Below are 143,047 nucleotides of genomic sequence, written 5' to 3'. Positions count from 1 at the left end.
CCAGACTAAATCAATAATTATAATTTGGATTATAATTTAGTCTTTTTTATTTTAGCTTCTTATTTGAATTGGATATGTTAATTGGGTGTTTTTTACTGGAAAATTAATAAAAATGATTAAAATAAAATAAGATTAGAGAAATTTATGCTCTGCCTCCACAGTGGGAGGCAGTTTCCCTTTGAGTCCTACTTGCTGGAAACCACAGGAGGGGAGAGGGCTCTGGTGCTCAGGTCGTGCTTTCAGATTTCCCACAGGCACCTGGTTGGTCACTGTGGGAAGAAGGCCATTGGGCTGATCCAGCAGGTTTTTGTTGTGTTCTCATGTTTTTATTAAGTTATACACCTGAGCTTTGGGTAGAAATGTCACAGGTTGTACTTCTTACATTTCATAACATATAGACAGACTCTCCCCCCCCCCCCGCCAACCTATGTTTTCACATTGCTAACCAACCAGCAAAATCTGTCTGCTGCATGACCTATAAGGGCAGGTTTATAGAACCATGTTTCTCCCATGATGAATTCACCATGAGGTGACGAGTGAAGTGAGGGAGGAACTATAAGTGCCAGGAAGTTACAAACTGAGAACCAGCAGTGGATGGCATGGTGGAGCAGAGGCACTTAGCTAACCTCCTACTGCTGTTCACTGGGAAGGGAAAGATTATGTTGAGGTCAGCGTAGTGCAAATGCACCAGCAGAACCAATCTGGTTCTCCTGTCTATGTGTTTGCACTGCACTGCCTTGTTCCTTCCCCTCCCAGTAAATAATGGCTGTCCTGCTGGAAGACTAGCTAAGTGCCTCTGTCCCACCACACCATCCATTATGGCTGAGAACACATACACTGTTATTTTTGTGTAAGAAATCCTGTGCTTCATTGTTCTTCCACTGTAAAATGTAGCAACCAACGCCTGCTAAAAGTTACGTATGCAATATAGCACATATTGTGTGTTCTGTTACTTGTTTGCCATGTGTATGGTTTGCCTCAGTGATTTTGTCATCTGGAGCTGTTGGTTTGCATGCACGTCCAATTCCTGCTTTATGCTTGTGACATGTTTGAATCCGAATGGTCTTGACTGTGCCACTGTCCTTCGCGCAATTCCAGACTACATTCCTAGCCACATTCTGCTCATGCAGCTGTTCATGTCCTTATTTTGTCTAATGCTGGAGGATATGAATCAAGTCACTTTTATGTACTCTGTTGACCTGGGATAAGTAGCAGTCCCATTGTCATGAGAGAGAAACCTATGTTGCTAGGTATTTGCAATTGTTTTCTTTTTTTTTTTTTTATAATAATTTTTATTACATTTTTTACAGAGATAACAAAGAGATCAAAAAGTAAGAAGAAAAAAAAAAAGACCAGAAAAAAAGGAAAAAGAAAAACACGACCATTTCGATAACTCATTTCAAATTTCCATTGGACTTCCCCCATCCCTCGCAGAATGCATTTCTTAACAATAAATTTATCAGCAAATTATATCCTTATTTCGTATGTTTCTTTCTATTTTCAATTACAGTTTAAATTTAAATCTCTTGATCAATATATACTCTGAGCAATATACCATAATATCGTTTTTACCCATTTAAACCTTGATTCTTTCATAAATCTTGTCAAATTTCATAAATAATTAAGTTTTGTTACTGGGGCTAGATTCCCAATCACACGACATCTTATGTTTCATATAACTTATAATACTTTTGCAAATAGTCTTTAAATTTTTTCCAGTCCTCCTCCATTGCTTCTTCTCCCAAGTCTCGAATCCTTGCAGTCATCTCGGCTAATTCCATGTAGTTCATCAGTTGCGTGTGCCAGTCCTCCAGTGTGGGCAAATCTTGGGTCTTCCAATGCTTAGCGATAAGAATTCTTGCTGCTGTTGTAGCGTACATAAAAAAAGTTCTATCCTTTTTAGACACCTTCTGGCCGACAATGCCCAGAAGGAAGGCCTCTGGTTTCTTGGGAAAAGTGTACTTAAACACCTTTTTTAACTCATTATAGATCATTTCCCAGAAGGCCTTCAGTCTTGGGCAGGTCCACCAGAGGTGAAAGAATGTTCCCTCAGCTTCCTTGCATTTCCAACATTTGTTATCGGACAAATGGTAAATCTTAGCTAGCTTAACCGGGGTCATGTACCACCTGTATACCATTTTCATAATGTTTTCTTTCAAAGCATTACATGCAGTAAACTTCATACCGGTGGTCCATAACCTTTCCCAGTCATCAGACATAATATTATAACCAATGTCCTGAGCCCATTTTATCATTGCTGATTTAACTGTCTCATCTTGAGTGTTCCATTTAAGCAGCAAGTTATACATTCTCGATAATAACTTGGTCTTTGGTTCAAGCAACTCTGTCTCAAGTTTCGATTTTTCCACCTGGAAACCTGTTTTTTTGTCTAGCTTAGAAACCTCATTAATTTGGGCATAATGCAGCCAATTTTGCACCTTATCCTTTAGTTTTTCAAAGCTCTGCAATCTCCAGTTACCTTCAATATTTTCTATTATTTCCCAATATTTCGGCCAATAAGCCTCCATATTGGTTGTTTTCCGAGCTTTGGCCTCTATTGGTGAGATCCACCTCGGAGTTTTGCTTTCCAATAAGTCTTTGTATTTTTTCCAGACCATATATATTGCTTTTCTGACAATATGGTTTTTAAACATTCCATATGATTTACCCTTGTCATACCACAAGTACGCATGCCAACCTAACGAATTGTTGAAGCCTTCCAGATCTAGGACATCAGTGTTTTCTAATAGAATCCAATCTTTCATCCAGCAGAAGGCTGCCGCTTCATAGTATAGCCTTAGGTCCGGCAGGGCAAACCCCCCTCTCTCTTTTGCGTCAGTTAATATCTTAAACTTTATTCGGGGCTTTTTGCCCTGCCAGACAAACCTAGAAATGTCCTTCTGCCACTTTCCAAAGCATTCCACTCTGTCCACAATCTGCAAGGCTTGAAACAAAAACAACATCTTTGGCAAAACGTTCATCTTTATAGCTGCAATTCGGCCTAACAAGGATAATTTCAGTCTTGACCAAATTTCTAAATCTTTTTTAACTTCTAACCAACATTTCTCATAATTATCTTTAAATAGATTCAAATTCTTGGAAGACAGATTGACCCCCAGGTATTTCACTTTCTTAACAATATTTAGTTCTGTCTCTTTCTGAAACCCTTCTGTTTCCATGGCCGTCAAGTTTTTCCCTAAGACTTTAGTTTTTTGCTTGTTCAACTTAAAACCCGCCACCCGACCAAATTTCTGGATCAGTTCTAAAACTCTTTTTGTACTGGGTTCTGGCTCCTGTAGTGTTAAAACCAGGTCATCTGCAAATGCTTTCAGTTTATATTGTTTCGCTCCGACCCGTATTCCTTGTACCTGCCGATCCTCCCTTATCATGTTCAGCAAAACCTCCAGGACTGAAATAAACAATAAGGGGGATAGGGGGCACCCCTGTCGTGTTCCTTTTTCAATATGAAGTTCTTCTGTCACCACATTGTTCACTATCAACTTAGCTTTTTGTTCTGAATAGATTGCTTCTATTCCATTCTCAAACCCCCTTCCCACTCCCATCCCTTCCAAATTTTTCTTCATAAATTTCCAGGAAATGTTATCAAAGGCCTTCTCCGCATCAATAAAGATCAATACTGCTTTGGTGTTAATATTTGTTTGTAAAAGTTCCAAGATATCAATAATGTTCCTGGTATTGTCAAACAAATGTCTGCCTGGGAGAAAGCCGGCCTGGTCTTTATGGATTATCTCATTTAATACTTTTTTAAATCTGTTGGCCAGAATATCCGCAAATATTTTATAATCCACATTTAGGAGTGAGATGGGACGGTAGTTCTTAAGTTGAGTCTTTTCAGTTTCCACTTTAGGTATCAATGTGATGAATGCTTCTTTCCACGTATCTGGTGCCTTCCCTCCCCCCATAATCTGGTTACAAACCTCCTCTAGTGGTTGTATCAAATAGTCTTTTAACGTCCTATAATACTTGGAGGTAAGTCCATCAGGTCCTGGAGATTTGCCCAGCTGCATATTCTGAATGGCATCCTCGATTTCCTGTTGTGTTATTTTACAATTCAAGGTTGATCTCTTCTCTTGAGATATTTCTGGAAGACCATTTTCTTTCAAAAATTGTTCTATCTCGGTTACATCCTCGGGTCCTTGTGTATACAGCTTTTTAAAGTATTTCTGGAAACACTTTCTAATTTCTCCCGGTTTCTGAATGTTCTTTCCTTCAACTTCTAGATTGGTAACGTAGTTTAATTTTTGTCTCTTTTTCAACTGCCAAGCTAGCAGTTTCCCACATTTATTCGCCGATTCAAATGATCTTTGTTTCATTTGTTTAATTCTCCATTCCACTTCTTGGTTAATCAGTTGCGCATATTGTGACTGGTGGAATTTAATTTCTCTTAAGGTCTCTTTGGATTTTGGGTTTAATCTTAATTTTTTCTCGCCGTCTCTTATCTTCTCCAATATCTTGTCCTTTTTACCATTCCAGAGTTTTTTCTTAATCGTATTCTGTTGTATCAGAAACCCTCTCATAACAGCTTTGCTCGCGTCCCAGATTGTTCTTTTTTCCACCGAGGTGTTCAAGTTGATTTCAAAATAGTCCTTTAAAGCTTTTTGGGCCTTCTTTACAATCTCTTGATCTCTTAGCAGGTTGTCATTCATTTTCCATCTGAAGGAGTCGGCAGTAGTAAATCTCATTTCCATTTTCAGAGCGTTATGGTCGGAGCAAGTCTTTGGGCAGATTTCTATTTTTGTGGTCTTAGGTGCCAGCCCTCTAGTTGTCCAAATTTGGTCGATCCTTGTCCATGACAGGTGGGCCTCAGAAAAGAAAGTTCCTTCTTTACCTAGGGGGTTTCTCGTCCTCCATGAGTCAATTAAATCCATATTGTCAGTTAGTTCAAAGAAAGTTTTTGGTAGTCTTCCATCTTTAGTCAAATTCTGGTTCTGTGACTTATCCATAAAAGTAGAGACAACCCCATTCATGTCTCCCATCATAATGATGTTAGAATAGTCCAGATAGTCCAATAATGTCTCATGCAGCTTCTTATAAAATTCTGATTTCCCCTCGTTTGGTGCATAAATTCCTAATATCAAAATTTTCTCTCCTTGGGTCGAAATCTCAATAGCCAGGATTCTTCCTTGTTCATCTTTAAACAAAAGTTTCGGTGAAAGAGTCTCTTTGGCGTAAATCACCACGCCTCTCTTCTTGACTCTGTCTGATGAGATGAATTCTTGGCCTAATCTTTTATTTGTTAACACCTTCCTGTGTACCCTTGTCACATGGGTTTCTTGCAAACAAATTATATCCAAATTCTCTTTCTTTAGGATATGGAAGATCCGTTTGCGTTTTTCTGGGGAATTCGCGCCATTAATGTTCCAACTATACAGCTGCAGAGACATCTTGTATCAATCTGTTGTTACTCTTGTGGGGTGTCCTCTTTTTTGTCCGAGTCCGAAGGTGGTAACTCTTTCCCTGACTCTGGTGGTGGCCAAATAGCTGCTCCTTTCTGTAGGTCTTCTCCGTGATCGTGTAGGAACTTCTGGCAATCCTCTTTCGTTTTGATTTTTATCTTCTTTCCTTTGTATTTAAATAAGACGCCTTGTGGGAACTCCCACCTGTAAGGTATTCCGTTACCTCTCAAAAGTCCAGTTAGGTCAGTGTAGTTGGCTCTTAGATCCAGTAATTGTTTAGGGATATCTTTGTAAATTTGTGCTCTTCTATCCTGGATCACAAGTGCTTTATTGAAGTGTAAATCAAGTAGCTTGTCTCTCTCCTGTTTAGTCCTTAAAATAATCAAACAGTCTCTAGGCCTGTCCTTCCCAACGACTCTTCCCAATCTAAATGCAGTCGTTATTTTGAAATCTGTGTCTTGGTTTATACCCCAGAATTTGGAAAATTCTGCCGTTAAAAAGCCGGTCAAATCCTCTTTCTCAATCTCTGGGATAGAGCGTAATCTCAGGTTATTTTCCCTGTTTCGCAGTTCCACCAAAGACAGGTAGGCCTGCTGGTCTGTAATATGTTTGTGGAGCGGTCTTACCTCCCCTTTCAGTTCCTCCACTCCTTTGGCTGCAGCCTCTGCTTTTCCAATCGCAGCCTCCGCCAATTTTCGATTTTCAGATGTTGCGTCGTTTAAGTTTCCAATATCTTGTGAATGCTTGGCCACCTGTTCCGAAAGTTTGGTAATTGAAGATGTGGCTAAGTCAATTTTTGCAGTTTGATCATCCACTTTTTTGTTCAAAATTGCGAATTGTTGTAACATTTCCTCTAAAAGAGTGTTAGATCCTCCAGATGCCATATCCTCACCTATTGGTTGTTCAGCTTCTTCAGCTGGTGTTGTTGGCGAGGGTGCAGTCTGTAAAACAGCAGGGACTGAAGATCTACGTCCCTGAGAAAACAGGGTTGTTTGTGTCAGTTTGCCTTTCCCTGCCTTCGACGCAGCTCTTGTTTTTACCCTGTCGCTCATTCCACACCTGTCTTTGGATTCAAGGTCAGACTGTCAAAAGTTTCATGAGAAAGGCAGGCGCAAGCGTAAACAATCTGACCACAGAAAGACAAAGCAAAGTTGGTTCTCAGGAAATTGTAAGTCCCAAGTTCCACTAGAGGGAGTAATGTTGCAATTCAGGGAAGAAGAAACAAAATTTCAGACGCCATTAAAGTTCCTTAAGTTAAGTAAATTAACGATGATCCTTGGAAAAGACCTTTTCCCTCTAGCAGAGCTCTCACAGTGTTGCCATAAGTTTCTTAAAAGGTGCAAAGTACAGTTGTTTAATTGTATCCAACAGTAATGCCTCTAAGTGTCCATTTCAAATTTATAAGTGTATCCGCAAAGTAGCCTTTTGTCCCACTGCAAGTCCGGGACTGGGGGTTTTAAAGTCTTTAGAATTTAGAAAAGTCCAGCAGAGGAGAAAGTCCCCAAATAAGGTACAGAAAATAGCAAGGAAATAAAAGTAACTTGCCTGCTTCAGTTTCCGACTTTTCCGAACGTATGATGTCTCACTTTAAAATCTCTCCGCACTGCTTCCAGCTTGTCAAATCTTTGCTTTTGATCACTAGCATCCTCGGGAGACGGACTTCCTTTTTCTCGCCTCCCGCTTTCAGCCAAATTCATAAATTTGTAATCCAATTTTGAGTAAATCTTACTCACGAGTAGTTGGTTTGTAATCCAATGTAAAAGGAAGAAAGGTCGGCGCTCATCCGCAACAGCCGCGCGGCTTCACTCCCGCAGAAAGAGCGATGAATCCACAGCACCGCTTCCCCTCCGCGCTTCCGGAGCCCCTTACGGGGTCCCTTCTTCGTTTTGGGGGTCGCTCTAGGTGCCCGCCGGATCCCACGGCCACGAGCTCACTCTGCTCGTGGTTTTTCTTAGTGGGTCGTCGCTTTGCCGCAGCGAACGACCCTTTTCTGCGGAGCCCCTCTTCGCAGCGCAAAGAGGACCGCCATTGCTTGCTTCGCGCCGCCTCCCATCGTGCAAGACCCACAGCAGCCTCACCTACATTGCAATATTTCTTACGCATGGGAACTCTGCCATGAACCCCATCGTCTATGCCTTCAGGATTAGAAAATTCAGGACCACGTTCCTGCAGATCTGGAACCATTATTTTTACTGCAAAGGGGACAAGCACATGAACAATATTGATAACACTGACATTGCCATCTAGGAGTCGTCTGGTGCCAGGCTGGCCTGCAGCCTTCAAGCCACATGGGGTGCTCTATAAACATCCCTTTCATTGTCCAAATGGCCAAGTTGGCTTCATCTCCATTATACGCAAGGCCTGCTCCTGGGCAGAGCAGAGCAGACAAAGCCCAGAGCCAATCAAGGGCGTTATTTATTACTACTAGTAATATTCATTTTACCATCTGGTATTCTAGGAGCTGTTCTTTCCCCTCCCATTTTTTGGAAGAAAGGTGACACTTATAATTATGCATTTAAAGGGGGACTATGCCAACAGAATGTATATTTCATTCCAATAAAGAGGAAACGAATCTCTGTGGTTTAATTAATGGGGAGTTGTACTCACTATGGAATTTAATATTATCATTGGTAGCAGTCATCTTAATTGCATTTATGAGTTGCCTCTGCAAAAAAACAAGAACCAGCTCTGGACAACTTACAGGTTTAAAACAAATACACAACATACAATTTAACATATACAGGGTTGTATCTAACGGTATCACACAGCTCAGCCAATGATAAAGTGAAAAGGGACAGAAGCAATTTTCAGTGATTCTACCTCCTTGCTGCAGGCCCCATATCCTTAAATCTGGGGACTGGCATAGATAGTTCTCTAACCAAGCACAGCCAGGACTTAACAGGAAAAAAGCAGCCGCTGCCATGATCATAATGCTGAATCTGTGTTCAAACCCTACTGCAATTAATGAACATTTATTAGAATTATGGTGAGGCAGCAGGTTAACTTCTACATTTGTCACAGGGGATTGTTTTGTATGTCCTGACAACAATTTCATTTAATGGTTTCAGCAGTACGGCTGCCTCATGTGGTCTTGTTCTGCTGACCCATAGGCCAACGTAGCTTATTTCTACAAAATGAAAGAACAACACCTCACAGAGCGTGATATCAGTGCAAGCTGGCTTGTGTGTATTGAATTGCTTCTTGCTGGAAATAAATGTTCCTGGCTTCAGAGCGCAGATTCAATCTTGCTGTTTGAGGTACAGCCTGAGTTCAGATGCAAGTTGGAAGAGCCTCCTTTCCCTCTCTCTGCAAGTACATGCCCTGCTGTGCCCCAGAGGCACGAAATGAATGCAAGAAAGAAATCAAATAAATAGGTTACTTGGTGAATAAACACACATACGTGACCAGTCCCCTGAACCTGCTATGTAAGTTGGTGATTTGGAGAGGCCTCAGGGACACCAGCACACTTTGCAGGTATGGGGGTACCCTGAAAAACAAGCAAGGGCTCCAAAGCTGAAATTAACCAGGTACCATAGGATGCTTAATGAGCTTGCATACATTGTGGACCCAAATAGCTCAAGTTTCTGTGTTGGTCAAAAGTAAACTAACACTTGCAAGTGTTATAGCACTACATTCCCAAACATCCCTTTTATTGAATTGTTCCCATGTTATTCCAGGTTATATGGCTGCATTTTTTCCATAAAGCAGCATGTCTGTCAGATGTGCCAACTTGAATAAAATATGGGGGGGGGGTCTGGTAAGCCCCACCCCCATAATGATCACATGACTCAGCACACACACGCGCGCGCACACACCCCATTTGAATGGAAATGCCCATCAACTTTGGAAGGGTCTGTTCTCCTCAAATATTTTAGGCCTTAGGGTGGGTGTAAAGGGACCACAGTCCCTAAGAGTTGGCTCCTACGATGTCTGTTGAGGTGGCTAAAATGAAATTGCCAAAGAGAGCAAAACGGATAAAGCCTACATCAAATGAATTAGGCTGATACTGATAAGCATGAAAATATTATAGCAAACCTAACAGAAGACTACTGTTTCTTATGTCTTATTAACCCACAGTAAACCAACCTAAAAGTAGGTATCAACTTGTAAAAATGGAAATGGATATTCAGCCATACTTCGGGTTGAATACGCTTCAGGTTGAGCGCTTTCGGGTTGCACTCTGCAGTGACCCGGAAGTAACGGAACACGTTACTTCCGTGTTTCACCGCTTGCACATGCACAGTCAAAATGATGTCATGCACATGCGTGGAAGCGGTGAATCGCAACCCGCGCACGTGCAGATGCGCAGTCGCAGGTTGCGTTCACTTCAGGATGCAAACAGGGCTCTGGAACGGATCCTGTTCACATCCTGAGGGGCCACTGTATCTGCTTTGAAAAGCTAAGTCAGGCTTGAATTTCTGAGCTGGCTAGAAGAAGCCTCCTGGCTCTTGTTTTGCACAGGATGTGGGGGTGGGAAAAGTACACTGGATTACCTGGTCATCTTTTGCCCTGCAGAGGGCTGAGGAGTGGGGTTGCAAAGGAGGGAACGGGATGGCCTATGACTAGGGATGGATGAATCTGCCAATTTTGGCTTCTCTCAAGAGGCAGCCCAGGCAAATGAAGGACCAGGTGGTTCCCTACCCTTTCCTGCAACACTCTCTCCCAGAAGAATGCGAGAAATGAAGTTGATAGAGAAGCAGCAGCAGCTTTCATGCAGGTGTAGTTTCCAGCTAGGTGCGTACAACCCGCCAGGTTTTACATGAACTGGTGGGTGGGGAGTGGTCCCCAGTTGCTGCAACTGCTCCACAGAGCATGAATCTGGGATTAGCTTCCTAGGTGCCAGATTGGTGCGCTCCAGAGCTGTCGAAGTGACTGTGTTATCTTTGACAATAGTTAAGTTTCTGTTTTTTGTTTTTTTAATATACATATTTATTGCAGTTTCAGAAATTATATACAAAAGAAAAACAAACAAAACAGACAAAAAAGAACAAGTATAATTTCAATCCCTTATTTTCTTATGCCTTACTTCACTGACCTCCTCCTACCTCCCCTTTCTGTATTCCAATTTCAAAATATTTATTCAGCAAGTCCTCTCCCTTAATTTCATTTAGTTTTAACCTTTCTTTTCTTTTAACTTGAACATTATTGCTATAAACCACCTAGCTTCTAAGCCATCATCGTTCTAACATTCATTAATTTTGCAGTGTTTCTCATCCCTTTCTTCAGTTTATTTTTGATAACCTTATCTTCATTTAGTTTAGTTCATTTACAAAATCCAGTTTTACCTTATCCAAACTTAATAATCGAACTTATACATCAGTTCTTATTCTTAAACCATTTTTTCTAAGGCCGGCCAAGGTTCCCTTCCAGACAATAGTTAAGTTTCTGCTGTGTGCATTCCTTTGACTGGGAAGCACCCTCAACAGGACATATCAAATACAGCAGCATGCAAATAGCTCCCTTATATACTTTAGTGTCTCCTGTCCTGACAAATGAATGTCGGCCAAGCAACATGGCTAGGGTGAAGTCGTGGCTTAGTGTAGTGGAGGGGGAGCCACAAGGGTGGTTGCCCCGGGTGCAAAATTGTTAGCGGCTCAAAATTTCAACACCTGATGCTCCCTCAGTACAGCTGTGAGCTTCCATCACTGAGCTCTGTTGAAAACGGCTTCTCCATGCGAACCAGGAAGGGACCTCTCCAGACAATGGAATGACTCTTCTTTTCTTATCTCTTCAGCCACGATCTCTTGGGTGACGCAGACGCCGGTAGTTGAATGCCCATGCATACTTCGTCCATTTCCCTCCCTCCCAGAGGAAGCCCAACCAGATGGGTGGGGTATGAATAATAAAATAATAAAATAATCTCTCCCACTCACCCCCTTTGTGCTGCCCCGGGCGCTGGCAACCTACACTATGCCACTGGTGCCGGATCATTTTTGTACTGTAAAATATTGTGGCAAAATGGAGTATCACTCTCATTAGCACACAACTTCTTTCCCTAGTATAAGATAAAACAAATTGAGTTCCAATCACTGTGCATGGCAGGCAGGAAGGAAAGGAATAAAGACAAGGTATGTAAGCTATTTCCATTTTCCCCCTTTCTCTCCCTTGTCTACAAGATAAGAATGGCTGTGCTGCCACTTTGTCATATGCAGCTGTCTCTGGCAGATGTAGACTATTTACACTCTGTGTGGGTGAACAGAGAATGCCACATCTCCCAACAACTGCAAGGCAGGAGAGCTGCTACTGAGGCAGGGGCCTTCATTTCTTTTTCTCACATGATCAGTTACCAGTTTAAAAATCAAGCACAAAACTCTTCCACTGGGCCTAGTTGCTCTTAGGTAGCAGATGAGGGTGGGAACTTCAGTCTTCAGCAGGAATGATTTACTCTTAACAAAACATGGCCACATTAAGGAGGAGGAATATGCTCCAGCCAAAATTAAGCATTTATGGGTTGCCACTTTCAGCAAAAAATGCCCACTTAACTCAAAGGACCTTAATAAACAGTGCTTTACTCGGCTACCTTTTCCATTCTTTTCTTGTTGTTGTTTAGTCGTTTAGTCGTGTCCGACTCTTCGTGACCCCATGGACCAGAGCACGCCAGGCACTCCTGTCTTCCACTGCCTCCCGCAGTTTGATCAAACTCATGCTGGTAGCTTCAAGAACACCATCCAACCATCTCATCCTCTGTCATCCCCTTCTCCTTGTGCCCTCCATCTTTCCCAACATCAGGGTCTTTTCCAGGGAGTCTTCTCTTCTCATGAGGTGGCCAAAGTATTGGAGCCTCAGCTTCACGATCTGTCCTTCCAGTGAGCACTCAGGGTTGATTTCCTTAAGAATGGATAGGTTTGATCTTCTTGCAGTCCATGGGACTCTCAAGAGTCTCCTCCAGCACCATAATTCAAAAGCATCAATTCTTCGGCGATCAGCCTTCTTTATGGTCCAGCTCTCACTTCCATTCATCACTACTGGGAAAACCATAGCTTTTACTATATGGACCTTTGTTAGCAAGGTGATGTCTCTACTTTTTAAGATGCTGATTCTTTTCTATTAATACATAAATAATTAGTGCCAGGTGAGGTGGGATGGTGAAATGTGTAAAGAGTGAAAGAAAATGAAAAAGGGATCAATCGCATGCTACACATTTCTGATACAAATTCAATGTTCTATAAGCTAAAGGCAGGGGACGGACCTTCCTGACACCTCAAAATCTGATGTATTTATGGTGGCATATGTGTTCATGGATTAATAGAAATCACATTATCAAATGCATGAAGTTTGTACACACACACACACACACACACACACACACACACACACTACATTGAGAAAACAATGTTTCTTTTCCCCACAGCTACAAGAGCATAGTTTAACATTACTATGCAAAACTCAATTTTCTATGCAAAGTTCTATGTTGACCCAGTTTTCCGCAGCTGAGAAAAAGGCACAGCCTGTGCTAGGGATCATTAGGAAAGGAATTGAAAACAAAGCTGTCCATATCATAATACCATCATACAAATCTATGGTGCATTTGGGCAATTCTAGTCACCTCAGGTGAGGTAGAGTTGGAAAAAAAGTTCAGAGAACCGTGAGCAAAATGATCAAGGGGGTAGAGCAACTCCCCTGTGAGGAAGGGTTGAAGACTTTTTAGTTTTGAGTCAGTGGTGATGTGATAGAAATTTATAAAATTATGCATGGCATGGAGAAAGTCGATATGGAAACGTTTTGTCCCTCTCTCATAGAATCATAGAGTTGGAAGGGATCCAAGGGTAATCTAGTCCAATCCCCTGCAATGCAGGAATCCATGACAGATGGTCATTCAACCTCTGCTTACAAACCTCCAGGGAAGGAGAGGCCACACCTCTTGTGGGAGTCTGTTCTACTGCCAAACAACTCTGACTGTTGTCATAATGACCGCTCCCCACATCAAATGGGGGGCGCCTTTTGCGTGGTCGCATGCAGCCCCCCAGATCCCAGTGTAGCTCCCGGTAGTACGGGCTTGCTACGCCCTCCCCAGGATGGATACCTGGAGGTCTCCGCCTATCTCAGCCAATCGCTCAATCATGCCTGGGGAGGCGTTGCCAGAGGATCGGCCAGGTAAGGGGAGGGACCGCCCTGCCCACACAATGGAAGGTGAATCCTACCTGTGAAGCATCAGTTGGCTCCAGAGCTTCTCCCACCCTGCCCTCCCTCAGTTAAGGCTTCTTTTGCAGGTTAACCTCTTCTCCACAGGTATGCGGGCACTGCTACGTCAGGGTCGCTGTTGAAGGGCCAGAAAGGACTTTTCCTGCATTGGCAGGTTTTGCCTTTCCCGTAGCAAAACGTCACAACTTTGGGGGCATCAGGCCTTGGGCAGAATCCTTTAGTCTATCTTCCTAAATGGGTGGGGGGCGTGAAGCAGTGACCCACACTCCCCTTGCGGTGGTGATCCCAGGGCTCCCCGTTAAAGGGGTCTTGAGGGGAGGCATTGGCCATACACCAAGAGGTTGTCGTTGCTCTCCCCTGAGACGGCGGTGAAACGGGGGGGGGGGGCAGGCTCTCTGCTTGAACATATGTTCTCCAGAGCCAGCCCAATCCCCAAACATTCTGGATAACCCTGATGTCTCCCAGATCCCCAGCTGGGGACTGGGAAGGATAAACGCCCAGTGCCTGAGCCAAGGTCTCCCTACATCTGAAACTTAATAAAGTTGTGGCCAATTTTAACCCCATAGCACGTTGTCTTGAGTCATTATTCCGCTCGGGGGTTGCCTGGGGTTGGGGGGACTCCGTCTGTCCACACAACATAAGAACTCATGGCTATCCAATGTAGTGGAACATTGGAATGTTGGAAGATTCAGGACAGATGAAAGAGAGTGTTTTTTCACACAACACAATGGAATTTGCTCCCCTAGGAAACAGTGATGGCCACCCACTTGGATGGCTTTAAAAGAGGATTAGAGAGGAGAGGCAGGACTGAGATTTGGAGATATGCTTCAGAGGTCCAGACTAAATCAATAATTATAATTTGGATTATAATTTAGTCTTTTTTATTTTAGCTTCTTATTTGAATTGGATATGTTAATTGGGTGTTTTTTACTGGAAAATTAATAAAAATGATTAAAATAAAATAAGATTAGAGAAATTTATGCTCTGCCTCCACAGTGGGAGGCAGTTTCCCTTTGAGTCCTACTTGCTGGAAACCACAGGAGGGGAGAGGGCTCTGGTGCTCAGGTCGTGCTTTCAGATTTCCCACAGGCACCTGGTTGGTCACTGTGGGAAGAAGGCCATTGGGCTGATCCAGCAGGTTTTTGTTGTGTTCTCATGTTTTTATTAAGTTATACACCTGAGCTTTGGGTAGAAATGTCACAGGTTGTACTTCTTACATTTCATAACATATAGACAGACTCTCCCCCCCCCCGCCAACCTATGTTTTCACATTGCTAACCAACCAGCAAAATCTGTCTGCTGCATGACCTATAAGGGCAGGTTTATAGAACCATGTTTCTCCCATGATGAATTCACCATGAGGTGACGAGTGAAGTGAGGGAGGAACTATAAGTGCCAGGAAGTTACAAACTGAGAACCAGCAGTGGATGGCATGGTGGAGCAGAGGCACTTAGCTAACCTCCTACTGCTGTTCACTGGGAAGGGAAAGATTATGTTGAGGTCAGCGTAGTGCAAATGCACCAGCAGAACCAATCTGGTTCTCCTGTCTATGTGTTTGCACTGCACTGCCTTGTTCCTTCCCCTCCCAGTAAATAATGGCTGTCCTGCTGGAAGACTAGCTAAGTGCCTCTGTCCCACCACACCATCCATTATGGCTGAGAACACATACACTGTTATTTTTGTGTAAGAAATCCTGTGCTTCATTGTTCTTCCACTGTAAAATGTAGCAACCAACGCCTGCTAAAAGTTACGTATGCAATATAGCACATATTGTGTGTTCTGTTACTTGTTTGCCATGTGTATGGTTTGCCTCAGTGATTTTGTCATCTGGAGCTGTTGGTTTGCATGCACGTCCAATTCCTGCTTTATGCTTGTGACATGTTTGAATCCGAATGGTCTTGACTGTGCCACTGTCCTTCGCGCAATTCCAGACTACATTCCTAGCCACATTCTGCTCATGCAGCTGTTCATGTCCTTATTTTGTCTAATGCTGGAGGATATGAATCAAGTCACTTTTATGTACTCTGTTGACCTGGGATAAGTAGCAGTCCCATTGTCATGAGAGAGAAACCTATGTTGCTAGGTATTTGCAATTGTTTTCAATGGACCTACTTTGCAACTGTGCAAACCTGTAGATTGTGAGAGTTATTTACTCAAGATTCCATATTTAGTGACTTGTTTGCATGTCTGCGATAATATTCATAAATGCTGCCTGTTTCTAGTTATTCGGAGTGCAAAGAATGCGGAGTGAGTTCAACTGATACACAGATGTCTGACTGCGTATGCAGAAAATCCACAGCAAGTTTTGACCTGTGTGGTACCTGATAAATGTATAATTCTCAGCAGGTTCTCTCCTGTATGTCACTATTAATAATGTCAATGCCAGTATTGTTAAGCATCTCTCTGCTCATCAAAGCAGATAGTTTGCAGCAGACCCATTTGTTATTTTTGGCAAGGTTGAGGTTGCAACTCCATGTGGTTGAAAGCCATGTTGTTTCTCCTCTACACAATGAAATCAAACAGTTGGGGAAAGCGGGAATGTGCTGTTGTAATTCAGCTGCAGAGGCTGACACTGAACCAAATTATGTGTTATCGCGCTGGAAAGGGAGATTAATCAAACAGAAATGTGTTCAGTTCCAGGAAAATACATTTTAACATATTTTCCAATCTTATGCAATGTTTTTCCTGCTCTTTGAAAAGAGTGACAAAGCCCAGGATCAAGAGGATTCCTTCTTCCTTCAAGCCAATGTTGACTGGAATGAGGGATTTATAAGACTTTTCTACCCAGAAATTGATTCTGCAACCGCTTTCTACACTTCTAAAATTGAACCTGTGGCTGTATTTTCAGTCATACATACACAGTCAACTGCACAAATGTAGATGCATCTGCATTCATTATATCACAGCAGAGGCGCCAACTCCTAGGGGGGGTGAGGCACTTTGGTCCTCCCAATGTTTTCTTGAGGGGGGGCAGGCAGCCTCAATGTTCAGAGGGCATTCGGCTCCTCCCCTCAAACATCTTGAGAAGTTGATGCCTCTGCATCACTGTCAATACTTCTGCTTTTCACTGGTTCAGATGATATATGCAGGAAATCAACATGAGGGAGAATTATGGCTACTGGCCCAGCTTCCCACATCCATGCATTCACCCCAAATTATAAATGTGCAGACTCTGTGTGAACCATCTGAGACCCTAGAACAATTTGTACTCTTGGAGGCTGTTTACTGCTTTGGATGAATGATGGGAGCCGAGACCAGCAGGCTAAATCCTGTTCCCACCCCCTGTATATGCACCAATATGACTTATCTGTCATGGACTCTGTGTGTGTTTGGTAGCTGCAGTAATTTAACAATGCCATTTCAGAAGAGCAAATATAACTACAACTGTTATACTGTATATAACCCACTGTTTTCTTGGGAACCATCCGGAGAAGCCAAGGGGCAGCCCCTCTCTACCAAGAAGCCACCCTGGGGAATTTGCTCCCCTCCTGAGAAGTCACAGTGCGCTTGGATTTCATTATGAGCAATGTTTGTGGAATGCAAAGGACCTGGCCCCCTTGGTTATGTAAATAACATGCCAGTCGGGGTATGCAAAGGTGTTCAGAGGTCTTAGGGCTGGGTTGCTTATAAATTAAAGGTTGTTTTTATTAATACTCTGAGCAAAGCTCTTGCCAGATTTCACTGGACTTTGCCCACAGGGAGTTCTACTCTGTTTGGAAACAGAAGATCAGGGCCTTCATCCATCTCATTAGCCTGTGAGTTATTTATGTAACATTTTGGAGGAACATTTTTTGGCTCCAGGAGACAGAACCTTATCAGGATCAGCCTTGTGGGTCAAATTTGACAGGTGAGTGGGACAACTCACCTGTCAATGATGTGATGCTCACCAGCTGAAGGAGGCCTGCCAAGCCAATAAGTATCCGAACCATACAACCAAAAAGATTCCTGACCCCTGCCTTATGGAATAAATAATGGGTGGGATTCACCTAACCGGTACTATCAGCAGGAGCCCTCCATAAGGATTTCTGCTTCCACAACAGAGCTTTCCCCCTTTCCCAAGCATCCTGTCCCCCTGAAATTGGCTCGGAGTGGGAGATCAGGAACATCTTTAAAACAGCATGCAGGGTGAGGATAAGGGATATCATTCAATCTGGCAAGCTGGAAGGCTTATGCAGCCAAAATGATTGGAAGAGCATAAAACTGAGCAGACTTAGCTATGAAGCATGGTGGCACAGAAAAAAAGGAATTGTATCAGAGAGGCAGAGTTGAGGGAAATTGGTGCTGGGAATTAAATGAAAGTACCAGTGGAAGGACATGGGGTCATGAAATGGTACAGAGTTTAGCTGAGGGCCATTTTCTTATGTTCATAATTCTTAGCATGATTTTCATATAAAAAAAGGTGTCAGACAAATTGGCTCCTAATGGGAAATAGAGTGCTTTAAGTTAAAGTCACTTTTAGGACTTTGCCACCTTGGAGAGGAATTTATTAACCCAAACTAAGAACTGAATTGGAAATGCCAGATGGTTGTACCATTTCAGAAAGCAAATGGGAAATCATATATATGAAGACACATCAAAAACTACTTGCATTTGGAAAGCTAACACACCAGAGTGAAAAGAACTAGCCTACTTTTTTCCAAATGTGCTAGCTTTCCACATTTAGTGAGGGAGTTATTGCCATGATGAGGTAATCGAACACATAATTCAACACAATTGTTTTGATTTCGTATAGTACCAGGTGGACTACTCCGTAAGCTTTTATGTAATGTTTAAATCACCTCTAAATGGGTGAAGAAAGGCATAGGGTGAAAGCAGGAACTTGAGAATGGAAGAGTTATTTGAGAATTAGGGTGCATCATATGGCATCTTAGAAGTCAAACCAAATGGATGTCTGCACAATTTTGGCCCATAATAATCGGCTTTCTATATTATATTTGCACCAGTCTGTCACCATGCTATTTTCACACATTTGCTAGAAATTTCTTCTAATATAATGTATTTTTGTGTGTTATTCTCAGTAAGTGTTGTTTGCAGATGAAACATCCTTGACAGTGCATTCCGAGGAAGCTCTACAGAGACTCATCAACCATTTTGCCCAAGCCTGCAGGGAGCTCAGCCATACCATTAGCCTGACAAAGACTAACACCCTGGGTCAGGACGTCACTTCTCCAAAAGGGTATGGGAGAATGTGATGCTAGTGTCCAATACGAGGCTTGCATGTTGAGCACACCAGGAGCGACACCTCAACGTCTTCTACAAGCACTGTGTCAGGAAGATTTGGGGCATCACTAGGCAGGACAGAATCCCAAAGAAAGATGTGCTCCCCTAAGCCCTCATTCCTAGCACGTTTGTATTCCTATCTCAACAGCATCTATGCCAGCCTGGTCATGTCCACAGAATGCAAAGTGGCAGGATCCCTAAGGATCCTGGCTTCAGGCACCAGGCCTGTTGGCAGACCAACTCTGTGCTACAAACCTGTTTGCAAACGTGACCTGACCCCAGAAGCATTGTTTCCACTACCTGCTACTTGGCCGATCCTGCCAATGTACATACTCACAATACTAGATGAGTGCACTAATTTATATGTCAGATGCCCCGAGTGATTTGTTTTTTAAAGGGCATTGATGAAATGCAATGAACTAAACATTGCAAGGCTCAGTGATGGAAGTGGGGAAGTGGGTTGTGTACAGATGTCATCAGCTATATTTTCTTTTAAAGCTCAGCCCCAAATCCTGGTGTTTTTTTTAAAGAAAGCACACACAAAATGCATGACTTTTGGAATACCGTTCTGGCAAAAACTTGAAGTGTTACTAGGTTACAGACAGAAACATAAAACTAATTCGTTGCTTTCAAATAAATGCTTGAAATCAGCTCCAGGATTTTTGCATCTAATAATTTCTGACATTTGGCAGATTGCAGTATACAGATTGTGTAGGGTGGTAGCAGCAGCAGCAGCAGCAGCAGATTGCTCCAGCCCCAGAAAAAAACACTGATGCTCTGGTGCCATCTGGTGACCAGAAATGAAAGGAAGCAGCCAGGAGGAAATGGTTGTTTTGTGTGACGCTTATGTGATGGGCAATGATCTCTGAGAAGGGAAGAAATCATCTTAAAACAGCTCAGCAGAACCATTCCTTCATGTAAAGTCTCATTCAGTGTGATCTCCTGGAGGAGAACATTGTTGAATCCTCTGATGGCAAAGCTCATATACAGTTCAATTGCAATTCCCCATGTCTTCTTTCACGAGTGTAGATTCATCATCCTCGGGGACTGATAATGTTTACTTCCGCCTTCTCACTGCTGCCCTTCAATATTCAGGACTGAGGTAGAAACAAGTCGCTGTGCCAAGAGAGTCAAAATGCGACATAGCTCACACAGAGAGGTAACAAATGAACTTGCCTGTTCAGTGTGTGGCAGACTCATGTCTTTCCCTTGATTCTGATCCTACACAAAGTATTTGGCAATTTTTCTTTTGTCCTGGTGCTTTACGGATGAGCAATCTATGGCCTATGTGGCCCTCAGCCTAATTTCTTGTGAGCTGTGCCCTGATTTCATTCAGGTCACAAAAGGGGGAGAAAGAAGGTAACAGAAAGGACTGGCAAAGACGGGGAGAAAAGGCTCTGGCCCCAAAGCATGTTGGCCTGACAGATTATGCTGTGTGGAATGTGGCCCTCAAAGAAGCCTCATTTGGGCCTATCAGGGCAGAGAAGCTACTCCTTTAGGCTCCTCAGATACAAGCAGGAGTAGCCAGGGTGGCAGTACCACACTTTTGTTCTCTCAACAGTGAGACAGTGCAAAGTGAGACAGGGGTGTGGTTAAGGCTGTGCAGGCACACTGCTGTTGTGAGGCCTCTGTATTGTTCCTGGGTGGCAATGAACAGGCACTCAGTTTGCCCCAAATTTGTATATGACGACATATGGCAGATCAGGCCAAGAAGCAAACTCTGGTAACATATCTACGATACAGGAGACAGGCGGCATTTTCATTTCTGTCTCTTAAACTATTTTCTTCATTTTCCTTATTTCCGTAAACGGCAATGAATTTTAAAAAATCACACTGAGCAGCAGGCACATTCAAATTAAAATGAATGGGTTGCATTCAATGTCATAAGGCTAACACTCTGTCAGTGCAATGATTTTTCCTTGCACAATGAAACATTCTCCCCTTCTCCTCCCCTTATGAAACTCCTAATCTGTTCTGGAGTTTCCCCCGTCCATCCAGAGCAGATTTGGGGACAGCATGGGGGTGATCCCATTGCGCCAGCACTAATCCTTGCATTAGTGCAAAAGGTTAGTCAAATACCACCCGGCGTCTGCTGTTTTCTCTCTTACATTGACAATATTCACAAGAGGAACGTTCTGGACTGAAATAGCATTCAGTGTGCCAGTTTGTAAAAATGCCCAGGATCCTGCTGAGTAGAAAAAGGAACTGATGGGATTTCTGATTTCTGAATACTGCTTAATATCAAAGCCTGCGGAGGTGAAAAGGAATGCTTGCTGTGAGGAATCACAGAGGAGGCTTTTGGCTCTGCCACATGTGGCCTTCAGTCTAATATCACGTGGCCCTCAGAACAGTGACTAGGGGAAAGAGAAACCTATGCAACCCTCCAAACTCCACCCATGTTTGGCTCTGACCCCATCCACTTTTGGCTCTGCCCACCACAAAATACAGGAACCCCCCCCCCAATAGATTACCCGCAAGAGAACGCAGCCCTTGAGAGGGGGAGGGGAAGGTTCCCCAATCCTGCTTTAGAACTTTCACTAGCCTTTTACTCCACTGTCAAATCTTTCAGGAACACTTTGTAAGTTGAAAACACCCCTTGTGATGGTTCAGTCCAACCTGAATGGGTAGCTTCCGAGGGCCGTAGCGAACTTCATTTTGGAATGCTGTGTTACCCATACATAGGTAATGGGATGCTGGAGGGAGTCAACTGCAGAATGTATCACTGAGTAAAAAGTATTTTGCAGGATATTTTTAAATTATTAATTTATTGCTATCACGATTGTTGTCGTCATCCTAAATGAACATTTCCCCCCCAAGACTGATAATAACTGTATTGTAGGGTGAAAAACCATAAAAGGAGTAAAAGGCATTTAACAGGAGGCATGGTCAGTGTTCCCTACAGAGCCATCCTAGTTGCAGGTTCTGTCCTCTATAAAGCTTCTGTTTTTGAAAAGACGCAGCAGCAGCTTCATCTCCAAGCGGGAGATTCCTTCTAGGAACCACGGAGCTGAGCGTGTGAATAAGGCATTGCTCCAGGGCAGGGATACCAAGAGGGAGTTTTGTAGGAGGCCTTGAACAGGAAACACTGAAACAAGAGATATGTGCAGACTCAATGTCTGGAGTGGATACTAGGCACCCAGAACAGAAAGCATCTAATTTAGTTCAGCGCTCATTCACTCCTAATACCTATGAAGCAGCCAGCTTTTCCTTCTCCTTGCCACCATGCACCCCTTAAGCTCGTTCTGCTCTTCAGTGCCATGGAGGACGGTGTTCTGTTGCCAGCATTGAAGTAAGACTGAACCGCAAGTCTTTTGTAGAAGACAGAAGTGCGAGAGACCTTGCTCTTCACTCCAGACCACAAAATGTTTTCGGCCAGCCCTAGCCCAAGCTCTGATATGGCTCCTGAACCAAATGCATTCTGGATGATCATCTTTAATTCTTCCAGTGACATCTTACCTCAAACTCACTTTGTTCTTCATCTGGACTCACCATGTCATCCTCATTCTGGGACTGTAGAAACATAAGAAACTTGCAAGATTACTTTCTAGGCATCTATTCATGCAATGTGTCTTTTTTTGCTTGTTTGTTTGTTTTGTCCTGCTGGTGACATTAATGGTAGCACAAACTTTTGCCATAGAAATAGACCAGAGAAACACAGTGATTGGTTGCAGTGCAGTAAGCAAGAGCTACTCCTTTGCAAACACACAAAAAACCCCAACAACTCCAGGCTTATAAAAATGCTTCTTTATATACTCTGCGATGTTAAAATGCAAAGCACAGATAGTTGCTTAGCTGACTCAAGTCTGCTGGGAGATGTTTAGAGGCAGTGCACTACATTTGAAACACTATATGCTTAAAGGGCTCTTTTTTTCTTAGTATCTCTCTCATCTCCATCCCAAATTGGTTATGTTCTGTTTCACTCCTGCAGTGGGAATGTCAATTGCTTTTTGCGTTGGATATTTCCTCTCCTAGTAAATACAGTTCTAGAATCGCCTTCTGGCTTTGTTTCTGGTGTTCATTCATAAAAGATTTGCTGCATGGCTGTTCTGGGGAAGGGAAGTGATTTTTGTTTTGCTTGCTTAGCCTTGATAACAGAATCCAGAGAAGTAAGAATTTTATTGTACAGCAAAAAGGCTTCATAAAATATTTTAAAATAGGCATGACAGGACACAATGCAAGCTGAGTGTGAAATATCAAATGCTTCCCAAGCCCTTGGGACTTTGCCATATAAAACATGAGCCAGGTATCTTGCAGGCTTGGGCCTGCATTGAATGTGCTGCTTGGGTTAGATCTCTGCAAGTGAGAGCACCAAATCTTTCTGGGTGGTTAAGTGTTGCATTTGTTTTCTTGTCTTCTCAGATTTGGGGGTTGAAGTGGAGGGGGGTGGAAGAGAGCTGGGGAGGTGTTTGCTGAAGCAAGGAAATGTGATCAGGAAGCCTTGTGTGGGCAATAAATTACAGCCATTCAGCTGGGCTGCAGCCACTGCAGATGGAGAACACCAGTTACCAACTTACAGGAGGTTCTCTGCCATTAATAGAGTGGAGAGGAATTAATATCTCAGTTACATAGTTAAGGCTAAATGGATCCTATTAGAGAAATATTACAAGGCTGCAGGATTCCAGAGCCAGGAAACATGATCAGGTGCAACATATGGTATTTCATCATCTTGACTGCCAGGTTTGCCAATGGGAAGACTTGCACACTCTCTCTTAGCTAGTTTTTGTTTTGTTTCTTTCTGTTTTAACAGAATTGCAGATTTGGGATTCTATGGTGGAAAGGCCACCCTCTTCTTGAAAACTTACAAATAATTTATTCCACCTTCTTACAACCAGCCCACTTGACTGCTCTTACTTCATACAGACAGTATTTCCCAATATTCAATCAAAATCTACTTTATTGTAGTTTTAAAAACCACAGGCCAGGCTGACTGAGTGTGCCTCTGGTTTAGTTGTACCTCTGCCAAGTTGTTCTTAAACAATTCACAACCCCTGAGCCCTCTTCCTGCAAAAGATTATAATACTGACCCACCTTAAAGGGCTGGTATAAGGGACAACATGTAAAGGAAGCAATTTGAAAGAATATTCTGAAGAACAACATAAATGCTAAATATTGTAATTAAGCTAGCTTGTGGTCACCTCTTCTGCTCTTCACTGCACCATCCAATCACCTCTGGACTGAAGCACTTTCTTAATGAATTTTAATAAGCTGAAGTAGAATGTGCAGCATTTGGCAAACCTTCTAAGTCACTACCTGCTGCTGCACAGTGTTTCCTTGGGAAATCAATAAAGAAGGGCCATCAATCCTGGGAACCAGCATTAACAATGTATGAAAGTGATTCTGGGAATGTCCCAGATGGAAACGGTTGCCAGCAACCCAAGCAAAGGGATGGCAGTGCACCAGCCTTCAGCTGCATCTAGCAAACACACCCTGCCTGTCAATCACATCTCTCCAGGAGGCTGAAATAATTCGTTACATGACTATGATTGGAATTCCCATCAGGGACAAAGGATTCCAAGCCACAGAAGAATTCACCCAGAATGGTTGCAATTCCCTTTGGAAATCTTAGCAATTGCATCAAAATAGGCAGTCCTAAAGCAAACAACTCAGATATTAAATACATACCTGTTACATTCAGCTTGCAGTTTACAGAGGCTTCCCCCAAAGGGTTCACGGCCTTGCAGGTATAGACACCACCATCGAAGGGGCTGGGCTTGCGGATTTCTAGAGAGCAAATACCTTGGTTCATGAGGGCTAAATACCTGGGGTCTTCTCCAATTTCCATCTGGTTTTTCATCCAGATCACTTTGGGCTGAAATACAGATAAAGCACCAAAATGGCAGAAATTAACATCTCTCTCCAAAAAAGTGGGAAGGGGCTGATCACTGGTCCCAGGTGAGCAGCAGCTTCCCATTACTTAGTGATAAGTTTCTAGAGTCTCTAGACAATGTCTCATTACTTTTTCACCCTTAACCCTCCTGCCTACTCATTGGGACTGTTTTATGGTGGATGTCACTGACAATCTCCCAGTGCTGTCATAGACTGCAGCACCCATCGCATGTTTGCTGAAACAGGAAGGCACTGCAAAGCCACTTCCCCATAAGACTGGACATTTATCTGGAAAGTGATGGGGAAATGCACTGGAAAATGTGGCATAACACTTGCTTTGATGCAATGCCATCCAATCTCCACCCCCCATATCAGAATGACTGCTCATTAAACAGCCCAAGTCATCTAATCTCCCTGCAAACAAATCAGGATGAATGCTCAATAAACAGGTCTCCTGGAAGCCCCATAAACTCTAGAGATGCTTGAAGAATTTGATGCAAATTGGTGCAAATTGGCCTGATCTGCATCTCCTGGACTAAAGTGCAGATCAGAATGTAGCTCTTATCTGTTAAGACTTCATGGTTCTCTGAATGTCAGCTCAAAAAAGGTATGCATCTAAATGCATGTTGTGAAATAAATTACAATTAGAAATTCATATTTTGAAAGGGAAACATTCAAATGCAGCTTTAAAAAAAAAGTTTGCAGATTACTGTGGAAGCAGCACAGAACAGCCTGAGGAGTAAACACATGCAACAGGGACACTCAACCTGAAATAAATGGATCCACCTGTCTGTAACTTATCCCCATTAACAAAAGAAGTCAACTCATGTTCCTCTACCAAAGGAAACACCTCAAGCCTCTCATCCTATACCCAATGTCAGATTCAGTCTTGCTAATGACGGTCACTTAGCTTCCAAGAATGACCAGCACTCACCTTTGGGAAGCCCCGGACACAACAGACAAGCTGGGTACTGTAGCCCCGGGTGGTAGTTCTGTCGGTGAGAGGTTGGGTGAATTTTGGAGGTTCAGAAAGATCCTTGCTGTTGTACTTCTCTGCTTTGTATGTGATTGCTGGGGGAGTGGGGGAGAAGGCAGATCAATATAACTCCAAATAAGATGGGGAGCAGATTGTGAGACTTTCTGGAACAATACAAAATGACAGCTCTGTATATTGAAATTGGAAAAGGTAAAGCACCCCTAGATGGTTAAGTCAAAGATGACTGTGGGGTGTGGCGCTCATCTCCACAGGCAGCTTTCCGGGCCATGTGGCCAGTATGACTAAACCGCTTCTGGCGCAATGGAACACCATGACGGAAGCCATAGTGCATGGGAAACGCCTTTCACCTTCCTGCCGCAGCGGTACCTGCACTGGTGTGCTTTCAAACTGCTAGGTTGGCAGAAGCTGGGACAGAGCAAGGGGAGCTCACCACCATCGAGCAGATTCAAACCACCGACCTTCTGATCTTTAGCTCCCTGAGAAAACTATCAGCAGCCTCCAGCCATGTATTCATTTGGATCTGATATCTCATCTCAAACCTTTATTGCATTAGCATACAGCCATAGCAATATAAGACAATACAAAAATGCTAGAGATAAGCAACCAAGCAAAATTCAAGGCAATATTGCTGGCATAATCTGATCTGATATCTTTATGAAAGATATCTGATATCTTTATGAAAGGCAGAAAGAAAATGTTCCTTTTTTCACCCCAACTACCATGTCTGCCATGGCTTATCTGGCTTTAAATGAGAGTGAGGGACGTCCAGCCTCTGAGTTAAAAACTGCCCCCTTCGGGCTTCCCAATCCTGCATTCAGGTCTTTCCTCAGGTTGTGATCTCTCTTCCAATGCGTCCCTCTCTCCAGACCATCCCCTCCACTAGCCCTGCTTCACACCCTCCCCTCCAGCTCTTTGGTGTGGCTGGAATGTGGCCTACTGAACAAGAGTCACATGTGTGGTCCTACCAACTTTTCTTGCTGTCCCCACCCACTTTTCCTCTGATACTCCCCTCCCCTGCCACCTCAGCATACAGCTGCTGGAACGCTGCCCATCAAAGAAGATGCTTTAGACAATCTGGCTGGAATGGCTTGAGCTGTCATGGCTGCCTTCTATTCTCGATGTTCCAGGCACATAACCAACCAGCCCTACAAGGGAAGGGGTGGGTTTCCACAACCTTGTCTTTCCTACTGTGCTTCTACAGCCCCTACCTGATTTTTTGATGTGAGCCACGTCCTTGGAGACAGCAGGCTTCTCGCTGAGGCCGCAGGGGTTCTCCGAGAAGACTCGGAAGGAGTAACTGTTGCCAATTATGAGATCGGAGACGGTGCAGTTGGTGCGGTTGTAGTGCTCCATAACTGTGAACCATTGCTGGAAAGCAGTAAAGGTCAGCCTCTTAAACACGAAAAAGGTTCAGGTTCAGGGCACAGGGCTGCCCTCCCAGCAGAAGGAGCAAGAGCTTCCCAAGCCAAAACAAACTATGGAAGCCACCCTGGGGTGCTATTTTGTTTCGGTGTTAGGGCAAACGAAAGTGGGTGACGGTGGCACCATTAGGGCCTCATATTCATACCAAATAGCAGTGCCCAGGGCAGGGGTTGTTGGAACTGTAGGACAGGAGGAAGCATTTAACTCGATCTGTAGTGTTTTTTGTTTTTGTTTTTTTAAAGAACTGTACAATTGTTGATAGCTACATCTTTCAGTGTAATAGGTTCTCTGGTCTCGTGGTTTTCAGCAGTGTTGCAAGAGGTGGGAAACAGCCCACAATACAATTTGGCAAATTGAGAAGGAAGAGAGTCCCCACTTGACAAACATCCCATTGCTGTACAGGAGTGGGGAATATTGGCAGGAATTCTCCTTTCCACAGGAAACTGCCCCCACCAGTAAAGCAGAGAAAACTCACTCTCTATCCAGCCACGTAGCACATTCTCCCACCAAGCCCTTTCTTAATTGCCAGCATATATAAATGTAGCATACAATGAAATGCTAACTTGCTGCACTGAACAAGCCAAGACTCTCTTATACGTTTGCATAAAAGGGTGCTTTTGCACCTTATAGAAAAGGCATTTGATACTATTTGATAAGAAGAAGAATTGCACATTTTTTAATATTATAATATGTTGCCCTCTCTCACCCCAAGATCCCAGAGATGGCTACAACATCAAGAGGCAATATTAAAAACAGTTCAAAACAGCTGGCACTCACAGAAACAAGGTGGGTCCCAAAAATATTTGGCAGCAATGTTGTTTTATGACAATCTGTATGTTTTTAATTTTTTTATTGATTTTAATGACCCTTATGTATATTTTGAACCAAAATTTTAAATGAAAGTTTGTGTATTTGTTTGTTTTAAAACCTTAGACAGTATGAATGCTTCCACAGAGCAACTGAAGCAAGGCATAGGTCACAGCACCAGGTATATAAAAATAGCTGAGTGAATCAACTCTTCCAGGGGGCTTGTGATTGGACCCCAGGAATAAAGCTCTATTACAAAGGCAAACTGTGTTGACCTACTGCCATTTCTGAAATAAATGCTGCCGATGGAGGATTAGAGAGGGAAAGGTTCTCAAGGGAAAGATTTGTTGGACTAAATATGGATACATTTAGAGGGTTATTTACATTTGCTAGTTAAAAAGAAAAAAGTTCATACATGAGCTTTTTTTTAAACCTTGATTTACATTCTTATTCAAGATGTTATTGATTCCGTTTATTGTACTATAAAAAACATAAAAGCATAAAAAGCATAAAGGTTCTAAGTAATGTTCTTTTCCCATTCTCATTTTCACTGTTTAAACCACCTGTGACCAAATTCTGTATTGTCACGGAATTTGTGGGCTGCGTTTTTGTGGAATATGCATTGCATTTCTTATATTGACTCCTTTTTGTTGGGATTTGTAAAGAGCTGTGAAGTGATGGTGGCTTCAGGACCCACCACTAATCCTTGCACAAAGTACAATTGCCCCCCCCCCCAGGCTGTATCTTTCCCAGCCCCAAGTCCTTACCCCAGTCTTCTTGTCTGCTTTTTGGACTGTGTACCCTTTGAGATCAGCATTGCCATTATCTTTGGGTGGGCTCCACTCCAATGCCACGTTAAAGCCCCATACATCCACCAGCTTCAGGTTCTCAGGAGGGCCTGGTCTCTCTGAAAAGATGAGCCACACATTACTTCTGAAATAACAAGATAGTGCTACTTGCCATGGTACATCCCAGAGAAGTTCAGCAGCAGGCACCAGATAAAAGAGAGAGCAGCCATTAAGCTCTCCGGAAGAAGAGGGAAATATATAACCATACTAGAATATATTATTATTATTATTCATTCATAACTCTTATGCAGGTGTAGTTTCAGTATCAGAAACAATGGCTCCTAATCTTCAATGTCTTTCTATCTTACCCTGTTACATGAGGGATTCAAGACTGAAACAGAACAGTCATCTCACTACACATTCCCCATGGCATAAGCACACCACATGCTCTGATGCTTAATAATGCCAGGCCCAGCAAGCTGCCATATGCCACAGTACACAGTGACTCTTGAATTAGAGAAGTTTGTTTCAAGGGAAGAGGTATCTGAGCTAGCCACCCTTTAAGATACCAAATCAAACCATATGGTTTCATCGCCCTTACCAATCACCTGGAGATTAATGGTGGCCTTGTCTTCTAGTTCATCTAAGATCTTAACACTTATTTCGTATTTTCCAGAATCACCGCGCTGTAGTTGGCGGATGAATAGGACGGAGTCCCTCTCACTGTTGCGCAAATGCATTCGCTTGGGATCCAGAGGCTGGCCATCTTTAGTCCAGGTCACCTGTGGCTTTGGCTTTCCCTAAGGAAAGGCATATGTAGAACAGTTGGTATATCACGGTTTTCTTCTATTTGTCTGGCTACTAACTCTTATAAACATACAGTGAATCTTCGGCATGATTTTCATGATTCCTGGTTTTGCTCTTATAACTACGTTGTCTGTGTTTTGTTTCATTTTATTAATTTGATTTCACTGACTAGAGTTTGCTTTATGTTATGTTGTGGTTCTATTATGTGAACTGTGTTGATTGTTCTTCATGGAAGTGAAAAGTGGGAACAAAGTTTCAAAGAAAGAAAGTGCTCATTTGCTTCCATTTTCTAGCCATATGTGATTAAACTGTGATGCAAAAAGCCAACACAATTTTTGGATTCTTATTCAAAGGCAGGACAGTTGCCGACACACATTTAAGTATGTGAGTGCCCATGCACAGGAGAGGCAAACATTTTCATATTGATGTTTCTACCCAAAACCTGAGCTCTGAAGTCCCCTCCCCAACAAAAAACTTAGGGGCAGTTGAAGCTAGTATGAATGTGTGTCAAATACAGTTGCTTCTGACAGCTGGCCCTTTAAGGGAGTGGCCTAGATCCACAGCATGTCTACAAATACCCAAGAACCAAGGAAATGCATGGAGTGCTATACCCTATTATAAGTCTCTCTATGCCACTCCATATGGCTTGCACTTGCTATTTTTAGTAGAGAGCTATTTTAGGCTCTGGGCTACACCCCCCCCCCCCCAGTGCCTGACTGGAACATACCGCCTCTGCCTTCCAAACGCACATAACAAACTTGATCACAATGTCAAAGTATTCTCTTGATAAGAGCTCTTTAAATCAGAATAACATAAAAAGAGATCCAGTGTCAGAATTTAGTGCTAGGAAAAGATCAAGTATGACATAAGACACTTTTCCCGTCTGTGTTTAGAGATTAGGGGGCTGCCAAGAGCTGGTGAGTTTTATATGACTTGCAATATACAGATGTAATGCATATGTCAGCCAAACAAAGCTTAAGCTTGTTTACACATTACAGTTTAGGATTCAATGGTTTGTGTAGAGTACCTTGTTTCTAGTCCTACCTTGTCCTGAGACAGCTCTCTTCTCAAGCTCCAATGTTTCCTTTTTCCCAAGCCTGTCAGTCCTTTATTTTTCTCAGTGACCAGGCCACATTCAAGTGAAGCCGGAATTCTTTCCAAAACATCAATAGTTTCTGCTTTGGAGGCTGCCCGCTGTAGCCAACCTGAGAACTAGTTCACCTTTGCAAGCTTTCTGCAACTATTCCTAGCTTCTTGACCAATTATGCAAAGGCTTTTATCCCCGCCCAAAGCCAAAATGTCAAAATAAGAATAAGGATCCACATACCCGAAAAGGAATCATCAGGTTCAACACATCGCCCACAGTCTTCATGTACAGGTCCCTCAAATAGCGTGGCAGTCGGATCTTGGGCTGCTCTAGAGAAAACAAAATTATAGCGGTTTGTCACTGGTACTGCAGAACTTTGCTGTGGAATCACTGATGAATCTCCTTTGCTTGGATCATTTGGCTTGCCTGGAATGCTTAGAAGCACTAATGATTAGGCAGTATATAAATGTCTTAAATAAATAAGAATGTTAGCGGGGGCAGCACTGAGGTACTCATATGACCAGAGAAATTCCACAGCAGTTTGGAGGCAGAATAACCCAAATATCTCATATTTCCTTGTTGCTAAACCTTGTAGGATCAAGGGTACTTTCTGTTAGAATTCCTGCTCCAGGATTGCAGTCATGGGATTTTTGTCTTTCACATGACAGTGTATGTTTTGACTCCACAGAGAGGGAAGTGACGGAGACAGGATGTTTGTGTTACTGTGTTCCGTGAAGTGGGACTATTGTCCTTTGTTCTTTTTTCTCTTTGCTGTCTCTAGAGAGGGAGCCATGTTGCAGTGCTCCGTGTGTGTTTATATGTAAATAAAGTAGATTAGCCAAAATGCTGAGTCGCTGAGGTATGTTATGCAAGCTGCAAAGACTCTGCAGATCCCTAAGTGTGCCGGTGTCTGCTAGCATCGGTCGCTGTGATGTTTGGGCTGAAGAAAGCTCCCGAAGCTCCCAAACGATCGACCAGGAGGGAGAGAACATTCCAGTCGGGCATGTGTCTCTGCCAGGGTCCTACTCGAGTGTAGGATGAGCTCTTGACACTTTCCCCTCAGCACAACAATGCAACTTCCTTGAACCATAAATACAACTCAGGCCAAGGAGAAGATGCCACCAGCTCTTGAAGCGACCAGCAGTGGCGTGAGAGAACTGTTGGCTCAGTCCTTCCCACATTCCCTGACTCTTCTTAAGAAATACCTGTGAGGAGAGAAGCCCAAGCCAGGGAGTCCAAACCATCAGCTCCTGAAGTGATTATCCATGGCCTGAGAAAACGTTGAGTCAGCAGTGCCCACACCTGCTCTAGTCTTCTTAAGAAAAACTTGTGTATCCCTCAGGAGAAATCCAGCAAGGAAGTTTGTATCATCAGCTACGAAATTCCGATTGAGAAAGCTCTGTTCTGTATTCTGTAACGCAGAGCTTTCCAAACTGTGCGTCATGACACATTAGTGTGTCGGCTGCAGTGCGTAGGTGTGTCGCGCAAACACTCCCCGTGCTCCTCCCAGGGCTGGAATGGGGTTAGCTCAAGCTCCGCTTTGCTAGTAAAACTGAATTACTGTGTCACGAAATGAGGCATGTCTTAAAAAGTGTGTCACTAACATGAAAAGTTTGGCAAGCTCTGTGTAACATTTGTTTTAATATTTAAAATGGTAAACTACAATGAGTGCCTTGGCAGAATGGTGTCAGATAAACACAGTAAATCAGTAAGCCCAGGGAGGTAAGGCAAACGATTAGCTCTTCCATCACAGACCAGAGAATCAAAATGGAAATGAATTCTGGCCAAGGCTGCACTGGCAAGAACCCTGCGGTTTGTTTGTTATTAAATGACCCATTTGTAACCTGACCCAACCATGGAGCCCCAGATCAGGTAACTGTGCTTTATAAATTATCAGAGGTGAGAGTTTCTATTAGCTCTGGCAATTATTTGAGCTGAGTTGGTTAGCTCCATGAATGGAGAGCTGGGATCAGGACTCATAAATAGTATGAGGCATGCATTTCATAATTTAATTTAATCCACTCAGCAAGAGGAATCAATATCAAGTGCCTCGTAGCAACAGCATACCTTCTTGCTGTAACCTCACCAAACTGTTTTTTTAAAAAAATATTTATTTTATTAAAGACTTTCTTGGTTTACAAAAGTACATGCATTCTCTCTTTTTTCAGGCTGTACAGTCTTTCTTACAAATCAGTTACATTTGTTGTGAGACATTAGTGTTGAGTACCATATAAGGTAGGGGGAGAGAAGGGGTGGGGTGGTGAGGCTTATATTCTTTTATATAGTGTACGTGTGGGGTTTTGTGTCAGCGTCAACTGGGTAAGTTCTCTTTCTATTCATTTATTACATTTCCTTGGTAGTGAGAGGTATTGGGGGGCAGGATGTGGTTGGTTGTCTGTGGTTGACTGCAGTGGGGTTTGTTTGCATTTGTGAGCGGGGGAGGTCTTGTTAAGTCAGGTAAGCCAGATTGATTCATATGTTGTTGGGGGTTCTTGTTGGGCTGTGTATGTGATAAAGAGGAGCCATACCAGGGTGAAGGCATCCTTTTCTATTTGTCCCCATGTCAGTTTCAGTTTACTGGTTAGCTTTTCTAGTAAGGCCATTTCCCATACAATTTGATACCATTGGTCCGTGTTTACTCCTGACAGGTCTCTCCAGTGTCTGGCTATGAGGCTTCTGGCTGCTGAGCGTATTTGGGTTATAAGCCCTGTATAATGTGAGTGGTCATTATGATCTTGGAAGATGCTCTGTAGGGTCAGATATGGGGTGAGTTCTAATACCTGTTAAGTTATTTTGCATATCTCTTGTAGGACTGCTGTCCAGAAGGGTTGGATTTTAGAGCATTCCCACCACATGTGGAGATATGTCCCTGTGGAGGTGCAGCCTCTCCAGCATCTTGGTGTGGTTCCTGGGCGTATCGGCACCAGTTTCCGTGGTGTTAAGTACCACCCATAAGTGAGCTTCAGCGTGAGTTCCCTTCCTTTGGCTGATAGGGACTTAAAGGGAGGTTTAGATCACATTCTAGTCCATTGGGTGGGGTTAATTTCATAGCCTATGTCGTGCTCCCATTCTTCTTTCATTGAGTCAAGGCGGGTTGTGGGATTTTGGAGTATTTTGTATATTGTGAATATCATCCCTTTGCCGTGTCCCTCTGCTGCCAGGAAGTGGTTTTCGAAGGTGGTCAATGGCTAGTGGCTGCTGATTTTACTGCTGGATTGTTTAAAAAGGCAAGTAGTTGATGGTGTGTTAGCCAAGGTATTTGCGTGTCCCTTAGTTTGTCTTGTATATCTTGTGTTGACCTCACCGAACTGTTGACAGATATCCTTCCTCCTTCTGGTATTAAAGGTAAATACACTGCCACGTTTGGTACAATTCTGCTGGCTATAATGGCTCAGTGGCGCAATGGAAAATGGATGCATTGACACAACTCAATCCTGGAAAATGAAGGCTGTTGCCATTCCAGAATTAAGATGGTGCCTGATGAATGCCAAAGATGTGCAAAGTAAGCAAGGGAAGTCTGCTGGGTTAATTTCCAAATTCTACAATGAATATTATTTGGCAAATTTTAGGTCCAGCTGCAGCATAAATTATTTGTTTGTTTGTTGGTATGCCGCCCATCTGACTGGGTTGCCCTAGCCACTCTGGGCAGCTCCCAACAGAATATTAAAAACATGATAAAACATCAAACATAAAAAACCTTCCCTAAACAGGGCTGCCTTCAGGTGTCTTCTAAAAGTTAAATAGTTTTTTTTTTCCCCTGCACGTTTTTGCAGGCACTAACTTCAAATTCCAATTTTCACCCACCTCCAGAAGTGATCAGTCACAGAATCATAACACTGTTGAGTTGGAAGGGATCCCGAGGGTCATTCTAGCCCAACCCCCTGCAATGCAGGAATCTCAAATTGGTGGGGTTAGTGTCCTTTTTGGGGGTCCTAATAAAGGTAGATTTGTAATTCACCCCAAGATAGTAGTTTCCAATATACAGCTACAAAATTGGTTTTGTACCAAATCAATGTCAGATTTTCTTTCAGCTCTAAAACTATGTTCCTACAATGTCTGGATTTTACTTCAAGTCCCTCTGTTGTATACTAAGCCAAAAAGATGTGTGTGTATGCGCTATGCAATGAACAGCACATACTTGAAGCAGAGCTTTATACTTCCCTTGGGAAAACAACCTGGTGAGAGTCAAAAGAAGCCTGTATGCATTTAATCACTTGCTGCTGTCTTCACTAGCATCAAAATAGCAATGGTGTAACTCTAGCATGCTATATTTGTCAATGGTAGCCTGGATGGTAAAATAATTATGTTGGGGTTTAATAAAAGAGCTATGCATGCCTTTGAGGCTTAAACGTGCAGTAGCCTACGTTCCAGAAGTGATCGTGTAAAGGAGGACCCAGGATTAAAAAGCTGAAAGATACTTTAGCAACGCTGTTCATAGAACACCAGCAATGCAGTAGGATATACCAGAGGAGAGCCCTGCCAAGAACTGTAACAGCATCTTCACTCACCCATCTCTTTCCCCCTGGAATCCCTTGCTGGCATTTATTCTTATCAACAGGGCCAGCGCAGCCATTAGGCAGGATGAGGCCACTCTCTCAGGCAGCGGAAGCCCCCAAGGTGGCACTCCCATCATATTGTGCAATGAGAGAGATTGTGAGTTTCCTGAGCTGAGACCTGGTGCTGTTACGCTGTACCAATTGGCTAGAAAACTAATTGAAGATTAAGTGTGTAAATAGACCATCAATCTCAAAATGCCATAGCATTTTTTTTTTGTCTACCTGCGGCTACACAGACACTCAACTAGAATTTGCTCCAAGCAATGTACATAAAGTAGACTCGCTAACTAAACAGCTGGAATTGCAAGAACAATTTAAATATAACATGCTGGTCAAGATTTTATATTTGCATAATCTGAGACACTCAGACTATAGAACCTACCCCAGCACAAAGAAAACGTTCATTTGCCAGTACAGTACTGCTGATATCTGAAAATACAACCCGCTTTGACTCATTCAGTCAGGTTAAAAAGCACTGTGTACAAATTTCATAAGACAGTGGCAGATGCATTTATGCCCCTACTCCTTCCACACCTTATGCTAGTGGTGCACAAGTAGTGAAAGGTAGTTCTGTAAGTCCAGTGACAATCTGTGCTGGCAGGCAGCACAATTACATGCTGCATTAGAGAACTCACTTACCAACTAGCTGGCAGAGAAATATGTTCATCACCGGCATTCATCGTTTTCCATCAAAACATTTGTCTAAAAATAATTCCTCTTCACAGTAGAAACAGAATTTAGGTTAGTCTGAAGAGTGACCCTTCTGTCCAAGCTACACAAGGTCTTAATATTTCACACTCCACACAAGATCCCTACTAAACACACTATGGGGCCAGCAATACCTAGAGGAGGCTGAAGAAGCTTTCAAACTCCTAAGCAGCACTGAAGGTCTTGCTGCAATCTGAAGTGAAGGAGCCAGGGGTAAAGCGACCAAATGCAAAGAAGGACATGATCCCTGAATCTTTAATAGTTGGGGGGTGCACTCTACCAGCATTTTATGCAGTAGTTTAAAAAGCAGTACTTGGTAGATTCTCCTCAGCTGGTTTCTAGCTGCAGAAAAAATGTATACATGGGTTCCAAATTACAGCACTCAAATCCATGACCACTGCTGCTAAGTGAGATACAATTAACAGTGCAATGTATGTTTCATTACATTGTGGTGCCACATTAATGTTATCAGCAGCTGACACCATGGAAGTCAGAGCTGTGTCATACCCAGGACTTGCAGATCAGACTGTTCTTGCAATCTGTAGATATATCTGCACATGATTTATTTTGAGAACTAAATGTGGTTGGGAGGTATACTTCTTCATCACTGACTTCAACTTCTTCTGGTCTCCTGTTACCCAGAGTTCTGTTGATGACTGAAGGATGAGGGCAAGGTAATGTCATAGCCACAAGGGCATCCCAGGTTAAAAGGAACCTGCCTTGCCATGGATGTTATCTAGTGCTTCCAGTTGAGTGCTAAAATGCTGAAGAAAGAACATGGGAAGCTACCATGCCCTCAACAGAACTACTGAAGTAAGCCAATTGAAAATAAGGAAATTTAGTTCTGAATAAACATGTATAGGATTGCGCTATTATTCCTGTATTCGGAAGAACAGTTTTATATTAACATTGGATGAAACATAATTGTACTTCCCAATGGTGCACCAAGAAGGCCTATCAGATGCATGTTTAAGGTCCATGTGCAATGCCTGCCGCTCACTGCAATGCACACTGTCATAGGAGATATCCACTTGCCCTACATATTCATGGGACTGTCCAAAAATAGGTGCATCAATGGCACCTTTTTAATTTATTAAAGCGGATTTCACATAACATCAACTGCATCTTGTTCTCACCTTTAAGTAGGTAAAGTATGCTCCATTTTTACACAAGCAGGTCTGATTGCTCTATTCTGGGATGTCTGCTTCATTTTCATTTCAAGAAATTGCAAAAATGAGTCAAAGCTGTTCATAATTTTTAAAGCAATGAAGAAAGGACAACAGAAGGAAAAGTAAAACAATATTTGCGAGGGCAAAATGGAAACAGCCAAAACCAGAAAGTCAACAAATCATGACACCAAATGCTAGCAAGCTTTAGTTGTGGTGAAGAAAAAACTCCAAGGGTATACTAATGTGAGCCAAAGTCTCTCTTATGGAGATTACAGGAGTTAATGAAAGCCATTAAGCAAATTTGATCTGCTTCTGTATAAGGGAAGGAGTGTTGTTTAACCTTAGCATACCACATCACTTTGCTGATAGAAATCATGGTCCCACAAAGCTCCTGGGGGTGGGGGAATAACTCCCAACAAGGTAAACAGCAGCTAGAGGGAGTATTTTGACCAGGAAGATGATATGAAGGACGTCTTTGAATAATCTATGTTAATGAACACGTTCTGTTACACTAAATGCATTCAAGATACATACCAAGAACCTCTCTGATGAGGAGTGGCTGGTCCAGGACGGCTGGCTCACTAACTCCATCACCTTTCACAGCCTTCACACGAATGAGAAGTTTATCTCCAGATGTTAGATCGCGAATTACATAACGGGTGGAAAGGAAGGGCTTTGTGTTGGCAGCCACCCAGTCTGTAGCTAAAACAAAAATATGCAACAGGTGAGTCATATGATTAGAAGCAAGGATGGCACGGTTGGGTTATGGCACTCGTTTGACCTTACAGCAGAGTCACTGCTACTTACCAGGAAGGAGGGGTCAACACAATGTAAACACACCGGTTGGAATGCCAGATTGGCTCTGCCAGTATATCTGCACCATGTCAACCTCCCTGCCCCCACTTCCAGGTAAACAGCAGCAGGTAAGCTGCCAGGAGGTCTAATGTTTATTGCTGCCCCACTACGTCATCTGCAACAGAATTATTGTAAAAAGTTGATTCAGTGGACAATGCGGCCTCTACTCTGATACATTTAAAATGTATCTGTCTACAGAGTCCACTCAGTTCTTTATTGAGAATGAGATGAAAGATCCAATGCTCAGAACACTTACCTCAGAAAACAGTAGCACTTACTTCCAATTCAACACTCTTAAGACTGTGTTGTTCAAAAGCAAACCTATGCTTTGCTAACCTATGTCTACTGGTTTGTCTGTCTGTCTGTCTTTTTTAAAAAAAAAAAATTAAGGTTGCAATATATCAATTCTAGCCTCCCAACTCTAGAAAGACCATGTATAAGGTCATTCTTACATTCAAATTATCTAAGAGTGCCATACGTCCTGGACATAGCCAGGATTTGTCCGTCGAAAATGGCGTCTGGGCCGAAAAGTGGCTAAAATGTCTGGGAAAGAAAGGTCAACAACTTTGTCTCCACCCCCCAAAAAGCCTTTCACTTTTTGAAATATGGCAACCCTAAATTATCCCCATTGGGATATAACATTTGGATACATTTGTGCAACAGTTTTGCTCAAGCCATCTTTTGTGAACAGTTCTGCTATGTTTCAAGGACATCCTCTTCTAATCACAACAAAAGCATGCTTTTACTGGATTCAATTAACAAAAGAGGTTACAAAGGTTGAGGCAATCTAATCAGTGAGTGGAAATGCTACCCTATGGCAATAGCTCTCCAAATACACCATACAGATATGGAGTGACAAATATGTGATAATGCACTCATGCAGGTCGAAAAACTGGCTTGAATAAAATATTCAGCAAACAATTTGGAATGCAGGAAGTAATTTGCAAGCAAGGAAAATAGCTAAACTCAAAATAATTTATTTATGAGAAATGATTCACCCAGCTATCGCTCACAAGCAACCCCAGCTAAACAACCCATGAAAATGGGCAACATAAATTGTTTGTAGCAATCAATAGGGATGTCATCAATTGCTGAAGACTTTAGTAGACGTCACCCACTATTTATTATCATTATAGCATACTCAGTGTGTATGATAAACCTTGTTTAATACACAACATCTTCTACTCAGGCTGTGACATGATTAATCCATCACTGGTGGTTTACAAACCAAATTGCTCACAAATGTAATCTTGTTTCCTAATATTATTCAGCTTTTTAAAAGCAGACATCATAGACTGCAACCCTTTTTCGTAATATAAAGTGCTACTATACCATACATTTCTATGCTATAGAGAAGCCTTGCCCAGGAGGTGCATATTTGGCAGCTTCTATGGTATGGCATCTATACTTGCTACATAATGGATTCAATTTGCAAAAGTGGTTGAAAGAGGGGAGAAATAACTACTTTCTCCATTTCCACGTTTGGAAAGCCACTTCCACCATTGCCATATACAGTATAAGAAGCTGAAAGGCAAGGTCGTCATTTCTCGACTTTAAGTAGATTTCCTTCCTTCAGAAGAAGCTACACCTGTGGAATCTCTTCGTGCCTGAGAACTCCTAGAAGAGATGGACCAACCTCAAGGTTCTAGAATTTGCAATCCCATGACTTGCTGCTTCTAGTATTCCAAGCCTTTCTCAACTTGAGCTCACAGAGCATGTCCATTGCACGTCAACATGGCATGTGAGCAACTGATCGGGTGTGTGGAGAAGATGTCAGGCTAAGAAGAGAACACATATCATTTTCTTTACACACCTGTTCAGCGGTTTAAGGGTTCAAACATTTCATGAGAACTAGTCTATGGTTCTCTCCTCACCTCCAACTGTGGCTGTAGATACGTCAAGAGAGGGACAAGCAATTTATCCTGACCATGTTATCCTATTTTCCACATTAATGCATGCAGCTCTTCATGCTCACGAGAGATAAAGCTCAAGCCTACTTCCGTATTTGCAGTGCTCCACCACATATCCATCCAGGCCAGAATGGCCCACAACCTCTGGGGCATCCCACGTCAGAGTCACAGAATTGTCGTTCACATCGTCCACTGTTAGATTTAACGGTGAGCTGGGACTGCCTGGTATCACAAATATAAAAGCGTTAGTAAGGCATTTTCCATCCCCACCAGTTCAGTACTTAATGCTGTGTAAATTCATTAATGCTCTTTTCTTGGACTAAGGGCTTAGTCAGAGAATGCATAGCCCAACCTTATTTTAGCCTTTGCATGATAGCTATGCAAATTCCCATTTCTCACACACTCAGTAAATGTGAGAGAAGGGAGCAGGGTTGTGTCCCGCTCCCCAACACTGGTGCATACCTCTGGCTATATGCCCCAACGTCCAGCATTAAGCTGAGCACATCTCCATACATACAGTTGTATGGGCGTAGGGATTTTCATCAGGAACATCAATTGCACTGGATTTATGACTGCATGGAAGCTCCGACACATGTACAGTTGTATGCATACAGGGCTCGCTTTCACTTGTTCAGCTGAACAAGAGAATGTAGTGGGGGGTTGTGACCAGAGGGGTACACCAACATAAATATTGCTGATGCAGTATATTCCCTGGGGAACCAGGCCTCCTTCCTACGACCTTCAAATTTCTGGGGCTGGAGTAAGAGAACACTATCCTCCTTCTCCAGCTCCAGCTCCAGTTGCTTCTATGATGCTCTCAATAGTAGTCAGTGGGAACAAATAGCTGAAGGTGATTTCATGGTGGGTTGTTGCTGGTGGTTTTCTCATTCATTCCATTTCTGACACTGATAGAGGTTTTGTTGTAAAAAGCTACAAGACCTCTTTTGGTGCTTCCAGACCATATACGGCTCATCCAGGTAATTGCAAATGAGACGTCGGTGGCAATGGGGCTTTTAAGGCTGCAGTCCCAACCCTATTTAGTTCAACAGGACTTGCTTCTAGGTAGCCATGGTTAGGATTGCATTGCAATTTATCAGAGAAGTGAAATCCGTCTTAAATGGAGGAGGCAGAACACGGCCTGCAGTTAGGATACCAATGGTGTAGCGTGAGCACCGCAATTATATATTATATTATTATTTATTATTATTATTATATTATTATTATTATTATTATTTATTATTATTAAAAAATGGAGCCAGCACTATACCACAATAAACACCCTTCTGGAAATATCACCGGAAACCAGCGTGGCGCAGGCCGTGGCGCTTCACTCGCGACCACATTTTTTGCCGTCTTTTAAATATGAGAGAAGCCCCACAGGTGCTTTTTGGTGCCCAGGATCAAAGCGCCTCGTTTCCGCGCCTGGCCTTGGAAATGGCCTCCCGCGTGCCGCGCGCGCCACGGCTTTGCGCCGGGAGCAAAGAGGCGCACGCGCTGCCGCCGCCGCCCTCCCGCCTCCGCTGCCCGAGACCCTTTCCAGCCCCCTCGTCGGCCGCCGCCCTCACCTTCTTTGGGCTTCTTTTTAGCTGGAGCTGCCGGCGGGGCGCTTTGGGCCGGCGGGGGAGCCGGAGCCTCGACGGCTGCTGCTGGTGCTGCTGCTGCTGTTACGTCCGGTCCGGGAGCTGCTGGAGTCGGTTCTGCTGGAGCCGAGGCCGGCTCTTCGGAGGGAGCGGCCTCCGGTGGGGCCGCCGGGGCCGCCTCTTGCTCGGACATCTGCGGGAGGCTTCGAGGACTCCGCTCTGTGCCCCGGGGTGGCGGTCGGTGGAGCTGCCGCGTGCGGTTAGAGGGTCAACGGTGGCCAAAGTCCCGCCCGGCTCGCCCTTTTCTGTCTGTCTCTTCTTCTTCGGCGGCGATTTCCCCCCTGTGCTCTCCACCGGGTCTGGGGGGTTTTATAGGTCACTCCAGGCCGCCCCCTCCTCTCTCTCCGCCGCTTGGGCCCACCTGCTTGGGCGGGCGGGGGAGCCAGGAATAGCCGCCCAGCAGCTGCGAGGTGCAAATTCAGCATCTCCTCGGGAGTAGCTGCGCTCCGCGGGACTGGCCCGCAGCATGATCTGTCCCTTGAAGCAAGGCTTCCCCTGAGACTGGGTTTCGCAAGGCTCTGTTTCGCTGCGTTCCGTTAGCAGGGACGGGACTGGGCCCTCAAGCCAGCACTCAGTGCAGAGCATTGCCCCTGAGCATGTGCAAAGTGACATTCCTTCAGCCTTGCCATCTCCCTCCTCCGTACCTCCTTTTTAAAGTAAACCAAGCCCTGTAGAGAAAGGGTGCCAAACCTTCACAAGCTGCCAGTTCAGCATGAAACTGGAAATTAAGGAATCAATGCTGACCTCAAATCCTGTGTGGAGCAGGAATTTGGGTGTCCTTTCTCCAGCCTTGCATTCCAAGAGTGGCTGGGGAAACCCACCCAGATAATATTTTTATTGTCCTTCTGATTCCTCCGTTTTCCAAATTGTCCTAAGACCCCCATCTGTCACTGCGGCTTGCAGGGTCCAGACTGCACTATCAAAACTGCTTGATTATGGATCAAGCTTCTATGGGAAACAGCTGATGAAGACAAAACTGTGCCAAACAGTTCTCAAGACAAACTATAAATTCCAGAGGAATAGTTGTGTTAGTCTGCTGCAAGAAAAATAGTAATCTTGTGATTTGCTGCAGCATAATTTCTTGTGGGATAAAAGAATCCTGAAAATTAAGCTTACAGTAATAGTAAACAATAAATACAGCATGTAAATAGCAAATATAACATGTAATGACATTTCACTTTAATAAAATACCTATTTTTTTGTTAATTTGAGGGGGTTTGGGAGAAACGTGAGTGTACAGAAGCTGGAAACAGGAGTGGTTTTAAGATATGTTTCCTAAATTGTATGATACATCTGAAAGTTTGCGTAGGGAAGTAGATGATCTTAATTTATTTATTTTGGAAGTGCTACAGAATTAGAGGAGGCTAGTGGTATTCATAAATGAGCATTCAGTACTGAACTGCTCATGGTGGTAGCACCATACTGGTACAGTCCCAAAACAGTTCTTTTAGGATGCTGCTTCCCTATGCTTGCCTTGTCAGATCTAAGTGTGGGAAAATATTTAGCAAATAGCTCACTGTTGGGGCATGTCTGCACTACTGATTTTGCACAATTGGCTTTGGTATGTTCCTGATTTCTAACCCTATTGCCAAGCATTGTTCTGAAAAAACCCCGTTCCTGAATTGATTGTCAGAGTGAGGAAAAAGGAACCATTTTTGCTAAGCTGGATGCTGATTGTCCAAAGAAGCCATCAGGCAACAGAGTTTATGGGCACTTAACTTCCTAGGCTTATGTCTTAATTCTGTTCTAACACCCTAACAGGTGTTTGGTTTGATATACGTTCATCTCCAGTGACTGAGTTAAGAAGCAGCCAGCAACTTTCTGTAGCTTGAGAAAGCAGTTGATAGAGATTTTAAAGGTCAAAGGGTTCAAGGCTGGATTTTCTGAAAGAATAAATCTTCATGTTGCTAAGTTTTTTCTTAAATGCATTTTGGACCTGCCTCAGTGCTTGGCAATTGTCTGTGGTTAAATTTAACATGAATTTATTTGCTTAATGTATGCAGATAGTAGTTTAGATGGTCAAGGTGGTAATTTTGGTATGTCCTGGGGGGGCAGATATTAAATATCTTAAGGCGTCGGCGCAAATAGCTCACCGTGGATAAACATGAGAGCCCTGTGAGACATGTAGCACATCTCTTTGCCCTGAGCAGAACAAAAATAAGGCAAAAGAATTGTGATAATGGTGTCAGAACATGGCAGCTAAGCATCATCCTATCATAGGTCAAACTATGAAACCCCAAATATTAAGATACTTCATTTCAGAAGATGTGAGAACTTGCTACTGTGCTTCACTTCAGAGAAAATAAAAGGAAGCACAGCTCAGCTTTCAAGAAATTTGGGATGGAGCTAGATAGCTCAGTTGGTTAGAGCATGGTGCTGATAATGCTCTAACCAACTGAGAAATGCTCTAACCAACTGAGAAATTTAAAATTTATCTTAAGAACTATTATAAAATTGATGAATGCTAAAATGTTGAAGTTTTGAGAAAGAAAAGGAGATTACAGCGACATAAGATTAAGTTAAAGAAAAGAATAAGAAGAAATATATTTGATAAAATCATTTAGAATTTGCTGAAATAATTTCGGAAATTGGGATGTAGGAAGGGGAGATTTGGGGGAGTCCGAGAAGTGAGGGATATGAAAAAAAGGTGATGAAATTATACATGTTTGTATGTCTTTTTATTTGTTTGTATTGTTTAAAAAATGTTGTAAAACCAATAAAAAATTTATTAAAAAAAAAAAGAAAGATAATGCCAAGGCTGCAGGTTCGATTCCTGTGGGATAACTGCATATTCCTGTATTGCAGGGGATTGAACTAGAAGTAGATGATACTCAGGATCCCTTCCAACTGTACAATTCTTTGACTTCATTATTCTATGAATTCACCTAAGTCATACCCAGGATAGACATACTTAACTCATAACCAACTTTAGCAGTGCCTTTTTTTCTAGAAAAATGGTCTAGTGCGCATAGTGAAGTACCCTTCTTTGCCAACTGGCTGCAGCTGATGCTGGGTGAGCCGCGCTTCCAGCTGGGCTCAGTGTGAGTGAGCGCCCTCTGAATGCCCAAAATTGGGCTGGCTACTGCTGGAAAACATCACCTTCCACCTCTGTGCCATCCATGATGGCTTCAAGGAAGCCAGAGTCCTCTTGTTGCTGCCCGGCTGCCACGGACCTGGCCCATCTCCTGCCTGCTGATCTCTCTCACCTGGCTGAGTGGCGTTGGCAGGCACAGTGGCAGCTTGGCAGCTTCCTGCAGCTATGCCACCACAGGACAAGGAAGAGGAGGAAGTGACGCGCCAAGGGGCCCGCTTCCATGGGCGCAGGAGAAAAGGCACACCCTCTTCACATACTTTAGTAGCCAAGATTTGGTGAGTACCACCAGGAAAAAAAGGACAGAACTTAAGTAACTTTATTTCAGTGGGTCTGCTCTTGAGTATGACCGGACACAAACCTTAATATTCAGTCTGCAAATGTGAAAAGTCACCTATACTCTTATCAGACTGCACTCTTTTTAGTTATCCGATTTCCACAGGCCGTGTCACCTGCAAAGAATCAAAGGGCATTTTTTGCTTCAGGCCTCCCCCTTGACCATTTAACCCTTGCCATCTCGTTCTCCCACTAATGACAAAAAGAACTATACACAATCTGAAAAGATCAGAAGGAAAGTTCACAAATGCTGCCTGCAAATGCTACCAAGGGGAAGGCAAAAGCCAATGCTGTTTCATATGTCTCTAGGCTTGGAGAATTAGCATTTCCAGACTTGCTGTCATCATGACATTCAGAGCAGGCTTAGTCACATTCTCTCGGATACCCAGCAGGTGGACCAATAAACAGAGAAGCTTCTCATTATATGCAAGTAAATTTTTATTCAGAATTTGTAAAAGAAAAAAAAAAGGACAAACAAATACAAAAATAGACATTTTAACATAAATTATTCATCCTATTTTCATGCTATACAAAAAGTAAGCATACAATCATACAAAAAAAATAATATAAGCATTAGGCTCTACTTAGCCTTTGACTTCCCTCCACCCTTTTGGTAAGTATCAAATAAATCCCGGATTGCGTAATTAGTTTATTAAAGTTTATACTTATTAGCTGATAAAGTTTTTCTAATACCGCCAGTTCCTCCTATATATCCGTTCCAATATATTTCCAAAATTTACTCCAATTTTTTTGAAATTTCTGGTCGTCTTGGTCTCGTATTCTGCCTGTTAATCTATCTAGCTCGGCATAGTTAATCATTTTGACCTGCCAGTCACTTACGTTAGGTATATTTTCTGTTTTCCAGTTTTGTGCCAGCATAATTCTTGCGGCTGTGGTGGCATAGAGAAAAAATTTTTTATCTTCATTTTTTATTTCCTTACCCATAATTCCCAGCAAAAAGGCCTCAGGTCTTTTGGGAAAAGTATATTTAAAAACTTTTTTAAGTTCATTATAAATTGCTTCCCAAAAAACCTTCACCTTGTTGCATTGCCACCACATATGGTAGAGGTCTCCCTCCACTTCACCACATTTCCAGCATGTCTTATTTTCTGATCTATAGATTTTAGCTAATTTTGCCGGCGTGAGATACCATCTATAGAGCATTTTCCAGACATTTTCTCTCAAACTCGTACAGGCCGTAAATTTAATATCTCTATTCCACAATTTCAACCACTTTTCAAACTCGATGTTATAGCCGAAGTCAATTGCCCATTTAATCATTGCCTCTTTGACTTCCTCGTCTTTTGTATGCCATTCCAGTAATATGTTGTATAATTTAGACAATGTTTTGTTTTTACCTTCTATTATTTCTATATTGAATTTTGATTTCTTGTCCTCAAAGCCCATTTTTCTTTTATCTTGCTTTAACATATCATTCACCTGATGATACTGTAACCAACCGGTGAATTGATCCTTTATTTCCTCATAAGGTTTAAGTTTAAGCCCTTGTTCTGATTTTCTTACCAAATCTTCGTAAGTGGCTGTCTTCTCTTCCATGTTGGTTTTTTTTTTTTGTTAAGACCTCTACCGGTGAGATCCACCATGGTGTTTTTCTTTCAAGAAGGTTCTTATTTCTTTCCCAGACCTGATATATTGGTCCCCTGAAAATATGATTTAAGAAAGCCCTGTGGACTTTCACCTTCTCATACCAGAGATATGCGTGCCACCCGTACCAATTATTGAAACCTTCTAAATCCAACAGGTCTCTGTTCTCCAGTTTTATCCAATCTTTTAGCCAAAGTAGGCACGCTGCTTCATAATATAAACTCAAATCTGGGAGAGCAAAACCTCCTCTTTCCTTTTTATCAGTTAATATTTTCATTTTAATCCTTGGTCTTTTCCCCTGCCAGATGAATTTCATCAGGGTTCTCTGCCATTCTTTACATTGTTTTAAACCTTTAATAACTGGAAGAGTTTGAAATAGGAACAACATTCTCGGCAAAACATTCATTTTAACCACTGCTATCCTTCCTAAAAAGGAAAATTTCATCCTCTCCCATATTTCCAGATCTTTCTTTATTTTTTTCCATGTAACTTCATAATTATCTTTATATAGGTTTATGTTTTTTGCCGTGATCCACACTCCCAAATATTTCACTTTTTTCACCACCATGATTTCCACTTTTTGTTCTAGATCTTTCGTTTCTTCCTTAGTTAGATTTTTAACCAGCATTTTAGTTTTATTCTTATTTACCTTAAAACCTGCCACCTCTCCAAATTCCTCAATTTTTTGTAATGCTTCTTTTACACTATCTTGTGGATCTTCCAAAGTCAGAACAATATCGTCGGCGAAGGCTTTAATTTTAAATTCCTTCTTTCCTACTCTAATTCCTTTCACTTCTGTTGCCTCCCTCAGTCTCTTATTAAGTACTTCCAAAATTATAATAAATAATAAGGGGGACAGGGGGCAACCTTGTCTGGTCCCTTTATAAATGTTAAAATATTCTGTTGTATTATTATTTATCACCAGCTTTGCTTTCTGTTCTTTGTATATTGCTTCTATGCCTCTTCTAAATTTTTCACCAATTCCCATCCTCTCCAAAACCTTCTTTAGGAAGTTCCAGGAAACATTGTCAAATGCCTTTTCGGCGTCTATGAAAACCAGTGCAGCTTTTCTGTCTATTTTCATGTCCAAATATTCAATAATGTCAATCAAATTCCTTACATTATCCCGTAATTGTCTCCCTGGGAGAAATCCTGTTTGGTCACCATGGATTTTATTAATCAAGACCTTCTTTAATCTTTCCGCCATTATATCTGCAAATAGCTTATAATCATTATTTAATAATGAGATTGGCCTATAGTTCTTTACTTCCATAGTGTCCGCCTCTTTTTTAGGAATCAAGGTAACATAGGCTTCCTTCCAGGTATCAGGTATCTTTCCTTCTCTCAATATATTGTTCATAACCTCTCCCAGCACTGGTGATATTTGGTTAATTAATATTTTATAATATTTGGCTGGAAGACCGTCCGGTCCCGGCGCCTTCTCAGCTTTCATCTTTTTGATAGCCTTTTTTATCTCTTCCTGTGTTATTATCTCATCTAGTGCTGCTCTTTCATCTTCTGCAATTTGTTCCAGGTGGTGTTTTTGCAAAAATTGATCTATTTCTTGTTCTGTTTCCTCTCCTCTTTTATATAAATCCTTATAATATCTTTGGAATATTCTTTTTATTTCTTTTGGTTCTTCCATAATCATATCTCCTTCTTTTATTTTGCTGATCATACTCAGCTTCTTCCTTTCTCTCAGCTGCCACGCTAGATATTTCCCTATCTTATTTGCGGACTCAAAGTTCTTTTGATTCATCCTCTTAATTTTCCACTCTATCTCTTGGTTAATTATTGTGGCAAATTTAGCTTGTAATATTCTTAAGTTCTGTTTTAAACTCTCTTCACTAGGGTTAGCAGTTAATTTTCTTTCATTTTCCATAATCTGTGTTAAAATCTGCTCTTTCTTTTTTTCCTTTTCTTTTCTTAGTTGGCTATTTTTCTGAATCAAGAAACCCCTCATGACCGCTTTTCCTGCGTCCCACACCGTCTCTATGGAAGTTTCTCCATTTAAGTTCCACCTAAAGTATTCTTCAATTGTTTCTATAGCCTTATTTACTATCTTTTGATCATTAAATAAATATTCATTCATTCTCCATCTGGCTGTTTTAACCTCTCTACCTTTTAACTCCATGGAAACCGCACTATGATCAGATAGAGTTCGAGGCCAAATTTCGGACTTAATTAAGTTCTGTACCAATTCCCTCGAGACCCAAATACTGTCTATCCTCCCCCAGCTCTGATTCGGATTTGAAAAAAAGGTGAATTGTTTTACAGTAGGATTTTTAAATCTCCAAGCATCCGTCAATCCCAAATTATTTACCATGTCAAAGAAAGATCGTGGTAATTTACCTTCTTTCCCATCTTGTCTTTTTGTTAATCTATCCATGTTCGGCATCACCACCCCATTAAGATCTCCCATCAATATCATTTTCTGATCCATCCATTCCGTTAATATATTATCTAATTCCAAAAAGAAAGCTGATTTTTTCTCATTCGGGGCATATATTCCAACCACAACTATTTTTTCTCCATGAAGGACCATCTGCACCACCACTACTCTCCCATGTTCATCTTTGTACAGTAATTGCGGGTCATATTTTTCCTTTATATAAATTACTACCCCTCTTTTCTTAACCTTGTCGGAGGTCACAAATTCCAATCCCAATCTCTTATTACTTAATACCCTCTTGTGTTTTCTTATTACATGCGTTTCTTGAAGACAAATTAGATCCCAATTCTTTTTCAGCAATACATGCGCAATCTGATTCCTCTTATTTTTATTGTTCAAACCATTCACATTCCAGCTTATTATTTTTAAAGCCATCTATTAAACTATTCTAGCTAATTTAACTAGATTAAATAGAAACTACTGTTCCTTGCTTTCCTCCTCTTGTTCTTCCTCTTCTCCTGTTAAACTCTCCTCTTTTTCTTCTTCTTCACTCCCTTCACCCTCCTCGTCTCTCTGTCGTTCCTCCCTTTCCGCCTCCCCTTCAACTTTTCCCAGGTCCTTCTCATATATCCTCGCAAATTTTTGGAGTTCAACACTGGTGCTTAATTTAAACCTTTTTTCCTTAAAGTAGAATGAAATGCCTTCAGGAAACTCCCATCTATACAATATCCCATTCTTCTTCAATTGGTTTGTTAATTTTTTGTATGCCTCTCTCCTTCGAAGAAATCTCAAAGGAATTTGTTTAAAGATAATAATTCGGTTTCCTTCAATATATAACCTTTTTATGTGGTTCTGTTGCAGTATTTCATTTCTTATTTCCAAAGTGTTGAACATGACAATTACATCACCTGGCAGCTTTTTCTTTCTGGCTCTGTCTAATTTTGATCTTATTCGAAAAATATTTACTAGATGACAGTTTACCTCCTCCTCACTCTTATTTAACCAGGTTGCCAGCTCTTTTATCATTTTAAATCTAATATTCTCATTTGGGGTCTCTGGTACACCCCTCAGTTTCAGGTTGGTTTGATTTTGCCTCATTTGCGTCATGGCCATATTGTCCAACAACTCTTCCTGCACTCTTTCTATCTCTTTAACTTCTACTCTAACTCTATCCACCTCCTTCTTACTAGTTTTCGTATCTTTTTGCACCTTTTTCATTGAATCTTCCAGAACCTTAGTTCTTACTGATAAATCTTTAACCCTTCCTGTCAATTCCCCCACCACTCCCTCCAATTTCTTATCCAAAATGTCTTGTACCTCAAGTAATTTTCTCTCAATATATTGTTCATTATTTTTGAATTCTTTCCTTATTTCGGCCATCAGACTACTATAGTCCTTAATTTCTTTGCTTTCTTTAGCATCATCTTGTCTTGACGGCCTCCTTTCCGCTGGTGTTGCCACCCCTTTTTTTGCACCGTTTGTCATTTTGTAGGCTTGAAGGGTCTTAGGGTCCACCACACTAACGTCTTTTGGGGAGTTATATAGATGCAGCAGATTTATAGACAGGTTTATAGAGAGACACAGTCCAGGATGGTCAACCTGCAGCCCTCCGAATATTACTGGGCTGTAATTTACTCACAGATCTCAGGATTCATAACCATAAGACATATAACAGGGCCTTTTTTGTGGTGGGTCCTTGGATCTGGAATAATCTCCCCCAGAAGCTAATCTCTGTCCTAATGTCTTTCAAAAAGGGATGAGGCACAGGATCACAAATAATCTCTAATGGGTTAAAAGGTTACCGGGTCTGGCGATGGGGTGTAATAGCAGATAGTAGGCGTCAGACTATACACAAAGTTTAACAGTCTTTACCTTTTACAGTCTTTACCCTCTTAGAGGGTGGTATTATAGAAGTCTGGCGTCACCAAAAATTTTCCTTTACTGGAGACTTGGAGGTTCTTCGGGAAGTGTTCTTTATGCTGGTTTAAGTTCTCCTATTTAGCTTTTGGCGCATGTCCCTTTAAATCTCAAATGCATGCAGAGGCGTAATAGATCAAGAACAAATTGAAATGGTGAATAACAGAGCCAAGTTGCGTCCCGAAATGGCTTCCTCCTCCCTTTTTTAAACCCATAGGGAAGTCACTAACATAAAACCAGCATTAAAATCTGGGGAGGACCCAGGCTTTCTTCCCCCCACTTCAAACAAGAAAGTTGATGTTAACAATAACGTCCTCAAAAAGCCTGTCGGTTAAAGCATCAACCAAATGCCTCAGAAACCTCCTTTCCTCCTCTCAAACCTGGTAAAGAGTCTCTCTATCAAAAAAAAACCAAAAACCTCAATATTACCTTACTTCCAACTCTTTGTACTTTGTAAAATGTACTTTGTTACCGAGGAAATTCCTTCCCCTCGCTAGCGGTTACTTTCTTGCTTCTCATTATATGTATGGCACACCATTGCATACTTACCTCACTCGTGAACAATGATGGCAGGTGTGAGGCTGGGCAGTGTGACAGGGCCCATCATTCAGGAAATTGTCATTGCAAGAAGACAGCACATTCTGGTCTGTTCTTAGCATTAGTGTGTTTGGGGGATGGTTGTTTATTATTCATTTTATTAAGAACATAATTCATACTGTAGTTCAGCTGAGAGGGTAACATCTTAAGCCAATTTATTTTCATTGAGTTCAATGGGATTATATTTCTAAATCTTACTGGATTGTGGAAATGAGGGTATTCCTTGAGACAAAAATAATTACATTGACCAATGTCCATGTAACTGGCTCTCCCAATAACAGTTTAGTTTATTATTATTATTTTTAATAATTTTATTGAGTTTTTTTGAATAATAGACCAAGGTGAGTTTATGCACTGTTGCACACAACATGTACCTATTACAAAAGACAAAATGTAACATAAAATGGAATGCCAGCAATTCATAATAATAGTTAAGTTTATTACATTTTTATATTACTTCAGGGTCCTGAATTATAAAAAAATAAAATACACAGTAAATTCAATATAACAAAGCAAATGTCAAATACTAAAAGAGTTCATCCGAAGTAAAAGTAATCTAAAAGTACAAAATATCCATACCCCCACTTCCACACAGAATGCACACCAGTAGCAACCAAAAGCCCAACTAAGAGTGCTGTTCAAATGCCCAGGGGAATAAAAAAATTTGCCTGGAGATGAGAGCATTCCATAGTCAGGGACATTAATTTTTCGCCTGTGCCAACACCTGCCTCAAAATACAGGGACAGTTTAACTAGAAAGTATTCCCACGGAAATAAGTTTGCAAAACTGAGAAACCAGTTCCATTATATAGTGATAAAGATAACTGAGCAGTCATTAAAGACTTCTTCATTTTATCTGTATGCCACTTTTCCATAGTTAAAAAAACCATGCTCAAGGTGGCTTACAACATGAAAAACTTACGTAATTACGAACATAATGAAAGTAGTCATAAAGAATGAATAAAACGTCAAAAAGTACACAACCAAATTGAGCAATTTCCATATGAATCATTGTAGCCTTATGAGGATTTGCCCTCGGGTGGGAAAAATACTGCGCCTGGGAAAGGGAAGTGGAAGTCAACAGACACTCAAGGAATAGTTTCGGAGAAAAGGCTTTTATTTCTACCATCCATGAACTGGTAGAAGGAGCAAGTGTGATAGTCCACAAAAAGCATGCACGAAGTTCACAATCATGTGCACAAGCATATATACCCCTTTCCAGTTCCCTCCTCCTTTCTCCTCCTTCCAGAGTCCTGCCCCATGAGTTCCTCTGAGCATGAACAGAAAGCTGTCTTGGGACTATTGGACTCTTTCCAGGAAAGGGGGAATGAGAAGCCGAGGGGGTGGGTCAAGGAGCCCTGGTGCTTCAGCATGTCCAAGATGTTGCAACCGAATGAGATAAGATTCGTTTCTCAGGCCTGCTATGAACAGAGCCTATTCATTAGCCTTTAGAAGTAACATTTTGCATTTTGCCACAGCATCTTGTGAGAAAAGCAGAGAAGAGCAGAGAAAAGCTGTTTTGGATTTTTTAGAAGACAAAAGGAGTTTTGGACAGTTTTGAGGCCTGGTGTGATTATGGAAGCCTGGGGTGATTTCAGAGAGGATTAGGGTATTCTGTCCCTTTATCATAATATCTAAAATAAAGATACAAAATACCAGCAACAGCAAAAAACCCACCCAACAAAAAACCCTAAACAATCCCTCAGCTTGGATTTCCTCCCTTAGTTATAGCAGAGCATATTCTTTTGTAGATAGAAACCACTTTATTCAGCACATGCTGCTGTTAAAGTTTGTTTTATCTGATTGATTCCTTCACTGAAATTCAAATATAGCAGTTGTCAATTGCAATGCAAACATTTTATATTTGGTCTGTTATGCTGAGTAGGTAGATAGGAGCTAACACCTTAAATACCCAGAGATGGTGAAGAAAGATGCAGGTATTACATGTTCTACACCAGAGGTAAGCAGACAACAGGTTTCTGATATTTACTTTTCTTTCTTTTTTTAAACTAAATTCCCAAAGTCCACCAACTGCAGCCAGGATCACAATCGTGGTTTGGGTAACGCCCATGGAATTAAAGCAGCATATGTTCAGCCCAGGAATTTGCATTCAATACCAGAATAGAGCACACAGTAATTCCATACATAAAACTACTCTGGCTTTTTTCTCGCGCTTTCTTCATTAGAGAGACCTAATTTAGAAAGAAAATGCCTTTTGCTGTGGCTTTTTAAAAAAAAAATCGGTATGTGTGTCCCCAAAATCCTTGATGATCTACTACAAGTCATCTAGAAATTAGCAAACCCTGATCTATCTTCTGCCTGCCCCTCTCCTGTCCGGTCTTTTCCTTAACCACCTCAGTTGCTTTGAGTGGGTTTGAAATTTCACATGTCTGTGTATTGAAAATTCAAAATGTGCCTACTGAAATAGAAAAATATGCTGAACTCTTATGAGCCACACCTAAGAATTAGGGCTGATTCCTTTCCCTGTACATGCAAGTATATTCTGAGTAAGGTAATGCATAGAATCATGTTCTAGGGAAGAGCTGGATGTGCCACATGCAAATATGTTGTTGTTCTTAGGGAATGGGTAAGTGAAATGTCTCTTGGGATCCTGTTTCTACTATACATGCTTTGAAAATGGCACCTAAGTGTTTTCTTAGCATGGAAGTCATCTTTGTAGATTTCCATGTATTGGGTGTTGATAGCAACCATCCATCCTTGCTTCTCTGTTGCAGAGGCTGCCTCACTCCTATGAACCGCACAATCCGAGACAGCAGCTGGGAACTGTAATAAGGGTCTGACGCATGGAAGTGCTGCCAAGCAACCAAATTTTGTTTTTTTGGATTCACATCCAGACATACAACCTGAGTAACAGGTCAAATTTGTATTCCTATGCCCTGTGTCAGATGTACTATTAAGCTGATTGACGGACTGAAGGCATCACTTTCTGTTTATATAAAGAAGTTAATGCAAATCCTTGGCTTGTTTCTGATCTCTGTTTCAGGGTGTAGGTGAATGAAAATGATACTTGCTGACATCTGAGGACACTCAACAAGACACCCAGGTATCAGTACTAACATGTGAGAGGCAGTGTATTCAAAAATAGTCTTTTTATAAGGTAGAGAGAGAGACCACAGCTCTGGTCACTTGCCGAACGCATTGGTGAAACGCAACTCTAAAGGGTATTGAAAGAGCATATTCTTGCTCTGCTGAGACCAGACACTCCTTTTAAAGCATGTGGGAGAGGAAGGCTCTGCGGTTGTTAAAGCAGGGAATTGCTTTAGCAGTACCCATCAGAGCAGGGCAGGCAAATCTGCGACCCTCCAGATGTTGTTGGACTACAGTTCCCATCATCCCTGGCCATCAGCCATGCTGACTGGGACTGATGGGAGTTGAACAACTTCTGGAGGTCTGCATTAGGTAAAAGGTAAAGAGACCCCTGACCATTAGGTCCAGTTGCGGACAACTTTGGGGTTGCGGAGTTCATCTTGCTTTATTGGCCGAGGGAGCCGGCATACAGCTTCCGGGTCATGTGGCCAGCATGACTAAGCCGCTTCTGGTGAACCAGAGCAGCGCACGGAAACACCGTTTACCTTCCCACCGGAGCGCTACCTATTTATCTACTTGCACTTTGACGTGCTTTCGAACTGCTAGGTTGGCAGGAGCTGGGACCGAGCAACGGGAGCTCACCCTGTTGCGGGAATTCGAACCACCGACCTTCTGATCAGCAAGCTCTAGGCTCTGTGGTTTAACCCACAGTGCCACCCGCGTCCCTCTACTTCTGCATTACTCTTGTCTTTTTGCTGAAGAGGAAGGCTGGGACAGGAGTTGTGTGCATGTATGGAGTGTGGGTGAGAGACAGAATGGTTTGGGAATGTGACTACAGCGCCTGAGGCCTTTGTGTGTTCACTTTAGGAGGAAGTTGCTCCATTCTGGGATTTCAGATATTTCCATTGTGCTTGTAGATTAACTAATCCTGAATTTCATCTTTCCATCTTCAGATATCTCCAAGTTGTTAATGAGAAAGTGTCCCACTTTCAGTAGTGACAGTAGAAGTGAACAATGACTGCTTCAGCAGAGCATTCATTTGTAAGGGAAACGGCTGCCTTTGTATGGACCCATCATATCCATATCTTGCGCGATAACCAGCTTCATATAACCAGTATGCCTGAGTTAATTAATGCATGAAGGGGTTAATTCTATAGAGTAAGCTGCCCTGCCAGGCTTAGCTAGGTCACATAAGGAGTACTTAACATGACAAAGGGAAAACTAAATAGGGGTGTGCATTCTTGTAATATGATGCCATCTGGGCTTCATTCTGAAAACATCCAAGCATGCTTCTGTGTGAATCACTAAGCCCTAAAACATTAAAATACTCTCAAACATGAAGCTGACATTGCTGGATCAGAATTGATAGTATGACTATGGCTTGCATATATATATAAAGGCACAGACCGATGTTCTTCCTATTTCTTGGCATGACATATGACAGAATTGATCTTATGCATACAACCTTTAGTTCATGTAATGTGAAAAACAGAAGAAAAGTCAAGCACTAAAATACATTTTAAAAGAAAAAACCTATTCACTTATACATGACCTTCAAAAAGCCAGCACAAAGAAATACATTACAATGTTTCCAAAATACATAATTTCTTCAAGCGCACATCCTCTCCATTTTGTCCTTCATTTAGGCAACTCTCAGTGTGTGCATAGTGGAGTTATCTAGAAGAATCACTTGCTGACAGACCTAAAGGGAAGGGGAGCATTTCTAAAATGAGATCTCTGTCCCTGTCATGTACGCAAAACAATGCTGAACCAAAAACAAAATCAGTGACTTTTTCTTGGCTGGGAATTTTCAAGATAACGGAATAGGCAGCGAATTTCAAGAAACTTCGAGAACCAACACTTAGTCTTGACACATTTGCTGAGGAGAATAGGATAGGTACACTTAGATTTCAGAACAGGGCTAAGTTGTAGAGAAGTCTTCTGAATGAAACTATTTATTTATTTTGTATAACACAACTGTTCTCTGACAACTTCACAGAATCAACAGTGCAAAAATAGAATCAAATACTGTATATAAAAGCAACATTAGGACAAAATTAATTTTACAAGCGGAATAAAACCACACAACAGCATAAAACCAAGGTGCAGAAGTTAGGAACCCCTAAGAAAAGCCCGAGAGAAGAGAAGAATCTTCAGTTGCTGTTGGAGATCATAGGCTAGGGTCTCCTAGGGGAGCATTTCATCACCATAGTACCGCCCCCAGAAAGGCCCTCTCTACTTCTTCTATATTATAAACCACTGCGATGATGTGGGGTTCGCAAGACATGTCAACCAGATGTGAAGGATCACCCATGTTTCAAAAAACCAAGTTCTGTAATGATCTGTGCATTTTTCCTCCTGGTCTTGCAGATCCAGAACTCTTCTCTGTCCAGGACTAATATTAAAAGTAATATATCCACTGTGGCAGCTTTCTTTGCATTGAAAAGCAAGGTGTTTTCCCCCTCCATTTGGGGAGATAGACCTTGAGTGACCTTGAACTGCTGATCCTCCAAGTGAAACCCAACCTACCACAGGTCATAGTGCTCTCATGCAAGAGCACTATATGCTCCCCGTGTTTATTGGTGACGGTGATGGATGCCATTGGAATTTCCACCTTGGGCTCCCAAACTCCTTGCACCAGCATTAGAGTGGAAACCTCCAGCTTAACCCATAACAGATGGGCAGGAGATATTGAAGGATGCAGTTCCTTTTACTCACTGACAGCCCAGCTAAGGAGGAAGAAAGGTTGCTAGGGGGTGCAGATCTCACAGAGTCTATAAATGCTCTCGGACTCTGCCAAGGAGAATCTTGGCAGGAATGTGAGGGATGAGTTTCACTTCATGGCCTATAAAGCCCTTTGGGATCCTCTGGGGTGAGAACTGCTGGAATGCACAGGATTCAAGTTATCACCCAGCCTGTAAATCTTTGGGATCCCAAGGGAAATGGGGTGCTATATAGCTTGGGAGGTTACTCCATAAACCCTTTTAAGTATCTGGCTGGGAGTGGAAGTGCCTTGCTGTGTGAGGTTTACTTTAAATATTCACAGCTTGTGAGGCCCTGAAGGATCTTGCAAAAGGGCACTTGACTTCCCAGACAGACAGTGTGTGTCTCATGGGGAAATTTAAGGCTAAGCTTTTCAGTTAATATTTTCATGCTGGTCATTATTTGCCTGCATATTAGCAGCTCAGTTTGTTATTTCTCCTTGGTATAGGCAGTGAATCTCTAACTCTCCCAGACTTTCCAGTTGCTGATATATATGTGGAATACTTCACAGACTCATAAAACATGAAAGCACAAAACTGAGTTTATTGGAAACTGTCATTAGTATTTATTTTGTTATTATTGATTATAATAATTTATTAACTTGTTAGAAAGATGTATAAACTGCTGAAATCACAAACAAAAATGAGTAACATAGTTCTAAGAAAAAGAAGGAAGCATTCAATATTGCTCACAAGTGAACTCGTTTTGAGAAAGCCTTTTAACAACAAAAGGTTTTAGCATCTCACCAAATGTATACGACGCTGTCATCTAAACATACTGTAAAAACATATAAAGCAGACGTCAAGTAACCATTGTGGAATGATGTATTCTTAATTGCCTGCATAGGCCTGGTGGAATAAAAAAGTTTCCAGCAGCTATTTAAAAGTTGGCACAGAGGGTGTCGGCTGAATCTCTCATTGACAAAGCACTCCACAGGATTGAGCTGATGTTTCTTGTTGTCAAATGAGCCTCACCAACTTGTAGAATTACCGACACTCCTGCAGATGACCTTAATGATCGAGCAGGGATATAAGGGTTGTTAGCATCCTATGTTTGGAGACCAGGACTGGCCCACCCATGAGGCAAGCTGAGGCAGCCACCTCAGGTGCTGCAGATCCAGCCTCCACAGAATGCATCATGCCCCACCATTGTGTTCCTATGGTGGCCGATCAGATTCTTATGGGAAGCTACAAGCAATAGTACTCAAAAGCTTCTGATACTGGAGATGGCATATAGCCAGTCTGAATAGCCACAGATAGCCTTGTCCTCCCTGAATTTGTCAAATACTGGTTTAAAGCCATATAAATTGGTGGCTATTACCCTTATGACTTAGTGGTTTTAATAATAATCATCTCTGGTGCTATCGCTACCCCATCCTCATCTGTTCTGTGGGTAGGGAGCTTAAGCAACTTGCAATGTACACATGTGTCTTATCCCTGCCCTGAAGGGTCTCTCTCACAGTATCCTCTCCAGTAGGGCTAATTTTGTCTGACATGTGTGAGTTTGTAGGATACTGTGTGGCTTTTGAACCTAACAGTGAAATGCACAAATCTGTCAAGGTCTGCAAAGTGAGAGCACGAAAGGAGAGTACACCCCCACCAAGATACCTGATACTGCAAACTCCAGAGTAAACTTAGCATGGCCTTTTGGAAAGTACTCCATGTGGTGAGGCACATAGTAAATTACTGCTTCAAATGCCAACAAATACTTAGGGATTATCAGAACTTATTAAACAAGACTTCCAAACTGATTGGGCAAGAAAGCTTCCAGCCTTAATTATCTCCTGGCAAACCTAAGCAATGGCCGCCACAGCCCCCTTATATTCCACTTGGAACAGAGATGATTTATTGTAATCATTCTTCCAACGTGGAAATAGCTACACGTGAATGAGAATTTCACAAAGTCATTGAGAACGTTGCAAGGTATTGAGGGATACTAGGATTTGTCATCACTGGGACAGACACAGCAGTCATTCATAACAAGCTCTCCAACAATGCCTAATGAGAAAGTACAGCTTCTGTTTTAGTTGCTTCTGTGTAATTGTGTATGTGTGTCAAGCTTACCTGTCAACTGAAGGCATTCTAAGGCCACCGTAGCCATGAAGTTAATTGTACAGGTGCAGTTAACATGCACATTTCTTGTTTTGTAAATTGCAGCTTAGGGGAAGCCTAAACAGTCTCAGGACAGGGATGGTGTGTAAATAGAGGCTTTGCTGAAGTGGTTTTTGTTGGGATCATACCAGGGAGAGAAGTTGCATACACACCTATCCATTTGCGGCATAAAAAAATAGTTTTTCTCAATATGGAATAGTTTGTTCTCATCCTTAGCATGCTGATTTCAATCTGTATTGATTCTGGATCCTGCTATCCAAAAGGATGTATACTGCTACTTGATATGTATTTCAAAATCCTTCCCGATTAGGATATCCATGTCTTTTCCTCCTGCAAATGCCCCAGGTGAGTGAAGAAGGAAGTGGCGGTTGTGATCTTGGTGCATGTGAACTTCTATTTTGTAAACTGCTATTGTAAACTGTTTATTTCTACAATCAAGCAGTATGTAAATTTTATGAAATTAAATAAACATGTCCCTTCACATGTGGAGTAATGCTGAATCGATTTGCAATCAGCTCTTATTTTCAGAATGGAACCAGCTTCTCAAGAAGTGTTTTTCAGGGGCAGAAAGTATGCAATAAATCAGGACTGCACTACATAGAAAAAAGAAGTACTCAGTCTCTAATATTTTGAAATAAAATGTCACATGTAAAAAAATCAGACCAACTCCTCATTCTCCATGAACTTGAGGCTGCTCAGGTTTCCTTTTGCCTGCTATTTACATAACAAAAAACAGGCAAGCAATTAGTATCATGCCTAGTTTGGCCCTGAGAAACTGAATAGCTACTAGTATATTTCAGCTGGAAAAATCTGCATTTTGGGGAGGGGTGAGATACTGTGTGATAATAATACAAGCAAACAGCTGTTATGACATCTTAAGAGGGAAATGGCCTAATAATAATTGTCTACTAACCCCTTGTTTCCATTACATAAGCACACCAGTTTCTCTTTGTCAAATGTCAGAGTGATGTTGCTGTTGCTACAGAAAACTCCATTTGAATTGTATTTCATGTGGGGTAGAGAAATGCTACTCATGGTGGCTTTAGGTAGAAGAGTTTCGATTTGATATCTCGCTTTATTACTACCTGAAGCAGTCTCAAAGCAGCTAACAATCTCCTTTCCCTTCCTCCCCCAAAACAAACACTCTGTGAGGTGAGTGGGGCTGAGAGACTTCAGAGAAGTGTGACTAGCCCAAGGTCACCCAGCAGCTGCATGTGGAGGAGCAGGGAAGCGAACCCGGTTCACCAGATTATGAGACTACTGCTCTTAACCACACCACACTGGCTCTCTGGTAGGAGGAAGAAGGGCAGCTAACAGATTCCTCATCAAGGTGAGACAGGGACTGGGGAATTAAACTCTTACCTTTTGCATGCTACATTTCAACTACACAAAAGCTTGAGGGTTCAATACACAAACACACACCTCCATCCTCTATCCAGGCACATAAGAGGCATCATCAGACGTTAAGGGCATTTATAGCCAAGCAAAAGCACTCAAGGATGTGGAGCAGGAACAGTTAGAGTGGGGCCTAGAGAGGGAGAATAGTCTCTAGGAAGAGTCTCAAGGGCATTCAGCCCTCAGACTTGAGGTTCCTCACCTGTGTTGTACAACCTCTGGCAAGAGGGCCTCCACAACCTGCTCCATCAGCACTGCTTTCCTTACATCGTCAGATAATAAAAGTACACAGGCACCACCTCAGGTATGAAGCTCTTCCAAAGGCAGTGTTTTGCTTCAGGATGGTCTGACACAGCAAGGAATCCCTTTGTGCTGTTCCTGCCAGGAGGGCCGAGGGTGCCTGTTGAGGTATGTGGATATTGGCTGATAGGAGGTTTCTTTGTTGTTATCCTGACACCTAGTGGTAGGGAAAAAAATCTGCAACAAATCAATTCACTAAGTTAACTTTCAGATCATGCCTGCTTACTGGATGTTCATCCTTATTTGTTTGCACAAAGGCTGCAGGGAGACAGGTTAGATGACATTGAGGTTAGCTGAATTAAGCATTTGTTCTGGTTTCTTTGTGGGAAGTTTATAGAATGTCATGATACCCCATACTTTCTAGTGCATTTCCATATCTTTTGCGGGGAGTGGGGAGGATGCTGGTTTGTTGCACAAGAGCACCAAACCTACTTTAATCAGTTCTGGCTGGGGGGAAAAAGCCCTAAGAATAAATAGGTGCTGGCATTTGAGCACCTCTTGAGTTTGCGAGGCTAAATCCAAGAGTATAAACCTTCCTATGAAAAGTAACAGAAATAATTGACCAGCAACAAGCAAGTGGCAGATGAGCCACTACTAAATGCAAAATAACGTTGAACTGCTAATATAACCGCAGTTATAATCACACAATTTACTTAGGAGTTGCTGTGAATATCCCCAGAAATACTGACGTGACATATTGGAGCCAATAAAAAAAGCTGGGGATTATTAGGAAAAGTACAGAGACTGCTGTAGAGTGTATAATTAACAGTGCACAATGAGACTTTAATTTATTTTGGCATTTATACTCCACTCCAGAGAGTTCAAGGTGGCATTCACAGTTTTCCCTCTCCCCATTTTATCTTGATAAAAGATTCCTGCACTGCAGGGTGTTGGGCTGGATAACCCTTCCAACTCTATGATTCTGTGATTAACCTTGTGAGGTAAGTTAGGCTGAAAGATAGTGACTGGCCCAAGGTCATCCAGTGAGCTTTCTAACCCAGGGGAAATTGGTACAGTCTTCTCTCAGGTCCTGCGGCAGCACTGTAACCATTACATTACAGTGGTACCTCGGGTTACATACGCTTCAGGTTACAGACTCCGCTAACCCAAAAATAGTTCTTCAGGTTAAGAACTTTGCTTTAGGATGAGAACAGAAATTGTGTGGCGGCGGCGCAGCAGCAGCAGGAGGCCCCATTAGCTAAAGTGGTGCTTCAGGTTAAGAACAGTTTCAGGTTAAGAACAGACCTCCAGAACGAATTAAGTTCTTAACCCGAGGTATCACTGTACACTGGCTCTCAAATACAGTATAGCAGTACCCAGTATAATACAATAAAATGTATAGTGCAGAATGTATAGGAACAACCCAGGCAAAGCTAAGCACTTCTGCTGATTCACTGGGAGACGGAGCGAAGCACATCAACCATTGTTTCACTTTGGCTTTACTGTCTACAGTTTTAGCACTTAATAATAAGCACCTTAAATACTTATTGCGAGGTAAGTATAAGGGCATAGCTGGGTCCGTTCTTTAGCAGGGACCACTTTCCCTACTTTTTCTTTGGACATCGTAGAATAACTATGATTGAGTATAATCGCTTTCCATCACATAGAACATTCCTTAATGTTCCATAGAGCGGGTGCCAGGGTGAGACCATGCGTGCACTTTATGGGTGTGAACTTAATGGATGTCAGTTGATAAATTATAGTTTCAAGGACTTTGAGTGACCCCAAAGCATTCCCAACCTGCCACCTGTTATCTATTTACATAGTCTGAGAGCAAGTCATTTTGTCAGGAGAGTACAGTACAATGTTGACAGAAAATAATTACCCGGCTTCTGCTGGTGGGCTCTAGAGAAAATGTCTCCCTTCTGATTGTTTCTTCTGAGAATCAACGGGGAAAGTGACCTTGCTGTATGTTCCGTTGCTTCTTTGGCTACCAGCCCATTCAGCACAAGAAGCGTCCTATGAGGGGACCATTCTTCCTTTCACACTGTGGGTGGCTGTTATTGTCTCCCCAGAAAGGGAATTCAGGCCAATTCTTCAAACTGAAAACTTCAGCTGTACTGCCCATACAAAGGGGGTCCTTTTCCTAGGGTAGCAGAGCATAAGAAACGTTAACTCTGTTCATGAGACCAGTCCTATCATTAGGCTTAGTGAGTCAGTTGAATCAGGCAGCAGATTCTGGGGAGCAGCTAGCAGTAGTGAGGTAGTGGAGAACAGATCTGTGTATTGGTTGCCTGGGATGGTGCACTAAACTAGCTTGCTGCCCTCAGCTGTGGTGGAAGATGCTCACCCATCACCTGTCACCTGGGCTGAAGTAAGATTCAACTACCAGTCCGGTTGGCTTAGGTACATGCAATGGAGAGGGGCTGCCATCTTTTCTCTCAATTCGGGCAGCAAAATTACTCTGATTGGTGTCCTTGGACCAAACAGAATTAATTCAGATGCTTTCAACCAATCACATTGCAGCTGCCACAGTTCTGTTCTGAGAGAGGAGCTTGGCCAGCACATTAAGGTAAAAAGGTAAAGGACCCCTGGATGGTTAGGTCCAGTCAAAGGCGACTATGGGGTTGTGGCGCTCATCTCACTTTCAGGCTGAGGGAGCTGGCGTTTGTTCACAGACAGCTTCCGGGTCATGTGGCCAGCATGACTAAACCACTTCTGGCGCACAGAAAGGCCGTTTACCTTTCCGCTGCAGCGGTACCTATTTATCTACTTGCACTGGCATGCTTTCAAACTGCTAGGTTGGCAGGAGCTGGGACAGAGCAATGGGAGCTCACCCCATTGCGCAGATATGAACCTCCGACCTTCTGATTGGCAAGTCCAAGAGGCTCAATGGTTTAGACCACAGCGCCACCCACTGGGAAGCACCAGTTAGATTGTGTTAATTTGGTTATAAAGCATGGGAGGCAACTATGACAACAAGATTGTTTGGTTGATTTGCTGTGCTGAGAGAAACAGATTTCCTTCCTTGCTGCAGAAATAAACCCACCTTTTCTCTCATATGCTAGCAAATAGCCTTTTTCTTTCTCCACACCACCCCTTAACCTATTCTTTCCCTTTTTCAGCCCACAGCCTTGCTCTCTTTCCCATATACCCCTATGTGCACATCTGGGTCAAGTCTTCTCTCCCTATTTTAACTTCTGCCTGTCCTGCCCTCTGCCCCACAAGCCTCAGTGGACAGTCACCCTTGAACATTACTAATGCAAAGTCCACACTGGCTGGGACAAACCATAAGAGCATTTATCCACATGGCAAATTCAGTCTGTCTAAACCCAGCATTGTAAAGTTTCTTCATTCATTCAGATATATATGTTACATATGTGGCTCCCAGAATGGAAGATCTCATCCAAGAAGCAAATAATTACAACCAGATTAAAGAGAGTTCATTATAAAACCACAGCACCAAAACAGACAGAATACGTGGATTAAATAATATTAGACACAGCCCTTCTTTAATGCACCAGAATGCAACAAAACATATTACTCTCATTATCAGTGCGTAATTGGGCATATGACATAAGGCCTTGGCTGGACAAACAGATTTGCAGACTAATCCTATCCCAAATACATGTTTAAAAGACTATCTTCTTGTAAGAGACTGGAATCCTTTGGGAGTTTGCTCTGCTTTATTCTCCCTTAATTTACCAGTTTAACTCCTGAAAGCAGCGCTTTCATCTTTGGAAAATTAAGAGAGACACAATAAATTCTGACTGTCTATGAAACCCACATAAAATTGTGCATTTCAAGGGTTACGTTTTCCCAGTGTGTGCACATTGCACTTGCAGTTGGGAACTGAGAAACTTACTATTGTGTGTTTTCAGTAAGACTGATCTTTTCTTACCTTTTGTAGCTGTATTTTTACTGTATTATGTGTTTGTGTAGTATTAAGTATTTGTTTTCTGCTCCGCAGACTGTATTTATTTCATGCTTGTATTATTATTATTTAAAAAGTTTTGCAGAACCACCTTGCTCATAGTTTCTTAGCAAGCCTGCGAGTTATTAAGAAACTCTGAACACCGTTGTAAAAACGGTTTAGAAATAATGCCAAGACGAGACAAGCGCCCCGTCTCCGGGCAGCAAAAGACACCCACGAGCGCGCGCGTACACGTCGCGTGGCTTTGGACTGCGCCCTTTGCCTACAGGAAGGCCCTGGCCGTCCAGCCAACCAATCCGGGCAGGGTCCACCCCACCTCTGCTCAGGTGCTCTCCCTGCGGCCTCCAGGGGATGCTGCTCCCTTGGCTGCTCCGCTCGCGTCCGCTGGGGAGCGACGGGGCGCCGCCTCCCTCTCCGCGCGGCACCGGCTCCTTGCGCGCCTCTCAGGTGTGCGGCGGCTCCGCAGCTGCGGCGCCAAAAGCGAAAGCGCGCCAGGCGGCAGAGGAGGAGGCGGCGCTGGGCAGAAGCTGAGCACCCGCCGAAGAAGCAGAGGGGCGGACCGGCCGCCTGGGGAGTGCGCGCGGCTGCGCGGCATGGCGGGGGAAAGCTTCGTGCGCTTCTTCCGAAACAGCCTGCGCCGGAGGTCGTCCAGGAGAGGTGAGCAGAGCCGCGGCGGCGCCCCTGCCCGGGCTTCCCCACCCGGCGACCCTTGTCCGGCCGCCCGCCCGTCAGCCTGGCGCCAGTTCCGGGTCTCCTCGGCGCCTGCCTCCCGCGCGCGTCTTTCGGAGGCAACAGGTCTCCCCGGTAGCAGAAAGCAAAGCGCGCGCCCGACCCCCCCCGGGTATCTGAGCCCGCGCCCGCGTATGAAATGAGGGGTGGGGGTCCCTTGCCGCTGCCAGCGTGAACTTCGCCGCCGAAGCTTCCAGGAATCCGAGGCCGAGCGAGGCCCGCCCCGGGGGGCAGCCCAGCCAGCGCTGTTCCCGGACGCCTGGAGAATCCCGGGCCGGCTCTCCGGGAGTCGGAAAGTCCCCACGCGTGCTTGGCTCTGGGGAGGGAGAGAGAAAGCGCCGTTGAAGCATACGCTGTGTGGGGAAATGGGTGTAACTACCATGGGCATTTCGGGAATGACCCCGAGAAAGAGTGGGAATCCCAAGGAAGGGCGATCCCTTGTTGGAGTGCTTTTTTAAACAGACAACACGGAAACGCACAGCTCCCTTATCGACGCATTTGCAGCGTGTTTTCTTTAAAGTCGTCGCTGCTGCTTTCAAGTGCGCGTAGGATTGCAGCCTCAGGCTCGTTTTCGCCGTCAAGGGGTGTAGACAAAATTATGTAAAATGGGCTAGTTGCTTCTTATTCCCCTGATGCTCATAATGGGATATTAAAATAGGAGGCGGGTGTTTTTTTTAAGAGCACTACCATGCATGCTTGTGAGGACAGGAATCTAATTATATTTATAATTGGGAGTACCAGAGCAGATGGCTTTTGTTGTTCTGGGATAATTAAAGCAGAGAACAAAAGCACAGCCTGCCAAGTTATCATTGCAAATGATTTTTAAAGGTAGCCTTTTTAGAATATATACTTCTGGAGTAAGTACTAACTAATGCAGATTAGTGGTTGTAATACAGAATACGAATAGAGGCTCTCTAAACTATGTGGTAAGGAGGAATGAATGGATCTGTTAATTCTGGTTTCCCAATCTTAAATTCTCCACCAATTAGCATTTTTACAAAAAAAAAACAACAAAAAAAATTGCCAGTATTTTAATGTAAATTTCTCTTAATAAACACATTTTTGCAAGGCACTTTCCTTTAATATAATGCTTTTGGGGTTTGCTATTTTCACAAATACATGCATTTTTATGCACACTTTACCCTAGACTGATGAGATAAACATTTGAGTACAGAATAAAGAAGAAAGTCAAAAACCACAAGGCCACAACTTTTGCTAAAGTTTATTGTGTGGCTGCAAGTTGGCCACTGTCGTTGATTTTTCCAGTTGTTGCATCCATTTTACAATTACACTGTCAGTACTCCAGTTTCATACTTGTAGTGGTTCTCAGAGGCCTGCTATTGACAATTACTTGGCTGGCAAACGTTTTTGTGTGACAAGAGGAACAGAAACATACCTTCCCCGCCACCACACAAAAGATGTTTCATATGAAAATGTGCTTCATGAGAACCTCAAATCACACAGACTTCCAGTAAGGGAAGAAGGGGGGGATTGCATCTTGCCTCCCTATGTTCAGTGCAGCTGCCAGGTTTATGCAAAGAGGACAGAACATAAGAGTCCTGCTGGATCTGGCCAGTGGCTCATCTGAGAGCCACTGTTAAGAGCGATAGACTTGTAATCTGGGGAACCAGGTTCGCTTCCCCGCTCCTCCACATGCAGCTGCTGGGTGACCTTGGGCTAGCCACACGTCTTTGAAGTCTCTCAGCCCCACTCACCTCACAGAGTGTTTGTTGTGGGGGAGGAAGGGAAAGGAGAATGTTAGCCGCTTTGAGACTCTTTCAGGTAGTGATAAAGCGAGATTCTTCTAGCCCAACATCCTGTTCTCACAGTGACCAGCCAGATGCCTGTAGGAAGCTTGCAAAAGCATTCTCCCCACCCGCACCTGGCATTACTATCTCCAACCATGGAAGCAGTGCATAGCCACCATGGCTCGTAGCCATTGATAGCCTTACCCTTCATAAGTGTGTCTAAGCCTCTTTTAAAGCCAGTCAAGTTGGTGGCCATTTCTTCCTCCTACAGGAGCAAGTTCCATCGTTTAAAAACAGGCAAGTCCCAATTTACGTTCCAAGGCACCACACATTTAAGTGTAATCACATACATTGGAAACACTATTGAAAAAAGCCTGAAAAACCTTTGGCTGTACCGATAGTCTTGGATTCCGAGCCCCCTTCAGGTCAGCCAGCACATAGCCAATGGCCAGGGATGATGGGTGCTGTAATAAAACAATACCCGGAACAACACAGATTCCCCATGACTTGTTTGGGGTTTATATTGACATATTTGGCTGGAGAATAATATCTTCTGGATTGGAGCCAACTGAGTTCTACTTTTACTATTAAAAGTAATGGAAATAAGTTAAATTCAGTGGATCTACTCAGAGTAGACAAGCACTGGCTACAACCCTCTGTCTCCTTGAAGGAAAAAGATGATCACAGCCACATAAAAGATCACAGCTACAAAACATTTTGCATCTCTTTAAAGAGGAATAAAATGTCTGTCTTCCAAATTCAGCCACATGCTATGTGCAGAGCTCCATAAAAGGCTTAATGCATGTTTGCAAGCACTTGCAATCATACAGGTACACTCGCTGAGAAGTCCATATTGACGGACAACTTGCCACCATGTCATGTATGAAACTATCTCATGCCTGTCCAGACATACCAACCTAGGGTAGCTGGGGGCAAGGGGGCTTAACTGCCACTCCATTTTATGTTCTCTTGTGGTCACGAAGACTCCTTCCCAATCTGCCCCAAGATTTCAAATGCTGTGTGTTACGCTTATTTCTATAGGGATAAGGTACTGACTTGTCTAAATATCAGTTTAGAAACCAGCTTGGTAAACTCTCCCTGGCAGTTATGCTGGAAGAACAGTAACTCTATTCAGCAGCTGTTCCTTCTGCATACCCACATACATCCCATGCTCTATAATAGGCACTCACCACCTCATTATCTGCAGAGTCACCTGCCTAAGGCAAACACGGAAAGGGTTCTCCCTACATACCTTCTGCTTAGAGAGCTTCACCTTTGCTCCCCAGACTGCCGAATGCACCAATTGGAGCAAGCTGCTTTGCATCTTATGCCATCATAAATGGAGACTAATCCCTAATCCAGCCCTAACCAGATGGGCACTATGGAAATTGGGTGTGTTTTTACCTGCAGATTGGTTCCGTTTATTTTGGCCTCGTGGTGCAGATCCTTTCCATTCCAGGAAAGAGAACCATTCCATTATTAGGAAACTGTGTATAAATAAAGCATTTCTGAGGTTGTTTTGCAAAGGTGTGGTGAGCCCCAGTTGGTGGCTGCTAAATTCATGTAACGCTCAAGTAAAGTGTTTTAGCACAGTGTGTAACTTGGCTCTAAACCAGCCAGGTTGTTGATGGGGCTGGTGTAGCAAGAAGCACCAGAAGCCCTCTGTTTGTATCAACCCCCCTCCCCCCCAAAAAACTTGCTGTGGAAAAGCCCAATGAATCTATATTGGAAAACAGCCAAACTTTTCCCACATTTTTGGTGGTTCAGGAACTGCAGAGACAAGAAAGCCTTGCAAACTTACCAAGGGAGGGTGGGGAGAAAACATTTTCTTTGTTGCAGTCTATTGCTCACAGTTACCTTATTACTGAAGCTAATGTTGGGGAGATGGCACGGTGGTGAAGCAGGTGTGATGGAGTTGCACCTAGTGGCACTGTTAGCGTAGGCACTCAGGGCGCCTCAGCAGAACAGGAAGAAGGGCCTCAGAATGCAGCAGGGCAGGCTTATTACAAATGGAAGCAAGCAAAGCAATACACATTACCACCATAAAACGGTTAAGTCTAGAATTGTGCTAGTGATGACTCCCTACATAGAAGCGAAATAATTTGGATTTTTAAATTTTTATTTTGATCAGTAGAAGGTCCCCCAAAGGGGAATGTGTGTGACATTCATTTGCAATAAATGCACAGTAAAGGTACAGTTCAGGCAGGTCTTAAGAAGCAGGAATAAAACTTTTAAGGGTGTAATCCTTAAAGGGGGGGGGACCACAGAAATTTGTCATTGGTGGATTTACCCTGGACTAAATGGTGCAGCTGAACCAGGTTGCACAAAAAGGCTCCCACAATAAATGAAATAGATATAAACAATAAAAATAATAATGCAATAATGCAATAGAGGTTAATGATATACATTATTCCTGGGAATACAACAGAATCAGAATCTGGTAACTGAGGGCACCAACATCTTTTAAGTGCTTAGGGCCTCTGAAGGTCTTAATCCAGCCTGTCTTTGAGCCAGTTACTTGGTCTCATAGGAGAACAATCCTGTCTCCACAGTCTAATACTAGCATTTAGTGGTCTCAGCAGGTAATTGCAACAAGCACAATTCCCCAGTGTGGAACAAAGGCCCGATTTGTTTTCCTCCTGTGCAAACAGCCGCCTATAAGTTTCTTGAACTTGCTGCTGTTTAGGCAGGTGGGGAAAAACCTGCTGTAGCAGCAGCCAAAATCAGATTCTGAAATTAACCAAAACCCATCCCTAGCTGCAGAATTGCTGCCAAACCTGTTGTAACAAATGACGCAGGCTTTCTGTTTGCCCCGTTTCCTTTCTGGGTGCATTCAAGTGAATTTACTTCCTGGGTGGCGTTAATTCTTTATTCCTCCACCCAATCTTTCTGATGCAGTTGTGATTTTTCTCTTTTTGGGGCTTGGACTCAAGCCATCTAAACTTTCCTGCTGCAATCAATCAGTCAAAGAAAGAAAGACTCACTCCTCTGTGCAGCAACCAAACACCTGTGCAGAGAAAGCTGTAAAACCTCAAGATCCGGTAGCACTGAAAACAATTGCGCAAGTCACCTGACAAGTGCTTTGTGGCAACCCTGGGACGTTCCACGTCCTGTAACCGTTTCTGAGGAAAGAAGCAGGTCCTGTTGTAAGACTGAATTTGAGATTTCTTTGGTTCAAGCTACAGCTTGCATGAATTTACCAAGGGGTGGGAAGCTATGGGCTCTTCTCCAAAGTACAGAAAGAGTCTTCTAGTGTGGGCTCCCCCCCCCCATTTCAAAAAACATAAGGTTATTTACAAGGCAGGTAAGTGTGCATTTGATGGGTCAATGATCATTGCTTAATAAGCTAGCTAAGGGAAGGATCCAGACATAGCAAAGCTTGTGGGGGATTTACAGCTTGAGCATAAAGTCTAATGAACTACATTGGGGCTTAATCAGTAACTAGTTTTAGAACTGTAGCCTTACTCTCATATTTATGCTGGATCATGCCCCATTCTGTTTGTTCAAAGGTTAGCATTTTTGTGGCTGTTTGCATAATCTTATTCCGCTGAATTTGGCTCCTGATCCTAGTAGCATTCTGGGATGTGTTGATCATACTTTTTGCCCCATAGGCATTTCTGGCATGGTGAAGATTTTTATTTTTCCATTATTCCACCTTTCCTCCAAGAAGCTCAATGCTTCTCCCCCTCCTCATTTTACCCTGACTCGGCCATGTAACTCATTGGGTGGCCTTGGGCTAGTCACTGTATTTTAACCTATTTTACCTCACAGGGGTTGTTGTGAGGGAAGATGCATACACAAGTACAGTTGTATATGCATAGAGCCCCTTTTCTCATTGGTGCCAAAGATGTGGACCATGGGGGGCGTTGACCAGTGGCATTGTGGGTATAGTCAGTAGCCTCAGAGGGGTCTGGTCCATTAGGGTGAGTGGAGCCAAGTACCTCCTGCCCCTGCCTGCCTTTTTGCAGGGCTGGCCCAAGACATTTTGGCACCTGAGGCGAACCACAAAATGGCAGACACAGACACACACACACACCGGCCAGGAAAAAAGGAGTGTGTGAAGATCTACATCCAGAACAAGGGGAAAACAAAATTATACATTAGGAGCAAGAATGGGAGGAGACCAGCAGCGCCCCCTATTTGCCACAAGGCTGCTGAGAAGAAGAGGAGGAGTTTGGATTTGATATCCCGTTTTATCACTACCCAAAGGAGTCTCAAAGTGGCTAAAATTCTCCTTTCCCTTCCTGCCCCACAAGAAACACTCTGTGAGGTGAGTGGGGCTGAGAGACTTCAAAGAAGTGTGACTAGCCCAAGGTCACCCAGCAGCTGCATGTGGAGGAGCGGAGATGCGAACCCGGTTCCCCAGATTACTGCTCTTAACCACTACACCACACTGGCTGAGGAGGTGGCAGTTCCCACTTCCAAGAGTTGCGCTGCTGCTGTGGCGGCAGCAGTGGATGATACATTCCTTGGAGGCCGGATCTGCTGCCCCTGTGCATTCTGCTGCCCAAGGTGGTTGCCTCACCTTCCATCATAGGTGAGCTGGCCCTACTTCTTACTTACACCAGTCAGGAGGTATCTCTGCCTGTCATCGGCTGTGGTTCCAGCTACTGCTGGTCTCCTCACCTTCCTCTCCACCAGTTCCAATGAGCACCAGCCACCACTGATAGCCGTGGCCCAGCTTCCACCAATGAACACCCCGGAAGATACATTCTGAAGCAGTTGAACACAAATTCACTGTCTCCTGAGGCATTTGTTTTCAGGGCAGTGACTGTGCGCCCAGACCACTTTCCTTGTGCACAGGCCATCATCTGTTTGGTTTTTTCTGAAATGGTTATGTATCCCTCAAATCCTTCTGCAAGGCCTAATTCTTGTTTTTGTGTCACTGTCATCTTGTGCAGCGGATGAATCCCGGGACGCACACCCTACTGAAAGCAAACCTGATATTGGCGAGAGGCCGGGAGAAAGAAGCAGCTTCCCCAGCTCTGCAGGACACTTGTTCTTTGAATATTTGGTTGTGGTCTCGCTCAAAAAGAATGCTAAAGGAGATTATGAGCCCAAGATTACCTATCAGTTTCCAAAGGTGAGATACCCACCGTGATTCTTTTGCCAGATGACAAAACTGGAGCGCATTAGTGAGGAACGCTCCTCAGATATTATACCTTGGAGGGATGAATGCTGGAAGCAAAGCAGTGCCATGATGGCAGGTTCTGCTTCAGCCTTCCCTAACCTGGTGCTCTCTGTATGTTTCGGACTACAGCTCCCATCAGTCTCAGTGACCAGGGCCAAAGGTCAAGTAGGAGAAGGCTGCTGTACTCCAACCTCTCTGTTGTTTTGAGATGAGCCTATGCCCAGGCAAGTGTATGTGTGTATCATTTCAGAAGCTGAAATGAAAACACACAAGTTGGAGTGCAGTATGTTTTTTAAAAAAAAACACAGATTGCTTCAAAACAGAGGGAAACTGGAATGTTGGGCCACTTTTGCTGTTGCAATTCATGATGGCTGGCCCAAGCATTCCCTGAAAATGTGAAGGCAGGGGAGGGGGGTACTGAAGAAAAATGCTGATTTGGATCCTACATCTTTTAGATTCTCTTTGCCTGCCTTCCTCTCCAGTTCCACAGAATTTTGCCTGCATTGCAAAATTTTGCCTGCCTGTAAAACTCCAGTAGAATTGATTTATCTTAAGAAATGCAGAAAATCCTGCTAACAAAAACCAGAGCCTACAGCAATCTTTCTCTTTTGAAGTGTCCCTCAGTGTTTTGCTTCATGGTGTATCTTCTCTCTATCCATTGGAGTTGTGCCAAGGAAAGTGCTCCCTTGGTGATTGTGAAAGTAGGAGGGATGCTGCTGATGGAGTGAGGAAGGAACATCAGGCCCAGCGTGTCAAGAAGGCATGAGAAAAAATATCAACATAAGTGATCTCTGTGGCTGTGGAATATAATCCTAGGCCATCTGCAGGGCAAGCCATCTTTGTTGCAGCCTACATAGATCTTACATATCTTTTAGACCTAGCGCTGACTGGGCTGTGTCTGGGCTGTTCCACTTCAGACCGCAGGGGTTGGAGCTCAAATGAGTGAATGCTCCTCCGTACCAAAATAAATAAATCCCTCCATGTAGCAATGCTGAATGTCAGGAAGAAGAGTTCTAGATTAGTATCAAGAAATTTACTTATTATTATTGTGGAGGCACATTCTGTCTTGTAAGCCCCTTACCTGCAGCCTGCAATGGCATCGATCAGACGTGGACTTACTCACCCCTGCTGTAAGCCTAAGCATCTCAATGAAATAATTTCCAGTTCATATGTGTGGAGTTGTATTTAAGGAGATGGCTTGTGTATTCTTTACCTGATTTTATCTAGCACTGCTGGACCAGGATTCAGTGCTACATTATATCTAAATGAAGCACCCTGACCGCTAGAGAAATGCAGGGGTCTTCCACAGAATCCCATGCTGTCTTGCTCTAGTGTCGCGTTTTACTAAAATAGTTCTGCCTGATTGAAAAAATTCACGTGAGGCTGAAATCCTTGTCACTGAATGGGGTGGCCGGTCTTTGCAAAGTGATCACAGAAAGAGGCTTGTTACTCTTATTGTTGTACAAGATGCAACAGCCGTTCCGAAAGTCTGTGCCTCAGCATTTCTTTTAAAAGCAGAATAAAACCATGTTCCTTTGTGGCTTCGCTTCATGCAGCCTGATTTCACACTGCAGCACTTTCGTTTTATCTGGGCATACATTCTCACCACTTGGTCTGCATGGAGAGGAAAAGTACAGAATTGCTTCAGACTCAGATTTTCTTTTTAAAGTTATTTCATGCATGTGTCCTGCAGGCTGTGTAGTGACACAATCCACTGCTCAGTGTAGTATGTGAATTCAATATGTGACCTTCTTTTTTAGGCCCAGGTTGACCTTTATGCAGACAGCTGTGCAGGTGCCCTTAAGTCCCATGCTCAAGTACTGCCTTGCTCAAGAGACTTTCAGTGAAATCACCAAACATCACTTGCAAACCAGACCCCTCTTCATTTCGCTAGCCAGCAACTGTTTTCCTCTGCAAAGTACTATCTGCTGCTAGGTTCCTGTCATCTCAGTCATAGAAACATCTTCAGTATGTATTTGCCATGTGTCTTCTTTTTCCAGGACACATCCTCTCTTTCAGGGGTAAAATTTCTGTCCGGGTGGATTTTTTTAAGTTTGCCAAAATGTCTCTGGCTATGCTTTCTGGATGAGACCTAGACATAACTGGCGGTTGAAGACTTGCTTTCCTCTTCTCTTCTCCTGCCCCCCTCAGCAATATATTACAGCTTCTGTAGCCTACATATAGTAGGGGTATTTTGCTCTTCAAAAAATGCAGCCCTAGTATGGCTATGTAAAGCTGTCTTATGCTGAGTCAGATCATTGAGCCACTATTGTCTTCTTTGACTGACACTGGCTTTCTTGGGACTCCAGCAGAGGTCTTTCCCTTCTTTAGCAATCTGACCACTTGGCAGGAGGAAGCCTGTTTCCTGAGGGTACAATAGGATATTTGGTTAAGGACCTCCACCTCAGTCAACCTCTAGATAGCCAATCCTTGCCAGTTTTTGCCTTATTCCCCTCCCCCCAAGTCAGGTGGTCTGATCTTTAAACACTTGTCACAAAATGAGAGTAAGTGGTCAGAGAAGGGGGTGATCCCAGCATGCCACACCGGCCTTGGCAGCTTCTCAGTCCAGTATGAGAACCAAAGAACAGGCTGCCATGAGTTGCCATGCTAACAGTGCAACGTGCTTCGTATATATTCTCTTATAAATCCTTACCATGGTAATCCTAGTTTGGGCAGTGTAATACTGTACTTACAAATACAAAAATGATGATCCACACATAAGGACTGAGGACTTTCTTTCAAAGTCCTTTCTTATGGCTACATATGATCTTCAGTCTTATAGAATGCAGACGAATGTTACTTATGCATCTATCAGAATTGACCTCAGAAGCAGCTCAGATCTTCTGTGTGGACTCTTGTACCTCATAGCAAGTGAGCCAGTGTGGTGTAGTTGTTTGAGTGTCAGACTAGAGCCTGGATGACCAAAGTTCACTCGCCCATGAAGGTTACTGGGTGACCTTGAGCCAGTCACTGCCTCTCAGCCTAACCTACCACACATATTTCAACAGAAATCTCCTAAGTATCATGGAAATGTAACTTCTTTCATCTCCCCCTTTTCTTTTCTTTTCTTTTTGCTTTTTTTCTGATTTCAGCGTGAGAACTTGATGAGGGGACAGCGTGAAGAGGAGGAAAGGTTGCTGCAGGCCATTCCCCTTTTCTGCTTTCCTGATGGCAACGAATGGGCACCGCTCACAGAGTTTAACAGGTAAGCATTGTGTGACTTGCGAGTCAGCGAGGGACTAGCGCTGTATTGTCCTACAAGAGATTAGGAAAGCAAAATAGACACCAAGAGGCAAAGACTTAGTGCTACATACACATGATATACCTTTAAACCACATTTAAAACGTGTGGCCTCTCCCAAAGAGTACTGGGAATTGTAGTTTATCCCTCACGGAGCTACAGTTCTCAGCCACCCTTAACAAGCTAGTTTCCACAATACACCTTTAACTGTATGGTGTGTACCTCAAATTGTACTCTTGTGAGCAGAACCTTCTTTTTGAAATTCTGTAAAACCACCTGCTCATAACTGGTGGACCTTTATAATGATGCTTTATAATCCTGTTTCTAGTTTAGCCAGCATCTGTTGAGTGCAAAGAGTGTTTTGTTTTGTTTTTGCAAAGGGCTGATGTTAAACTGTCATTGTAATCTCTCTCTGCAGATTGTGATAACTGATTATTTTTGCACAATCTCTTACCATTCTCTCTGATGACTTAAAATCATGATAGTCCTCCCTTAAGACAAAAACAGATGCTACATTTTTCAGTGTGATAAAAATCTTAGGGTTTCCCCTGCCTCTGAAATGCACTGGCCACACATAACAAATGTAAAAGTTTAGTTCAGAGTACCTGCTCATTTTTCCCCCTTCTACACAACTTCTGCATCTGACTGCCCTAGTTTTGAGTAAGCCTTTGTTATCTTTCACTTCCCTTCACAGGAAGGGGTAGTAATGCTTGCCTGTTGCAGTGCAGTTTGCTAAGGGAAGCTGGTAACACCCGTAATTGCCTTGAAAACGTGACCTTTGTATGTTACCCAGTTTGCGTTTATAACTTAAAGATCTTCAGGGGAATACTGCTTTGCTGGTTTCATTCTTGTAGTTAACAGGTTCATTGGAATCACTTGTCATAAAAAAAAACCTCCTGCTTTCCATGCCACTGCTCAGCTTATGTTCAGAAGAGTGAGGCTGCAGTGCAAAATCGTAGTTTATGCTTGCAAGAAATGGTTCAGATGATCTGTTTGCTCCCAGAAATGTTGCCAACCAAGCAGGAAGAAGAATACACACTTCTCTTCTGCTGAGTGGTGTGAAGGCACTTCTGGGGGTGCGGGGCATGTTTTCCACATAGAATCTCTCTGACACATGGGTCGTAAGGTTCCTGAAGACTGTATTTGCTGAGCCCTGAAACATTCAGAGACTAATTAATCTTGTCTGCTCATAAGTAAGCCCTATTGAATTCAGTAGGTTTTACTCACAGCTAACTTGGGTGAGGATTGCAGCCTGCTTCCCAAATCTTCATTTAAGTAGCCGATTTGTTCTGCTTTCCCCCCATACAATAGTTAGCAGACTGGTAAAACTCTTAAGTCTTTTATTCTTTTTTTACAGTGAAACCTTTTCTTTTGTTCTCACCAACGTTGATGGAAGTAGGAAGATTGGCTACTGCAGGCGACTGTTGGTGAATATTTCTTTTACTACTATTTTTTAAATGTTCCTTTTAGTTTGTTGTTTAGGCCCTGGGCGGGGGGGAGTGAGGCTGGCTAATCCAAGGAGCTCATGCAGTTTTTGCAGTCAGGCCCAACCCCGCACTGAGTTTGTAGTATGCCAGAATAGGCATAGTTTTTCATATTGACCAATAGTTGTAAGACTTACAAAAGAAGGAAGTTGCTAATACATGTATGAATCCAGTGCCTTAGCCCCAGTCCTTACTGAAGTGCCAAATCTGTGCTTGGGTGTTTACCAGTTTAAACTGCACTCCCCTCTCTAAGCACAAAACACACTGATCACGCTAATCTTGGTCAGTACAGGAAACATGATCCAGTGTTGCCCTGTTGCATATTTTGGATCCAAGGTGGCCATGAAACGTGATCTGCGCTTGTTAAGGAGGTCTCAATGTTGAAATTGCAGTACCCTAGTACTGTTCTTTAAGGAGTCCCCAATGCCATGCCCAAGACAATCTCACTGCTCAATCAGGGAGGGAGGTGGTTATGACAACAGCAGGATCCCTGTTCTGTGCCAGACGCCCAGTACCAAGTGTTCATAGTCAAATGGATTGTATCTTGGACTGGGCATCTGGCAAGGAGGAGAGGATCCCTAGGCACTACTACAGCAATCCCATCTTCCCACCCAATGACCATAAGTTGCTCTTGTACAAAATAACTGGCTTGAATTGACTGGGACCAAAAAGGTTTTGCAAGGTCTGGATAATACATACCAGCCGGTCAGCTTATTCATCCTTGATCGTATCTATAGTGATGCACTACTTTGTACTTCTTTCTAAAGATGTGATTTAGGCCCTCAGATTTCATTTAGTCCTAAATTCACTATCAGGAAACAATGTTGATAAATTCAGCATGTGGAGCTCCCAGAGAGAATACGATGGACAAATGCATTAGTTTAGCTGTAATGGTATTTTTGTTTCTGAAGCCTAGCAATGCAGGCAAGGGCAGAGAGTGTGATGGAAATTCTTGACTCTGCAGCAGGGTGTTGGATGAAGGAACTGGGGCCTCTCCAGGGCATGAGAACTTGTCAAGTCCTTGTCAGCACTGGGCTATTGCCGGATTTGGCAGGGATTCTATGAAAACCACCAGATTCTTCCCCAAAATGTACAGAGCTTTAATGAAAGAGCATTGTCAGGTATAAAAAAGAACTTACACATTAGAGGAGAAAGGCAGAATGAAAGTCAAGTACTTATTTCAAATGATAAAAACAACTCAAATTAGTAATAATAGTAGTGATGGCAGTAGGAGAGTGGGCTAGACTGCCAAAGATCTGGGTTGCTTCCCCATCACAGGCATAATAATAATAATAATAATAATAATAATAATAATAATAATATAATATAATATATTGTATACTGCCCTTCATCCAAAGATCCCAGGGCAATTCACAACCTTCTTTTTATATGAACAGACCATTGCAAAATATGTGCCCTTATCTAAGCATAGTGTTACGACTTTTATAAAATGCATCATGGGACAACTGTCTGCTGCTGCAGAGTGCCTAGCGTGCTCCTTGCCCTTACCACAGTCCTTTATCAACTTCAAAGTTGATAAGGCCGTTATTTTGCGGAGGTGGAAAAGAAGATTCCCCTCCCCCTCGTGTGTAAGCAGCTCTTTACACATGAGTAAAAACACCCACTGTTTTTTAAAATTACGTTTACAAATAAATAATAATGGTAAAGGGTCTCGTGGGGTCCCAGCCCTGGTGAACACTTACCGTATTTTTCGCTCTATAAGATGCACTTTCCCCCTCCTAAAAAGTATGGGAAAATGTGTGTGCGTCTTATGGAGCGAATGCGGGCTGCGCAGCTTTCGCTGAAGCCAGGAGAGCAAGAGGGATCGGTGCGTACCAATCCCTCTTGCTCTCCTGGCTTTGCTTCGCTGGAGAGGCGCTGCACAGCTTTCCCTCTCTGCGCAGTGCCCCTTCAGCGAAGCAGCAGGAGAAACGGAGCCCCTTCCATTTCTCCTCCCACTTTGCTGGAGAGGTGCTGCGCAGAGAGGGAGAGAATATTTTTTTTCTTGTTCTCCTCCTCTAAAACTAGGTACGTCTTATGGTTGGGTGCGTCTTATAGAGCGAAAAATACGGTCCCTAGAATCCATGCTTAGAATGGAGCATTTGTTAGGTCCCTACCATTATGTGGGGCAGCCTTCCCCAACCTATTTGGCTGGGGCTGGTGGGAGTTGTAGTCCAAAACACATTGAGGGCACCTGACTGGCAAAGGCTGTTCTGAGCTATGTCATTAGTGCCTTTAGCTTTAAAAATATGTGACTGTGTAAGCATCTATGGTGTGTGTACCTAGTGTTGGACCTCTAAAAAGGTAGAACTCTTGTGTTGGAGAGAGGCTGGGGCAACCCAGCCAGATGGGTGGGGAATAATAACAACAGCAGCAGCAACAACAACAACAATCCTCAGATCACCTCTTCCAAATAAAATAGGAAAAACGAAAAGCAAGAATCCACAATCACATTTAGGTCCTGGTTGTGGCTAAGAGTTTTGAGAGGGGAGGAAAACAGCCTTCTTTTTGAGTGACTTGGATCCACTCCATTTCTGCAGAAATAAAAAATGACCAGCCAGAGCTCTGCACTGTATGTTACAAAGGACACTTGGATCATAGTCAAGGCCCTTTGCCTCTGGAGACATCTAGGCTTACATTCCAAGGCAATCTGATGCAAATTCTGGGGCAATTTCTCAGATAAATGAAACAACAACTGATCTTTTTTTTTTAAGCGTTTGTATCAATCACAACACAGTTGCCCTTGAGTTGCTTGCGGCTTTATGTTTATTATGTTTGTTCCTTCAAGGGAACAGTGGGAGGGTGGGGGGGGGGCTTTGTTGTGCAAAGAGTTGGACAAACACACACTGGGATCAAAATATAAATAATTAGCTTGAAGGATATACAGCCTGAATAGACAAGACAGACATAGAGGGGGAAGCAGAGAGGACCAGCAGAGACTGCTGGTTCAGGCAGCTACGTATTTCTGATCAGGGATGAACAAGTCAAGGTGACTAAAGTATTAGTTTGTTTTTTAAAATCCATACACAAGGTGGGATTTTTCCCTAGCAGCAGATAAGGTAAGAGCAGAGAAAGAGAGAGGCAATGGGAGGAGACACCTTCCTGATACCAGAATCACTGTCGTTCACCTGGACATTATAGAGACAAGTCAGGGGAGGGGTGAGATTGGGGTTGTGTGAGCATGATGACCGGGTGCTGGATTGGCTCCATCAGGGCATGGCATATATGCCCATTCCAGGTTGGCTGTTGAATCTTCCTCCATCAGGGCTCCTGCTGCCTGCCCCCCCCCATCCAGTTAAGTGGTGCCAGTTCAAGAGTGCAGCTCCATGGCACTGGCTGCTCTTGGTTGCAACAGTGACCATTTCTGGAGCACTCCCTACGTAAGTTGAAGGGAAACCTTGGCGGTGTGGTGGTGATTTTGGCATTGGCCCAATCTGGATCATGCCAGTGATGGGGGAGGCCTGAGACAAATGTAGATGGAGCATGGGCACAAGTGCGCTCCCACTCCCCCCCCCCATCCTCCCCTCCTGTTTCCCCACTTGCTACCCACATGAAGTCAGAACGAAGGCTACACATAACCTCCAGTGCCACAGTTTCTCTATTCCTGCTGAAGGTACGGAGCAGCCAGAAAGTAGGACAGGAAATCAGAGCCTTCATCACTGGTTCTTTAACTCAGATGATAACAAAGGTACAGGCTTTTGAAAGATGTGAGACTCCAAGTCCCGGAGGGCGGGGGTGGGAAGCAGTGAGCCCTCAAGTAAGGGCTGCTGTGAATAAGGCCAGAAAAGGGCTCTTGACCACTCTTTGAACAGATGAAATGGGGGTCTTCACAGCTACCTCCACCCACTGTCCAGCCTTAGACTGAACAACCATCATTCATTGTGATGTGTTCCTTTTTCAACACAAGAGAGTGTCTGTTGTCTCTTTCTGTTCTGCAGGGACAGTTGTTTTTTGTCCTCATTTCACTTTCACGTAAACTGTGTGACCTCTTTGAGGAAGCCTCTTTTGTGCACTTCCTTAAATTTGAGGTGGTGAACTGGAATATTCATATCTTAAATTAACCTGTTAGACATTCTGCACTGCCTTTCTTCCTTTGCCTTTCAGTTTATTTTGAATATTCTTAATATCCATCTGTAAATGGGAGATGTAGATGATAAGAGCTTTCTCTTTGCTTGTTTCCAGTTAGCCGAAAACAACACAGTCTCCTAGTTTAATTCCCCTACAAACTGATTCATAGCAGTCTGATTCAGAAGTGAGTTTGTATGTTCTCAGAAGTTTACATGTTGGCATTGTGTTCGCTAGTGTAGCCCACACCTTTGTTTGGATTGTTTGCTCTTTTGACAAGATATGCAACATTCAAAGCTTACAGTCAGATTTCATTGCTCTTAGAAGTACAGTGAAAACTGGCTGCAAACTGTGCATGTCGTAGATCAGGGCTGGACCAAGAGATTTTGCTGCCTGAGGCAAACTACAAGTCAGCATGGCATACATGCCCATTCCAGGTTGGCAGTTGAATCTTCCTTCAACTCCTTCCCTGCACCTGAAGACTGCAAATTAGCTTAGGGGATGCAGGCCAGGCCACATGGCACACACAGCTCTTTAATCACCTTGCCACAGCTCTAAGCCCTGAGGCAGTTTCCTTCCTCTGTCTAATGACAAGACCAGCCCTGTATCCTATACTGTTCTGAAGATGTTCTGGTTAACATATGAGGGACGCTATGTACTTTCATTTCTGCATGTCAAACAGTTCCAGTTGTTTGTTAATAATAGCATTTTTGTGCACGTGGAATCTGGACTCGCTTTAAAGCAGATTGATTTCTTATGTGTGATTGGAAGCTGAATTGGAAAACTATCACAGATTGGGAATCAGTATTTGTTGTGATAATGTCCGACATTCAGATTATCTTGTACATTCTTAAGAAGTAATTTACTGAATGAATGAATGTGTTTGTGCCCTACCTCTTAGGATACAGACCCACACCAAGGAGATTGTAACACACACTCACACAAAGCCAATCGATACAATATCTCATATAAACAATAAATTTTAAAATCACGGAACAGCCTGCAACCCCTCTCTTAATGAACCAAATGTGGCTGTTTCATTTGCTGTGGCTGAAGAACCCATTGTTGCCTAGTTGAAGGTTGGTGATCTGGTTCAGATCCTTCTCCCAGAGGATCTCAGTTGGAAAGATGAACTCTAGTCCTGGGTAGCTCAGTTGGTTAGAGCGTGGTGCTGATAATGCCAAGGTTGCAGGTTCGATCCCCATATGGGACAGCTGCATATTCTTGCATTGCAGGGGGTTGGACTAGATGATCCTTAGGGTCCCTTCCAACTCTACAATTCTATGATTCTTGGGCAATGTACTAGCTGTGTCTCAGTTTTTGCATCCGTACAGTGAGGTTGAAGCTTTAGGCAGAATTGGCTCCTCGGAAACCTGGTTTTCTCGCTTGGCATGCACTCACACCATAACACTTCGTGAGGACAAATGAGAAAGTGTTGTGTGCATAAGAATTTCTGCATAATAATTACAGGGCACAACTTTCCAGCTGATAAAGCTTTGATGTTAGGCAGGGGAGGGGGGAGGAGAGAGAAACACATACACATCTTTCAGGGCAAATATTTCAATTGCTGCTTAGTTGAAAAGTCAACAGGAAGACCGAAGGCCTTGAAAGGCTAAAAAAAGAGAAAAGAACGAAAAGCTGACTTTGACGGGTTTTTGCTTTATTTCATATGTTAACAGAACTAGTCGTCCCATAATTCCTCCATCAACCCATGGAGACCTGTGAAGAGACTCTTTAAGTTAATCTACAGGACTTCACAGTGAACACTATTGCAGCAGATATTCTGTGGTTCTGTTTGATGTTGATGTTTGCTATTGTATGTTCAGAAAACCACTCAATAGAAATATTTACAAAGAAAAATCCCAAAGAGCTGAAGGGACAGTTTTGGGGGTGGGAAATACTTCAAATGTAGTGATTCAGAAGAAGGGGGAGGCAGCTGGATGTGTGACCATAAAGAAGGAATTGTCTTGAGGCCAAACAGGGCATGACATCGGGGGGGGGGGTCACCAACAAACCCCCACAACTGGGTGTGTGGTTCTTTAAAACATACCATAGAAGGGGGCTGAGCTTCTGCCTCCTTACTGCCTTTTTAAAAAGCCATTTCCCCCCTCCCAATGGTATTCTGTGTCCACATATAACCCACTCCACACACATAGGGAGAAAAGTGGCTGAAGAGGGGCTTTAGGAGAGGTTTGTAGGTGAGGGAAATGCTTCACTCCAACCGCCGGCCCATGCTACCCTTTAAATCTGTGTATTCACATTCCGTAAGGCTCTTGTATGACTCACTTTGAGTTATGCCATCATTGCTCCTACCTGTGTTCTGAGGAAACTCCAGACTCAGAACCAGGGCGTGTGCCCAGGGAAGCTTTGCTTGTGCCTGTTTCAGTGCTTTAGTGTGAAACTGGAAGTTCAGGAAGCAGTGTCGCCCCTGCCTCTCCAGCCCCCAAAAGTAGGTATCTCGTTGCAGTGCCCTGGACTTGCATGCTGATTTCTCTTGATTTGTCACGTGGACAACCAGGAAACCTGCCATGGTTGTGTCCAGGTGCTATGTCCTACATGCAGTGACAGTTTGCTCTCACTTGGCAGCACAAGTCCTATGCACGTTTTACTCAGAAGTTAATTAACTTAATGCAGCTTGCTCCGCAATATAGGTGGGTTTGGGGCTTCAGCCTCAGCATGTCAGAGCTCCAAAAGGAAACCCCACTCAGATGCCTTCTGCCCAGTCAATATTCATCCATGCAGAGCTGTTTATACATGGTCCCTCCACAGCTTAGGTTGTTTTCTATGGTGACAAAGAGCTTAACCATCTGTTCACCATCCGGTTTATTTCACATCTACTACATTCTCATGTCTCAGGCTGTGGGTAAGGGGGGGGGGGAGGAAATCACTTGAGGCTCATTTTGTGTCATGAGGATGCTTCATGGAAATGCGCACTGCAACTTAATCAGGACTCGGCTAAATTTAGAAATAAACTGTTTAGTTAGCTTATAAAAAACCAGGAGATTCCCCCTCTCCCCCTCTGTTGGCATAGTGAAACTGCATTGCTTCCTGTTGCTAAACCCAATTTTCAAGTTCCGTGGGTGATTTTCACAAAACTGGGTCATCCAGAATTCACCTTTCTTCTGTGTTCAGTGAGTTAAGCTGATGTCTTGTTGATCTTGAGAGAGAGCAGGAGGGCATTCAAACTGGTCTAGTGCTCGGGGCTTTCTTTCTGTCCTTAGCATCCTAGAGGACAAAATGTGTTCCATCTGCTGCAGAAAAGAAGAAATACACCCCACCCCAAAGAGGCTTGTTGCAAATAGCCCTGTATTTTTGCTTTCACCACTCCATAACCAACAATCCAGTTTAGGGGCCTTGAAAGTTGTGTTTAGTGACTTAAGCCACCTCTTCTTGTTGCTATAGGAATGTTTTTGTGTATTTGCATACTATAAACATGCAGTTTGAACATGACGTTTTGCGGTGGTTAACTTTTGTGCAAAATGATTTTTTCAGCCATCTGGACGAGGTCCACGTCTTCCAGAGGTTTACTGCATTGTAAGCTGCCTGGGTTGTTTTGGCCTGTTTTCAAAGGTAGGAGTTCTGGACTATCTCTCCCCGCACCCCAGTCATCCCTTTTACTCTTCAGCACATACAGAAAAATAGATTTGGCTCAGAATTGCTTGTTTCGTTATTCCATGGTTAAATCTACCAACTTCTGGTATTCCCCTTATGAGGAACCAGTACAAAGAAAGAGGCTCCATCTCACCTAGATGACATGCCTTGTAATCCCAAACCTATTGATCAGTGGAAATGTGCTCTGCACATCATTATTAAAATTAAGAGCCAGTGTGGTACAGTAACCTAGGCATGGGAAGTGCTGCCACTCAAGCTTCCCAGTCCTGCAGAATGGTTGGGATGCCCTTAGAGGAAAGGCAGTTTACAAGAGGAGTTGGCACCAAGATGTCGAAGATGAAAGAAGCAAAATTAAGTCTTGTGCATCATAATGTGGCTTCCTTGCTGAGAATTCTCTTTCTTTGGTAAGTCCCTGGAGAGGTGCGAGCAGATTCGGAGTGGCTGTCAAGCGACTGATACCCTTCTTTTTTCCCATTAGATTTTGGATGAGGTGGAGAAAAGGCGGCAGATCTCTACAGCTGTCATCTACCCCTTTATGCAGGGTCTCCGGGAATCCCCTTTTCCAGCACCAGGGAAAACGGTCACCATTAAAAGCTTCATCCCCGACTCAGGGACAGAGGTTTGTAGCTGCTGATAATAACCTCAGCTGGTTCTATCATGACTAGTAAATACCGTATTTTTCGCCCGTCCCATAAGGCGCACCTAGTTTTTTTGGGGGGGAAATAAAGGGGAAAAATTTTTATCCCCCCCCCCCAGGCGCGGGGCTGGGGAAGCCCGAGCTTCCCCCACCCCAACCCCCAGAACAGGCAACTCTCTGCGGCCTTCGGCATGCAGGCAACTCTCCGCAAGCCGTGGGAGCCCAGCGCGGGCTCCCAAGGCTTATGGAGATCTGCGTGAAGCCTGCATTCGCCCCATAGGACACACACACATTTCCCCTTCATTTTTGGAGGGGAAAAAGTGCGTCCTATGGGGCGAAAAATACGGTAAGTCAGTAATGGTGGTAGTTCAGCAGGGAGTGCAATAAGGCAGGAGCTGGTGATCACAAAACACTCTGTGGCTGGGTTCAGATGTTAACTTGAAACCATGGTCTGAATGTCATGGTTTCATGTTAACATCTGAACCCAAACCTACCCCAAAAACATAGTTCTTGGGGATAAACCAGGTGCTGAAGCCATGGTTTGAAGCTGGTCTGCAAGTTGCAGTTTGAGCTAACTATGGTTTCGCATTACATCCCAGTTCACAGAGCATTGACAAACCACTCTAAGGGCCATGCTTCCTCCTGAAGAGACTACTACACAGTGGAGATGGCAGTGAATTTAGGAAAAGGAATGGTGGATAGATGGAAGGGACTGGTCAAGAAGCTCTAAACCATGGTTTGCCCATTGTACATCTGGAAACTAAAATGGTTTGCTCACTTAACTATGGTTAGCATCACAAAACATACATCTGCACTACATTTGAAGTGAGCCATTATGTGGCTAACTTTTGTTTATATGTGTCTGCTTGGATTTTATCATCTTGAAACCCATGGACCACATGGGTTGTTAGTCATGGACACAAACCACAATTTTTCACTTCAGAAAGTGGTATGACTAACAAAACGGATGACTTCTCCACTGCAAGCACACTGCAGTTGAGATAGGAGGCAGGGGAAGAAAACTCAATTGGCATGGGAAGATTACCAGTGTTTCCCAACCTTGGGCCTCCAGCTGTTTTTGGACTACAACTCCCATCATTCCTAGCTAGCAAGACCAGTGGTTAGGGATGGTGGGAATTGTAGTTCAAAAACAGCTGGAGGCCCAAGGTTGGGAAACACTGGATTAGACATATGAATTGTCCAGTATGTGCCTTGAGAGGCTTAAGTGCCCACAGTCAGGAACTTTGGAAAGTACCCTATACCAGGTCAGGCTATTTGCCTGTTGTTTGTTTTGACTGAAAGTGGTTCTCTGGGACTGGGATGGGGAACTTGTGCTCCTCTTGATGTTGTTGGGCTCCAACTCCCACCAGCTGCCTCCATTATGGGCAATAATTTTGGGATGATTGGAAGGGCCACAGGTTTCCCACTGCTGCTCTAGGATCTCAGAAATAGGCCTTTCATGTCACATACTACCTGACCTTCATTCCACCTGGACAGGTGATGGGTTGAATCTGTATGCAAAGAGTGTGCTCCACTACTGTCATTCAGGCGGACAAGAAAAGACTCCTAGGCTATTAACAGTTGCATAGGAGAGGGAATTTATGTAGGTGTAGTTTTTATTACAGTCGTACCTGCCAAAAACACCCTGTCCTTTATAACTACAGTGGTACCTCAGGTTACATACGCTTCAGGTTACAGACTCCACTAACCCAGAAATAGTGCTTCAGGTTAAGAACTTTGCTTCAGGATGAGAACAGAAATTGTGCTCCGGCGGCGCGGCAGCAGCAAGAGGCCCCATTAGCTAAAGTGGTGCTTCAAGTTAAGAACAGTTTCAGGTTAAGTACGGACCTTCAGAACGAATTAAGTACTTAACCTGAAGTACCACTGTATTAGAAATCCAAAATCTGTGACTGCTTCTGCATCTACCTGCCCCAATAGTATTGCTTGTCTGATGATAACAGCATGAGTGGTTTGGATTGATATTGGCATGCTGAATCATAGTGCAAGAAATTCTCTACAATGGGATGGGAATGTGGTTTTCTACTTTGTAAAAAGTCGCCAGATATAGTGGAGGACAGGACTTGTGTCCATTTTAATATTTGCACAGATTTGGGCTGACGTAGATTCCCTCCTGCCGTACTAGGACATGACAACAGCACCTACCCAAATTTCCTCTTTGATGCAACCATGAAAGGTGTAAGAGACCTGCCCTCTAATGTGTCTGGCATCTCTTCTAGCCCATAGCAAGTTTCCTCCCTAGGGAGAGGTCCTCTTGTTGTTGTTGTTTAGTCGTTTAGTCGTGTCCGACTCTTCGTGACCCCATGGACCAGAGCACGCCAGGCACTTCTGTCCTCCACTGCCTCCCGCAGTTTGATCAAACTCATGCTAGTAGCTTCAAGAACACCATCCAACCATCTCATTCTCTGTCGTCCCCTTCTCCTTGTGCCCTCCATCTTTCCCAACATCAGGGTCTTTTCCAGGGAGTCCTCTCTTCTCATGAGGTGGCCAAAGTATTGGAGCCTCAGCTTCACGATCTGTCCTTCCAGTGAGCACTCAGGGCTGATTTCCTTCAGAATGGAGAGGTTTGATCTTCTTGCAGTCCATGGGACTCTCAAGAGTCTCCTCCAGCACCATAATTCAAAAGCATCAATTCTTCGGCGATCAGCCTTCTTTATGGTCCAGCTCTCACTTCCATACATCACTACTGGGAAAACCATGGCTTTTACTATACGGACCTTTGTTGGCAAGGTGATGTCTCTGCTTTTTAAGATGTTGTCTAGGTTTGCCATCGCCTTTCTCCCAAGGAGCAGGCGTCTTTTAATTTCGTGACTGCTGTCACCATCTGCACTGATCATGGAGCCCAAGAAAGTAAAATCTCTCACTGCCTCCATTTCTTCCCCATCTATTTGCCAGGAGGTGATGGGCCCAGTGGCCATGATCTTCGTCCTCTTACTTAGAAGTATTAGTTAGGTCCTCGGCCACAAAGCGTGACTTGCCTTTCTGTGTTCTGTGCTAGTGAGTTTTGACTTCCTGTTACGATGTCAAAAGTTTGTTTCTTTTAGCTGCCAGAGAACGAAATTCTGGTATAATTTCCTGGCTTGCTCAATGTTTAAGGCAGCTGGAAGAGTTAGATAGTGAGTGCAGCCTGCATTTTCCTCAAAAGCATCAGCGTCTTTTCATTATCCTTAAATGGGCATAGCAGTATGTTTCCACCAGACACTTTTCAAGCTTGACTTTTATAGAGAAGGAGAAACTGCGCACAGAAAACAGATTATTTCAGCAGTCACACCCTTGTGGAAGTGCCCTTGCTGGCTTTTGTGCACATGTATAAACCTCCTCTGCAGGATTTTGCTCAGGAAACCAGTTCCTTGTGTTTGCATTGCAGACTTTGCACAGGGAAGAGCCAGTTTCTCATCTTTGTGGTGGAAGCTGACCCTAGGGCAAGACAGAGTGGCTGGAACGACGTTATTGTCACTAAACTACATTTTCTCACCCCATTACAGGAATAGTTGTGAAATGTTTTAAAGAATGATTCTGCTTTTTAAAAACGAGAAAGGGGGAACAAATGGAATGAACTTCATTGTGCTTTGAAAATAAATTTTAAAACCAGATAATTTAAAGCATGAGAAGTGGGAAAAGGCCCACCTACTCCAACCTCCTGGTCTCATAATGCCTAAACAGAACCCTGTGGGAAAGCAGGGGCTGAGCACAGCAACACTCTCCATACCTGGAGCTCATAGCAACTGGTATTCAGAGGTCTACTGATTCTGACAGGACAAGCAGAGCATCTGCCTGCTGCACAGTGCAATGTCAGGAGGAAACAGAATGGCGATGGAAGGGCAGGCAAACCTACAGCAAGTCCTGTATGGTGTATATAATATGTTCTTTTGGACCTACCACACAGATTTGTCTTCTCTGTGCAAATTGTCAAAAAGCTTTTTCTGAGTCCATGTGGCTTTTTTCTGGCCCAACAGAGGTATAGGCAGCTTTGGCTGGGATTGCTATGGTCTATTTTGTATTTTGTTTTATTTTAACAAAATAATCATTTATTAATTTGTTAGCCCAAAAAAGGAGCAAAATAAATAAAAAGAATATAACATTATAACCCATAAAGCATCACAGCCTGAAAGGACAAAAGTACAAAGATACAGCACAGCCTCAGAGGGGTAATAAAGTATTAACTCCTGCAAAAATTCCCTTTGCCCATAAAAAAGATATGGAAAAATAAACTACAGTGGTACCTCGGGTTACATACGCTTCAGGTTACATATTCCGCTAACCCAGAAATAGTGCTTCAGATTAAGAACTTTGCTTCAGGATGAGAACAGAAATCGTGCTCTGGTGGCGCAGCAGCAGTGGGAAGCCCCATTAGCTAAAGTGGTGCTTCAGGTTAAGAACAGTTTCAGGTTAAGTGCGGACCTCCGGAACTAATTAAGTACTTAACCCGAGGTACCACTGTATTCTCCACCTGTGAATTCCATCATTTTTGAGAATAAAGCTTCTATAACATCTTAGATGCACCATGTTTGTACATGCTGATGGCAGCGAGCAACCATGCACCTCAGTATTCATTTAAGAAATAAAAACATGCCATGTAGCAAAACAAAAAAAAGCTCATTCCAGCTCTGCCCTTTAGATGCTTGTAGTTTATGAGATATCTTTTCAAGGGCAATTTGCCAAACCTTAAAGTACCCGTAATCCAAATTATTAAGACTAAAGGACTTCCAGGATTTGGTAATAGAGCCCCGAGCTGCTGTTAAGAGATGAGAAATAAATTACTTGCTTTTCAGACCCTGTTCTGTTTCCATATACAGGTTCAAAAGTGTCAGGTGAAATGATGGCTTAATAGTTAGTTTAGTTATCAAAGAGAGAGAACACCTCATTTCACATTTCTGCCACTTTTGAGCAGGCCATAGTCTCTCTTGTATGTTTTTAGTGGGCAGCTGAAATTAAGATCTGGGTTTTAACTACCCAGTCCTGCTAGCAGAAGCCAGCACAAGGACTGTCAGTAGCACGGCAGAACTTTGCCCGCCCTTGCCTCCCTCTGCACTCCCACCCTCCCATCTCCCCCAGATCTGCTCTGGAGGGTCAGGGGAACCCCCAGAACAGTGCAGGAGAGGAGAGAGGGGAATGTTGCAGAAATGCCTGCGCCCATGAAATGATCTCGTTAGGACTACGCTGCATTCCACCCTAAGCTTGCAAAATAAACAAGAATAGTTAGTTCTGCCTGGAATCAAGGATTTGCTTCTTTGCCTTGGCTGTAGTGAGTCACTTGCAGTATGGAAAGTCCAAAGGTTACCGAAGCTGTTGCACCACTGTTGCCTTTTGAAATAATGGATTATGGACAAATGACAGGCTTAAGAGGAGGAAATAGATGTGCATTCCACTGGTTTTAATGGGACATACTCAGAAGTAAGTGTGTGCATGTGACTGCAGCCAAAGTTGGCACAGTCCTCCTTGCTTCCTGGCTGTCTCTCTGCTCTCCAGTCAGTGATGGTGGCCGATGGGCTGCCTCTAGACAGTGACTGATGTTGCTGAATGGCAAGTAGCCTGTGGAAGGATATGTCAGGTTGGGTTCTCAGTTTCTCATTTTTCCAATCTGAAATTCAGTTCTCCACATTTCTGCAGCAAATTGTAATTATTATTTAAATCCTTAGGAAAATTAGTCAGCTTTTTTTGTTTAATTTCTCCCAATAAACACACACACGGTTTTCAATAATGTGCACATTGTTGCAAACAATTTCCCCAAATATAATGGACTATTGTATGGTATTTTCACAAAGATTTCTAATGCACATTTTCCCAACAATATGTGCATTCTTGGGATCACTGCAGCTCCAAATTCAGGTAAGTTCAAATTTTGAATGACAGCTGTGCTTTTTTTGCATTTTGCTTCAGAAAGCTCAAATTTGGCAAATTCAGTTTGAAATGCAAACTGGATTTCTCCACCATCCTTCATGGCAAGCAAAGGAGGTGGAAGAGGTGTTAGCTACCCCATTCACACCAGTTCTATTCCACTTGGGAGATGCTCTTTTAAGCCTGTGCTCTGCCTCACAAAACCACAAGTGGTTGAGGCCCACCCTGTATGCACAGCTTGTTCTTGTTTTACCTGTTAACTGTATCCTGTCAGGTGTTGTGTGTGTGTGTATGGCCCTGGCTTGTTGGTTGTCTCAGCTTGTGGATTTCAGACATGTGTGTCTTGTGATGCCACTGGTATAGCAGGAATGTTTGCACACTGCCCTCTGCAGGCGAAAATTAGCATTATAGTATGGAAGTAAATAAAATATATAAAACTGTTGTCTAAAACAGGAGGCTACAAGCAGCAGCAAGCCTGGAGCTCAAGTGCTGTTCCTTCTCTCTCTTCCCTGGTGTAGCTACAAGGAGATAAGAAACATTTAAGCTAATTGGATTCTCTTACTGTGTCCAAACTCATGGGGACTCCGGTTTGTTTAAACTAACTGAAAACGAATCTGGATAATAATTCACAGTTTGATGATCTTGGTCTATTTGAACAAGCCTTAGTTCTCCCGAGTTCAGATGTAATGTAGAACTCGAGCCCAAGACTTGCTGCTACTTGTGCACATAATGCAAAATCATAGTTTAGTGTTACATTCAAAAATGGCATTTAGGTTGAATTCTAGGGCAGTAATTTTAGTTGATCATAATGATTCCTCTTCATTGAGTAGCTGGAGATAGTGTGTGTGGGAAACGAGGAGTGTTTTTTTGTTAAGCCTATGATACAAAATGTACCCACTCCTGTCTACATGGATGAACATAGTCATCCTGCCATATCTTGCTTTCTTCCTCACAGCATATTGAGCTAACACGGCCTCTGGACTCTCACTTGGAACACGTGGAATTTCAGGCCCTCTTTCAGTGCCTCAGTCCCGAGAAGATCCTCCAGATATTTGCCTCTGCAGTGCTGGAACGGCGGATAGTATTCCTGGCCGAGGAACTCAGGTGAATACCTTGGCTTCAGTCTAGGCCGAAAACTAATTGCGCTTCAGCCCCACTGAAATCAGTGGGATGACTTTGTTGCTTGTACTGTCAGGAAGTGTAGTGATTAGTCAGAATTTCTTTCCCTATTGGCGTAGAGGGTGACTGAATGTGGCCCATCTAGCCACTTTGTTTGGCTCTCTTTACTGGCGCTAAATGTAGTAATGAAATAAGGGTATTTGTGCGCCATGTTCAATTGATTTCGGCCTGGTGCGCACCTAACCTTTCTGAGTGTTTCTCAGTACAGTGGTACCTCGGGTTACATACGCTGCAGGTTACAGACGCTTCAGGTTACAGACTCCGCTAACCCAGAAATAGTACCTCGGGTTAAGAATTTTGCTTCAGGATGAGAACAGAAATCATGTGGCAGCGCAGCAGCCGCCGCAGGAGGCCCCATTGGCTAAAGTGGTCTTCAGGTTAAGAACAGTTTCAGGTTAAGAACAGACCTCCAGAACGAATTAAGTACGTAACCAGAGGTACCACTGTAATAATCTCATCAGCATTATGACTCCCTTTTCAGCTCCCTTTCCAAGTGCATCCATGCAGCTGCAGCTCTTCTTTACCCCTTCACCTGGGCCCATACGTACATCCCGGTGGTTCCAGAGCAGCTTCTCAGCACCGTCTGCTGCCCCACACCCTTCATGGTTGGGATCCAGAAGCGCTACCTAGACGAGGTTCAGGAGCAACCCATGGAAGAGGTACTGTCCTTCATGTCTCTGAGTAAGGGGCAAGTGGCACTGAATGGCAGGAGAGCAAAACATGACTCTGTATTGGGGGCTATCGCAGCACCAAAGATGGGAATTCGTGGTGTCCGCCTATGTCCTCCTCCTGGCAAGCTTCTGTTCTTCATCACTTCCACCTTCATCTCCAGTTCCATGTCATCTTAAAGGCTTGGCATGGTCATTTGGCTCTCATAAAATCAATGTTGGTTGTTCCATCCAACTGCAATGCGCCTAGATTTTGTGTGTGTGTGTGCAAATATTTCACTTCGGCTCCTGGTTTAATTTTATGATGGTGTCAGTTTACACCTTTTGGCCTGACTCAAACCTCTCAAAGGAACTTGCATCAAAACCTTGAAATAAACCAAAGAAACCCAAAACAACAAAATCCTCAAGGACTACTTCTCTCCATATGAACTAGCCCGGATCCTCTGGTCTTCATCAGATGCTTTCCCCCATGTGCCTTGCCAGTAGGTACAGAGTGTGGCCACACAAGAAGGGGCCTTTTCAGTGGTGCCCCCCAGTGCAGTCTGCGGGATATTCTACTTGGGGAGATGTGCCTGACACCGTCTTTGTCAGTCTTTAGGTGCCAGGCTGAGACTTTTTTGTGTGCTCAAGCTTTTGATAATTAATTTGGCTTTTACAGTGCTGTTCATATTTTAGCGGGTTGTGTAGGACTTACAGTATTCTACTGAATGTCTGTTTCATATACTTTCTATTGTTCATTGTTCCACACTTTTCTGGTTTTGAACTGCTTTTATTTGTTGTATTTATATCTTGTCAAGTTGCTTTGGGACCTTTTATTTTGTATAAAGTGATTAATCAATGCAAATACAGTGGTGCCTCGCAAGACGAAATTAATTCGTTCCGCAAGTCTCTTCGTCTTGCGGTTTTTTCGTCTTGCGATGCACGGTTTCCCATAGGAATGCATTGAAAATCAATTAATGCGTTCCTAGGGAAACCGCCTTCAGACCAGGTCCGGGGACAGTCTGTCCCCGGACCTCTTCTGAAGGCTGGGGGGGGGGGGGACAAGGGCTTTTCTTCCCACCCCCAGCATTTTAAAAAACCCCGGGACAGCGGAGGACTTCTCCACTGTCCGGGCGATCTTAAAATGCTGGCGGGCGGCATTTTAAAATCGCCCCGGACCGCGGAGGACTTCTCCGTTGTCCGGGGCGATTTAAAAGCCCCTGGGAAGGCAGGCAGGGGGGACAAAGACTTTTGCCCCCCGCCAGCCTTCAGAAGAGGTCCTGGACCTCTTCTGAAGGCGGGCGGGGGGCGAAAGTCTTTGCTCCCCCCCCCCCGCCTGCCTTCAAAAGGTGTCCCCGCGGCGGCGGGAGGTGTCCCCTGCCCCCCGCCCGGCTTCGGAGCACCGGGAGAAGCGATCTCCCTGCAGCCCCTTGCCGCAAAAGACGTCGGGGGGCAGTGGGGAAGAAGCGCTTCTTCCCCGCTTCCCCCGGACGTCTTTTGCAGCAAGGGGCTGCAGGGAGATCGCTATCTCCCCCCAGCCCCTTGCTTCAAAAGAGAAGACCCGCTGTCCCCGGGGCAAGCTTCGTTTTGCGAAGCAAGCCCATAGGGAAATTCGTCTTGCGAGGCAACTCGGAAACGAAAAAACCTTTCGTTTTGCGAGTTTTTCGTCTCGCGAGGCGTTCGTCTTGCGGGGTACCACTGTAATAAAAATTAAAACTCCCATGATTACTGGGCAGGTTGAAGCCACTGCCTTCTGAATCCCCTGCATTCTTCCATCCCTCCAATTTTGAACATCCTCTGGATAGTTTGCTCATTCTTAAAGTAGTTCTGGATAGATAAAGCTGGATCTTATTTTATTTTTACCTTTTTAGGTGCTCCTTGTTGATCTGTGCAAAGGAAATTTCTTAAAATTGGTAAGTTTGATCCAAATCCAACATTATCCTTGGGTCTCCTCTGTCTTTTATGTCAATAAGAGTCTAATGTTTTATCCATGGTTTCTTCTCCCTCCAAATAAACCTAGACAGATCTTTTTGCCAATCTTTCAGACATCGTGTATCATTAAGTATTGGAATTGTTTGGAATAGAAATAGCATTTTAACCGAACTCAGACCTGCCTAGCCTCCAAAACATTACTAGACAATACCCTGGGATCATTTAGACAGTCTTCACTCTGCCAGGCTAGGCCAGTATAATCTGATGGCAAATCAAGCTCTCAGGTTGTCATGCTACCTGTTTCTTGGTTTCTTCGTGAGATAATCTTTCTGTTCTCCTCTCAGATATCATGGGATGGCTCCTGTTGATATATAATGAGAGACTGCATATCCATGCTGTCAGATGCTGTTGTGGTTGCTCGAGAGTAACCAGGCAGGACTCCGACCTGTCTTTTACAGGCTTTATTTTGGTGCAAACTATTTACAGTGAAGAGCGTCATAAGTTCATGTCCAGCTCAATCGCTAGCAGAATCCGGGAGTGGTCTGTTCTTGTACCTCCCCCAACATAAACGTTTCGTCACCTGCAGTCTTTTCCGCCCCTTCCTGCGCCTCAAGCTACTGCACATGATGGGCGTTGGTAAGGGCCTGCTTCCCTCCTCTCCAGCTTGCTCAGGCGGTGTTAAGGCTCTTACTAGCATCCTCTGGTCCTTCCACCTCTTCTCCACTGGAGGTGGGGCTTTCCTCCTCGCCGGAAGAGGAACTGCTTCGCAAGATTTTCGGAGGCTCCCTGTAACACAATTCCCCCTCTATCTCTCACCTCTGCGTTGATGGCAGTTCCCTGACACATATAAATTACATCTGTCTGTACGTTGTGCAGAATGTGTCTTGGGGGAGCTAGTGGCAAGATGTGTTTATAGCCCTACAGACCTGAAAGTGCCATCAGAAAGGGGTTATTTTTGAGTGGCAGCCCCTTGTCCTCACATCTGTTGCTTTTCAGTGACCGGCTGTTGTCTAAACCTCCCTGTTAATAATTCTGCAGGTTGGTGACGAAGAAGAGATTTTGCCTGCCAAGCTACAAAGCGAAATGCTGTCCTCTCTGCCCACGATGAACAACAACGTACAAAGTAAGCCTGCCTGTCTCCATCTCCCTTTATATACATAAAACAGAGCTATTTGAGAAATGCTATGAGGGAAGGGCTCCAAAATGGCTGTCCTTGGACAGATGAGCTCGGATAGGAGATCCTTCTTTCCAAAGATGGAGGAGACGATTTTGCATCTCTAGCTCTTTCTGCCATTATAGATTATATGCAAGCTAGTGGTGCAGGTAGATCTTCCCTTTGGAGCCCTATGTTTCCATAGCAACAGCTCCTTAGCAGTTTAATGCTAGGGGATTGGATTTTATGACTTAAGGATGCCACAGTTAATTGATGAGTTAATACGCCATACTGCCTCCACTGTGTGTAAATGGTAGACATTTCCTCATTATGCAGAGCTTTAAAGCTCTTTGATTAAAGGGGCTGTGAGAGTGAAGAGTACCTATGTTCACGTGAATTCTCCATAATCCCTATTAGAGATTAATGTCTGAGAACTCTGAAGAACTCAGCAAGGTTGAGTAATGTCTGTTCCGTGGGGACTGTGTATTTGTATATGTCACCAAGCTTCTTCTATTAATCTGCAAGGCCCTTAACAGCTTGAGTCCCGGATATCTTAAGGACTGCCTGATCCCTTATATCCCTGCCCAATCGCTGAGATCTTTGGGGAGTCTGTGTTGTTTGCTCCCCATGGCTCAGATATATAGCTTGTAACCACCAGAAATGGGGCACTCTGTGTTGTGGGTCCAAACCTGTGGAACTCCCACCTAGCTGAGATTAGGCAGGTGCCCTCCATGCTGATCTTCAGGTACACAACAAAGACTTCCTTATTCTAGCAGGCATTTTAAGGCAGCCTTCAGCTTTATGGTGTCTCTTTACTGTTTTATTCTCTGCATGGTTTATTTTTATGTACACCTCTTAGAAATGCTAAGGATTAAGGGGTATATAAACGCAATCAATAATAAATGGGCACATACTGAACCATTCGTGTGCATCCATGTTAAGTGTTGGCTGACTCTCTCCATGCAAGAAAACACACAAGAGAGGCAGAGAGGCAGGCAGACAAAAAAGCCATCTGGTCCTGTATCCTGAGGCTTGGGAAAGGAGCAACATTTGTGCTAGACCTGAATTGTACATTATCTCATTTTCTCTCCCTGCCCCCAAGCATCTGAGGAACTCAACACGCGTGTTTCAGACGCCTTTGTGCAGTTTTTCGTCAAAACAATTGGCCACTATCCGGCACACATCAAATGGGGCAAGAATGGTCAGGGCAGCTTCCAGGAGAGGTCGTTCTGCAAGGCCCTCACCTCCAAGACCAGTCGCAAGTTTCTGAAAAAGTTTGTGAAGACGCAGATGTTCTCCTTATTTATTCAAGAAGCAGAAAGGAACAAGAAGAGTGTTGAAGGTAAAACTGGTATAAGTGAAAGCATTCTTCCTTTAAACAGTCCTTATAAATATAGTTTGGATATGAGGTTGAATAAATTGGGAGTTCCGTCTTTCTCACAACCACAATCCATACATAATTACTTATCACAGTTGAGAGCTAGGTGCAGCAGGGGGGCGGGGTGGGGGCATTTCCCACTGAGAAATAATCCAAGTTTGAATGCTGCAAAAATGAATATTATGCCCACCAGTGTTCTTCTGATAGCTGGATCCCCTGCAACAAATAAATAATTGCTGCACACCTGTTGTGGAATTCATCTACCCAGATTTCGCTGAACATTTAGGTTTCTGGGTCCTAGTACCCCAATCCCCTTGTTCTTGGGGCTTACTGCCCCACTGATTCACTGCTCCTCACCCCCAGACAGAACTGCTGCCTGTCAATGTAGACAGCATTTAGATGGCTCTTAAGGCAACTTCCTATGTTCCTAACATTTTACTGCAATGTTGAAGCCGACGACAAGATCCTTTAGGTGGGGAAATCCATATGTAGTGATTGGTGCATTTTGTTTCTTATTCACAGGATATTTTCAGAAGAGATTAAATGAATATGAAGAACAAAAGAAGCAAAGGAGACTCTCCTGAATTTGGGCTCTCAGGATTGCTCACCATCAGATGGACAGGCCTGTGCCTAAATAAATTGCCTGTTTGGACCAAGATAACTTCCTAGGAGGAAGAACATCATTGGTTCTCATGAGAGGCCAGCTTGGCTTCAAGCTCTACTTTTTAATCTTCCCTTCCTTTTCAAGACTGGCACTACAGAGCTTTTCTATTATATAGTTAAAGTTTGGCTGCATTTAACAGCCCAGCTTGGAAGTAGGACTGCAGTTCTTTAAGAAAACGGCAGCATGAAACTGAAATGAACCAAGTGATCATCTTGGTCAAAACAGGACTCTAGAAATTCAGTCAAATGAAGGAGATGTGGGGTGGCTAATAATGACAAAGATTGTATAGCAAGTGATGAGAAAAATTATATTAATTGGAAACGTTTCTGTTCTCATTAAATGGTTTCCAAATCAATGGTTTTGTGCAGTGTTTGCTTCTAATGGCATCCTTTTGATGGAATCAAATTTCTGTTTTTATTTCATTGCTCTTATTTCCATTTTTGTAAAGTTGCGTTTCTGCACTCAGCCAGGTAGCAGTGGCTCTACTTGTTCCATATATTTTTTCTTAAGGGGAAAAAAGTATTGAATTTTCTTCTCACCTAGGGCTTTTGGCCCTTAGTTTAAAGGATTTCTAAGTATTTGGTGGGGCAGGATCTGCAGAACTTGTCTTTTATTTGTATAGATGGATTTGTTTGGTTTAGACTTTCATGACTTTGGTAATTGTCATTGGTTTTAGTGTGTGCATTGTGTTTGTAAATTGCTTTGACATTTTTATGAGTAAAGCAACTAAATAATAATAATACTCAAGGGGTGTGGTGGCAAGTAGTAGCATGCAAAGGAATGAAAGGAAGGTTCTCAAACTTATTTGAAAGGAATAAAAAAATAGAAAATGTGGAAGTAAAAAGCAGCCTTCATGCTATCTCATATTGACACCATGAAGGGAATAAGCAGCCTAATCCTGTTGAACCACACAATAAAGAGGTGCTAGTGCAAAGCATCCTTTTCTTTTTTAAAGGGACCCTTTCACCTGGCACATAAAATATGAATTATAAATTGGGGTTGGCATGTGATTGAGCTGGAGATTGTTCCAATGGGAACAATAAAGCTGCTGAATGCTATTTGAAGGACTTTTAGTTGAATGCTATTTGAAGGACTATGGCAGCTTAACCATACAATGAGGTCAACGGATAGCAAAGGCTGCTGTGATGTGACAACATAAGTGAACGTTTTAAATCAAAAAAGTTACATTTTCCCAGTTGGCCTGGTATTTTAAGGTTTCAATGAATTCCAGTTAACTCTTGTTTTAGAACATCTGCAGATTCCTACACTGTTTATTCTAAGACTTGCCTTTGTATTTTAAATATCTGTTTTCTTTTTAGAAACAAATATATTGAGAATCCACTTCTAAAACTTCAGTCCTTAATCACTAACTTGTAGAGTTTGAGTATAACAGTTAAATCTTCTTTGAGGAAGTGCTTCTCATGTACAAAGGTAGGGATTAAGCCACTTTGAAAGGCAGCATACCAACCCATTTAACTACAGGTGGAACAACTGGAAGTGCTATTGCAGTTTGTTTTTACCTGACTTCTGTGTTCAGTTGCTATGGACTAAATTGCTGCTGTGAAATGCAATGCACTATATTCACAGTGCCACTGGAACCTACATAATCTCAGCGGTGGAGTGTGTGCCTCACTCTTAAGGTTCCACAAAGGCCTTCATCTAAATTCTTGTTCATATAGGAGACAAGGGTGGCAATCTGCCACATGTACCAAAGGGAAAGGCTGCTGTTGCCTGCTTCATTTGAACTCAGGGACTAGTCAACCAGCAGATGCAGCCTTAGAAACATTGGTGACAACAGCTGACAGCTCTTCCAAAAGCCCTCTTTGTTCCTACACCAGCTATATATTCAGTCCAGCATTCACCTTCTAGTGCCAAGGCTCAGTCACAAGAATAGATTCTTTTGAAACATCTACTTACTTCAGAGGGTATCTCTTCCTGAAGTTTCCCTCATAGTCTGCTTCATTAGTTCCCTCCTGGTTAAACCAGCAAGTGCCTTTGCTGCTACCAAAGGAGTGGAAATCTGAATTGCTGAGATTTACCTGTATTTATATGACTAAAGAGGAGCTGCTAGCCCCTAAATCCTTTGCCCTATCAGTTCACTGGGACTTAGGATATGGTATCCCTATTCCCTTCATCCCTGATATGTGCTGTGCACATCCTGTTGCACCTATTCTGCCTGCGGAACCTCAACCTGATGGAGCTTTCCACAGGCAGGCCAGAGGACTTCCAGTAATATTGTCCCACTGGCATTACCTCCATTTTTGCACTTGGAGCCACCATTCCTTGTTCCTGAGGCCCCTCAGCCACCTTCAGCCTTCAGAATGGTCAGTGCCCTTCCTTGTGCCGACCACACAAGGCTCGTCCCAGTTGCTTCGCAAGAAGCCTTTGCTAGGAGAAACTAAATATTTTATGTGCAAAACATGGAGTCGCTTTGACAGCAGGAATCCACTTTTATCAGTTCAAATAAATATTCCGCAGAATGGCTCAAAATAAACATAAGGATGGTCACAGTTATGAGAATTTTCTTATTTATTAAAGAGCAGAAATAATTTTTTGCATAAATTTTATACAAAAAAAGTAACTGTAAATTTTGTATAGACTTTCCACTGAAGAAAACAGAAATAAATTCTTTAAATGTTTATTTTTTAAAAAATAAAATAAACTGAGATAACCACACTACCGCATGCGGACGCTCACCCCCACATCACAGGGTACCGGGGGTAGAATTTTAAAGATAAAAGGTGCAGTTCAACAAGCACAGCAGCTGAGCAACTTGAATTCAGCAGACACACACCACCCAACTGAAATGAACAGAGACTGCCCAGCCACAGTGGATTGCTTGCAAAGATGGCACTTTAGACGCCTGGTTTCCAGTGACAGTGCTGTGCCTAAGTGTCGTTTTGGATTCTTAAAAATCTACCTCTGGTATCAGTAACAGGTGAATAACGAGATCACAGTCCAGACTCAAAAGTCAAAGACATTCCAGCCACAAAAGCTAGTGGGGGATCTGTGTTTCACAAGCTCAACTCTTATTTTTTGAGTGGGTACTAAGTGAGTTTTTTTTACTAATAGATGATTTCTTAAAATTAGAAAGCAAATTGTCTTACAGCTTGTAATCACACTGTATTAGAGTACTCTGTTATTGGGAATCCATTTCCCCAAGAGTTTATGCCGTGTAGTCAAGGTAATTACAAAGACAAAGCTTTACTCTCTGCATGCTTTCCTGGGCACACAACCAGCAGAGCAGGCAATATGCATGTTTGACTGGAGAGTGCTTGGGATTCCCCTTTTGTTGGAGGAGGCTAGCTAAGGAGTAACAAAGAGTAGAAGTTATACAACATTATTATAAATTAGATTTGTTCCTATCTGCTCCAGTTTTCATAGTCTCCTCAGTGTGTTTGTAACCTCTCCTGTAGAAAACAGTTGTGAGTTATTTCTTATTGTGTCAGTGACCAAGTTAACTAATGATGATTAGAATATGTGGAAAAGGTCTTGATCCTGAAGACATGGATGTGAAGGTGGGAAGCGATCTGATTGCAAACACTGACACAGTATCGGAGCAAATCAAAAAGGGAAAAGATCTGGAAGAAGAACATAAGTTACATGTGACATCCAAACATAAAGGCTCAGAAATAATTTGTTCTGCAAATTTTGTATCCATTCTCTATGCAATGGGTTCCTCTCTTCAGTTAAGTGTAGAATTATCCTTGTCTTTCTGAAACAAAAGGCTTTTTCTAAACTCTAAAGCAGCCTTCCCCAACCTCCAGCCGCAGGTATATATTCCCTATTCATTGATATTCGACTCATAATGAATTCTCTAGGTTATGTACAATAAACTAAATATAAAGCAAGATTAAAAATCAAATCAAAACAAAACCCCCAAATGTACGCCAGCATGCAAGAATAAAACAACTGCTTGGAAACTTATCTATGCTGCCCAGATTTTTTCTGTACCATTCCCTCGTTTTCATTAGACATCTGCAAAACTAAAGTTGCTTACGTTAACGTGAAAGAACACACAAGGATATTTTTCATGCCCAGAAAAATAAGGAAATACTTACCAGGGCAATCCAAAGTACAATATACTCGTCAATAAAGCTATTAAAATATTGGTCCAGAAACAAGAGTGCTGGGCCTATGAATGCTGTGTCATGCAGATGCATCTCACTCTTGGTCATATGTGCAACCTGTTGGGAAAAATTAAAACTCATAAATATTCTATTTCAGCATCTATACTGAATAATTTAATATTGGAGGGGAGGTGTAAACAACTGAATTCTGATTTCTCTTTATAGCTTGGGCTATCACCAATTTCCCAGGGCATACTCTGTTGGAAGCAAATGAGGCGTATCATTACATATGCCACTATACAGCTTTCATAAATGCAGTATTTGAAAGAAGTTTGGAAAATCATTGTTTGCAGCTGGAGAAAGAAAGTAAACCTTTCACAACAAAGTATACCATATGAGACCAGCAAATACTAAGAGTTAAGTACTTTGCTTGTATTTATGGGACACCTCATAAAATAAATTCTCTAACTTACCACCAGTTTGTTAGTTATTTTAGCAGAAACAAAACCAAAAGTCAGTATGTAGAGGCAAGGATGCTTTTCAAAGAGTTGCACAGCAGATTTCTTGTAGATCATAGCGGCTAACGCGATGACGGATCCAATGTGAAGAAACGGTGAAAGGACACTTGTTCCCTACACAGAGAAAGAGCTTTGTATTTATCAAGGGCATATTACAGAAACAAATATCTCAACATGCTATCTCCAGAACAACTGGAGGCTGGCTGACTGTCCTTTTGTAACATTCTAGCGCTACATTATTTAATCCACTCAGCTGGCAGTAAGGAAGTGTAGAGAAGGATGTCACCTGGCTGTGTGGTTGGAGTCGCTAACAGAAAAGCAGGCACGGTGAACTTTGTGCTGCATGCCCGGCCTAAGTGCAATTTCAGTCACAAAACAGCTTGATGAAATGCAATTCTTACCCAGTTCTAGCCTAACAGATGTGAACGGATGAATTTTTAAAGCACAAGTGGCCCAGATATTTTCATCTGGATGACGAAACAAAAACAATGTCTAGCACTACATACTAAAAAGTCAACCATCTTAGTTTAAAATGCAAAATCCACAAACACATCTATTGAAGATCAACATTTGTACTGAAATCTGAAAATAAGTGTGGTAGATCAGAGACATGGTTATTTCATCATCGGTGAAAAACGGAGAACCATTTACCATGTGAAATCTATGAATCTACCCTAACACAACCAGCAGGCAAACAAAAAAAAAATCATGTCAGAAAATTATAGGCCTGGGTCAGATTTTTTTTTTTAAAAAGAAATTTCCTCATTTCCAAAGCCCCTGAAGCATTTGCATGTTTCATTTAGATTGGGATAGGGAATATTTTTTAACTCGAGGGCTCCCTTCCCTCAAGGGTAACTTGGGGTGTGCATGTCAGTGGTCAGCAGGGCTGATGCCACAAACATCCTGCCCACACTCCATCCACACACACAATTTTCACACATCCATACATGATGATCTTTGCCAGCCACTGAGAAAGAGGGCTCCCTTTCTCAGCAAGTAGCTGGGAAAAGTTGCCAATTTCTTCCATCAGCAGCTTGCTTGGCTTCTGTACTGAGCACAGAGAAAGAGGTTTTGATAGGCAACAGGACTTGACGGCCAAACTCCTTCCCAACTGTGTTCCTTATGCCAGTATGCAAAGTAGAAGACCATACCAATAAAATGAGTCCACTCAAAGACATATAGTATTCTAAAGACTGGCAGGGGAAAAGGGAAAGTGAGTTACCCAAAAGGTAAAGAAAAACTCACTGCTATAGTTGATCCATTTTTGCCAACACCACCTGTGAAGATCACACCAAAGTAGTTTGTACAGGAGAATATGGTTCCTGCTACAGTACAAAGAGCTGGAAGTATTTTCACTGGGATGTTAAGCACTGGAATCTTAACAGGAGAGGAAGAAAAATATGGACACAGTTTAAAGAATTCTAGATTTCAAGTAAACTCAAACATTCCACTTTTCCAAATCTAGTATTTGCGAACTACCTAGAAACAACAGGGGGTACAATATTCTTTCACACATTACCTTTCAGATAGCTGAAGACCTGTATCCATGATGACAACACAGGAGAAATATCAGTATTTGAGAACTTATTCCTGGGGAGAGCAGACAATACTGAATGGACAGAGGAGTCAGTATTTAGGTTTCCATTCTGAGGTGGTCAGAAACCAGGATCCATGAAGTATGGTGTGGTAGTTAATGTTGACCTACCACTGGCAGGAGCAGGGTTCAAATCTCCACTCTACTCTCACCCTACTCTACCTTACAAAGTTGTTCTGAAGGAAAAGGGGGGCAAACCTGCACATCCTCTTGAGTTCCTATAGGGGAGGTGAGATATACATTAAATAATAATAAAGAAATTGGAAGTCACATAGAGGCCAGACTAGATAGGATATGTCTAAAGAATCAGGAAAGGACATTTCAAGATATTTCAAATTTTCATGTTAAGAGCTTAGAAATGAAGAAAAGCAAATAGAAAAGTAAGTACACAGGGCTGCAGTGCTGGGTGAAAACATGGTCAATTTCTGTACCCTGGCCAGTGGCCAGAGAGGTGTTCTTGGGATGCTCGTAAAGCTAAACAATAGGGTGACGACATTCCTTGTTGTTTGTCTCCAGCATCCGACAAAGGTATACTGTCCCTGAAAAATGATGGTTCCATTATAATGCATAACAGTCATTGTTGATCAACCCTCGATGAATTTATCAAATTCTGTTTTTAAGCCACTTATGCCTGTGGTCATCACTGGATCTTGTGGCATTCAATTCCCTAGGCAAAATAGCATTATGTGGAAAAAGAACTTCCTTTTGTCAATTCTGAACAGCCACTGTCAATCTGTTTTATATAATTAATTTGCAAAATCCTGACCACCACCAAACTACAGCTGGTAGGGATGTTGCACTTACTCTACAGTATTATTCTGAAACTCTTCCCCTGAAATTTGAACTAAGAACAGTATTTGAAAAACAGTGATATGAACTTAACAAAACCAAGAGAACTGTAAAGAAACAAAAGGGGCTTGTTATTTAATTTGAAGATTATACCTCACCTTTCAATCAAATGATTCTCAAGACAGTTTACAAGTATGGGGTAATAAAGCAAATTCACACAAGCTCACACATACACAGCCTAGTAAGCTGATGGATGCTCTCACAAGTCCCAGGGCAACTGACAGTTGTAGCACTGTTCTCTTTAAGCATAAGAGGTGGGGAACAGATTTCCTGGAACAGCAGTTTCCTTGGCTAATGGATGGAACCAGGCTGATCTTCCCCTTGCCATGTCTTCTTCCTGGCAGGCAGGGGGGTGCAACATCCCAATGGCCATTAGTTTCTTGTCAGTGGCAGACACTAGAGGGTGGTCTTGGCACACTGGCACACACAGATGGTGCTGCAAAAGCCATTTGACAAATCAGTGGGGAGCAGGACGTCCCCCGCCCTTTGGCATTAAATCAAAGTCCCACAGTTTGAGTGTAACAGCCTCTTCACACCAATACTGGCACACAATGAGATTAGGGGAAGGAGTGGGCACTCAACCCTAATACAGGCTTTTGGCTAATTAAACCATCTATGGCCTTTTAAAATGTGGTGCGGGGGGTTATTGTTGTTTGTTTGGTATGTATTTTTGTGTTTTTATATTGTCCACTGCCCTGTGATCTTTGGGTGAAGGGTAGTATAGAAATTTAACAATTAATTAAATTTAGTAAATACTGCTTCACAGCTTCATAAACTATGTTTTATGATGACTTGAACAATCATCCAAACTAAGCCAAGACCTGGGATAGCACAACTGGTACAGCATGAAACTCTTAATCTCAGGGCCATGGGTTCAAGCCACATACTGGGTGAAAGATTCCTGTATTGCAGGGGGCTAGACTAGATGACCCTCGTGGTCCCTTCAAACTCTACAATTCTATGAGTCAATTAATGACAATCAACCAAATTTTCCTATTAACAAACAATTCATTTTTTAATTCTATAATGGCTGCACACACCACCACTGCAGCTTTAAAAAGAAGTGCTTTTAAATTTCTTTTTAAAAGAGTGGTGAGGAACAGCATAACTATCTCTCTCCCATCATGTCGTAAACATTTATACAGGCATTCATTTACTCTTTGGGAGGCTGTGCACTTTCCATCTCCCTTGCTGAGCTGCATACCTAGTAGCAAGGTTAACAAAAGGCATAGAAGATAACAGCAGTATAGTATCAGCTCTCCCCCCCCCCCACCTTCTGCCTCTCTTCCATCAGCTGTGAACAGAATATTGCTCTATTGTCTTGTGAAACTATTGGGCAAATGCTGAAGTGCCACAGAAATGCCCTAGAGAGAAAAGTGGAATGATTGAGTACATGTGCAATTGAAATAATAAGCAAACATTTTAATGATACATTTTCCTCTATACAAGTGGAGTTGTGTTTTTCCCCCCAGTATAAGAAACCACCAAAATAAGCAGCAGTTGTCAAGAAAATCTAAAAAACCCCACTGTGTATATAAATAGCACCATATTAAATTTTCAGAGCAGACTTCAAAATACTTTTATGTGTTTTATACTTCAAAGAAAGCTAGGCTTACTTTTAACCAGGCTTTTCTTGACACACCACTTCCTTTTGAGTGTAACACATTAACATTAACTCACATTTTGCAAGTTCCACATTATTTATTTATTTATTGTATAATTAAATTGTAGCAGAAATTTGATTTGCAGCAAATTAGCTTTTGATTTTAAGATAGCTTACAAAACAAGACACACACAGCTATGTTATGGACCAAATTTTTATATTTTAGTAGACATACATATAGCATGCTCAAGCAACTATGGCAGCCAAATCATCTTAAAAAATTATTTAGTCGGACATAGTTACCAAAGATTTACCACTGCCATCGCATTTACGCTCAGGATCTGCATCCAGTTGCAATAGTCCTCCCTTTCCAAATTTAGCAGATTTGTGAACTGTCCATCAAGATGTGAATGCTTTGTTCAACCAACAGACCAAGTTTCTCCTTAATGAATATGTGTTGGGCTCCCTCTGCCTAAATGGCAGCACATAATACAAAGGAATGATTGCTTTAAATATCTTGTGGGATGAACCAGTGCAATATAGCCAAAATGGGAAGGTCTCTCCAACAAAAAGGAAAGAGATACTGTTCTAAAAGTATTAACAAAATGGGTTGGGGAAAATAAACAATGTAAGTTACATGTGATATACAAGATGAACAGAATTACCATCGCTTGCCAAAATGTTGGTCCTCCAATCACTGCCAGTAAATGCATGGTTATTATGAAGACTTGAACTTCAGTCACATCAATTCTGATTAGGTACAAAAAAGCCAAAAAAGCACAATTACTCAAAGCCAATTATAATCCATCTGCAAGCATGGCAGCGCTCCTCTATCATGCACAAGGTAAAACAAAACAATGGAGAAAATGTTTTCTTGATATACTCTTGCTGTACCGCTATTTGTTAACATCACAGCACAGAAAATGGAGATCTAGTTAGGGGTCGCAATTCTAGACAGTTCTAGATCAGGCATGTGTCAAACATACATAGCCAGAGGTGTTTTAAAGGTTTCTAGTGAAGTCAATCAACTGGCTGTATAGGCAAACTGGTTTTAAGTGCAAGATAGATTTCCCATTCCACCGATGACTGGCTGCTGGACAGGTTTTCAAAACCCCTCTGGCTGCACCTCTGCTTCTCTCCTACCGACACCATGACTGTCTAGGAGTGTGGCCAAAAGGAAAAGTTGGAACTTGTTTACTTCTTTCAGCTAACCATAAGCAGTTGCAGAAATGTAAGCATTAAACCTTGCCCACCAAAAAAAAGAATTCCGACTCTTACTTTCTTGAAAAAAATGTTTGCCCTCATCACAATCTTTCTCCTTTCATTCTGTCCTGCTATTCACATAGGCATGGAACTGCTACCAGTCTCCTAACCATGGATAAGACATTAGGACCCTCACCTCTCAATAATAAATCTTCCCTCTTTATTTTTTCCCATGGTTAAATGTGATACCTTCGGGCAGTGACCATGCTTAAAGCTAACCAGCGTTTGAAGCAGGTTTGCAAACTCTGGTTAAGAAGCATCCCTGAGTAGCACCAAATTGGTTAAGGCAAATAAGGTAAGGGGATTTGCACCGGAGAAGGGAGGAAGGGTGCAAGCCTGCAGCTTGCTACCAATATCTTAACCATGGTGAAGAGCTTGGCAGTGTTACACCTTCAGTGAACCATCAACACCACTGTTTTCTACTAGTCTTAGCTAGTGCTGTTCTTTTGAAGGGCACTTGGTCGCAACTCTGAAGTTTGTGGGGTTTGGGTCTTCCTTAATAGGCCAACTGACACTTATGGGTAGTATGAATAAGCCATACTCAGAGTAGCCCCAGTGTAACGATGTAAAGACTGCATGCAGCATACATGTTTTCACCATTTATTGTTAATTATGCAGATTCATTAGCTAAGAGGCCATGGTTGGCTGTGGACTACAGTGCTCCTGTTAAGCAGGTGACCATGTTAGAAAGTGAGGGCACATTCCTGGGTACCCTCCCCTCTTCTCAAAGGTGAGCAATGCCAACAAAGCTGACAGTGCTGACTTTCTGTTTGATGGATTAAGATTCTTCCATGAGTCACAATAAAAGTTTAATTTCAGATAATCCTGTCTTGTCTTTCGTGAATGAGAAGGAGTGCTGCTGAATTCACAGAGAGTAATAAAAAAGTTGCATATGTGTACATACTCCATTTGTATAATGATAAAGTATATAATTGTATGTACATAATATAAAGAAAAATAAATAAATCATGATTTCTTAATTTGCCACATGCTTTCTACTCTCTTTCTTTTCCACAGGCATTACTAATGGACACCAATGCACTCCCTTATTTTCACAAGAGAAACATAATGTAGACCTTAGCACTAGAAATGAAATGCTTCTGTTTATATGTACTTTATACCTACAATCTACATAGGTTCAAGTTCCAAAGCCAAATGGGGATGTGCCCGCATCCAAGGGCCAATTACAAAGGAGAGTGTCTTCACACCCAGAATGAGTTACATAATTTCTGAAGGCACTTGGTTAAGTGAATGGCTCATAACTTCTAACAAACGTTTGGCCTCAAATCACTGCTAACATAACATTTAATACTCTGTTGTGGCAGATGCAATTACTGGTTCAAAAACTTTAATTAGTTTCATCTATGATGGCAGGAGGGGAAATATACACCAAGAACAGAGAAGAACTGGATTAAGCAAACTTGTGTAAATCACACTGTTAGTCAAAGAGAAAACTGAGGCAGCAGAGAGAGTACAGAAGAGGAAGAAATATCTGAAAGTGGGAACAGGATGGGTTTGTGAGAAAATATAATAGATTAACATATGAAGTCTTACAATGAGAGACTATAACATTTTCAAAACACTCCCTTCAAATACTTACAAACTGTGTTAAATCCATTTTATGTCCCACATATGATCAGCATTTCAGGACCACACTTGCACTATCAATTATGTTTGTGTCAGGGAGAATCCCTATTATAAATTGACCTTGTGAAAGAAATAATGTCTGCATTTCAATTTACTATTTTTGCTTTAATTCAGATTTTATTAACCATTATTTTATGTTTGAAGGTATTAAATGCATCATTTACATCTTTAAAATCTAAGATGTGAGATCTCAACTTTTTTACATTAAATGTACAAAGCTGAGGTGCCAGTTAAATTCACCAGGCACAGGTTCAGATATGAACTTGCAGGCCATATTACTGGCCTGAAAGAGGCACATACTGCAAATCACCAACTTATTCTTTGGTTCTGATAAAATCTGAGTCAGAATTTCTAGCTTACTCCCAACACACACACACCACCTACTAAATGACAACTTTGTACAACTAGAAGTAGTCCCACTGGGATATATATACCCATATTTTTCGCTCTATAAGACGCACCAGACCACAAGACGCACCTAGTTTTTGGAGGAGGAAAACAAGAAAAAAAATATTCTGAATCTCAGAAGCCAGGACAGAAAGAGGGATCGCTGCGGAGTGAAAAGCAGCAATCCCTCTCGCTGTTCTGGCTTCTGTGATAGCTGCGCAGCCTGCATTCGCTCCATAAGATGCACACACATTTCCCCTTACTTTTTAGGAGGGAAAAAGTGAGTCTTATACAGCAAAAAATACGGTATCTCCTGGCTGCACAAAGCTGTCAAGGGTAACCAGGGTCAGGGAGAGTTGCAGGCCTTTCTAATGCCTGTGTCTTTGATGGCAGTATCCGTAAAAATCAATGGGGGCAGGTAGCCCCCACAAAGAATACTGCCAACCCAAGGGTCTTCAGGTGGGCATTGGATTTCCCTCCAAAACTATTTTCATGGGTGCAGCCTTTTAAATCTTTCTATTTAGTGGAACACCGCTCTATTAGACTGAGATGGGGAATTTTAAAAGATTGCACCTGCAAAAGACCACTTGTGGTGGTGCATACTCTGAAACAAAGTGGGACACCTTCTGTCTAATAGTTTTCACGGTGCAGCTTATTTACCTCAAAATGTTCAGTCAGTTATGTGCAACTCCAGGGGCCATTCTACCTCAGTCCTCATTTCGCCATGTACTCGTTTGGTCTTGCTTTTTAAAAAAAAAATCTGATCAGACGTATATATGAAAATAGAAATAAAAATGACAGCTGCTCCACAGAGTTGGGGCAAGTTAGCTGTAAAACTCGTGAAAAAAATATTCAGGGTCCTGTTGACTTGTCACAGTTTTATTACGGTATGAGCATCCCTCAAACCTGGAGGTCTTCAGTTCAAATGCCACCTCAACCACTACTCACTACAGGGTTGCAGCGAAACTACTATGCCCCAGCATCTGTCCTCCTCAGGACCTTACATTGTTGCTATAAGGATTACAGACCCCATGTTGCATTTGAACAGCTGAAAGCATGATATAAATGCTATTCCCCCCCCTTACTGATATTACATGCTGGCACAGCTGACTCTCAGTTTCAAACTTATCAGCAGTCTGCTCTGCAGCTTGTTTTGTGCCCCACACCAAGTCATCCAAACTGTATGCTGCTTCATACAATATGCCAGAAATGCTTGACCAAGGTAATCAGTATTTCCTGCAACTTTTGGTATGAGCAGAGTACAGCTAGCTCCCATGCCCATGTGCCTGAGAGTCTTGTTTGGAATGGGACTCCCCACCCCGACCCCACTTGACTGTATCAGGAATGAAACAGACTTCAATCCCTAAGTTTAGCAAGTACTGAAAAAAACAACACCCATATGCTACTTGGCAACAGGTACAAATTAGATTGAGAAAGGTTGTTCCAGCAATCTTTCTGTGTGAAATGACTTTTGCTTTCACAAATAATATTAATAGAAAGAGGTTCAAGAAAAGGACAGCAAAGTTAAGCAAGATATTGAGAGATTCAGAAGACCCAAGTTTAGTTGCTTTCTTAGAATTATGTCATCTTGAAGAAATAACATATTCATATGGGATTCTACCAAGCAACAGAAAGCTCAAAACCCCTTCTAAGAACTTGAATTTACTTTACTAATATCTAGGTAAAGGGAAGCTGGCAATGGAATTTCGGTTTATGAGGAAATTACATCACTATTACAAAGATGGTTAGGAAAGATCCTATAGTGCTCTTTCCTAAGCGTGAGGGCAAGGAACTCTAAAACATGACTAAAACTGCAATCCTAACCCAATTTACCTGAGAATAAGTCCCACTCAATTCAGTAAGACTTACTTCTGAGTAGAAATGGTTAGGATTGCCCTGTAAAAATACTTTTCTAACATCAATATATTTCACGATAGCTAACTATGTTAACAATTCTTTTTCCTGGTGGAAAGGTTTCTAGCAAAAAAGGGAGGAAATATTCCAAAGGTGTTCCAACAAAATTAATCCAGACCTTATATATAGAGATGGTTCCACCACTCTGGCATTCTGCTCTTCAAAGAGGTGAAGTCAGTTCTGTGTATTTTACAGTAGCCAATAGGGGAGAAAACACCAGAGTTTCAAAACAAAGCTTTTTTTGTTTTGTTTTAAAGTAAACAGGGGCGGAAAAGTTCAATAATCTGAGTGAGTTTTTATTTTTCATTCAGTCATTATGAGTTGCCTTTAAAACAAATGTCCATGAAATATCACCAGGAAAACAATTGGCATTTTTGCAGTTACTCTGTGCATGACAAAAAGGTGCTGCTTCTAGAGATTTCATGCCATTGTTCATTGGGTAACACTGATTTGTATCTGTTACCGTGTTATTCCAGAACCCAGGTCCCAGAGTTCCTGTGAGAAGCTGAATTATTGCAAGACAGAGTTCAGACTCTGTAACATCAAATCTATGTGTGAGGGAAAGAAACATTTAAAAACAGCTTGCTTAGAAATCTTCAACTTAATAGTTCCATAAGAACAGTTTTTCACACTGTATTAAGGATACAGACTTGAAATCAGGGTAATCTCCTTCAGAATGTTATGACAGTTGCAATTACAATTATAGAGAAAAATGAAAAGCAGTAGTAAATCCACATCCCATACAATTTAATTCAATCCCACTGGCGTCAGTGGTAAAGTGCCCATTGAGTTTAATGGCTTTGGACTGTACTCATAAGGAGTCTGAAAATATTATAAAAGCAGTGCATAATTCAAATACAAATTACTAGGCAAACACCACAGAAATTGAAATTAAAGATTTACATTTTCAATAACAATACTGAATACAATGAAATTTGAAACTAAATATTACGTCAGTTGTAACAGTAATATTTTAACCCAACGAATGCAAATAAAGATAATATGTTTACAATCATGTGACTTAAACTTGTGTTTAAACTTGTGTGTAAATTTTACTTTTACAGTGGTATCTCAGTTTACGAACAGTCTTGTTTACGAACTATTCCGTTTATTAATTCCGCAAAACCGGAAGTAGTGTTCTGGCTTGCAAACTTTACCTTGGTCTACGAACGGAAGCCGAACGGTGGAAGGGCACCGGTGGCGGGAGGCCTCATTAGGAAAAGCACGCCTTGGTTTAAGAACAGATTTGGTTTAAGATCGGACTTCCGGAACACATTAAGTTCAGAAACCGAGGTACCACTGTACTCAGGAAAAGCAGCTATAAGAAGGAAGCTTTACTCACACTAGATTTTTTAAGCACTTACACTGGTCTCTTTGTAAATAAAGCAGTAAGAAGAATGTAAGGGGGCTGTGCATCTATTTTATATTTATTAAAATATTCCACGTTAAGGCTGAAATGGTCTGCAGAACATTGAACTCACGTGCAACTTACTTCTTTCTTTAGTTCACAGAAGACTATTTGTTCTGCACCAAGCAGACAGTCTACTTTCAAATTTAGCTAATGTTTCGGTCACCATGTATTGTTAAGGCTTGTTTCCCCCAACTATCATTCCTGCTTTAACATTACCTATGAAGCTTTGAATCTAGTAAAAATGTACTCTTCAAACTGTATGAATGGTAACTGGTGACACTAGCATTATACCTTGTGGCACCGCAATGAAGATAGGAGACAGAAAAGCTGAATGTGAGAAGATGTCAGGTCACTTATTGCTAAACAAGCTTCCTACCCTTGAGATTGGTGTGGACAATAATTTGCATGTTCTGATTTGATTAGTCAGTGATTTTATAACTTAGGTAGAAACAATATTTTTTTTTTTTGCCTTTTAAACCTGCTAAATCCTTAACTAGTGATCTGTAATCACTATATTAAAAACAGGCACTAAAACGTGAATTGTATTTAGGGAAGGAGAAACATTCCATGATAGGTAAAGCTAAAGAAAGGAACATTTTAAAAAATAACGACAGCATTCAACATGCAAAGTAAACAATTATTGCAATCTAAGCAATGCATCTGATTTTTTGAATGCTACATTTAAACATTTGGGTAATATTCAGCATTAGTTATACTCAGTGCAGCTACTCAAGTCCATTTTTAGGCCATTATAATCAAATATTTGCATTTAAATAAAAGAGAAGACCTAATGAAACAAAGCTAGCTGAACTAGCACAGTCTACCAGATTGAAATGAACCAATCATATTTTTCAAAATGTATAACACATTTTCTTAAAGGTTACAGAACAGAATGCTTGTTCTTTCTTGCTTTGTCAAATAAAACAAACTTGGTTAATTAGTGTACATTTCAAACTGTAAAAATGTAAATATAGCATATATTTAAAGATGTGTTATTTAATATTATGTAGTTCTTTTTGCCAGCAAAGCTGCTAAGCTTATGTCTCACCTCATGTTACACTCAAGCTTGGGTTTCATTTCATGATATACACTAACTAACCTAGTGACAGCCTAGTGACTCCCTAAACTGGAGTTCAGTGAGCTCTCCAAAATCCAGAATTGTGGGTCAAAGACAATTGCATGAAATCACTGCATAAAACAGCTACATAACATTTATCTTGAGTATGGAGAAGGGTGGGCAATAGAAAAAATAGACATATACACAGATTCCAATAAGCATATCTTAGAATTTGCAGAAAGGAAGTTAGGCTGCAACACTTCAGCCTGAGAGAAACTTTAGCTTCCATAGTAGCAATTGAATGGCCTACATTGGTCTATTTTCTACTGGATGTATGATATTATTAATGCTCCAAGAAAGCAATGCCCTTCTGAGGCACTAATTTTAATATTAAGTACGGTAATTAACACACCACTGTAATTTTGAGAGACAGAAGGGATTAATCCTGGCAACTGTCCTTCCTTTCCCCATTTTTTTTAAGTTTACCCAAAACTCTTGTTTGCCTGAATTACTTTTGCCCTTCAAAGCTAGTTTTGCAATGTTTTTATACAACACTGAACTCTAGTGCACTCCATTAAACTTTCCCACTCATTTCTTCCCTCTCCTCTGGCCTGTATCTGCATACCAAAGCAGGTAAAGCGGGAGGCATCTAAAGAAACCAGTATGGCTGTATAAGGAGCTTACAGATGAGCTGAGTTTTAAGAAGGCCATATATAAGAAATGGAAGAAAGGGGAAATCACAAAGGAAGAGTATACCCGAGTAGCCAACAGTTGCAGGGAATGTCTGGTGGGCCAAAGCTCAGAATGAGCTTAGGCTTGCAAGAGAGGTTAAAAATAATTTTTTAAGTGTCTTCTTTCTTCCCCCCTCCCCGCCCCCACCTTCCATTGTGGCCACCATGAGCAGCAGGTGCAAAAGTTGCTCCACGGCTTTACAAAGTCCTGCTAGCCAGAGAAGGGAGTTTGGACTGTGGTCTAAAATGGAAAAAACAGAATTGCATGGCACCTAATTATGTCTCTGATTCCTACACTATCCTTAATCAATCTGTGCTGTTAATAAACTATGATCAGGGACACCATTGGGGCCGAGCTATTTTGGGGGGGGGGCAGTTTTGAGAGGGTGGAGGAGACCGAGCGCGGAACCAAGCATGGCACAGCTTCAGTGGCCAGCTCCTCCTCCTACCACGGAAAGAGGCCACATGAGAGAAAGGAGCCACTGGCCACTGAAGCCGCACTGCACTCAGCACCATCCTGAGCCGCCTCCTGACATCCTGTGTGTGACACTGCAAGTTGGTGCCTCTTATTCTCAACCTGGTTATTCACTATGATGAACTGAAAGAACAATTTAATTAGCACTACTTTTGTTTAGGCCAAAACACTGCTTCAATATACTCTGCCATAGATTATAGATTTGCATATACCTTCTGACTGACTTAATCACTTAGCAGTGTAATGTTTGGCAATATTAGGTTTCTCTCTTAGGTGGTTTACTTACATTCCAAAGCGCAATGTTCCAGAGACATATGTCTGCCAGTGTGCGCAGTAAAACATGAACGTTCCAGCAAAACAGCAAAAGAACATCCAGTCAGGATTTGTCCCCAGCTGCACAGCAATACACGTTCCCAAAACCACAAACACTGCAGAAAAAAATCAGTTAAAATGAGCATAGATTACAGATTTCAAAAGCAAAGAATGAACAAACAAATGTGTTCAATAGTCTGTAGTACGCAGTTGGCACTCTCTTTTACTTACTGCTCTGTATTTTTGATGCATGGTCATAAGAATTTTATGATTCAAGATCAAATATATGCATAAAGTATAGTCAGAAACAAATTTCAACAGTCAAAGTAACTAAACTAGAGAAAACTGGTGGGTTCTCAGTTCCATCAGAATTTATACTGTTACACATTTTAAATATGAAAATAAAATTACCATTGAGTTTTAATAACTGCATGATTTAGATTGCAAATTTTAAACACACTTGTCTGGGAGTAAGTCTCATTGAATGGAGTGAGAGTTACTTCCAAGCGGACACACATAAGACAACTGCATGGTAAGTAACATTTCATAACCACTGGGCAGCCCAATTCTGTTATGGTTAAGTTAATGTGGCACTACAGCAGATCCAGAATTGTTAGATTGATACTGTAATTCTGCAAACATAATAAGAAAGAGGAAAAATCTGACTATTAGGATTAAGCACATTGGTTTCCTTTTCTTGTGTTATAATTCCTCCTGCTTCCCCTAATCAAGGTAAAGGAGCGCGAAATTGATGAAGCAGTATTTGCAATAGCTTTGCTCACTTTGCTGCCCTTTTGTAGCAAAGTACTTAGTACACAGGTTGTTAGACAGGAACTCAACTACCGGTACTTAATGTATCATAGCATTAAGCATCACTTTAAGCAGCACAGCTAATTTTGGTTGCAACTGGATGAGACTGTTCAGTGTTTTTATCAGAGGTTCTTCATGTTTTATTCTGTTTAGTAGGTTTAGGGGTGCTTAATAATGTTTTACTAAACATTATTTCTTAACTAAAAGTTTTATTCTATTTTATATTTAACATCCAACTTACAGCAAAACACTGCTAAAATATCACAATTTCAATTTTCATGTCTAAATTTGGATGTTCAGTGAGTTCGACAAAATGGTCCAACAGCTAAGAAAATTACACATACAGTTTCAGTGTGTGTGTGTGTGTGCTTTGTACCCAAATTTTGCACACTAGTCACATCTTAGATAATGTTTTTAAAAAACCTGTTAAAGCTACTTTGGGGGCTTCAAGGAATTGGGCAGTCCCTGAGCTAGCCTACAGGACAGTTTGTGAAGCTTCTGAGTCTTAGGCACTTGCAATCACTGACCATGTGTGGATGGGACTGGACCAAGTTAAAGCAAAGCAGTGTTTCAACATATAATCTCTGTAAGTCCTTTCCACCTACAGGAACAGGGCTGAGACTAAGGGAGGTCCATCACATGGACACAGGTAAGAGCTCAGAGAGACTCTGCCTAAGGTGCACTTGGCTTCAAGTTTGGTTGGACAAGTTGAGGGATTGCACAAAGCCTTTGTTCCTGAGGCTCAGGAGCTTCCCTGAGTTGTAGCATGTAGGCTAACTCAATTTCTGGCATCTTATTAAACAACCTTATAATCTTTCATAAACTCCCTTCTGATGTCTAGGATTTGTTTGGAAAATGGATGAAATTCCAGGGGAACTGGAAAACCATGGTGCTTTTCAACAATAATGAAGTGAGAATGAAACTAAAAGACTCAGATCAGTTTGCACATCACATTGAACCATAATTCAAATAAGCTATTGTTTAATGTGAATGTGTAGCATCCTAAGTGCTCCAGCCAGGAAACAAACCACGGAGTGGCATAGCATGACCCCAGAACCTGGGCTTGTGGTTTGTTTCTCTCCAAACACATGGAAAAACCAAGGTATGCTAACCACTTATGGTTTGTGGGGTTTTTTTGTGGGGTGGGAAGGATTCATGAGTCCAGGTTTGGATGCAAGACTAAATCAGACTATGTATGGTCTGCTTTCCAGCAACATGGCAGGTGCAGGGGTGAAGTGCCTGTGATTTCAGTGGCATGTGCAAGCATGCTGCACTCTCACATTAAACCATCACTTCTTTTAACTATAGTTTAAGGTACTCAGCTCTACTTTATTGCATCTTTGTTCAAAGAATCTGGACAGGGGGTAGATTAGAAATCTAAATGCCCAATCATATTTCAAATATTTAAATACTTTAGATTTACTGTCATTTTAACATAAGGATTTAAACTATTTACTATGAAATTAAAATTACCTAGTGAAATTTTGATTCTGTATTAAACGTACTAGCTAAACCTTGAAAGATGGCACAGGATTATACAATCAGAGTACATTATTTTCATTCTGCCAGAGCGCCAACAGTTTTTCTTTCTGTTTGCAGTTCAGTATCCCAAGTATCCTTCAAAGTATAAATGACTTAACAGACCCTTATATTTCAGTAATATATGACATAATACCTGTGGACAGTGAATCACAGCCATGGTCAAAAAGTTCTCCCAAAGGGCTACTACTATTGGTTCTTCTTGCTTGCTTCCCATCTATAGCATCCAAAGACTGGTATATGAAAAGGCCACAAGCACATGCAATATATGCCCAAGCAGGTGCCTAAGAGAGAAAGTATGTGACTGCAGTTAATGTCAATAAAAAGTTTACAGGGTCTTAAATCAGATGTGGTTCTCCCATGCTGCAAATTTATTCCCAGTTTTAACTACAGTGGTACGTCGGCTTACATACGCTTCAGGTTACAGACGCTTCAGGTTACAGACTCTGCTAACCCAGAAATAGTACCTCGGGTTAAGAACTTTGCTTCAGGATGAGAACAGAAATTGTGCTCCAGCAGTGCGGCAGCAGCGGGAGGCCCTATTAGCTAAAGTGGTGCTTCAGGTTAAGAACAGTTTCAGGTTAAGAATGGACCTCCGGAACAAATTAAGTACTTAACCCGAGGTACCGCTGTATCTGTAAAAGGTTATAAATATTCCCACTTTTCTGGAGTGTGGAAAACCTAGCTGTGATGACATGGTTTGCCTCAAGTACTCTTACAGTTTAATCTGACACATGAAGCTAGTCTCACTCTGCTCAATAGGTCCCACTCCCAAATACCCATGTATTGTGCAGGATACCTGAGAATAAGTCTCAAAGTCCAACAAGTCCTAATTCCGTAATGTATCTCTGGTACATTCATCCCAGAAAAGCATACCTGGCTCCAAGCATAACACAGGAACATAAGAAGCTGCCTTATGCCAAGTCAGACCATTGGTCCATCTAGCACAGCACTATCTACACTGACTGGCAGTAGGTCTGCATTATTTTTAGACAGGGGTCTCTGCCAGCCCTACCTGGCTATGCCACATATTGAACCTGTAACTTTTTGCATGCAAAATGAAAGCTCCACCACTGAGCCACAGACTTTCCCAAAATATTTTCTGCACCAGGTTGTGACTTTGTTTTATACACCCAAACACTTGAGTGTTGACATCTGTCTCTTACTCACTCTCAGTGGGTGGTTTTTAGCTGCTTGCAGTTTTATTGTGATGGCTTATAATAGTTTTATAGCAGGACATGTGTACTTTGGCAACTTTGTGGGAATGTTTGATCACTTGTAAGTTTTTCATATTTGTTTACTATGTAAATCACCTCAATATCTTTGAGTATAAGGTGCCACATAAATAAAATAATAAACTATGCACTGTTATTGTCTTAGTTTTACAGTTTATGTAACATACTGGAAAGAAACAAATTCTCTCAAAATTTACCCTTAGCACAGATTCTATGGCACACATTTTTACCAAACATTTACAATGTCTAGGATTAGGCTACTTCCCAAATTTCTTAGATTTTAAAAATTTCAATACTATATAAAGCCCTCAGTAAATAACTTGTTCACACAATTACTTCTCCAGCTTTGAGCACTACATTAGCTTTCCTATAGGTGATTCTTACCAGGACTAGAAACACTGCATCCTACTTGCCAAGAATGTAAAAAGGCAATCTCTGGCCATGCTTAAGATACACAAAGGAATGGGGAAATTTTCAGAGCTCATTTGGGCTAAAGCCTCAAATAATCTAAATCACTATTTCAATACATTTTCAAAAATGCATAGAAATTTCAAAGGCCCCATGTCAAGTGGGAATGTTTGATTCCTGCATTTTATTATTGCATACCACCCTAGAAACAAACTGGCACCCATTCTTGAAATAGTTAACATTTAACTACCAATGTGTATTTAAGAGAACTGCAGTAAAGGGGAGAAAATTTCAACAAACCTTTGATATATAGATATGAGTGATTTGGGTTTTGGTGAATATTTTTTTCTGGTTTTTGCCATTTTTTGGTTTTACACAAAGAAATAATAATTTCTTATAAGGTATGAAGCCTGTCTGCTTTACTGGGTGATCATAAAATATAAGCTGTATACTGCAGTATCAATATTATGCAAAAAATATGCTGATCCAGCCATCAATCCCACTCTCAAAAGGAAAACCAAAACAGTGCTCTGCAATACAGCAGTATATCATAAATGCTGATCTAGATCTTTAATGCCTTGATGAGCAACAATACCTAAGTCTGTATCAATTAATCTCAATTTTGTAATAAATACTGTTGCTAGTCATTTTATATATTTCTATGACACTTCCTCTAAAATGTCGTCTCGAACTATAATTTCTCTGCTCTATTTTTCTCCTCCCCCTCTATTTAAACATCATCAGAAGCCTAAGTAAATATTCTTTCCCTGTCTTACAGAAACAACTCTGTGCATGTCTCAGGGTGTATATACAGATAGTTACTCAAAGAGCTGAGGCAGGATTTTAACTGTAACTCAATATATGTCAACTTGTACTTCTCAAGGATTGCTAATCAACTGGATGTTTGCAAAGTACTATCTTACATACTTGTACTACTTGAGAATAACTTAGTAGTAAAGCAGCATTCTTGCTCATTGTTTAGAAGGTGACATTGAATCACACATGTATATTTATGAAATGAGTATGAGGAAGACATATGAAATAAATAAACAAGACAGATGTAACTAAGTAACTTCAGCATATATGGGGTTTCCAAGAAGTACCTTAAATATTTAGGGAAACAAGAATTACAAGATAAAGGATGTGTCTCAAGGCCTTCCCAATTGTGTTCTGAGAGTCTGATACAAAGTACAACACTCACACTGGATTGTTGTCAGGAGGAAAATGCCTCTATTGATAGCAGAGTTTAACTGTGCTTATGAATAAAGTGGTTCTTCTAAAATGCCAGATCCATGGAATCTTTTACTTGTACAGTGCAGGTCCAGAAGTACTGATCCCCAAAATCTTATGACTATTTGCACTCCTAATTTTGCTCTTGTCTTGACAAGTAGCAACTGGAAATACTCAATAATACTAAAAGGTAGACGTAGTACTTAATGGATAGATTAAATATAAGAAAGAAGTATTACCTAAGTGGAGTTATGCAAAGGCCACAGTGCTGCTCTGTGCCCTCATTAATTACCTGGATGAAGGAGTGGACAGCAAATACACAAAAAACAAAAAAATAAAAAGTCAAAGGGAGGGAAGCTATAATAGAGAAAAGTGTGAGTTTTGAAAACAAGATCCAGACAAGCAGTAGCATTACTAAAGATTTTTTGGTAACTAACAAAATTAGCACAAGTCAACAATCTGACCTGAAATCAAAAGAGACAATGAAATGCTTACTTTTATTATTGAAGCAATTCCTCTATGTAAACCAAAGATGGAGAACCTTTTTTTAGTCCAAAGCCTGCATTACCTTGTGGGGAATATTTCGGGAGAGCACATGCCAAGTTGTACAAGGGTCCAGAAGTAAAAGTGGGCAGAGTACAGTGACTCTTAACTTTCTTCCTTTCGACCATGCAAAGCAAGTCATCCCTTCATCCAGGCAAGCAAGAGGTGTCATCACAGTTTAAGGTCACATTTCAACCAGACAAAAACACATGAAGAAGTGTTAGGCAAAGCCTTTAAGAAGTGTGGCCTAGGAAGACTGGGTGGTCTATGGAGAGTCCCATGGGCTGCTGATAGAGGTCTGCAGAGCTATATCTATGGCTCAGTTTCACTAAATAGTCCCATAAGCAGAAGCCCCCTATCCTCCCCCCATGGCCCCACAAACAGGTGTTGGGGGAGGGTTGGAAAAAACCCCAGAACAGCACATGTGGGAAGGAGAAGACAGTTCATTCTATCAGGAAAATAGTAACGCTTGCGCTGATGGAGCAATCTGCTTAGTGCTACGCTGAATTCCTCTCTTAGACTCTGGGTCTGAGGTTCCTCACCCCTGCCATAGGCAATAATATTGTTCTGTTGAGCCTATAGGCCCTAAGCAACTTAGGACTCAAATATCTTAAAGACTGCCTCATTCTCTACAGACACCCCCACACCCCAAATGTGAAGATCAGCAGAAAGGACCATCTTAGTAGTTCTACCTCTCAGAAGTTCAGGGTGGTGGCGGCCTGGAAAAGAGAATTCTGTTGTGAAATTCCCTCCTCACAGAGGTGAAACTGGCTTTTTCCCTATATAGCTTCCAGCAAATGCCGAAGACTCACCTCTTTACCCTGGCCTTTGATACTTGAAATGGGTGTTTTCAGGGCCCACTTTATGCCTTTGATTGTAATCAATTTTAACAGTTATAACACTGAATTTTAAATTGTTGTAACCCACACTGGGACATGCTCATGAAGGGTAAGTAATACATGCAATGAACAACAACAACAGGGGTGGGAAACTGCATCCAGATAATGGGCCAGATTCTTACCTCTTCTAACTCATGGGCCAAATTTGACACATGGGTGGGGCTGCCCACCTCTCAAGCACCTGATGTTACAATGATGTCAAGTGATACGGGGCTTTGAAGCCCTGACAATCAGCTGATTGTTGGGACTTTAATGCACAGCACAGAGCTCTTCAAAATGCTGATGACCAGCTGATCATTGGGATTTCCTAGCAGAGCTGAGGATTGCAAAGAGGCTTGCAAAACTGCTGAGGTTGTGCTTGAAGTCCTGACAACCAACTAACAGTGGTGCTTCAAAAGCTACCTTTGCCCCAACCCAACCACCTTTTTACCTTCCCACACCTGACACCATACAGTAATACCTCTGGTTACATACCATCCTCCTTGCGAACGCTTCAGGTAATGAGCTCCGCTAACCCGGAAATAGGTGCTCCTGGAAGCGAACTTTGCCCCAGGATGTGAGTGGAAGTCACGCACTGTAGGCGCATGTGCAGCGGGACGCCCTATTAGCGAAAGAGCGCCTCAGGTTAAGAACGGTTTCATGTTAAGAATGGACCTCTGGAACAAATTAAGTTGTAACCGGAGGTAGCACTGTATATGAAGTCAAGGCAGCTGGGCATGCCTTGGCCAAAATGGTGTGGCAGGCCAAATGGGGAGGTCTGGTAGGCCAGATTAGGCTCACAGGCTGGAGGTTCTCCACCCCAATATAAGGCCTCATTTGGAGTATCATGTGCAAAAAATGGAAAAGATCCAGTGAAGAGCTATAAAAATGATCAATTGCCAGAAGAGTAAAAAGAAGAAAGTATGGTTATCCTAGGAAAGAACCAAGATGCAGGAAGGGAAGGAAGGGGGGGGGGGTTATTTACCTATTGATTAGAGTCAAAATACGGGAAGGTATAATTAGAATTCCCTAATATTTGGAACAGTCACTGAACTAACTACTTGAGAAGTTGGGAATCTCCATTATGCGCAGGCATCTGTCAAGAAACTTAAGGTGAACCTGCTCCTTTCTTAGAAGAAGAGAGATTAATTAGGTAATACTTGATGATGCTTTCAAACCTTAAGATTCTATTTTTAACATGCTATTTATATTTTATTTATTCAAAAATTTATATAATCTTCACTTTATCTATATGGATATACATAGGCACCTGGCGAAGCACAATACAGATCAGTAGTAATCCCTTTCACATATAAGTTTTCGAGCAGGAATCCTGCTAAGCAGCTGCTAAACACTACATAAGTAAAGGCAGAAAAACAAGTATCTCAGCACAAGCAAGTTTCATTAGTAGGGTGCTGAGTCACTTAGAGCTTATTACATATATATTTCATAGCAGTACAGATGGAAGGAAAACAGATCATGTACTACAGAAAGCTTCTTGAATTAAGGAAAAGATATCTATTGCAATGGTGTGATGTGTGCAGAGTCCTCCAATATTTGATAGCTGAATTCCAACAATAAACAGCTCAACTTTTGCTTCCCCCCACATATATTTTAAAACATTTTAAATCTCCAGGTCTCAGAGAATGACAAGAGCCTGGTAGTAACAGACCTTGAGAGAGAGGCATTTTGATATTCTTCATATTTTTCATGTTTATGTTTGATATCTCTGCCCTTGTTACAAATTTTATGAGCTCCACTGCTAAACTTTCTATCATTCTCACATTCTGTCACACATCAGTCAACATGCATTGCATAGTGCTCATGATATTATGAAAATCTTCGTGAAAATGAACAATGTATCTTATTTTGAAATACAGTGGAAATACAATCCGTTCTGTGATTCTCTTCGTCTAGTGGTTTTTTCGTCTTGCGAAGCAAGCCCATTGACGGATTAGCGGCTTTTAGCGGCTTATCGGATCAGCTGATAAGCAGCTTAGCGGCTTAGAAAAAGGGGGGGAGGGGAAAAAAACCCGCAGGAACTCGCAAGACATTTTCGTCTTGCAAAGCAAGCCCATAGGAGATTCGTTTTGCGAAGCACCTCCAAAACGGAAAACTATTTCGTCTAGCGAGTTTTCCGTCTTGCGAGGCATTCGGCTTGCAGGGCACCACTGTAATTAAGGATTGTGCAAAAGTATTACTGGGAATTTTAGAAACATAATTTAGATCCTTTAAGAGCAAAAATTACATACATAAAACTCCAGATATGTCTGTTAACAGAACACCAAAGTAAAACATAATACTGAGCCGTTCAACAGTACAATCCCTTCCTCAAAGAAACATTAAGAGATATTTAACTTACCTGCTCTGTAGCTGTCGGACAGTAACACACTAATATTATGGTTGTGCAGATGTTTATTATCAGTCCAACTATTGTAATCAGATTAGGGGCAATCCAAGCTGGTACTCTTCTAACTAACCATTCCCAGTAGCCTTGCATTAGTGGTTCAAGCAGGGACCGTCCAGCACTTTGATACTTGTGTTCTTCTAACCGTTTTAGCTGATGTTTTGTCAAAGGTGGCGTAGGCAACTGAAGCAGCTTGCTTAATGTACATCCTGCTGAAGGAACATGACCATAGCGCACAGGGGATTCCAACTGCAATTCCCCACATCGTTTCTTCACGGATCGATTCCCACTCATGGATTTATTAGCCTTAATGTTGTCTTTGACAGATTTTAACCGATGTAAAGTATCTCAAGATCCTGGTCTATCTGAAACATAAAGTATTTAGATTAATGTAACAGGTGAAAAGCTGTCAGGAATGTCTCAAATGTTTCAGAGCAAAACATGAGATATTTGAAGGCCCAATACTACTCACAAACAAAACAAACAGTGCTCAGAGATTCACATGATAGAATAAGTGCCCCCACTACTATTAGACAGAAACCATAAATTGAAGTTGCAGCTGTTACTGATCTCTTTATTTTAATGCATTCAAGACAGCAGGAGTCATGGTTAGTTTCTTCCCAGCACTAACAGGGGTGAGCAAAGCATGTGCAATCAGCTCATGCATGGTAATCCATGGCTTACAGTTTACAATGACATGTGAGCATGGCCACAGTGTCTGTCCCAGGCTATGCTGTTCTTCAAGTTGGCTCTAGACAGAGAAAACAGATCAGCCAAGATTTGCAATTACGGTAGTTTGTGGCCACCAACATGGCATTTAGCAGCCATTACGCGGGTGGCGCTGTGGGCTAAAGCCTCAACGCCTAGGGCTTGCCGATCGAAAGGTCGGCGGTTCGAATCCCCGCGGCGGGGTGCGCTCCCGCTGTTCGGTCCCAGCGCCTGCCCACCTAGCAGTTCGAAAGCACCCCCGGGTGCAAGTAGATAAATAGGTACCGCTTACCAGCGGGAAGGTAAACGGCGTTCCGTGTGCGGCTCTGGCTCGCCAGAGCAGCGATGTCACGCTGGCCACGTGACCCGGAAGTGTCCCCGGACAGCGCTGGCCCCCGGCCAATAAATGTGAGATGGGCGCACAAACCCCACAGTCTGTCAAGACTGGCCCGTTCGGGCAGGGGTACCTTTACCTTTACCTTAGTCACAACTATAAGCTACTTTAGGAGAATCTGGACATATTCAGGGACATAGGACAAGGACTCAAACTATCTGAGGGTAAATACAAGGAACAAGTTTAATAAGTAGTCCCTTTTTGATTGGGGGTATTTGGACATGCCAATTTCTCTAAATGAAACTTAAGTTTGTACTTCAAAGAACCCCTTTTTATTTGTTCCTTGCTATTAATACAAGCAGAAAGCATCCATCTGGTGCATTATGAGAAGTAGTTTTGCAAAGAGTGACAAGAAGTACAGGAAAGGAGAAAACTTTTACAGGATTCAGCAAAATAAATAGAAGATAAAGAGATAAAACTGAAGCAATCTTATTCAAGTCTTATGGATGATACAAAATGAAAGCATTTTTTTTCTTGAACTCCCTCAGGTTGCCTAGAGTTTCAGAAATCATCTATCCCTGAAAAGTACAACAGAAGCTTGCCAGACCCTTGCTAATAATTCACTTCAGTTAAATAAGCAGGTCAGAAGCACTGAGTCAATACAGTATCAACAGTCACAAACTAAAGAAAAAGCACAGTGCCAAGATCCAGTCCAAAGTCTCCACTCTGGTCACCAGACTACAGAAATTACTCCAAGGATGGGGTGGGGGATGAGGAAACCCCACACCTGCCCTTAGGGAAGTGAAAGAACCGCACTTTCACTGTCAGGGCACATACTTTGCATGTAAGCCTCCTGTAAAGAGAACAGGGCTGCCATAGCGGCTGAAGGGGGGCGAGGCTGATTGAAAGACCTATACCTGAGACCTTGAAGGGCCGCTACCTGGGCTAGATGGGCCAACGCTCTGGATTCCATGCCTTGACCCTCCTGCGGTCTTGAGACACTAGGTGCAGCCTTGTCATGAGCCTGCCACGCCTGTACCTGACGCAAACTGTGGCATACCTGCGTGTGTGTTTGTAGCGCGGAGGGTGGTTGTTTTGACTTGTCCCAGCAGCGGCACCCGCTCCGATTACACGGCTCCAAGGACTGACTGACATGACACGAACTGCGGCAGCCCACCCCCCTGTCTCTCGCTCTCTCTCTCTGGCACCGGGAGCCACGCACCGTCCCAGGCGCGGCGGCCGGGGAGAGGAGCCAACGGCAAGGGCAGCCTCCAGGCTCCGCTTAGCGCAAGCCACCCGCCCACCATCCCCTGCGCAGATGCCCCGGCGGGCGAGAAGAGACCCCCGCGAACCGCCTCGCCGAAGGACCCCGGTGGCTGAGGTGGGGGGGGGAGAACTCACGTTAGCCAACCCTCCGCTGGGCCCGGAGGAGACCCGGCGCCGTCGAAGGCCGAGTTCCCACCACCAACACCGCCCCCCGCCCGGCAGAGAACATCGCCCTGAAGCGCGCCGAAAAACACCCGGCATTTACCTCAACCAGCCTCTTCGCCCAGGCGGCGCTTTTACGTCCCTTTTGCGGCTGCCGTAAACAAGGCCGGGTTGGTGGTTGCTTAGGACGGGCGCGCGAGCGGGCAGAGGCTCCTAACGGGGAGCCGGCGGGAGCGCGCGCGGGCCGGCGGCAGGCTGCTTGGCTGACTCCAGGGACGCGCCTGGAAGGGAAGGCGGGGGTTGGCTGAGAGAGGAGGGAGCGTGGCGCGCGCCCGCCCCTGACCCGTTTCCTCCTCTCGCGTCCGCGCTTTCGCTGCTCCCCCCCCCCGCGCCGCCCACGAGCTCCCTCAGAGAGGAGGCGGCCGGAGCAGCGAGATGAGGGAGAGAGCGAGACGGTAAATTAACACCTCCCTGGAGGGTCGAATATCAAAGTGTGTACTTTGGCGTGAGGGGGACAGGGTCACCTCAGGTGCCGCGGGCGGGGAAAGGGAGCCCGCCTGCCTCCCGCCTTCCTCCTCCTCCTCCTCAGGAGGGTCTCAAGAAAACGACTCTTCCGTGCCAAGGGCACCTTCTCCCCGCCCCGAGAGAGAGAGAGGGAGGGAGGGGCTGTGGCTTTAACAGCCGTAATGGCAGGCAGACGTTCAACGGATGTAGTTTCCCCATTAAACACAGCCCCATACGCAGAATACCCGCCCCCCCCGGTTGAACTTCTGGTAGCTGTTAAAGGCACACGAGTCGGGAAAGTGGAGGGAGAGGTAGCAACTGCAGTTGTCCCCTTTCTCAGCCTAAAGAGAGCTGGTGGCTGGTAAGAGTGTTTATTTTTCAGGGTTTTTTTTTCTTTTGCCCGAGAATGGTAACTTTCTGGTAGCTTTTTTTTTGATGCAAACGTTGAGACGTTCCCATTTGAGGGATGACTTCCCGCATTTGAGAAGACGAAATTATCATTATGACTATGCCTTTGTTTGCCCCAATGAAGGCTTTTTTTGTGTCTCCTAAATTAGTTGGGCTCTGCTTTGCACTCTTAGAGCATTAGCTCTGTGCTATGCTCTGCAGTCGTGTCCAGCTTGAAGCTGTCTTTATTGACTAGAAAGCCACAAATCTTTTTTTTCTTGTAGCATTTTTTCTTGCTTTGAACCAATGAAATAGCTGAGGAGGAAGAATAAACTAATAGCAACATCAGTTTAAATTAAAATCTGGGAGCCATGGAACTTTCAGAAACCGAATTTCCTACTATAGATATACAGCTTAAAGACTGCAGCTTTTAATGTTGAAAAGGAGTTTAATTTTTATCCATTGTAACTTAAAGATGCAGGTGAGATTCCATAGTCTGAAATACTCAAAGAGAAGAGAGTCCAAAATGGATGGATGTTTCTTAAAAGTGAAATATTGAAGATGCAAATGCAGACAATTCCAACAAGAAAGAAAAATGGGCGATAACTGAAGAAACTTTCTCTCACAGTGGCCAACCATATGCCTGTGGGAAACCCAAAAGCAAGACTTGAACATAAGAGAACATAAGAGCACTCTCCCCTCCTGTAGTTTGCAGCAACTGGTACTCAGAAGGATACTGTTCTGACCATGGAAGCAGAGCATAGGCACTGTGGTTGGTAGCCACTGATAGCTTTATTCCCCATTAATTTGTCCAATCCTTTTTTAAAAGCCATCCAAGTTGGCGGCCGTCACTGCCTCTTGTGGGAGTGAGTTCCATAGTTTAACTATGTGCCACATGAATAAGTACAGTGCTTCTTTTCTTTTGCCCTGAATCTTCCAAGTTTCAGCTTCACTGGATGTCCACAAATTCCAGTGTTATGAGAGAGGAAGTAAACTTTTCTCTCTCCACCATGCCACCTCTTACTTCCCTTTCTCTAAATGAAAATGTCCCAAATGTTGCAACCCTTTCTCATGAATGGCATGTGACCTACTGCCAGAGTTCATCAGTATTTTTTATTTGCAACTAGTTTCAGAAACTCCTATTTTTCCTTTTTCATAGAGTCGGACACCTCCACATTCATCAGACTCTTATCTCCTGTGTCTTGAAATCTGCATTAACACCTGCAGTTCCACACTATGTTGTGTGTGTCATACTTATTTCAGGGAAAATAAAATATTTATTTTATCAAATTTATGTCCAAAGTGGAGCCCCAGAAGCCTTACAATATAGAAACTTTATAAACAGTTTAAAATTATAAAATCCTGTCGCTATTCCCAATAACTCAACTTTCCTATACCCTAAACTTTCCTATACCCAACAGAATTGGGCATTTTATCATAGACATTGAGAATCTGATCCTGGTTGGCCCTCTGTGCATAGTTGATTTAAGCTACATCCTACATAAAACTGTTTTCCTTATGAGTTGTATTGCTAAGCTGTGGGGTGCATGGGGAAGTAGCTTAGTAGTACCCACTACAGCCAAAGAGTTGTACTATGGTCCCTGATTACTTTCTATTTAGACTTTGTGAGCTAAAAACAGCATGCACAGTACTCCTGTGGCTTCAGCATATCAAGTGTAATGATCAAGTACTCCAGCTAGAATAAACCTTTCACCACACAATGGTAGAAATTGTAGTTGCATTTGACAGTTCCAACTGATGATAAGTGTTTTTGGTAGGTGGTATGACCAGTATTTTTGTGAATTGACATCCTGCTGTTCATAGAATTAATAGGCTCTTGAGTCCAAGTGTTGGCAGCAGGAAGGGGTGAGAGCTTATTTGCCAAACTAGAATGCCATACCTAAGGATATGTGGGGATTTTCCATTGTGGGAAAGTGAGGATTTGTGTTCTGTTCCCAATAGATCCAATTGTCAGTGAGCTCTCAGGATTCCTAGTATTTTCAAAATATATAATATTCAAAGCTAGGTGGTTGGAGTTCACATGATGGTTAAAAGAGAAACTGCCATATTTAGGACCTGGCTACATTTTGCATGCAAGCGTATGGAAACCTGGGGGAAGGAAAAGTGGCTTTGAATGAAGGGTGATTGGTGTGGAGTGAATAAGTGGTAGGTAGAGAGAGGTTTTAACAGCCCCTTTCCCCTTACCTTGCCATTTCTCTGCTTCAAATCTTTCTCCTGCATCTAGTTTTTCCCTTTGGAAAGCAGCTCTGGATATTATGTGTTTGCAACATATATTTCCGTCCTTAGATAGGTGCATCAGATCAAAGTCAAAAAGCAGGTTTCACCATTGTAACCTGGGGTCAGTGGCCCTGACAAAGTAGAGTGCTGATATGAAAAGCAAATAGGGGAATAGGATAAGACCTAAGCCAAATTCTAATTGTTTCTGTTACTACTTTATAATTTATACAACTTCTAACACTTTAAAGTGATGCACAGTTGCTAACAAACTGCCCAAATGTTTACAGTAGACATGATAGTAAAGGAAAAGGAGTGAAAAGGGAAGGGGAAAACAAATTAAAGTACTTGTTTTTAAAAGTTATGTAACTGGTGACCCGCTGGAATAGCCACTGAGAAGATTTCCATGTTCACTATTAGAGTAATTCTGTGGCTGTGTTAAACTCTTTAATTCTGTAATCTATAGAATTTATTCAGATTAGAATGTAGTCCGCTTCGACCTCTTACGGAGAAGTGTAAAGATCTATGCAAGGCATTAAAACTCTGCCCCCCCCCCGGAAATACTCCCCCACCGACCTGATACTCATCATGTATCGCTCACATACTTTGTGTCCTATTTTTACAACCACAAGGGAAGGAAACACTTTTTAAAATGAAAGGTGAGGTTCTCAGCAAACTGAATTCTGCCCACAATGCCATGTACCACATTTTCATGTACTTGTATGAATTTGGAAATTGAACATATCTACCTACAATCTATGGTTTGAAATCCAGGAAAGCACAACCATGTTACAGGTCTTCTGAATGTTCTCTGTCTCTGGTGCTGAATGTGATAACTGTTTTTCTGTGGGACACGTGCTGCTGCGGGATATGAGGAATCCAATAATATATGCTTTTCTCATCTAAAAGAATTACTTAGCCTTTGTGCAGAAGTCTACCTGAGAATAGTCAGAGGCCCATATAGAACCCCCCCACACTGTTAATGCTTAAGAAATGTTAAATAGTCCCAATTGTTCCCTGCCATCAATTAGCAGTGTCCAGTGCTATTCAACCATCATTTACTCCAAAAAATACAAAGCAGTGGAAAGGCTTCAAACAGGAATGAATCGGATTCCCTGTTTAAATTCATATCTTGGATAAATAAAAACAGCATGCTGGTAATATTAAAATTAATATTCTTACAAAATATTTTTTTAGACCGGGGTAGGCAACCTAAGGTCTGTGGGCCAGATGTGGCCCAAACGCCTTCTCAGTCCGGCCTGCGGATGGTGTGGGAATCAGCGTGTTTTTACATGAGTAGAATGTGTCCTTTTATTTAAAATGCACCTCTGGATTATTTGTGGGGCCTGCCTGGTGTTTTTACATGAGTAGAATGTGTGTTTTTATTTAAAATGCATCTCTGGGTTATTTGTGGGGCATAGGAATTCGTTCATTATTTTTTTCAAAATATAGTCCGGCCCACCACATGATCTGAGGGACGGTGGACCGGCCCACAGATGAAAAAGTTTGCTGACCCCTGTTTTAGAGCTTGGAACAGATTCAGAAGAATATTAAGGATAAAACTAGATGGTTCCAGCACATTACCAAATAATGGAGTGTAGAAAGGAAGAGCTGCATTCTTTTCAAGCCCACTGATGCTCCCCTACACTGTGTTGTCCATTTTTAAGCAGAAATTTGAGAGGCATTAGCTGGATAAACCAATATCTAAGGCTAGGATTGCTGTTGTTACTGTGTAAACATGAAGTTATGCTCACAGTTAGACAAAAAAGGACCCCACTTTTACAATGCCCATATCTTTTCTCCAACTTTAGGTGGAGATTGACCCAGGTTATTCCAAGTAGTATCAGCCTGCTCCTCTCTTGGAAACAATAATTGCTCTTTTCTAATGTGTTTATTTCCACTCTTTAGTCATGGCACTTGATTTTTTTTTAATCCTCTTAACAGTAATGCAGGTTTTCATATGTTCCCATTGTGTATTAGAAGATTATTTTTCACTGTATGTGGAATTTGCTGTCATGCCATCCATCTCTTTCATGCTTTTACGATATTGCACATAATTGGTAAAACAGTGATCATTTTTATATCTGTGCCAAGAGATGAAACAGCCAAGAAAACTAGGAAGATTTGACACTGTTTATTAGATTCTTTCTTTCCCATGCCCCCATCTCCTTTTTCTAAAAAGAAATTAGTCTTGCACATACTACATTTCTGCTTTCTAGTTTCCATTCAGCTTCTGTATTGCAATAACTTTCTGTTTCCTGGTTTGTGTTGGTATTGCAGTGGAGGCACAGAAAGTGAAACAAGCTAATCTCTCGGGACAAAAGTCTTGAGTCAGTAAAATTGTTTGCCTGGGTGTGTTTCTAAACACAAAGAAGACTGCATACGAAAAGAATTGTTTGCTTTCAAGGGCAAGGAAGGGGAAGAGAAAACATAGTTAATGGTATCTCTTCATTCTTCAGTGTTTGGACTTGGAAGATGATTTTGAGATGTGGTGGTTTCAGCAAGGTCTGAGCATCTTGCCTTCTGCCCTTGTTATTTGGACATCTGCTTCCTTTGTGTTTTCATACATTACTGCAGTCGTCTTACATCATGTTGACCCTTTGGTGCCCTACATCAGGTCAGTAAGACTTTTACTATTGCATTGTTACATACAGCGGTACCTCTGGTTATGAACGCTTCAGGTTACAAACTCTTCAGGTTACGAGCTCCACTAACCCGGAAGTAGCTGCTCCTGGTTGCAAACTTTGCTCCAGGATGTGAACAGAAATCGCACACCAGAAGCATGCGCATGGCAGGAGGCCCCACTAGCAAAAGCGCCCCTCAGAAGAACAGTTTCAGCTTAAGAACAGACCTCCAGAATGAATTAAGTTCGTAACCAGAGGTACCACTGTGTAACAAAATATCACTGCATAGGAAAGCACACACCCCCTTTGGGGGGTATGGAACTCCTAATTTTAAAAAAGTCATATGCATACCAATTTAAAGTTCTTTCATTTCTATCTAACAATGCTGAAAAATGTGTTCCTCTCCCCTCAGCTTTGCTGGAAGGTGAAGGTCGTATACTTCCCAATTCCTTACAGAGGAGTATGGCAAAATCAATAAATGGTTATAGGTTATAACTTGCCTGCAGCCATGTTTTAACTATAGGAGACTGCAAGAATCTGTAGCTGTAATAAACTGCATACACATTTTGACTAAGATACAGATTCCTGTTTGGCTATTCCCAGGCAATGTGGGTGTAGCTGCTGTGATCACGGGAAACCAAGAGGCAGGGAGAAACCTGCATCCGAGTTATCCATTTTCTCCATTAACATGCCAGCTACAGGTCCTAGAGCAGGTCAGTTAGATTTTTCCTATGATGCATATATCGCTTGTAACCAAACATCCATAAGAGCTTCTTACAGTTTTAATTAAATATATAGTTTTAAACGCCATTGGATAAGTATACGTATTAACAAGAAAACTTGTGTGGGGGTGGGGGAGTGTTGCAGAGTCACTGTCTCTCAACCTACACTACCTCACAGTGTGGTTGTGAGGATACAATGAGGAAGTGGGAGCACCATGCACTCCACCATTAGTTCCATGGAGGAAATGTGGGATATCACTATAATGTAAATAAATATAAATAAATTAGTACTATAGAAAAAATAATCTAATGTGTTCAGTTGAAGAAAAATCATATTGCTGATATGAACACTCTTCCCTTTCATATGTTTTCAGGGTCCTTGATTCATTATTCATAATGCCTTATATCTGGGGTGGCAGATAAACCTTAGAATCATAGAATTGCAGAGTTGAATGGGATCCAGAGGATCATTTAGTCCAACCTCCTGCAATGCAGGAATATGCAGCTTTCCCATACAGGAATCGAACCTGCAACTTTGGTGTTCTCAGCACCATGCTCTCACCAACTGAGCTATCCATTTCTAGGCCTTGTCATGCCTGATGTCAGGGAACCTTTTTCAGTTCTGGGGCCACATGCTAGTGTTAGGCAAAACTAGAGGCTAGTTTCTGCACATACTCACACACCCCTCTGTATCTCCATGCAGAAAAGCAAGAGGCGTTATCAGAATACATGGCCACATCCAAGCCTGGCAAAAATTGTTGGGGTGTGAAGCAAGGCCGGTGAAGTGTTGTGGCCTAGGGCCACATTTGGCCTGCCAGCCTGAGGTTTCCTGCTCCTGCCTTGTGTAATTCACTGGGCAGTGTTAAAAATCAGAGATCCAGCATGCTGTAAGCAAGAGAAAGGATTACTAGCAAATATTTTCAGCAGATAATTTGTAACTGGGTGGAGGTACGGGTCTCTGTTTCTGGGTGAATACATAGCATATAGGCAGCCTGATAAGACTGCACTTTGCCTTTTAGAACTTTGCCATTATTCGTGTATTGAAATTCTTAAATGACTTGGAGTCAGAAAATTTGTCAGACGTTGGTAAACTTTAGCCATGCATAGCTGGCTGTATTAAATAAATAAATTAAAAGGCTCTATATTTGGCAAACAACCTTGTATAAGTCTTTAAAAAACTTGTTCCTTTAATAAATATAATTGTGCTAGATTTTCCAGCATTATAAACTTGCTCTATGCATTTTGAAATAATACAAAAACCAAATGAATCATGCCTCAAGTACTACATGGGCATGGATTTGTTTTTGGTTGCTTCCCTTTTGATAGTTGTATTTTTTCTCCATCTTCTGCTTATTCTTGATACTTACAAATTGGTATTTAAAAATTTAAATGTCTCCCATTTGGTGAGTTTTAGAGTCACTGTATCTTACATTGCTTTTCTTTCAGTGACACAGGAACAACACCCCCTGAAAGATGTTTGTTTGGGATAATGTTAAACATTGCCGCTCTTTTGGGTAAGTATGGGGGGGGGAAGAATCCTAGGCTTCTGAAAGATGCTTAGACTTAGGCTTTGTGAGACTCCAGAGGGAAGGAATTCTGTCTCTGTAGCATAGCTATTGAGATGCCCTTGTCATGTGGAAAAGGTGCACTGATGGAAGCGAGACAAGGACACCACAACAACTGTTCTTAAAGATTTCCATGGCAAATACAGGTGGCAATATGATTATTGACTATTCATTACTCCATAAATAATCCTGCTAAATCTGCCTGTGTCATAGTAGGCAAGTAATTGTATATGACACAGAATCTTGTGACAGCTGAAAAACTTACAAATGTGTTAAGGTGTAAGACAAAGGGTTTTGAGATACTACATAGTTAATAGCCATACCAATGCCAGGATGTTTGTTATAAACAACTGTTTGGGAATTCTCTCTCTTAATATATGATTAACACTGTTTTGTGCTTCCTGTATTTCATTTCCTTCTGATCATACTGTTTACAATTTTGCTCCTGCAAAACCATGTGAATATATCCCTATAACTCAGGAGAATACTTCATGCATCTAACAAAGTGAACAAATCCATGAAAGCTTCTACCCTAATCAATTTTTTAAGTCTTTTAAAAATGCCATGATAATCTTTGTTCTTCTTGCTGCAACATACTAACATGGCTACTCTAAAAGTATACGTCATATAAGTAAAATTCATCTGCCCTCAGGGCTGCATTCACAGACTTTCTTCCCTCCTATTGTATTTTGAGTACCTGACAGCTAGTTTTAGGTGGCCACCAATTATACTTGGCTTCTTCCAATGGCAGTCTTTTATACCATAGTCTTACTGAGCTGTATTTGGATTCACAGGCATGGCAACCATGTATGTCCGATACAAACAAGTTGATGCTTTGAATCCTGACAACCCCAAGATCTTCAAGTTAAATAAAGCTGGCTTTGTGTTAGGAACAGTTAGTTGCTTTGGGCTTTGCGTCATTGCAAACTTCCAGGTTTGTACTTCATCTTTAATTGTTTTGGAATATAGGATATGATAGGCTTTTTTTTTTTTCTCCAGAGAAGTTACCTATTGATTGTCTTCCAGCATAAATTTGGGTAGTGAATGCACATGAAACACAATTTTTCATCTGATAATAGGTTTGTGTTTACAATTGGGCTTTGGTTGTCAGGCCACAATTGTACGATTGCCATGACCTTGCTGTACATTTACGTAGTAGCAATTAGTGCTGTTTAGTTTTATTGGTGTGAATTTCAATATTTACACATGATTTGTTAAGCAACTTGCCTTTTTTGCTGTAAGCCTCTTGGGAGATATTCAGGTGACAAGTGACTAATAAGTCTAAGAAATGAAATGAAATGAAATGAAATGCTCAGGCACAAAGCTTATTGGATGGCCTTGGGCTGGTTGCAGTCTCTCAGCCTAACCTTCTAAGAGTTGTTGAGGTTAAAGTGCTATCAGAGTTCTAGACACACATAATGCAGCAACCTTCAAACTAGATATATCTGTGGTCAGTAGTTGGGTGAGAGACTATCTGGAAACCACATGTGTGCTACTTTGAGCTTCCTAGAGAAAAGCTAGCATGTAAACTATTATTTTCCACTAAAGAGTAGGGTAAAAATGTTTTAAGTGTAAAAAATACAAAACATGAATTACGTCTGGGAGACAGATGTAAGAAATAGATATATGATTTTGCTATCAAACCACATTTTTTTGAAAATGTGAACTCTCCTTGGGAGCCACCCCTCTAAAGTCTCAGTTTATTGACTGAATTGTTCAGCTTTCAAATATTACTTTGTCAAACCAGCTTTGAAACCTGTGGGTTTTTTCCTCCAGAAAAGCACTTTATTTGCTATGCATGTAACCGGAGCCTGTCTCACGTTTGGAATAGGAGCCATTTACATTCTGGTTCAAACAGTTCTTTCCTACAATATGCAACCAGGGATTCATGGGAAGGGCATTTTTTGGATCAGACTGACAGTTCTGCTGTGGTGTACATCCAGCATAGTGAATAGTATCCTTTGTGGTGAAATGTCATTAAAACAGTGAACATGTATAATTTATATTCAAATAGTAGAATGTGAACACTGCAGTTCAACTCATCCATGTTCTATTTGAAAGTCTCTGTGACTTCAGTGGGTGTTAGTATAAGAACATAAGAAGAGCCCTATTTGATCAGACCAAAGGTATATCTAGTCCAGTATTCCGGCTGACTTCCGGCTGACTCTTTTTCCTAACCCAAAGGTTTTAAACGTTCTAGCCTTTCCTTCTGTGGAAGGTTCTCAAGCCTTCAGATAGTTTTGATTCTTTTTCTGCATCTTTCCCAGTTCTGTGATGCTTATTTAAGTATACGTAGGATTTTAAATGCAGCTGCATCATATATTTGTATAACGGCATTACGATGATGCTACTGGTGCCAATTACAGCCTCCCTCCCAGGAAAAATAAAGCATAGGGATTTTCATAGGGATTGCAGCACAGAAAGAAATGGTTAACCTCCCTTCCTGCACATCACAGTCACAATCTGCAGCTGCTATTCAAAAACATACTGAATGTATTCATATTTCTCTGCATAGGGACTAGGCTGCAAATCTATTTTTTAAATAAATGACTAAGATAAAGTTGAATGGTTTCTCAAATGCTGAAAGTGCAAAGCAGATGTTAGGGGTACTTGAAAGGAAATCCATTTGTGAGTCTCTAAATCTCAACTATATTGGTATACATTTCACAAGAGGTAAGAAAAATATTCTGTTTGGCATTGATAGGGAGAGCAATCAAACCTGTTGGAAGCCAGTGTTAATTGCACTGGGGTAAATTATGCTGCTGTTAATTCACTCCTATTCCAAACTCCATTCAGGAGTAGGACTGAGTGAGCCCAAGCCTGAAGAGGGAAAACAAGTCTTTAAATAGTGTTTGTCTTCCACCACCCTTTTTGCAAGTAAAATTACCATTGGGCAGCTAAGTCATGTGACTGAGCTGAATTTGGAAGAGGCAAGTCTTCTGCCTCTCCACAGAACACAACTTTTTCAGGACTCATTCCAGTGCTGGCTGGAAGAGTATTCTCCAGTTGAGCCAAGATGAGGGTCTTCAGCCGGCTGAGCTGAGGCTCAGCCCAGAGATACACCTGTTCCAAACTCCACTCATCCTGGCAGATCATGGATTTGGACTGCTCCCTAAATCTCAGCTGAGGCATTTGGTCAGTTTATGGTTATCACATTTTTAAAGGACATGGACAAGGACCAGCAAAACTGAAGAGCCATACCAGGAAAAATAATATCTCTTCTATTTCTTGATATGAGTCAGCCAATAAACCAGAGAGCTCCTAGATCAGAGAAAAAGCAAATAAGGGCAAGCAAGGATGAATGTAAAGTGAGGGTGCTCCATATGCCTCATGGTGTTCCTTAACCTGCTAAAAGTGTTTATTTCTTCAGTCATTTTGTACAGTGGCCTGTGTGGAACAGGTTTAGTACAGAAGCTGCATTGGGACCCCCAGGAGAACGTAAGTTTCATATTCTTATGAGAAAAATTGAAGACATAATGGAAATTGGTCCTCTGCATTGGAGCATATATATAGGGGGGGGGAGAGCTATGCACCCACCCACCCACCCTAAAAAACAAACAGCTAAGTAGTCACAGTAAAAAATTACCAGGGCATACAAAAGTAAGGCAGTGATGTAGGGAGCTCAAAACCCACTATTGGCTTGACTATTTGAACCAGAAGGTACCTGGAAAGTTACAAACCAGATTGCATGACAGTTGCCCTGCCTGAGCTTCTGCTAGCTTCTTTGAATAGTCCTCCTCCCCCCCCCCAGATAAAGTAGCACATAAATTAACAAACATAACCCTAAAAATAGTATGAGACAAGTGTTTCTCACATTTTCTATAAATATTGCGGCCCATTTCATGCCAGTTCAGTCTAGAGAAATGTGTAAGAGCTCAGTTGGATCGGCCAGATGTCTGTGGGATGCCCACAAACAGGGCATAAAGGTAATAGCCCACAGTTATTCTTCAGCAAATGACATTGACCATCTTCAGTTATAGTGCTAAACCATGGTTTAAGCGCAGAGATGAAGATCTCCAGCTCACGAGCCAGACTTTACCCACCAGGGGGGTCAAAGTTGGGCTATGAGGCCATTTCCCCCAACTGCTTAGTGGTGGCTTAAACCCTGTTCTGTTTGGTATGATTCCATGTAAATCCCTTGTTAAAACAGTGTTTCCTCCTATTATGCAACATGAATAAGTGTAGCCTCCTCCTAGGCTTGCACGTTTCCCTTCCTTCCTTTCACATGGAAGTGAGGCTTTTGCTTTCCTTAACTCTGGCCTGTTTTTGTCTGAACTGTGAATTGTGGTTCAACACACTATGGTTAGCTTTAACACAATATATCTTTATTTGAAGGAGGCTTATTTTGAAATTAACTGTAATTAGTATTAACAGTATTACTTAGCTTTTTGGATGAAATGACAAAGAAAAAGCTAGTGTCTAGTGCTATATGAATGAGGAACCTAGGCTCATTCACATAGCACTAGAAGATGGTGTAGCATTCCTCCTTAACATGGGTATTCACTGGCCTATTGCCTCTGAACCTGGAAATAACCAAACAAAAATGTATGGAGCGCAAATCAGAACTCATTCACTGCCATTCTGTATACTGTCCAAATAGGTGGCTATGGGAAAATCAGCCCTCAACACACTTTCCATACACGTATTATCCATGACACTATTTTAGAAGGAACAAGAGCAACCTGCAACAAAATGCTGCAGTGTATCCCCAGTTGTAAAAGGGTGGTTTGCATTCAGGGTTTCATCCCCCCCATCCTAATTTCCTCTAAATACAGTATTCAACTCATCTCCATCTGTTCCATTTTTCTTTTCCAACTATTACTGTAAACGCTATGCCTACTGAGCATGCCTAGTCATCCATGAGCTGTTTTTATAGGGTTTGCCCCCTTGTGTTCATCTTTTCAAAAACAATTCATACTTTTTTGCAATCTGTGGGGTTCCCCTGAGCATGCCGAAACTTCCCTCTTGTTTTGACTTCTTGTTGACAGTCACTTAATTGCTATTAGTGATCTTTCACCACTAAGATGTATTCTCATAGAAATCTGTTTTTGTCTTCTACAGGGTTACACTTTTCACATCATGAGCACAGTCTCTGAGTGGTCTTTGGCTTTCTCTTTTCTCAGCTTTTTCCTTACTTATATTCGTGACTTCCAGGTAAACCAATGCGGGTTTTTAGTTGAATAGCTTCTAAGCGATAATAGATATTCTTAACCATCCTGAAGTTTTGGGGGGTTATCACAAGGAAGGCACTTCATGGGATAATATGAAATGTGTATTTCCATGGCAAATCATGTAAGGTAAATATCACCCCATGCTAAAAACTTGTGGTTTTTGATCTGTAAACTTCCTCTTTGACGTACATGACTGGCCACTATTAAAACAGTATATGCACTAGATGGAGCACAGAAATTAAAATGGCTGTTTTTCTGAGCTACAAGAGAAAAAAGAACACTTCATACAAGCAAATTTTACTTTCAGAGGCTGGCCTTGCAATATTACCTTTTTCAGAAATCTGTTTTTAAGCATGAACAACATTTTGTCTGCATTGTCTCCCTTGTTTATGAAAACAAACACAACTCTGTATACAATGAAAGTATAATATGCACTGAATGTCCCAATGCAATTGGTATTATGACTCAAAATAAAATCCACACAAGGCATGTATGCAGTCATAAAGAATTGACAAGAATATATGCAGTCTTGCAATTTGCCATTCAGTATAACCGAGATCAAGAGTTCAACTAGGTAGTAAATCTTCTAGATAAGACTGGGTACATGAAGGACTCTGGCAACAAGGCTCCCATGTATGGTCTTCGTTTTGTTATGTCTTCTTCAGGTTGGTTCAGATACATTGATAAACGTCAAGTTTATGTTCATAATGAGGCCAGCTCCTGACTTGCATGGGCACTTAGCTCCTAGTATAATCCTTGCTTATGAGCCAATACCAAATTACAAAGAAATGAGCGAAATCTTTCTTTATAAATGTCTCATGGATCACTGGATTTAGTGATGGAAAACCATTAAAAAATTCATTTCTGCTATGCACTGCAGAATGTTATTCTTTTGATGAATTTATACCCTACCTTCCCCTTAAAGTGTGATTCCCCACCACCACCCTTTTTTGAGGATTAGGACACCTTTAGTGCCTTGCCATAGCTGTTCATGTCTATTTAAGCTAGGTAGGAAGTCCAGATGACATTGGACTCCCCAATTCCATCCTCCCCAGCAAACATGGCCACAGGTCAGATATTATGGGAGTTCAGCAACATCTGGAGGACCACAGGTATCCCACCCCTGGTTTAAGTGTTTCAACTAAATCTCTCCAGGTACACCTGTAGCTTAGGTGGGGAACCTCAGCCCTGCGGGTTAGATACAGCTCTCAAGGCTTCTCTATCCAGTCCTTGTCACAGCCCTACTCAGTACCCTCCTTGAGTTCTTTTGCCTTGCTAGAATGTGTCAATAATAATAATAATTAATAATAATAATAATTAAACTGTGATAATTCCTCTGGTTTATGTGGATTAAGAGATGGGGGGCTTGTATAGCTGGAATGTAGCCTACTGTAAATAGGTAAGAGTTATATCCATTTGTTACCTGCTTTTACCTCTGGCCCACCTATTACTGGCATGCAGCTGCTGGAATGTTCCCCATGAGGAAATGCAGCCATTGAGCTGAAAAAAAATCCCACATCTCTCTGGAATTAAAAAAATAACAGCCAATAGTAATCCAAACCAGTGAGACCCATCAATTCCACCATCACCACCCAGTGAAGGAAGATCTAGTGGAGAACTGTTTGATGTTGCAGTTGTTGCTCTGTGAAAATGGATTGACAGACCTTAATTCATTATTTTCCACCATTCTTCCCTTCTTAAGAAAATCTCCTTGCGTACAGAAGCACTGCTGCATGGGCACAATCTTTATTATACACATCAGCAGCTACTAGCAGATGACCAAGGAATGCCAACCACAGAGAATATATGAGAAGATAACAATGGAGAATGAGTATGAATTGGATCTAAAGGTGGAATCCGTCCATCAGAGAATGGCTTTTTCTGTCAGAAGGGAAACTTTGGATCAAACACTAGCTTTTAATATCTGATGAACCTATGTTGGTTTTGTGTCTAAAAATCCAATGTTGCCTTAGTGCACTTCTGCTCACACAATGGGACTTTCCTATCCTCTCCCCAAATCTGTCCTGGAGGGCCACCGAAGTAAAGTGAAGTGCCATTGCTCTTGAGCACAGACACGGTTGGATTTCACTGAGTTATGCCATCAGTCTTAATATGCAGCTAACAAGACAGATGCCTACTTGTCTCATTGTCATCAACCACATCTACAACTCTATAAATGTGTTTTAAGATTTAGCACATTCGGTGCAAGCAGTAAAAATGTGTCATTTTATATGCAAATATTGATGAAGGATTG

The 143,047-nt window shown here is 42.4% G+C and overlaps 4 protein-coding genes and 2 long non-coding RNA genes across 14 annotated transcripts in view; 3 read left to right on the top strand and 3 right to left on the bottom strand.

The window, feature by feature from the left end:
- Window positions 1-21,525: 21,525 nt before the first annotated feature.
- Window positions 21,526-41,741, bottom strand: MYBPH (myosin binding protein H). Its single transcript, XM_082228599.1, has 11 exons — window positions 41,277-41,741; window positions 39,799-39,933; window positions 37,481-37,648; window positions 30,754-30,842; window positions 29,221-29,419; window positions 28,599-28,738; window positions 26,811-26,970; window positions 25,540-25,676; window positions 24,402-24,588; window positions 22,236-22,289; window positions 21,526-21,864 (listed from the first exon to the last, which is right to left on the bottom strand). Exons 1-10 carry the CDS (start codon window positions 41,482-41,484, stop codon window positions 22,279-22,281), a joined length of 1,434 nt encoding a protein of 477 aa, XP_082084725.1. The 5' UTR covers window positions 41,485-41,741; the 3' UTR covers window positions 21,526-21,864; window positions 22,236-22,278.
- A 2,376-nt stretch (window positions 41,742-44,117) lies between these two features.
- Window positions 44,118-55,859, top strand: LOC309534672. Its single transcript, XR_014220827.1, has 2 exons — window positions 44,118-44,720; window positions 54,024-55,859. It is a non-coding gene; the product is annotated as an uncharacterized lncRNA (long non-coding RNA).
- Window positions 55,860-56,461: 602 nt separating this feature from the next.
- LOC309534671 lies at window positions 56,462-64,898 on the bottom strand. Its single transcript, XR_014220826.1, has 3 exons — window positions 62,381-64,898; window positions 60,808-61,082; window positions 56,462-59,921 (listed from the first exon to the last, which is right to left on the bottom strand). It is a non-coding gene; the product is annotated as an uncharacterized lncRNA (long non-coding RNA).
- A 33-nt stretch (window positions 64,899-64,931) lies between these two features.
- DENND2D (DENN domain containing 2D) lies at window positions 64,932-98,589 on the top strand. Of its 2 annotated transcripts, none has more exons than XM_082226972.1 (12): window positions 64,932-65,436; window positions 72,158-72,339; window positions 75,480-75,592; window positions 76,985-77,054; window positions 84,669-84,746; window positions 85,330-85,407; window positions 92,237-92,385; window positions 92,942-93,119; window positions 94,979-95,020; window positions 96,078-96,162; window positions 97,295-97,534; window positions 98,093-98,589. In XM_082226972.1, exons 1-12 carry the CDS (start codon window positions 64,947-64,949, stop codon window positions 98,152-98,154), a joined length of 1,767 nt encoding a protein of 588 aa, XP_082083098.1. In that variant the 5' UTR covers window positions 64,932-64,946; the 3' UTR covers window positions 98,155-98,589. The 2 variants fall into 2 exon arrangements, with proteins under 2 accessions (XP_082083098.1, XP_082083097.1); XM_082226971.1 differs by having other exon boundaries at window positions 85,267-85,407.
- A 2,156-nt stretch (window positions 98,590-100,745) lies between these two features.
- Window positions 100,746-127,825, bottom strand: CEPT1 (choline/ethanolamine phosphotransferase 1). 5 transcript variants are annotated; one of them, XM_082226980.1, is made up of 9 exons: window positions 127,689-127,825; window positions 125,071-125,480; window positions 118,551-118,698; window positions 116,040-116,181; window positions 107,534-107,618; window positions 104,068-104,199; window positions 102,778-102,936; window positions 102,296-102,421; window positions 100,746-101,815 (listed from the first exon to the last, which is right to left on the bottom strand). In XM_082226980.1, the coding sequence occupies exons 2-9, from the start codon at window positions 125,407-125,409 to the stop codon at window positions 101,696-101,698; spliced, it is 1,251 nt and encodes a 416-aa protein (XP_082083106.1). In that variant the 5' UTR covers window positions 125,410-125,480; window positions 127,689-127,825; the 3' UTR covers window positions 100,746-101,695. The 5 variants fall into 5 exon arrangements, with proteins under 5 accessions (XP_082083106.1, XP_082083108.1, XP_082083107.1 ...); XM_082226982.1 differs by having other exon boundaries at window positions 125,071-125,476; window positions 127,689-127,824; XM_082226981.1 differs by having other exon boundaries at window positions 125,071-125,476; window positions 127,559-127,689.
- Window positions 127,826-127,922: 97 nt separating this feature from the next.
- The window catches only part of DRAM2 (DNA damage regulated autophagy modulator 2), a 15,273-nt gene continuing 148 nt past the window's right edge, over window positions 127,923-143,047 (top strand). The window contains exons 1-8 of one of the 4 annotated variants that reach the window (XM_082226985.1): window positions 127,923-128,040; window positions 133,171-133,328; window positions 135,504-135,571; window positions 136,417-136,556; window positions 137,399-137,576; window positions 138,978-139,060; window positions 140,684-140,776; window positions 142,496-143,047. The exon at window positions 142,496-143,047 is cut by the window's right edge and continues 148 nt beyond it. In XM_082226985.1, coding sequence (XP_082083111.1) covers window positions 133,198-133,328; window positions 135,504-135,571; window positions 136,417-136,556; window positions 137,399-137,576; window positions 138,978-139,060; window positions 140,684-140,776; window positions 142,496-142,603 — 801 coding nt within the window. In that variant the 5' untranslated portion in view covers window positions 127,923-128,040; window positions 133,171-133,197 and the 3' untranslated portion in view covers window positions 142,604-143,047. The other 3 variants (XM_082226988.1, XM_082226986.1, XM_082226987.1) reach the window with 3 other exon arrangements.

The sequence above is a fragment of the Podarcis vaucheri genome (assembly GCF_965113315.1).
Source record: "Podarcis vaucheri genome assembly, chromosome: 6".
Taxonomy (NCBI): domain Eukaryota; kingdom Metazoa; phylum Chordata; class Lepidosauria; order Squamata; family Lacertidae; genus Podarcis; species Podarcis vaucheri.
The sequence above is the reverse complement of the archived record's forward strand: the minus strand, read 5'-3'. Positions and strand labels throughout refer to the sequence as shown.

Coding starts and splice junctions, on each gene's coding strand:
- MYBPH (XM_082228599.1), bottom strand. CDS start 41,484: ATGTCCGAGCAAGAGGCGGCCCCGGCGGCCCCACCGGAGGCCGCTCCC. Junction 37,649..39,798: donor GGAGCACTGCAAATACGGAA/GTAGGCTTGAGC, acceptor TTTTTGTTTTAG/CTACAGACTGGGTGGCTGCC. Junction 24,589..25,539: donor GTGTCCGGGGCTTCCCAAAG/GTGAGTGCTGGT, acceptor TCTGTATTTCAG/CCCAAAGTGATCTGGATGAA.
- DENND2D (XM_082226971.1), top strand. CDS start 64,947: ATGCCAAGACGAGACAAGCGCCCCGTCTCCGGGCAGCAAAAGACACCC. Junction 92,386..92,941: donor TTCCTGGCCGAGGAACTCAG/GTGAATACCTTG, acceptor CTCCCTTTTCAG/CTCCCTTTCCAAGTGCATCC. Junction 93,120..94,978: donor AGGAGCAACCCATGGAAGAG/GTACTGTCCTTC, acceptor TTACCTTTTTAG/GTGCTCCTTGTTGATCTGTG.
- CEPT1 (XM_082226980.1), bottom strand. CDS start 125,409: ATGAGTGGGAATCGATCCGTGAAGAAACGATGTGGGGAATTGCAGTTG. Junction 118,699..125,070: donor GTCCGACAGCTACAGAGCAG/GTAAGTTAAATA, acceptor TTTCTCTCTTAG/GCACCTGCTTGGGCATATAT. Junction 101,816..102,295: donor TTGTACTTTGGATTGCCCTG/GTAAGTATTTCC, acceptor TTCTTCTTCCAG/ATCTTTTCCCTTTTTGATTT.